Source organism: Carassius carassius, chromosome 30 (genome assembly GCF_963082965.1).
Source record: "Carassius carassius chromosome 30, fCarCar2.1, whole genome shotgun sequence".
Classification (NCBI taxonomy): Eukaryota; Metazoa; Chordata; class Actinopteri; order Cypriniformes; family Cyprinidae; genus Carassius; species Carassius carassius.
The window spans coordinates 29,333,350-29,436,915 of NC_081784.1; the positions used below are offsets into that span (position 1 = coordinate 29,333,350).

Consider the following 103,566-nt stretch of genomic DNA (forward strand, 5'->3'; position numbering starts at 1 on the left):
AATGATATGCCAATGATTCTGAGTCTTATATTTCCTGACAATCTGAAAAAAAGAAGAAGAAAGAAACGCACACCTCTATTAGCAGCAGTGTTGTCAAAAGACCCGGTTCTTCTGTACCAAGTTGGTACAAAAAAAATGTAAATGTTACGGCTTTTCTAGAACCAGTGGTACCGAGTACCCGGTCAACCCGGTTCTTAATGCGCTATCCGAAAGGTGTGTGGCAACATCAAAACACACAAAACTAACAAAGCACTTTAAAAACAGACACCCAAACGACAGAGTTCAAGCAGGTAAAGCCGCATTTCCACCACTGTAACTTTACCCAGGAACTAGGGACTTATGGGCTGGCACTCGATGTGTTTCAACCGCAGGAACCAAGAACTAAATAAAGATCCCCTTTATTAAAATGCCCCTCAGAAAGTCCCTGCTGGCGAGGTAGTACTCTTTCAAAGTTCCGGAACTTTCGGGGGCGGGACTTGGCCGCTAAACATCCTGATTGGTTGAGTTCAACCACCATTTATTCGGATCATTTTCAAAATATTACTGTTACCGTGTCATGAAATGTAATTTTAAAAGTATTTCAGGTGAGAATGTAGCTGTTTAAAACTCAAATCTGTGGTTTATTTATAAACACTGCACCTATTTAAAAATGTGTTTCGCCGATCTAGGAGACGTGAGCTCCAGGCAATCAGCGGGAGATCAGTCCTCATGTATCCGCCGAGAAGCAGCCTCTCCTCGGCTAGACCTTCTGATGTGTGCCGCTGGCTCTGATGTCTCTTTAGTGGTTAAACATAACATATAATCCGTTTTGGGTAAATCTAACAGGTTATCTTTGGTCTGTATTCAATTTATCTATTAATATGTTAAAATTAAAAAAAATATATAATATTTTGTTTAATTTTAATGTAGACTGTATATATACACATTTCTCTGAACTACATTTCTGCAGCTGTTATTATGTGTAAATGAAAACGAAAGAAGGCAGTGGTATTTGATATCCTATTTTGTCTTATTGTAAATATAGAGTAAGGAAAATTGCAGTAGTCAAGGCGAGCGGACTGATGTTATCAAGTACACTGCTGTTTGCAGATTTGCCAGATTTGCGTCCCATCCATGGAAGATCACACTCCCGGAGTCGAACTCGCAAACCGTGGTGGAAACAGAAAGCAACAGGTTTGAAGGGAAAATTGTTCCTGGGAAAAAAATGTCCTGGTACAATTGTTCCGGGTAATTTTGGTGGAAACGCCACATTAATTTCATTGTGTTTCACAATATCGAAACTGACCTCCACAAATATATTAATTATATAAGACAAATTATGAATTAAATGTGACCTTTTATTATTGCTTGGATAAAAGGCTGTACATTTCTTTGTGAAATTGAAATCTAAATATAATAATATACTAATATAGCACTATAATATCATCGCTCTTTTGTTGTTTTTGATTGCTTCCATTGTCCTCATTTGTAAGTAGCTTTGGATACATTCTACATGAGCAGTGTGTGTAAGCAGTGCATGAGCAGTTATCTAAATTAGATTGTATAATTTCAAAATCCTGAAACAAAAACAGAATGATTTCACTTCAGTTTTGTGTAACTATACAAAAAAAAAAATAGCATGAAACAGCAGACGAGCTGAACGAGACGCAGATCCACTCTCTGCCAGCAGGTGGAGCTTAAAGCGTTTCCTTGGTTACTGCTGTAAACAAAGGCTGCACTTATGAACTTTAATATGCGTTATACAAAGGCAAGATGAAAAAATACCATTTAAAAGACAGTTAATTCCCCTCACTTACCTATTTCCCTTAACTTACATTAATATAAACTCCACATCTCAACTAATTTGAGTCGTCACATATTTGAAATGATTACAACAGCTCACGGTTATTGTTATATCCCTAACCACTTCTGTTATTAATATTTCTAAATATTTTAATTTGAATGTCAGATTGAAATGAACACTGTTATTAGAGTAGTTAATCGTTAGCATAAGAGCGGCTTACACTGATATAATGAGCATTAGGATGAAGTTTCTTTATTAACCATTTAATGCTCCTATGACTTTTATTACTGTAAAAGAAATGGGAGGACATGATGATATTGACTATTTTTACACACCTTTTAGGCTTTTAAATTAATTGTGAATCTAAAATATGCATGTTAGAGAATGTACAAATGGTTTACATTGTTATTACATATCAGTCAGAAAAGCCTTTTTTTTTTTTAGCCAACTTAGTTGTTATTCTTGGCTTTAAAATTCAAAAGCCCTTTAAAATTAAATATGTACACAGTTTGGATTAAACGAAAGCATAGTATAAATTTTTAACTTGGCATGTTTTTGTGTTTTGCTTTGGTACCGAAATTGGTGCCTATAGAACCATGAATTTTCACAACTACATTCACATGCTATCAGAATTATCACAAAAATGAATTTCCTAATGGGAAAATTGGATATGAACGACCTTTCAAGTCATATTTCTATTTGAGAATGAAAAGAAACCCATTTGTACCAAAGAATCTTCTTGTTTCACACTGAATGCTTCTTCAGTCCTCGTGTCTTCACTCTCCTCTTTAATAAACGCCATCTTTACAGTAGATCTCAGTTGCTTCATCTGGAATTTTTCTATGTGGACAGCAGAAACAGTGTCATGTTTAAGATGAGAATAAAATGTCACATACTATCTATTCACTACTCTGAAACATTTGTTTTGTCCTGTGACAACACTATAGCACACTACTCTGAAACATTTGTTGCTTATTGTATACTGTTTCACACACTATTCTTTAGGCAGTATACACTGTGCACTGGGCAGTAAGCAGTGAATGCCATTTGGAACATAGCCAGTGAATCATTCAGCCAAAACAGAGAAGAGAGTTTCTGTTTCTCTCATCAGTACTCGCCAGTGCCTGAGTGCGTGTTTATGATAAACTCTTTCACGACACAGTGAACTAAATGAGATGTTTTTGCTTCTCACGTGCGGATGCGTTAAATAAACATTACATAAATAATTACGATGTGACATTAAAAAAATCAATAATTTATAACTTTTTTTTGCAATGTTACAACTCTTGAACGGTTTACATTTATTTAAACACTTTAAATGCTTTATATGCTTAAAACAAACCTTTCTTCAGTCAAATCACAGACGCTGCACGCGGCGCAGCCTTATGACGTCACATCGCCAAACCAAATTAAAAGTCCTGTTCACACGCTATAATCGCAAAAGTGCTTATAAATTTACAAACAAACTTCATCTCAGAGATCGTTTTTCTTGGTGAAGTACTAACAGAAACATACAACACACACACAAGATTTCTATTTTGAACAAATGATGTTCATTTTACCTTTTAATTCATCAAATAATCCAGATAAAAGTATCACAGGTTCGTTCACACACACACACACACACACACACACTCCCAGCTGGCACAGGGTCGAGCTTCAAAGTTGAAATATGGTTGAAATAAGGTCAGCTGTTGTTTTAATGTTGAAACAACGTTGAAAAATATTTCGTGCTAAATGGTTGAAAAAGGTTAACAAAAACACTTGTAAATATAAAAAAAATAATAATAATATCTGTAAGTTCAATCAATCAATTTAATGTCTACAACAGCATACAAAATAAATGTCTGCCTTTTAAATGATTAATATTAAATTATTTAAGATCATTATTATTTTAATATCATTTTACAATATTTTAATTATGATACCTATTCTAAAATCTGAAGGTATACGTTAAATATTATCATCATCAACAACAATCATTTCGCTGCGTTATCACGCTGAAACAATTTATATTGGTTGTTTTACTCAAAGCGTTAGTTCACCCAAAAATGAAAATTATGTAATTAATAACTCACCCTCATGTCGTTCCAAACCCCTGAGACCTCCTGACTTGTGAACGAGTCATTATCTGGCTCGGCTCGGTGTTCATCTTCAGTTCTCTCTTCACATCAGTTCAGTCAGTGTACTGTTTGAGTAAATGCATTACTCCGGGATATTGGTTTGTTTGAACTCAGAGGGAGTGTCAGCCACATTAAAAAAGTTAACAGCTTAAGTCATTTACAGATTAATGCGTATTGGAGACGCAAACCATTTAAAACGATTCAGTTCGATTTGGTGAACTGGTTCAAAAAGATCCGGTTACATCGAATGATTCGTTCACAAACCGGATATCACAAACTGCAGTGTTTTGAACTCGCTCTCACAACAGACACGGAAGAGACACGGAAGAGAAGACAATGCTGAATTAAGTCGTAGTTTTTGTTATTTTTGGACCAAAATGTGTCTCCGATGCTTCAAAAAATTCTAACTGAACCTCTGATGTCACATGGACTACTTTGATGATGTTTTTCTTACCTTTCTGGACATGGACAGTAGACCATACACACAGCTTCAATGGAGGGACTAAGAGCTCTCGGACTAAATCTTAAACTGTGTTCCGAAGAAGAACGGAGGTCTTACGGGTTTGGAACGACATGAGGGTGAGTTATTAATCACATAATTTTTGGGTGAACCAACCCTTTAGTTGTTTTGATCATGATTGGTTAATCTGGCTGATTTTTGTGATGATTTTTGCAAGCCCATGCCTCTATCAGTAAGTATAGTGTTTTATTAAACAAATTAATATTAATTAGTTTGTGTGTGTGCAGAAAGAAACCTACCTGCGAACTTACAGTGATTTTAAACATTTTAGACATTTGTGTAAAAATTCTGTAAAATGGGAATGCTGTCAAAAATAATGTCATAAATGTTCTTTATCAATTAACTTTTTTTTTTTTTAATCTAAATGAATCAGCATTTGGTGTGAGAATCCTTGGCATTTAAAGCAGCTTTTTCCCTTGGTGCACTTGTGCATTGTTTTCTGGATTGAGTCTGTCTCAGTTTGTTCTGTTTCTTCATGTTATTCCAGACAGACTGAAGATGATGATCAGATCTTGTGTGGAGCACTGGCTGCTGTCAGACTCCTTATGCAAACAAAAATCTTAACGGATTATTACAATCAATGGCAAAAATAATGTTTGGAAATGTAAACTGATATTTTCTACTGACACACTATAGCAAAAGATAGAAATAACTGACTTAAAACCATTTTTTAGCTGCTGAAAATACTAGTGTTCTAATAATTTTGGACCCTAATGTTTGGAGCACACAGGAGTCAGCAGAATATTGTGGATTAATATACAACTTGCGTGGAAAACACAGATTCAAAAGCACAATATAATATAATTTTAATGGTCGAAGGAGTAAAAGGTGAGTGTCCTTGCATGGCCTAGTCAGAGCCCAGACTTAAAACCCACTGAAAATCTTTTCAGTGACTTAAAGACTGCAGTCCACTGATGCTCACCATGCAAAGAAGAGTGTGACAGGTCTCCTGTTCTTCCTTCTACGGCTGGCCGGTGGGTGTGGTAGTAGACTCATCAAGTGAACAATGTATACCTGTTCTGCCCTTTATAATGCTTAGGTTTGTTGGTGTGGTGGTCTTTGTTTGTTTATTTTGGATTTTGTTATTACTTTAAACTTGGTTCTGTCTGATGCTTTGATTAATCATGTGCCTGACAGAAATTGTGTTTAGTTTTGTTGATTTCTTAATTTATTTTTCTATTTGTTCATTTTTTTTTTTTTGCAACCAAACCAACCTGCCTATGTCCTCAAATCATCTGTCATGGCTTTGAGCCGGTCATGACAAATGTGGGGGGCTTATCCTTAAATTCAGATATTTTGTTTTGTAAACATCTGGAGGATATGGTGGTTGGTTTGGCTTTTTCTGGATGCTTTATGGGAGTTCGGGCTCAGGAAGTATTGGCTAATATTTGTATATTTGAGGGGAGATTTATTGTTGGATATGCCATTCCCTGTTTAGGTTTAGCGGGGTATCCTTAACGGGATGCTCCAGTCTTTTATTATTATTATTTTAGTTGGTTTTGTTTGTACGGTGAAAGCAGTTAGAGCAGTTGTCTTGGGAACAGGTCTGTGTTTTGTAATGGTGACTCATCAATCGGTCTGAGATTAGATATTTTTGAAACTTAGAGGGAATTGCTTGTCCAATTTATACCCCTCAAATATTTTGAGGAAAATTAAGTAGCCATACTTTTGTCTTTCTCAATGGCCTCTAATGTTGAGGAATTTATTAGTGCTCTGTCTGAAGGTTTGTTAAAAGATTTGATTAAGGATCAATTATTAGAACTTGGAGGTCACTATAAAATTTTATTTGGTAAGCCAAGATAAACATTTAAAAGACAACATTAAATCCCTGGTAAAGACTTAATCAAACTTAAAGTTAATTGAAAATGTTGTTTTAGAGTCTCAGTCCGCGGAAGGTGCATCAGATGTACAATGTCTACAATGTCTCATCTAACATTTGAACACCAAAAACAATTGTTGTTAACGGGGTCATATGATGCGATTTAAATGTTTCCTTTCTCTTTGGAGTGTTACAAGCTCTTGCTGCATAAAGAAGATCTGTAAAGTAGCAAAGACTAAAGTCTCAAACCCAAAGAGATATTCTTTATAAAAGTTAAGACTCAGCCAAGTCCCCCTAAAACGGCTCATTCTTACAACCCCACCCCCCTACACAAACACGCATCTACCTCACGATGTGGGAGGATTTGCATAATGCTGTCCAAACATTCATGCAAAAAAAGAAGGCGTAACTTTTATTCTCGCTGTGCGAAAATACTTTGTTCTTCCAAAAGAGGACACAACTAGAAATCAGTGTTTAAGTTGTATTTCAACACTATTCAGGAACAGTTCAACCCAAATATTCAGATGTGTGCAGCGCATTTTATGGAGGATGAGGACTGTTTACTGAACCAGTAGCCTGCAATGTGTCTGTGGCACAGCGGCTGTTTCTATAAAGTTGGGCAGTTTAGACTTTGCAAGGACAGTCTGGTGCTTCTGACTCACAGCCTGTAAGTACTTTTTTATATATATTTAAAGAATTTGATACTGACTATTCACATGCAAGTTTTGAGCAGTTTAGAGTAGCACTTGTTTGTCATTTCTCCGAACACAAATGCAGACATGTTTTTTTATGTTTATGCAGCAAGATATGCAAAAACATGTAAAAAGACGGTATAAGTCATTGTAATCTGTAATTATGTCCCCACTGGATGCTACAAATGTAGTTTGTAATGGACTTTATTGGTTTTGTCTCGTCTTGCCGGGAGACGGCATCACAGTATGTTAAACAGCGTAACATTTCGTCACAAGCTTCAGGTATTTAGCCAATCACAACGCATTGGATAGCTGGCCAATCAGAGCACACATTGCTTTTTTAGAAAGATGAGCTTTGTAAAAATCAACATGTTTCAGAAAGGCAGAGCATACAGGACCAACAATGTACATTATATGGAAAATAATGTTTTTTTTTAACCTTAAACTACATAAACACAAAATACACAAAATTTTATTTTTAGCAACGTCATTTGATCCCTTTAATTCAAACTGAGATAAAAAAGTTAGAAGCACAAAATCATGTTCAGATGTCTAAAGTTCAAGTTACCAGTAACGGTATTATTTAGATCTAATAAGATATGTTAAACTTCCTTTAATTAGAGAACATAATTTGGCTTTTTGTAGATCTGATGAAGTGACTAATAAGATTGAACCCTAGAATTGACTAAAAAGATGTTGAATGCTTCTTCTTGTTTGTTTTTGCAGATGCACATAATTGAGCAGATGAGGAGTGTCAGCTTATGTTTGCAGCTTGTTTTTACATGCAAAGCTTAAGAAGCATATTCGTCTGTTGGTGTGGAAGATACTAATGATTATTTGACTTAAGAATGCAGAATTGCTCCTAGAGGCTTATAGACAAAAATGTATGTCCTTGAAGACAACTGATAGTCAAACACATGTTGAGTTTGTACATGATATTTCAGTGTATTTCAATCGTTGGTGTACAGCTTCTGATGTGAAAACGTTAAGATGATTTGAAGAAGTCGTTGCTTGAACAATTAAAAAATTATATTTTTTAACAACATTAGTGAGCATAAACCCAACACGGCATATGAGGCGGACGTTATGGCTGTTTTTTTTTCTTCTGATACAGAAAACCTCTTGTGGTTACAAAAATGCTGGAGAAATTTTTTTGAAAGAATGATGTTATGATCCTCACAGATCATGCTTCACCTGACAGACAGCGTCTTGTCAATGTCTGAGAAAACAAACATGTAATTGTCATGGGTTTGTCACTGGAATAATGTGTGTCCATTGTTGAAAGCAATAGATATTGTTAAAGTCTTCAGTGAAATGTTGTTCTGGCTGTGACTGTTTCGGAAGTGAATAATGTGCAGAAGATTTGCTCATGTGTTTCAAAGTTTTCTCCATTTGTTACAGATGGTTCTGTGAGATTGGTTAATTCTACAGAAGAAGTCAGAAACTTTTGTTCTAGAGAAGGGGTACTCAATAGGCGGACTCCTGTCCATATCAGGACCCAGACAGGGTTAAATCTGGACTGACGCAAAAACCAACATGCTTAAGCATAATCCAAAAGAGTTTTCAGTGCAGTGCGCAGTTGTGATTCCGTGCTGTATATCTTTGAGGCTTCTACTCGGTTTGGCTGCTTCATCTATGTCCATTCACAGCAGCTGTAACAGCATCACTATATCAACGTCACTCACACACTCAAGGCAGCCGGATTTATCCATTTATCCGCAGTGCAAATATCAGTTACTGACTTTTTTTTCTGACTAAAAGTAAAAATGGCATGCTCAAAGCTGCCTGTTGAAAAAAAAAGAAAAGTTGATTTTGAAAACTGCAAGTTTAATAGTGAGTGGACAGAAAAATATGTGTTTGTGCTCCCCGCGGGAATGTGTTTAATCTGCAATGACACGGTAGCAATCATCAAAATTGGTAATGTGAAACGACATTATGAAACCATGTACATTCCACCAATGCACATTTTGAACAAAATTACCCTCAGACCACAAAAATAAACCCGCTGAAAGCATACTATGGCCTACATCCTAATATTTAGATCAGCCACACAACAGGATCGAGCAACGGAAGCCTCACTAAGAGTATTATAGATCCTGAGAAAACACAAGAAACCCTTCTCTGATGCTGAAATTGTCAAGGAGTGTATGAGTGAAGTGGTGACTGCTCTGTTTGAAGGGACGAAAAGGATGAAATAATCACGAAAATAAGCCAAATACCCTGTTCTGATTCCACTGCTGCAAGACGAACTGAAATACTTGCTGATTATTTGCTTGAACAACTTAACTCATATATAAAAAATGATGAATCCACAGACAACACAGACAATGCACAACTCACAGTCTTTGTCAGATTTTTTGATGAAGAAAAGGGAGAATTTCTTGAAGATGTTTTGGGTCTCACAAACCTCCAAGGACACACAAAGGGGAATGAGATTTACGAAGCAGTGAGACAGATGCTTAGAGACAGAGAGATAGACCTGAAGCATGTTGTTTCCATTGCTACTGGTGGTGCACCATGTATGATTGGGAGAGAGAGGGAACTAGTGTTACGCTTGAGAGCTCAACACCCTGACCTCATGTCACACAACTGCATAATTCACCAGATGGTTTTGTGTGCCAGCCTTGGAGAAAGGTCATTGGAAGCATGACAACAGTCATGAAACTTGTCAACTATCTAAGAGCATCCTCTGCTCTGAAACATCGTTGGTACAGCACAGTGTGTGGGCTCATGTCAGCTGTCCGTGCTTTCTAGAGGAAGCTGGAGGTGTTCAAATGTGACTTACAGCAGGACCTGCTTCACTTCCCAAGACTTTTGGATCAGACTGCAGGAAAACATCACCATCACAATTATGCTGAATTCAACTCGCTTTGAAGATTTCCCTCTGGGAAAACAAGTCTTGCTGTGCATGGGTTGTTTTTGGATGGTGAAAATACTAATGGACTAATACTTTTGCACAGATATTAGAACAAAAAGTATGTAATGTGGAAAGTGTTCATAGCCCCTCAGTTTTTAGCATTTCTAAAAGCAAATCTTTTTTTAAAACATAATGGACTGTTTGTGAACACCCAAAATATATTTTCTGCAATTCTGTAGTTATCTGCAAAAAATAAAAAATAAATAAAATACATACATGAATTCAGTTTAACAGATGTTTATTCATCATCTTCTAAAATGAGAGTGTGACTGGTGAGGCATTATTAGTTCTCTCTATGCTGCCCCCAGTGTTCAATTAACTTGCAGGTGCTGATGAACACGCAGTGTAAAGCTGAGGGACTCCAGACAAATCTAAAAGCCTTACAAAGCCACCGGAGACAGCAAAACAAGAGCACAAAACCACTGAAAATTTTAAGCCTGCATGGATTTCCTTGATCTCACAGATGGGAACTGAGTGGCCAGTTTGCAGTCTCTGGCTGAAGATCACATCTTTTTACAGACATGCAGAAGTGCTGCAGGAGCTGAAGAGCAGCATTGAGCAGCTGGAGAAACTTCAGCACAAGGTTTTTGAGGAGATCCAGCAGATGCCACCCTCACAGGAGATCTACCCAGTCGACTGCACAATGGAGAAAGAGGGAAGTGGCTTTGCTTTGATGCTGGACACTAAAGACTTTTCCCCAGAAGAACTCAGAGACTGATGCATGCGTGTACATGCACACACACACACACACACACACACACACACACACACACACACACACACACACACACACACACACACATACACACATATCATTCGAATGTTGTTTTTCTATTGAATTAAAACAAGACATAAAATGACATTTGCTTTTGTACTCACTTTTCATGATAAAGAAATTCTGTAAATGTCTGTATGAGGGGCAATAAATGATTAAAAGAAAAATCCCCAAAAAGACATTATCAAATGCTCGTCAACAAAAACAAATAAATAATGCTGTAAAATATTTTCATCATAACATTTTTCGTTTTTGTTCTAAAGATGTTACAGTGCTAAAAGAAGGATGTATAAATGGTGTTAATCATAGTGATAATATAAAAATATAAAATATATGTAGCACACTAATTAATTAACTAACTAAATGCATACATGCATACAAACATACATGGTGATAGAAATGCATTTATCCAAGATGACACATATTCATAAATTACATTCATTCATTCTGGGTAATATTTTATTTGCTTGATAAATGTTTCAAAGCTAGTTTTAATGCATACAATTTAAAAGTCTCAGAAATAAAATACTGTATAAAATTTATGATTGCATTCTGAAGGAGTGTAAACACAATTAAACATGGACTCATCCCATCTGTCGCTGTAGGCTGAGAACTATCTCTCGGGAGTTTAGGTTTGTGAGTTTATTGATAGTGATATGTCTTTGGAAAGCTCTGGCTTCACTGTTTTGTGTGTCTTTCAGAGTACATTCGAAAACATGGGCCATGTATGTGCACACCCATAGTCAAAAAGTTAAGAGACAACTTTTAAAGTCATTTGCAGATAACAAAATAGAAAAAATAAAATGTAAACAACAAATTGCATTGTTTGTTATCTTTAAACTCTATAATAGACACATGTAAGACTCTTTTTGACATATAGTAGACAAAGTTTGCATCCTCAATGCAACAGGTTATAAAACAAACAGTTGTGGTTTTACTGTATAGAAACATATTAAATGAGACTTAACCATAAAATCCATTATCACGGAGATATCCACAACTGTTTTGCAGCCATATGTTTGTCAAAAATAATCTTCTTTTCCATTTTATCATCAACTGTCATTCATATTAGCTCTATAAGAAATATCATGCTTCGGGAAAACAAAACAAAACACAAAAGCATTTTGTAATAGTCTATTGTGTATTCTTCATTCCATTCTTGCATTTGTTACACAAGAAAGTGAGAGTCATCTTTTCATCACTAATGGGTAATTGTTGGATATTTAATCAGCTTGTCTTACTCCGACTGCTGGACATTTTCTGAACATCCGCAGGTGGCTGTCCTTCTGTTCTTTCATCTATTCCATTGTGCGTCAAACATTAAAGATTTCTGCTGTACCACTGTTTAAGACATAATGACTAAATGCTTTTCCACAATCTCTCAGTTTTTGTTATCTTACATGAGTAGGTCTTATAGTTGACTTTTGTGAGAACTGTGGATGAGAATGATAGAATCACACATAATACTCCTTGTTTTTCTTGCTCTTGCTGACACTATTGGTACCATCCATTGGTTTCTCCTTTAAGATTGTTTCATTTGACTGGGCAGAATTGCAAATGTAGTTGCGACTCTCATCCACATGGTACGATCCTTCATCACGATTGCGGTATTTGTACATGGCATAGAGAAGAATAAGGATGCAAAGTGCAGCAGCAGCCACGATGCCAGCCACCATGCCTGTGGTACTGCTGGACTCATGGAAAACCTCCGACTGACCAGGATAGCTCTTCACCCCTGGGCCAGTAGGGTTAGCTGAAGAAACAAAAACACAGAGTCAGTCCATCCAACCTGTCTCACCAAAATTCACCAATTGAGTTAGTATACGTAAGATACTTCCAGCTTTTGCACACAAATGTGCTTTATCTTATTTGATCCAAGTGATACACACACACACACACACACACACACACAAACAGATGGTAAGTAGCTGACCTGTGTAGGTTTCCTGCTACAAAAGCTGCTGCTTCTGACTTTTAATCAGATAATGAAACTGAGCACATGCACTACCTGAGAGGGCACGTCTCCAACATGAGCTGACTTCAAAATGCAAGAGCTCTTTCAGTATAATATAAAGCTGAAAACATATCATTATATGCGATACACTCCTCATCATCCTGAACATCAGAGAGGTCATACCAAGATCATGGACACATAATAGTAACTAACTTTTATTAAGTTAGTACATCGAAAAACACTATATGACTAAATGGTAGGTGTTCGTTCAGTTACATGACCACAGGCAACATCAAAATTAAAGATAAAACAGGCAAAACAAGCAACTTAACATTCATAAAGGGGAACATAATCTCACAAGCACTATATGTGAATTCTGTAACATCAAGTGTATGCCACCACAATATAAATAGTACTGTTTGTGAACATACGAACCATTCGATTATAACGAAAATGTAATATATTTAGATAATGAGTTAAATGACTGCTCTTTAATAAACATCATCCAAATTAGAAATGAACACTTCTCAAATCCTATTTACTACTGGAAAATTCTGAAATAATTTTGGTACCAGAGTTTCTGTCATAATCTTTAATCATTGCTGCTGTCAATGTTGGTCTCCCAACTACATCCCTTTGTCTTGTCGCAAAAGTACTGTATTTATAGTCTAGATATGAACAATCATTTGAAGCATATTGTATGTTTTATAGCAGTGAAATAAGCATGTATTTTACTTAAATTCCAGAATTATCAGCAAACTTGATGTGTAGCACAGCAATGCAATGCTACATTTAATTATTTCTGACGTTAAAGCCGTTGAATATGACAAGCTTGTAATCACAACTTCATAAATGGGAAATTTCAGATAGCACATGAGGGCAGCATAAGCCCTCACATCCCAACAATATTAGTAATGTCTAATATTGCTTAGAATGCTTAGAAACACCTTCAGATTTTTTTCCTTTTGCCCAAGCTGTGTTTGTCTAGAGATGCTGCCCTGCCTCATCCTCTGGCAAATGTCACAGCAGATACAGTCTCATCTTCTGACCTACCTCCATCTCCTAAAGCTCAACCTGAGTTAAAGCAGATGAAGGTGTTGTTAGGATTAAAATGTCATTGGTTTTTGTACAATTAATTGCAGGAACTGTCAGGGATCTGGCAAGCCCGGTTTCAGCCAATCCACAACGCTCACGTTCCCCTGAGTACTAACCAGCCACACCTGCCCCGCATCAATGATCCAATCACTTGTCTCCTGAGCTCCTGACACTTCACTGCTGACCAGACGTAATGTATACTCACCCTTTTGTAACACTAACCTGTGTCCTTGTTCTGCTGCCCTCAGGACCACAGATCACCTTATCGTTACCTGTGATTCAACGGTCTCTGTAGGCTCCTGTGTATATCCCGAGCTGGTATTAACTTCGGCCTCTGTGAAGGAAGAGAACATATATGAGCGATCTGTGACTGTGGCTTTGACACTCCTGAATCAAACGTACTCCCCTGTCTACGATCCAGTCCCCTGTGTTCATTGTACTGCCCACTCTTGAAGACACAAAGTATTCACCGAGCACTTGAATATTGAATAAACACTGTACTGAATTCACCTACCTTTGTCTCCTGTGCATATCCTGACAGAAGGCTTGACCAACACCGAAAAGATGAATTCAGCACAGCCTGAGGACAGCGCTTCCGCTAATCCCGCTTCCACGTTGGTGTATATGGCAAGTTCAGTGTCACGACCAGTGCCCGGTCGGGAGGAAGATTGCAATGGGTTTTTATTACAATGTTCACTCGCACTTGAGCAGCACGCACACCAATACCCTACGGAGAGATATAAAATCTCGTTCATAATACAACAACTGTCCGGACCAGCACTGAGATGGACTGAAGCTCTGTGGTTTCAGGAATCCACAATCACCTCCTCCTTACAGAATTTCATCGGCCATTTCAAGGAACTGTTTGGACGTCCTGTGGGAGATTCTTCGGTCAGCGATCAACTCTTAAACCTGCGACAAGGTAAAAGGACTGTCTCAGAGTATTCCCCTGAATTTCGTACTTTGGCCGCAGCGAGTGGATGGAATGAAAAGGCTCTTCTGACAGTGTATCAACTAGGACTAAACCCTGCACTCCGACTCCAACTCACCATATGTGAAGACAATCTGAGGTTAGAAAGATTCATGCAACAAGCTCTCCGAGTTCACCTTAGATCCCAGTCCTGCTATCGGGATGCACACACCACAGATAATGCTCCTTGCTGAAACGTACCTGAGAAAACCCCTGAGCCACAGCCGGAAAAGATGCATAGTAGATTCCCAACGTTTATCCCCAGAAGAACAAAATTGTCAGCGGGAGCTTAAACTGTGTCTATACTGCGGAAGTGGTGAACATTTTATATGCACCTGTCCATCTCGTCCTCCAAGGTTAGTGGTGAGTTCGGTTCTTCCTCAACCTTCTGTATCAATCCCACAAACCATATGTGTGAATCTGAGGTTTAGAGGTCTCAATGTTGAGGCTACCGCCATTGTTGACTCCGGATCGGCTGGCAATTTAATTTCAGGGAAGTTCGTTAAGACCCATCATCTCCAAAGGACTCGAACTCCAAAGCCATACTCCATCTATGCAGTGACAGGCGAGATGATAAATAAAGGGTACGTAACATCACAGATAGCCCCAATCACACTTGAACATAACCACCAAGAACAATTCACCCCCTTCATTCTCACTAATAGTCGAGCTGAACTGATTTTAGGCCACCCTTGGTTGACCCAACATCAGCCTTCAATAGATTGGACCACGGGGAAAATTCTAAAGTGGGGTTGTAACTGCCATTTCACTCAAGGAACATATTCCACACCATATGTCGATGACCATCCTGTCTCCATGTCAATAAATTCCACGTCAATTGAGGGTCCCAAAGAGAACCTATCTGTCAATGTCCCATCTGGTTATGCCTCATTTGCAGACGTCTTCAAACCCCTAGCAGCCTCCAAGCTTCCACCACAACACCCCTGGGATTGTGTTATTGACCTAGTCCCTGGAGAGACCATTCTCAAGGGTCAAATTTACTCCTTGTCCATCCCAGAACAAAACGCCATGAAGGAATACGTAGAAGAAGCCTTGAAACAAGGGTACATCCGACCGTCCACTTCCCCAGCAGCTGCTAGTTTCTTTTTCATCCCAAAGAAAGATGGAGGGTTACGACCGTGTTTCGACTACAGAGCTTTAAATAAGATAATGGTAAAGTTCAGCTATCCACTTCCTTTAATCCCATCCTCTCTTGAACAGCTCCGGGATGCCCGTATCTTCAACAAACTAAACTTACGGAACGCATACAACCTGGTCAGAATTCGGGAAGGAGATGAGTGGAAAACGGCTTTCATCACCCTCGCTGGGCATTCCAAAGCTTCATGGATGAAGTCCTCCGTGAGTACCTGAACCGTTTTGCTCTTGTTTACATAGATGACATACTCCTTTACTCTTCCAATGAAAAGGATCACCACTGTCACGTCTCCAAGGTGCTTCAACGTCGCAGAGAGTTTTCTTTATCTGTAAAGGCGGAAAAATGTTTCTTTCACCAACCATCCATCGAATTCCTGGGGTATAACATCAATGACAAAGGGGTGAAGATGGATGACCGGAAAACCCAGGCGATCACTTCGTGGCCAACTCCCAAGTCTATCAAGGAGCTTCAGAGGTTCCTGGGCTTTGCCGACTTTTATCGCCGCTTTATTAATCAATATAGTATGATTACCGCACCACTCACTTCTCTCCTAAAAGGTAAACTAAAGACCCTCCAGTGGAACCCCGAAGCTGAGCAGGCATTCCAAACCTTAAAGACCGCTTTCACAAAAGCTCCATTACTTCAACACCCAGACCCAGAGAAAAAGTTAATCGTGGAAGTGGACGCCTGCACAACTGGTGTTGGCACCATCCTGTCCCGGTAGTCTGAGAATTCAGCCAAACCTATGCCATGTGCCTATTTTTCCAAGAAATTGTTCCCAGCAGAGAGAAACTATGATATTGGCAACAGAGAACTCCTTGCGGTAAAGCTTGCACAGAGTGGAGACACTGGTTGGAGGAAGCCAACCAGATCACAAAAATCTCCAATTTCTGAAGGAGGCCAAAAGACTCAATCCTCGCCAGGCCAGGTGGGCCTTATTCTTTACCAGATTCTATTTCCAGATAGCTTACCGTCCAGGATCCAAGACTACAAGAGCTGATACTCTGTCCCGCCTCCACACCCTTGAGGAGATCCCTGAAGAACCAGAGCCCATCTTGCCCACCAGGTTATTTGTTAATCCCATCCAGTGGGACCTAGATGAAATGATCCGCGAATAATCACAACCCCAGCCCATCCCACCTGCATGCCCACTTGGGAAGGTGTATGTATACGAAGATCATCGTAGACCCCTCATCTTCCATGCTCACTCCTCCGTAGGAACAGGTCATCCCGGGGTAAATAATCATGTCGGATCGAGAACCCCAGTTTATCTCAAGGGTATGGCGGTCGTTCTTCGCACTACACAATGTCACTGTAAGTCTAACTTCCGGCTATCACCCCCAGAATAATGGGCAGACAGAACGGAAAATTCAAGATGTCAGTTGCTTCCTTCGAACCTTTTGCCATCAAAACCAAAACCTCTGGAACCGTTACTTAGTCTGGGCAGAATATGCACAAAATTCACTCCGACAGTCATCCACCAACCTGACCACCAACCGCACCTGAGTGGCGCCGATACAGGGTGGCTGCCTCCGTGACGTGCTCTGCAGTTGTTTTTGTGGTTTTGTTAGTTTGTCCTGTCTTTAGTTATATTCCTGCAATCAGTTTCACCAGGGACGAATTGCTGGATATTCGGCAACACACATCTCCCGATATTTCACCGGTTTTCGACTATTCTGATGTTTTGCTGGACATTCTTGTCAGCGGAGCGGCTGCGCTGATCACACGCTTCAAGAGGACGCGCAGACGGGGAAAAAGAGCTGGCGCGCTCGTGAGACTCAGAAAACACGGATTTCGAACGCCGTTGCCTAGCATCCATCTGGCAAATCTCCGCTCTCTACCCAACAAAACGGACGAACTGCTTCTGCTCTCTCGGACAAATAAAGATTTCTCTCACTCTGCTGCTCTGTGTTTCACGGAAACTTGGCTGAATGACACCATACCGGACAGCGCGCTCCATCTGCCGGACTTTCAGCTGTTTAGAGCGGATCGCGACGCAGAATCAATGGGGAAATCGCGCGGCGGCGGGACATGCTTTTACATCAATGAACGGTGGTGTACAGATGTAACTGTGTTAAAGAAGACGTGCTGCTCAAATCTCGAAACGCTCTTCATTAACTGCAAGCCGTTCTATTCGCCGCGGGAGTTTCATTCGTTCATTCTGGTTAGTGTTTACATCCCTCCTCAAGCGCACGTGAGCTCAGCTTTACAGAAACTCGCTGAGCAGATCACAGAGACAGAACAACAACACCCAGACTCTGTTTTAATTATTCTTGGGGACTTAAATGAAGCCAATCTCTCCCGTGAACTGCCAAAATACAGACAGCATGTTACTTGTCCCACAAGAGACAGTAATATATTGGATCACTGTTACACAACAATAAAGGATGCATTTCACTCTGTTCCACGAGCAGCTTTGGGACGTTCTGATCACCTTCTGGTTCATCTTATACCGACCTACAAGCAGAAACTAAAATCAGCTAAACCTGTATTAAGGACTGTAAAAAGATGGACTAATGAGGCAGAGCAGGATTTACAATCTTGTTTTGATCTCACTGATTGGAGTGTTTTTGAAGCTGCTGCCACCGATCTGGATGAACTCACAGAGACCGTAACATCATGTATCAGTTTCTGTGAGGATATGTGTATTCCTACCAAGACTCAACTAAATTACAACAATGACAAACCGTGGTTCACTGCAAAACTCAGACAGCGCCGTCAGGACAAAGAAGATGCTTACGTGAAGGGGGACAATGTCGTGTATAAACAGGCTAAATACACACTGGAAAAGGAGATCAAAGTGGCAAAGAGGAATTATTCTGAAAAAATAAGGACTCAGTTCACTTCGAACGACTCCGCATCAGTGTGGAAAAGCCTAAAGAAGATCACCAATTACAAGACACCACCCCCCAGCACTGTGGAGAATCAACGACTGGCAGACGATCTGAACGAGTTTTACTGCAGGTTTGAAAGAACACCCATCACCTGCCCTGAACACCTCCCCCAACAACCATTCACACCATTCACAGCTCCTGCAACCCATCCTGATCACCTCTCCAATCAACCGCTCTCACCATTCACAACTCCTGCAACCAACCCTGAATGCCTCTCCAAACAACTGTTCACACCACTCACAACTCCTGCAACCCAACCTGAACACCTCTCCAATCAAGCGCTCTCACCATTCACACCTCCTGCATCCCCCCTCTCCCCCACACCTGCAATACAGATCAGCGAGGATGCGGTGCGCCAGGTCTTCCGGAAGCAGAAAAGGAAAAAAGCACCAGGCCCAGATTGCGTTACACCAGCCTGTCTGAAATCCTGTGCTGACCAGCTGGCCCCCATCTTCACAAAGATCTTCAACAGATCGCTGGAACTGTGCGAAGTCCCTTCATGCTTCAAACGCTCCACCATCATCCCCATCCCCAAGAAACCCAAAATTACAGGACTAAATGACTACAGGCCTGTGGCTCTAATGTCTGTAGTCATGAAGTCATTTGAAAAACTGGTGCTGGCCCACCTGAAAGACATCATTGGACCCTTGCTAGATCCTCTTCAGTTTGCCTACAGAGCAAACAGGTCTGTGGACGATGCAGTAAACATCGGACTGCATTATGTTCTGCAACACCTAAACAGACCGGGGACTTATGGGAGGATCCTGTTTGTGGACTTCAGCTCTGCCTTCAACACGATCATCCCAAACCTCCTCTTGCCCAAACTAACTCAGCTCTCCGTGCCCACCTCTGTCTGTCAGTGGATCAACAGCTTCCTGACAGACAGGCAGCAGCTAGTGAGACTGGGAAAATACACATCCAGCACCCGTACAATCAGCACCGGAGCTCCCCAGGGCTGTGTTCTCTCCCCACTGCTCTTCTCCCTGTACACTAACGATTGCACATCTAAGGACCCCTCTGTCAAGCTCCTGAAGTTTGCAGATGACACCACACTCATCGGCCTCATTCAGGACGGTGACGAGTCTGCTTACAGACAGGAGGTTAAAGAGCTGGCTGTCTGGTGCAATCTCAACAACCTGGAGCTTAACACGCTCAAAACAGTGGAGATGATCGTGGACTTCAGGAGAAACCCCCCTGCACTCCCCCCACTCACCATCATGAACAGCACTGTGACTGCAGTGGAGTCATTCAGGTTCCTGGGCACCACTATCTCTCAGGACCTGAAGTGGGACATTCACATTGACTCCATTGTGAAAAAGGCCCAGCAGAGGTTGTACTTCCTTCGCCAGCTGAGGAAGTTTAACCTGCCACAGGATCTGCTGAAACAGTTCTACTCCACCATCATCGAATCCGTCCTCTGCACTTCAGTAACTGTCTGGTTCAGCTCAGCTTCTAAATCTGACCTCAGAAGACTACAGAGGGTAGTCCGGACTGCTGAGCGAATTATCGGTACAACCCTCCCATCTATTCAAGAACTGTACTTATCCAGAGTGAGCAAAAGGGCTGTTAAAATCACTCTGGACCCCTCACATCCAGCACACTCCCTCTTTGAACTGTTGCCATCTGGTCGACGCTACAGAGCACTGAGCACCAGAACAACCAGACACAGGAACAGTTTCTTCCCTCAGGCAATCCATCTTATAAACAGCTGATAATAACTGTGGGACACACTACACTATTTATATTTATATACACTACACTTTTTATCCAACACACATACTTAGCGTACACGTAAATCTTTTGCACATAATATACATGTACATACATTGGACACACTACACTACTTATATATTTATATTATATATACACATACACTTATTTATCCAACACACATACTTAGCGTACAGTTAAAATCTTTCCACATAATATACATGTACATACATAAATGCTAATTTTAATATACCTGCAATACATTGTCAATTTGTATATTGTCAATCCTTACCCACCTATTTGTATTTTTTTGTATTTTTTATTCCTTATTGTCTTTTTTGTTCTGTCGCTGTTATGTTGCACTGCGGAGCTCTGTCACGAAAACAAATTCCTCGTATGTGTGAACATACCTGGCAATAAAGCTCATTCTGATTCTGATTCCAATGTGTTTTAGGCTATCAACCTCCTCTGTTCCCCTTATCCGGTGAGCCATCTGAGGTCCTTGCAGTTAACACCTGGTTCCAAAACAGTGAGAGGGTATGGAACCAGGCACACCACCATCTCCAGCAGGCCGTAAATCGTTACCAATGCTTTGCCGATACTCACCGAAGGCAAAATCCCACATATCAACCTGGACAACTGGTTTGGCTCTCAACACGGGACATCCGGTTAAGACAACCCTGCAGAAAACTAAGCCCTAAGTATATAGGACCTTTTTTCCAGTGGAGCGACAGATAAACCCTGTTACTTACCGGCTCCGTTTACCCGCTCAATGCCGGATACACCCCACCTTTCACGTTTCTGTTAAAACCCCATAACTTACCTGTTTCTGTTCCTTCTGCAGTCCCGGTCCCTGACGACAACCCCCCGTTACCACCCATTGGCGCTGAACCCATCTACACAGTAAGAGAGATTCTAGACTCCCGACGTCATGGTGGGCGACTAGAATATTTAGTAGACTGGGAGGATTATGGACCAGAAGAAAGATGTTGGGTACCTCGTCACGATATCCTCGACCCCAATCTGCTCACATAGTTCCATGCCCAACATCCGGTAAAGACCGCTCCGTGACCACGAGGCAGGCCCCCACTTCTTTCCTTTGTTGACAAAGCTGTGGCTACATTCAAGTCAGTTTTATTTGTATAGCGCTTTTTACGATACAAATCATTGCAAAGCAACTTTACAGAGAATTCAGTTTCTATAATATTTAGTAGTAGCTTATCAGTGGTATTTTATCCTTTATGTACATATCACAGAAATGTATGGAAAAATCAATTGAAGATGTAATCAAACAGGCGACAAATACTATTAACAGCAATTATTATGATGCAAGCGAAATTATAGCTAAATTTGTTAGTTCTGTATGTTGTTTCAGTATTGGCATCATCTGTCCGGTCCATCATCGGTCCTCTGATGGGTTTGCATCATCTCTTCTCAGGTGTTCTGGATCCAGACTGAAGCTTGTGTAAATCCTAGTTACCACGGGATGTCAATTCTCAAATCAAAGATTATGAGATGCATTATTTGAATGCTTGGCCAAAGAAATGTGTCTTTAATCTAGATTTAGCACGAAGAGGCATAAAACGACACACTCACTTGCAGGTGATTCTTTATTACCAAAGTTCTGGCACTGAATCGTTGTTAATAAAGAATCACCTGCAAGTGAGTGTGCAATCTTATGCCTCTTTATACTACTTTGATGTCTTCTGACCGGCATCTCAGATGGTGTACATATGCATGCTTATTTTAATCTAGAATTAAACAGACAGTGTGTCTGAACCCCAAACATTATCAGGAAGGCTATTCCAGAGTTTGAGAGCCAAATGGGAAAAAGCTCTACCTCCTTTAGTGGACTTTGCTATCTTAGATACTACCAAAAGTCCAGAGTTTTGCGACCTTTGGGAGCGTGATAGATTGTAGCGTGGTACAAGACTAGTTAGGTACGCAGGAGCTAAACCATTTAGGGCCTTATAGGTAAGTAATACTATTTTGTAAGTGATACAGAACTTAAAAGGTAGCCAGTGCAGAGACTGTAGAATTGGGGTAATATGATCATATTTTCTTAACCAGGTAAGTACTCTAGCCGCTGAATTTTGGACTACCTGTAGCTTGTTTATTGAAGATGCAGGACAACCAAGTTTGCTATAGTTTTGTAATAGATCTATGACTACAGTATTTCATGATCTATGGTGTCAAACGCGACACTAAGATCAAGTAAAACTAGCAATGAGATGCAGCCTTGGTCTGACGCAAGAAGCAAGTCATCTGTAATTTTAACAAGTGCAGTTTCTGTGCTATGGTGGGGAAACTTAAAATTCTTCATACAGATAATTTTTTTCTACATGGAATGGCGCTATAATGGACTGTTCGTTTGCAGTTCTGGATGGCACACAAGTCTGAAGTACACTATTTAAGTAAAGGGGTTCATAGCCAGTGGTAGTTTTGTGGGCAAACATCAATACCTTGAATTTTATACAAACGACTATTGGTAGCCAGTGCAAATTAAATAAACAGAGGTGTGACATGCACTCTTTTAGGTTCATTAAAGACTACTCTTGCTGCCACATTCTGGATTAGTTGTAGAGGTTTGATCTGGTGGGAAGAACTGCTAAGAAAGCATTGCAATCCTCTAGCCTGGAGAAAACTAGAGCTTGAACAAGGAGTTGTGTAGCATGTTCTGAAAGAAAGAGCCTAAGTCAGGCCTAAGTCAAAAACTCTTAGTAGCTCACAAATAGCCTTGGTATCCAATTTAGTGCACTCATCAAAGTCCCTCATAAAACTGGAGCTTGGTAAGCCAGAAAAACAGCCAAGGTGTGCAAAGCTGAAGTCGCATGACCAGAATTCAAGTACACCTTCTTCAGGAAAGACGACGTCAGTCTGCATGGCTTAAACGAAAGAGTGGGCCTGTATTTACACAGGGTGTCCGCGGATCCTTAAAAAGTCTTAAAAAGTCTTAAATTCCATAATGTAAAAATAAGGCCTTAATTAGCATTAAAATGTCTTAAATCCGCGTTTCAAAGGTCTTAAAAATACAATCAAACCGACACCATAAAGAAGATTTTATTTTCATTTTAAAATCATGTAACATTTCTTCTATTTGTCACGCAGAAAAAATAGGCGGAACCATCTAATAAATTACAAGTTCGCAGGGAAATTTGATAGGTGCGTGACTGGATATTAACTTTAGCAAATGGTGAAAATTTCTTGCTTTAACCATGGGGAAGTGCAAATATAATGAAAACTGGTTACATAACCCTAAATTTGCGTCGTGGTTAAGACCAGTTTGTGGCAATGCTTTCGAGGTCCGGTTTATATTGTGCAAGAAAGTTTTAAAACTCGGAACAATGGGGATCAAAGCTTTGGAGACCCACATGCAGTGCGAAAAACACAAAGCGGCTGCGGAAACCTGTCGGAAAACACCAGGTATTTCTCAGTTCTGTTCCGTTGCGCCCACCTCAGTACCACAGAACGCAGCTCCATGCCTTACTCCGGCATCTGCATCAGCTTCAAGCACCACGGTTTCTACACCACAAGACACCCGAACAACGTTTGGCTCCACCGCAACGCTCAGAGCTGAGGTACTCTGGTGTCTGCGTACTGTAACAAAGCACCAGTCCTATAACGCTAACGATGCTATCGGGACATTTTTCGAACCATGTTTCCCGATTCAGAAATCGCTCGTACATTTGCGTGCGGTAAAGACAAAACTGCATACATTGCCAGATTTGGACTGGCTCCTTACATAACCAAACTCCTCGTTGCAGATGTTAACAAGGAAATGTTTGACGAGAGCCTTAATGAAACGTCCAAAAATAAGCAATTGGACTTGCATGTCCGATATTGGGGACAAGATCACGTCCAGTCAAGATACTTAGGTTCACAATTCATGGGACATGGGACAGCTCAGGATTTGCTTCACCATTTCAAAGTAAGTACCAACCCATCACTAATCATTTTTATGCATTCTAGCTAGCAGTAATTATTCTTTTTTTATATGTAGTGTGTATGTATATATTAGACACATTCATATTTGTAATATTTTTGAAAGAAGTTTCTTATGCTCATCAAGGCTGCATTTATTTGATCAATAATACAAAAAAAAAATAATAATAAATTATTAAATATGTATAGCCCAAGTAATTTATTCCTGTAATGGTAAAACTGAATTTTCAGCATCATTACTCCAGTCTTCAGGATCACATTCAGAAATCATTTTAATTTGCTGATTTATTATTAATGTTGGAAACTTTTGTGCTGCAATATATTTTATAACCTGTGATACTTTCAGGAGTCTGATTAATACAAAGTTATAAAGGAAGAATGTTTATTTAAAATAAAGCTTTTGACTGACACCATCAGAAAAGAAATGCATAACTTTTCAGATTTTGATAAAAGATTACCATGGCAAACAATTTTTTTTCTGTGTATTAACTTGTTAAAATTGTTCACCACAAGATTAGTAATATGCGCTAACAGAGTAAATAGGGTCAATTTTGATTTCATGCCGACTTTGAAATAGAAAACCATTGTTTTAAAATGTAATAATATTTGGTAATATTACTGTTTTTTTTTCTATTTTTGATCAAATAAATGCAGCCTTGGAATATTGGCATACCAATATGCCAAACTTTGATCTCATTATTTTATTTAACTTTTGTTTGTAGGAATGTGCACAGCAGCTTGACTTGCAAAAGCTTCTATCTGTTTCTATGGATGGTCCAAATGTAAATTGGAAGTTTTTAGAACTGCTGCAACAAGAGCATCGTGAGCAGTTTGGTGGCACAGCTAATTGTGGTGGGGAGCTGTGGCCTCCACACCCTACATAACGCCTATAAACATGGTTTCTCCTTTTGGAAGCTAGAGAAGGTTCTGAGGGCCTTGCACATACTCTTCCACAATGCGCCAGCTAGGAGGGAGGATTTCACTGCTCTGACTAAATGCACAAAATTTCCACTTCCGTTCTGTGGACACAGGTGGCTCGAAAATCTACCAGTCGTGGAGAGAGCTTTGGAATTCTGGCCATCAGTGACCATGTACATGGATGCAGTCAGGAAAAAGAAGCTACCAAATCCGGGAACAGCATCGTATGACACTCTTGAAGTTGCTGAAAAAGACCCTCTTATTCTGGCGAAGCTACATTTCTACATGGCTATCACAAGGACCTTCAGTCCTTTTCTTACCTTCTATCAAACGGATGTACCAGTGATTCCGTTCCTTGCCAAAGACTTGGCTGAGCTGATGAAGGTCATTCTATTACTGCACTCTACTCTGATAATGCTAATAATTAATCTGATCATTTTAATTGTAATCTTATGGAAGTTTGCATATTTTGCGGACAATGGTATTAAGCAAACAAAAAGAACAATACTTGTTACAATAGTATACTACAATAGTCTTTTTTTATGTTGAATTTCAATTAATTAAATTGAAATAAATTAAATGAAATATTTGGGTAACATTCTTTGTGTGTCTTTTGGCAGAGTATGCTGAGGCGTTTTGTGAAGAAAGAGGTACTCAAGGATATCGGTTCACTGCAGCTGGTCAGGCTGGATGTCAGTGACAAACAGAGCTGGGTCAACCTAAAGGAAGTAAACATGGGATTGGGTGCAGAATCACTCCTTAAGGTATTCTTTCACCTATAAAATTTTAATTTTGATGGATTCAGCTGAAAGCTTGATTTTTATAATAGGTAATAATAGGTTATAATAGGCTGTTTACATCCTCCCACCAGGAACTACAGAAACAGAAAAAGATAGGTGAACTCACAGCCCTGGAGTTTAGGAAAGACTGTGTCAAGGTGATGTGTACCATCACCCAGAAAGTACAGGAAAAGAGCCCATTAAAGTATCCTGTAGTGAGGCAGGTGGCCTGTTTGGACCCCAGCATGATGATGTCTGACCCTGACTGGTGCAAGAGCAATATGACAAAACTGGTGCAGAGGTTTTTGCAAGCCCAACAGTTGTCAGGAGGTGTCTCTGCTGGTAGGAAAGATTAGTTTAGTTCTATCAGAGTGTATTAAATCAAGTTATGAAATATGCTTTTAAATGTAAAAAATGACTTGTGTAAATATTATGTATTAATTTATATGCATACATTTTTATAATTAAATTAATATTATTTTGTTGTTTTCTTCAGGTGATGTTATAATCCAGCAATTCAATGATTTTTTATCTGTTGAAAATGAGAGCTTATTCTCATACAAACCAACAGAAACCAGGCTAGACATATTCCTGCATGGAGTTCTTGGGCAGTGCCATGAGTTATGGAGCTTTTGCAAGAAACTGCTTCTCCTGTCCCATGGGCAGGCAACAGTGGAGAGAGGATTCTCCATTAATAAAGAAGTGGAGACCTGCAATATGCAGGAGGAGACAATGGTCAGTCATCGACTAATATGTGATGTCAGCATCTGTGGGGGGCTCCTCAATGTCCCTATCTCAAAGGAGTTACTGGCCTCTGCTGCATGTGCTAGATAAAGATACAGAATGCACCTTGATCAGCAGAAAAAAATCCAAATCACTGATGTCCAGGCACAGAAGCGCAAAGCTTTGGAAGACGACATCGAGGACCTGAAAAAAAAGAAGAGAATTCTGGTCCAGGTATCTTCGAGCCTGCAGAAGGATGCTGACCAGCTTGCAGAAGAAGCAGAGGGAAAAGCTGGCACCTTGATGGCACAGCTCATTACAAAATCCAACACACTGAGGAAGCGATATAAAGAAAAAACAAATGAATTACAGCAAATTGAGACAGAGTTGGATACAAAGGGCAAAGAACTGAGATCCATACAGTAAAAACCCAATGTTCAGATTATTGGCATGCAGTGTACATGCCTCATGTTACTGCTGTGCAGTTTGTTTGAAATCTTTGTAGGCTGTCGATGTTCTGCCTAATGTTTAGTCAGTCTTTGCACTATGTTTTGCAATTTATTGTTCTTTCACGCCTTCAATATGTCAATAAACAATGTGTGTTAAGGATCGTAATTGGTGGTATTGTTTGCTGTTTGCAAATTTGTTGATATGAAATTGGTCTTAAATTAAATTCTGCATGGTATTAAAAAGGTCTTAAAAAGTCTTAAATCTAACTTTCAGAAACCTGCAGATACCCTGTTACATGTAGACTCTATTACAGGAGGGAAAATGGGCCACAAGGGATCAGAGTATGTCAGCGGAGTGGAGCTTAAACAATTTCTCCTCCGTGGTCTGAGCATTTAATAATCACTCCACTTCAGCTCCGCTCCAGGTTCACCATTTCTTGCTCCCGCTCCACTCCGGGCTCACTGATATCAGAAAAACAGCTCTGCGTCTGAAGTACTGTAATTCAGTATGTTTGAAATACCACAGTTCAACTTCTGTTCATAAAATATATTAAAAAATAAATTAAATAACAGTTTCAAAGTGGTTCATTGGAACACTAATGTGCAAATGTCATTTATTGTTTCTGATTTTGGATATCCCTTGACATTCCTGACACTGTTATCTGATTACTGCCTGTCTGACCATTCTCCAATAAATATACTGCAATTGAATCCGAACGTCTATGACTCCACATTACAACTTTAGTGTGGGGTCCAATTCTCACTATTAACAAACTATTTACTACAACTTATTCACAGACCCCCATGAGGTATTAAAATAAGCTGCCAAAAATGTTGAATACATATCAGCAATCTTTCCCGGCGGATGAGTTTTAGGATATGTTTATATTTCAAGCGTTAGTACTCGTTTCCAATTTATTACTCAGGCTGATCATATTGTAATTTTTAAATGTGGCTGATATCAGATTTCAGTGTGAGGTACAACCCCTTAGCTTGCATAGCATTGTAGCATTATAATACACTGTAAAACAACACCTCACTGACTGCCTCCTCAACTGTCTAACATAATTACCTAGCGATCAAAGAACTACCGGTGGTAAAATCATTGGATTGACTCCTATCGATGCGGAGTTATGATGAAAGTTGATCTAGAGTGATGTTAAAGTTGCAAGAATTCATATATGACCTTTCAGATTGTGGTCGCATTGCAAAACATCTGACCTGAATCGGATTTAGAACCACACATGATAGCAGCCCAACTTGTGATTTGTACAGTTCATACTGTCATTATATATATATATATATATATATATATATATATATATATATATATATATATATATATATATATATATATATATATATATATATATATATAATCTCAGTAATATATATTTCAATTATATTTGAGGAAAAATATCTCAGTAATATATGAGAAAAAATTTAAGACTGAAAATAACGCAATATAAAATTACTATGAAGAAAGAATGGTGGTAGCAACAGTGCAGTGACTATAGCAGTGGTTTTCAACCTGTGGGCCGCGGGCCTCTGCCCCCTAGTGGGTCGCGGTGGTATTGCAGGTGGGCCACCAATTACTATTAAAATGAATAATTTTGTTAACATATGTAAAAATGTCTAAGTCATAACATAATTTCATATATATAATTAAATAACAAAAAACAAATATTAAACTGTTACTATGCTTCCACTATTCAAGCTTGCTGATTGGTTTAAGAATAAACCACCAATTTATCTAAGATATTTTTGCTGCATATGCTACAGAACAACAAATTCAAACATGCATAAAAGGCTTTCAGCATGTTCCCTCCTGACTGCTTGCTCCGCTGACTGTCTACCCGCTGCCGAGCTCTGCCTGGATCTTTTCCCGTTTTGCTGAGCGGTGCCAGTCTGAGTTATTTTCTGTTCATTTCCAGTCCATTCTAGGGCTGTGTGATTGATCAAATCGCAATAAAGTAACGATTTGAGCGTGCGTGATTTCGAAATCGCTTTATAGCACCATTTTCCGCGGCCCTGACCTCAGTATGCTATGCGATCCAATCAGAATGCATTGCGCCTAGCGCGAGAACAGAACAGACTGGGCATATGCCTAACTCCAGGTTCACACTCTGTCTGTCATGCGCCTTTTTTCCGAGCCCATGTTAACGGATCAGAGTGTTCACACTGCACGCGGTAAAAGGCTAGAAATAAAAAAGTGCAAAAATAATGAATATCTAACACATGAGCTTAGAGAGAGTTGTGAGTGCACAGGGCGCAGTTTAAGTGAGAGGAGACACGTTTTAAGTGCGCACACTCTCTCCCCGCGCAGAGCAGCGTGTATCTGAGCAAGCACGCATGGCTGGACTGGCCATTGGGCATACCGGGCATTTGCCCGGTGGGCCGACGTGCTTTTTGGGCCGATATCTCATACTCATACTTTTTTTTTTTTTTTTTAAACGGCCCATAAAATTTGTACATCGGCGGCCCATTCATTTGGTTTTGTTTTGTTTTGCTTAATTGGCGGCGCTGGGTTTGTGCCAGTGTAATGCATTGGTCAAAGTCAGTGTTAGTTTTTTTTTCTGACAGACCAGCCCATGAAACACGTAGATCAGCTGCCCATTGGCTCTTTTCTTGATTGACACTGGGCTGGCCCAATCACAACTTTAAACGAGTGAGCGAGCGGCAGCAGTGTCAGTGTGTATCTGTAAAAAAAGATAGAGAAGAGAAGAAGCGCAAGGAATGTGCAGATAAATAGCGTGAAAAAATAGAACCAGGCCCTTAAAGCAGACACTGTAAACTGTGTCAAAATATATGTTTTCTGACCTTCATCAGCTCCTGTGGCAGATGATGATAGTGAGGACGGAGAGAGATGAGAAAGTGTAGAGCCTGCGGTAAGCATAACTACTTTCAAAACACTTAGGCCATGTCATGAGTGTAGATTATTTCCACATCTGCATAGTTGACGATTACCGCAATTTACTAGAAATTTAATAAGAGGCGTTTGTAAACCATGTTTTCCGCCAAAATAAAAGCTTGATGCAGTTTGCGTCAAAATAAAAGATCATGTGCTTATCTCTTTCAAGTATAGAAATTGGTACAACTAATTAAGAAAGTTTCCTTTATTTTTTGTGCATTTGTTTTACAAAATATGGCTATTACTGTCATTGGATTAATATTATAACTATTATTATGTATAGGTGTAATGTAAATAGACACTGTAACTAAAAGAGGTTTGAATTTTTCTTTGTTTAATTTGCACACTGAATATGGGTTGGAGCTTTTAATTTTGAACTCTCAAAGTGCACCAGATTGATGAATTTAACATTAAAATGCACACAATTTTCTCACGGGGGGCCATGCCCCGAACCCCCCTAGAAGGACCGAGGACACACCACCATAGTTTTAACAAAAATCCTGTAAGAAACACTGGTATTGATATGCCAGAGCCACTTAAAGCTTGTTTTAGGATTCACCGCTGTGGAGTATAGTTCAACTGTATTAATAAATATAACATTTTGACTTATTTCATCTGTTAACTCTCACTCGTTCCTATACTCACTCATTACATGGCATTAGTGGTTTTAATGAATAGGAGTTGGTATGCATATAATTAAGGGCGTGCAAAGATGGGTGGTGTTTATGATCATATAGTGGGCCGGTCTGGGCAAAAATGCCCGGGCCGATTTTTTGTCCCGGTCCAGCCCTGCAGGCACGTCTGGTTTTGTGACAGAGCAAAGGAAATCTGCGTGCGAACAGAGAGATTCGCGCTCGTGCTTGTTTTAATGTGCTTTCGCGTTATATTTATGCACTCTCGATGCTAACCGCATACACATACTGTATACGCACTGCAAACACTTGAGGCATCGCTACAATTAATGAGCTCTATGAACAATGCATGTCCCTAGACACAGGATTTTATTTTTATTTTTTACCATAAGTCTATAAATTTTGTTACATCTTTACTATAGTGATAATTTTGACTTATATCTGTTCTAGAGACGTTACAACTTTTTGATAAAGCTCTTATTGGTTTTCTTTTGGAAATATGTTTCAAATTAATCCTGAATGCATTTATGACTGTAAAAGCATATCGGTGTGTGTCACAATTGCAAAATTGATCAAAGAAATCGCGATAGTTTTTTTTGTCCATATCGCACAGCCCTAGTTCATTCAATAAAAACAATTAACAATCTAGCTTCTGAGTACTAAGTTATTAACCCAACAATAGCGGGGTCAGTTAATTTTTTTGCAGTGGGCCGCGCAAATATATGTGTTTGTTGATGTGGGCCGCGAGTTGAAAAAGGTTGGGAACCACTAGACTATAGATAATGGCACCTCATGTCCAGGATGGCAAAGACTGTTGATTTGACCTCATAGACCTAAAATCTTAACTAGAGACTATTATCTTTTATCTTCATCTCTGTCAAGACCATTATTAATAGTTTACATATTATTTTCTCTTTGCTACACTTTTCTCTTCACATTCACTGTTGTTTTTCTTCTACACACAAGCATGTGCAATTAATCTTCTATTACAAACTCATTTAACCTTCCTTTAAATTCCATATGTGGCCCCATAATTGTGTGTGAAAACCGCGACCCAAACAACACTAAAGAGAAATACATTTTAGTATTTAAAATACCAGATACAGACACATTGCTCCAGAAGTACTTTGGAGGAAGGCTCTTTTTCTTCTATATACCTGCATTTGCACATTCTACAGACACTGTTGAGGTGAATGTGAGGAAAAACAATGAGAGAATGACAGTCAGAAAGAAAAGTAGTAATAAAGAGATGACTAACCTACCCCACCTGAGCTTGGCTCGCATGGGTCTATGTCCTCATCATCACTTGGGCACTCGGCAGATGCCACCAACAAGTCATCAGCATTCTGGAGAACAGATAATAATGGAAAGAGAGGCTGAATTCAAGATATATAAAACAGAATAAAAAACATACATAAATTAATGAAATGGGAAACTGATCTTAACAGACAAAAGCTATTAAATGAGTATACAGAGCATTAGTTTAAGACTTTTTATCAGTGAAAAGTGTAATGGAGATGGCATCCCCCTTGTTGATAAAAAAAAAAAGAAAAATGACAAAATGCATCCCCTCTGTAAACCCCCGCTCCATACCATGTTGTATATTATGTAAAACTTATCATGCAAATGAAAAGGTACAATTCTCTAAATGTGATCATTTGCATGTGATCATCATTTTCATCATTTTTTTTGTGCAAAATGGTTCAAGCGCTACTTTTGAAATTCTTTAAAAAGAAGACTACAGAAGGGATATTTCTTTGATTAGAGTTTAAAGAACTTCCCCTGACATAATGTTATTGTGCTATACGTGTGACTATGAGGGACAGAGAGATGATACTGAGAGATGACTTGTCACTGACTGCAAAAAACAATCAAAAACATGTCTTAAGAGTCCTAAAGCATGAAAAAGCATGATGAGGCCTATTAGAATGCAGTTAAAATGCCCTTATAACTTTTTTCTTTCACTTAAGCAAGAGTGCTTTCCTGAAAATCACCATGTGTGCTGCTATCATAAAATACATTCATAATCGGCATAACAGTCATGTAGTGTGTTCTCAGCTTCAGATGTCTCTTATTTGTTTTGCTTGTATTAAGCTGTAACTGTAATACTGAGTTCTAATGGCTCACTGTCCCTCCACTGACTACCATCATGGGTGTCTTCCATATTAACCGAGTGACCAAAGAACTAACGGTATGTTAAATCTTCGGAGTGACGCCTGTCAGCGCAAAACTGTGACAAATGTCGATTCTGAGTGCACTGCAAAAATATCAGACCCATATCTGATTTAGGACAACATATGATAATGGCACAAATCAGATAAAAACAAAAAAAACAAAAAAAATTTTTAATTTACTTTATTTCAGACAGGACCACTTTGGCAAGTTTACTTGAGTTTAATGGGAGCGTGGTAGTGATTGGAGCTATTTGATAGCTGACCGCATCAGCTGGTCGCAGCCTATGCCTTCACGGCCTGAATGAACTAACGCTGCGCTCGATTTAAGAGCACATAAACAATATACCCTTTGAAAATACTAGTTATGTGATGTTCATTTATATATTTCAACATTACACAATACCAGTCAATACCAGTTTGCTAAAGCAGTAATATTGTTCAGAATTTTTACTATTTAAAATAACTGCTTTCTATTTGAATATATTTCACAATTTAATTTATTCCTGTGATCAAAGCTAAATTTTCAGCATCCAGTTTTACTCCAAGTTTAACAATATACACTATACCATTCAAAAGCTTGGAGTCAATATATATAGAAATTAAAACTTTTATTTAGCAAACACGTGGTGATAAATAAAAAATGATTAATATGATAAATGTTACAATCAATGCTGTTCTTTCATTTATCAAAAAAAAAAAATACTGACAAAAATATCCTCAGCTCTTTTCAACATTAATAATAATAATAATAATAATAACAATAAAAAAAAAAATTTGAGTAGAAAATGAGAATATTAGAAGGATTTCTGAAGGATCGAGTGACTGGAGTAATGATGCTAAAAATTCAGCTTTGAAAGTCAGCTTTGATTGTTCCTAATAAACTGTTTAACTGCACTTGCAAGTGAATCTCAAATTATTTTGTGGGATAATTATATATATTTAAAATAAACTACAAACATAAAAAAATCTAGATTTATTTTGTCCTCACATTCTTTCTTGTAACCCTTACTTATCAATCACACGGCTGACTGAAAGGCTCATTATGCAGCTCATTATGCAGGCCTTTGTCTTCTCAGGTGTAACTCACAATAATACATTTCACATCATTTTGAAGCAAAAATTCTAGGCTAAGCTCCAGGTCTGACAGTCTTGTGAACAAATATTCTGTATGTGTTGTATGACCTTACTTATGACTTTTTTTAGATTTCACTAACCACGCATAAACGTTGTTTTCTCAAAAACAAAATCATGTACATACATGCTAATTACATATAATTGTAGCCCAGTTTGTACTGAATACAGTGTTTTCAGAATTTAGCCATGTATATGTTTAGAGGCAACTGAAAAATGCACAAAAAACAGGCCATGTCAACTTGTTCAGGCCCCCAAAAACCCCTAGACCTCAGAGGGTTAAAAACTGCTAGAAACTGTATGATTACTTTTCGTCTCTTTTAGAAGAAAACAAACACAACCTCAGGTATTTATTCAATACAGTGGCTAAATTAATGAAAAATATTCAATATTCAACAATCAACATAAGAGATAAAATTATAACCATGCAGCCATCAGCTGTATCGCTATAGACCCCCTGAGGAACAGTTCCACTCATTCTCTACTATAGGAGAGGAAGAATTGTATAAACTTGTTAAATCATCTAAACTAACATGTATGTTAAATCCTATTCCATCTAAGTTCCTAAAAGAGGTGCTTCCAGAAGTTAATAGATCCTCTTCTGACTATTATTAATTCGTCATTGTCATTAGTTTATGTCCCCAAAACCTTCAAACTGGCTGTTATTAAGCCTCTCATCAAAAAACAAAAAACTAGACCCCCAAAAAACTAGTTAATTACAGACCAATCTCGAATCTCCCTTTTCTGTCCAAGATACTAGAAAAGGCAGTATACTCACAATTATATTCTTTCTTAAAGAAAAATGGGATCTGTGAGGATTTCCAGTCAGGATTTAGACCGTATCATATTACTGTGAATGCTCTCATTAGAGTTATAAATTATTTGCTCTTATCATCTGATGGTGGTTGTATCTCTCTATTAGTGCTATTAGATCTTAGCACTGTGTTTGTCACTACTGACCACAACATTATTTTGAATAGCCTAGAAAAGTTTGTTAACATAAGTCGAAGTGCATTAGCATGGTTCAAATCTTAGTTATCTGACCGCCATCAATTTGTAGCAGTGAATGAAGAGCTATTATATTGATAATGCAGTATGGAGTACCTCAAGGCTCGTTACTAGGGCCATTACTTTTACGCTTTATATGTTACCCTTGGGAGATATCATCATCAGGAAACATGGTGTTAGCTTTCACTGCTATGCTGATGACACTCAGCTCTATATAACTTCGCGACCCGGCGAAACACACCAATTTGAAAAACTAATGGAATGCATAGTCGATAGAAAAAAATGAATGACAAGCAATTTGTTACTGCTAAAATCAGAAAAAAACAGAGGTGTTAATTATCGGACCTAAACCCTTCACCAGTAATAACCTAGAACACTGTCTAAGATTCAATGGCTGTTCTGTCAATTATTTTTCATCAGTTAGAAACCTAGGTGTGCTACTTGATAGCATTATTTCCTTTGAATGCCGCAGTTCTAGCATTTGTAAAGATTTTTCCATCTCAAAAATATATCTATATTATGACCTATGCCAGGGGTGGCGAACTCCAGTCCTGGAGAGCCGCTGCCCTGTAGAGTTCAGCTTCAATCCTAATTAAAACCTGCCTGTAGCTTTCTAATAACCCTTCAGTCCTTGATTTTCAGTTGTGTTTGATTAGGGTTGAAGCAAAAGTCTGTTCGCCACCCCTGACCTATGCTCTCAATTTCAAATGCAGAAACATTAATTCATACGTTTATGACCTCAAGGTTAGATTATTGTAATGCTTTATTGGGTGGTTGTTTTGCACACTTAATAAACAAACTCCAGCTGGTCCAAAATGCAGTGGTTCTAACTAGAACCAGGAAGTATGACCATATTAGCCCGGTTCTGTCAACACTTCACTGGCTCCCTATTAAACATTGTATAGATTTAAAAATCTTGCTTATTACTTATAAAGCCCTGAATGGTTTAGCACCTCAGTATTTGAACAAGCTCTTATTGCACTATAGTCCTTAGATCCTTTTCCTATTTAGCACCAAAAGTCTGGAATAACCTACCTAACATTGCTTGGGAGGCAGACACACTCTTGCAGTTTAAATCTAGATTAAAGACCCATCTCTTTACCCTGGCTTACACATAACACACTAACACATTTCTAATATTCAAATCCATTAAAGGATTTTAAGGCTACATTAATTAGGAAAACCGGAACTAGGAACACTTCCAATAACACACAATGTACTTGCTACACCGTTAGAAGAATGACATCTACGCTAATATTAGTCTGTTTCTCTCTTATTCCGAGGTCACCGTAGCCACCAGATCCAGTCAGTATCCAGATCAGAGGGTCCCTGCAGTCACTCGGATCCGGTACGTATCCAGACCAGATGGTGGATCAGCACCTAGAGATGACCTCGACTGCTCTGAATGTCAGCGGAGACCAGGTCAACTAGATGAGCCCCAGAGACAGATCTCCAATCAAGACATTGTCTCCTAGACAGCAACCAGGACAAGACCACAGGAACCAGACGAGTCCTCTGCACAATGTGACTTTGATGCAGCCTGGAATTTAACTGCTGGTTTTGTCTGGTCAGAGGAGAACTGATCTCCCAACTGAGTCTTGTTTCTCCCAAGTTTTTTTTCTCCATTCAGTCACATATGGAGTTTTGGTTTCTTGCCGCTGTCGCCTCTGGCTTGCTTAATTGCGGACACTTAATATCCAGTGATATTGTCAACTTGATTGGACAGATACTATTTAAACTGAACTGAGCTGGATGATGACATCACTGAATTCAATGATGAACTGCCTTTAACTGAAAATGTAGTGTTTTCTACCATCATTTTGCATTATTGACACTATTTTCCTGTTTAATACTGTAAAGTGCTTTGACACAATCTGTATTGTTAAAAGCACTATATAAATAAAGGTGACTTGACTTGACTTATTGTATTCACCCGTGTCTTGTTACCCCATTACATATATAAGCCTATATAAGCCCTGTGTTTTCTGAGTCACATTGCAAAGTCTTGTTAGTTTTGACACTGCATTTCTGAGCATTCCCTTTTTGCCTGAGTTTCCTACCTTGTCATTTGTCTGGAATGCCTTCCTGTGTTTTGACCTGCTGCCTGTATTTTGGATCATTGTCTCTGGTCTGTCCCAAATAAAGCTGCATTTGGATCTCCTATCTTTCAAGTACTGGAGCAGTACGTTAAAGTAGGAAATTTTAAGTACAGAAATTTTTTTAATATTTCTATTGACACTGACATATAGACAAGTTACATACTAAATGTGAACACAAAGTTTTAAAATCACTATAAAGGCTTAATTGTATAACAGTATAATAGTAAACAGCATTGTTTAAAGTTCATTCTACTCAAACTGTTGTTAACAATGAATTATGTCAAGAATATTGGGGTTTCACTGCAAAACAGCACAAAACTTTTGCAAATATAGCCACTATTTTTGAGAAAAGCTGCAGCAAATTCAGTAGTTTTGGACCATACAAATCAGGAAAAAGTCCAGCAAAATAATAATTAGACGAGTGGAGTTTTCTGACCTGTTGAGGTGCTCTTGCTGTAGTTGGTATGATCTTGTGGATGGAGGTGGTGATCTCCATGATTGAGGTAGAGGTCTCAGAGCGAGAAAATGTAGCACTGGACTGTGGTGTTATGGAGGAAGACTGCATCTCCCCAAACAACCTCACGCTGCCTTCGATGCGGATGCTGGGGTCTCCTTCCACAGCCATGTTAAAAACCTTCAAGCCATTATAATAGAAACCAGACATTTTGCCCTGGAAGGCACAGCTGTGGTCTCTTTCCCAGCCCCCGATCTGGATGGTCCTCTGGCTGTTGAAGATTGTGAGCTGACGGCCTGCGGGAGAACAAAGTTACTGCAATATAAAAGAAAAAAAGAAAAAAAAAATGCAGACTGAAGACTCAAGTGAGGGAGATGACGGAGAATAATCACGCCTAAGGAAAAGACGGATTATTCAAGTACTGGGAATGTAAATGCCAGACGATTTATCATGGCTGTAATGAAGTGATGCTTATAAAACACAAATAGTGAAAAATGAAAAAAGAAAAAGCGGTGGTAATACATTTAAGCTGTGGTACTTTGCTAAAAGGCCTCTTAAACACTACTAATTATGAACAACTGGTTTAATTCCTAGTGAAATAATGTAAAGCTAAGCATTATTGACTCTAAAGTAAAAGAGGGAGAAGATTTTTTATTTATTTTTTTGCCCTCTGTTGTCATGGAGTTAAAAACATATCCATGGCAGATGTTTACAGCTAACATTCAATCTGAAGGGAGCTTGACTGTATGCAATTAAATGATTCATCTGATATCAATGTTGTGTAGGTGTGCAAAATAACGAACACATTTTGAATTATAAATCAACAATAACAACTATGTCTGCCGTTTAGCAAAAGGAGTTGGATTGGATGGAAAGCTAAACATGGTGGTCAAGAAAAAAGCAAGGCTTAATTTAAATAAAAAAAGCAACAACAGTAGCACATTTCATTTAAAAGATCAAATTATTATAAATGCACTTCTAAGTTATTTTGTTTTTCTCCAGTGGATGTTTGTCATTTTCTTAGCTACACATAAATCTTTCTTAAAGGGACTCATATATAAATTCATATTTAAAACACACACATATATGTTATTATTATTATGCTGATTATGATCATTATTATCATAATTATGACATATTATCTAGTCAAGTCAAGTCTGCTTTATTTATCTACTGTAGTTATTATGGCTGCTTTTTTATTCATATGACGAAAAAATACACATATGTAGACATCTACAGATGCATTCTACAGTCTGTCAATTCATTATATTAACAAAATTATAATTTTACTTTGGACATTTTAATTTTATGATTTGAAATTTTAAATTACTTTACAAAAAAAATCTACAGTCCCTTTAACTAAAATTTATGACAAATTAGTTAATACAGATCAGTACATTTCATTGGTTACAATCCAAAATCAATGGGTAACTTTAAACCTTATTATTCAAGGTGTTCAATTGAAAAGATTTAAAATCTTACATTAGCTGTATTTTATGTTTAGTTTCCGGTTATATATTGTGTATATTTCCAGTTTAGTGAATTTCATGTTTGTTTAAAAAATCCATACAGAATTTATTACAAACTTCATAGATGTAAGATCTTATATAATTACAATTTATACTAATTATCCTGTTTGCAAAAGTTTACATTACCTTGATTCTTAATATAGTGTATTGAATACTTGATCATTGGTTATCATCAATTAGTCCCTCAAACATAAATGTGAAAAGCTGGATCTCTACATCATACACCCTCAGATAAAAAAGGGTACAAAAGTTGTCATTGGGGTGGTACCTTTTCATAAGGCACAACGTTGTACATAAAGAGTCCATATTGGTACCTTAAAGGTGCCATGGAATGCAAAAACTTTATTAGGGATATTATAAGTGATTTTAACACAGTTGTCTGGCCACAGTGTGTGAAAACAACCAGCCTATAATGGTAAAAAATCTACCCACACATTGTTTTATAACCCTAATAAATCACAAACAGTCTCTCCACACAAGCAGTTCAAGATTTCTTACTACTATGACTTAATACTCGGGGAACGTTCCGGCCATTTGTGACGCTCTCTGCCATATTAGCATATACATAGCCCTGAGTCAAGTCACCTTTATTTATATAACGCTTTTACCAATACAGATTGTAACAAAGCAAATGAACAGCATTAAATAGGAAAATAGTCTCTCAACACAGCAAAAAGGCCATTCATCATTAAATTCAATGATGTCATCATCCAGCTCGGTTCAGTTTAAATAGAATCTGTGCAATCAGAGAGGTGACAGTGGCAAAGAACCAAAACTCCATGGTGACAGAATGGAGAAAAAACATTGGGAGAAGGAGCCAGTTCTCCTCTGGTCAGATGAAACCAGCAGTTCAATACTGTGGTCTTGTCCCGGTGGCCATCTAGCAGACAAGGTCTTGACTGCGGATCTGTCTCTGGGGCTCATCTAGCTGTCCTGGTCTTCGCTGACATTCAGGGCTGTAGAGGTCCTCTCTAGGTGCTGATCCACCATCTGGGCTGGATAAATACTGGTTCCGGGTGACTGCAGTGACCATCTGATCTGGCTACAGACTGGATGTAGTGGCTAAGGTGACCTTGTATAAGAGACAAACAGACTAATATTAGCGTAGATGCCATTCTTCTAATGATGTAGAAAGTACATCGGGTGTTATGGGATGGTTTTCCCGGTCCGGGTTTACCTAATTAATGCAGCTTAATATACTTTAACAGATTTGAAAATTAGAAATGTGTTAGTGTGTTATGTGTAAACAAGGTTAAAGAGGTGGGTCTTTAATCTAGATTTAAACTGACAGAGTGTGTCTGCCTCCCGAACAATTTTAGGTAGGTTATTCCAGAGTTTGGGAGCTAAGTAGGAAAAGGATCTGCCGCCTGCAGTTGATTTCGATATTCAAGAGAGTTTTGAGAGCACAGCGGACGTGGAAGACTAAAGGCTCATTCAAATACTGAGGTGCTAAACCATTCTGGGCTTTATAAGTAATAAGCAAGATTTTAAAATATATAAGATGTTTGATAGGGTTTGATAGTGCAGTTTTGAAAGAACGGGGACAGAATATGTTCATAATTCCTGGTTCTAGTAAGAACTCTAGCTGCTGCATTTTGGACTAGCTGGAGTTTGTTTATTAAGCATGCAGAACCACCACCAAATAAAGCATTAAAATAATCTAACCTTGAGGTTCTGAATGAATGAATTAACGTTTCTGCATTTGACATTGAGAGCATAGGTCGTAATTTAGATATATTTTTGAGTTGAAAAAAATGCAGTTTTACAAATGCTAGAATTGTCGCTTTCAAAGCAAAGATTGCTATCAAATAACACAACTAGGTTCCTAACTGATGACGAAGAATTGACAGAGCAGCCATTAAGTCTTAGACAGCGTTCTAGATTATCACATGCAGAGTTTTTAGCTCCTATAATTAACACCTCTGTTTTTTCAGAATTTAACAGTTAGAAATTACTCCTCATCCAGGTTTTTATATCGATTATGCATTCCGTTAATTTTTCAAATTGGTATGTTTCTCTGGGCCTTGAAGAAATATAGAGCTAAGTATCATCAGCATAACTAAACTAACACCGTGATCCTGATGATATGTCCCAAGGGTAACATGTTAAGTGTGAAAAATAATGGCCCTAGTACTGAGCCTTGAGGTACTCCATAATGCACTTGTAATCGATATGATATCTCTTCATTCACTGCTAAGAATTGATGGCGGTCAGATAAGTATGATTTAAACCATGCTAATGCACTTCCGTTAATGCCACCAAAGTTTTCTAGTCTATTCAAGAGAATGTTGTGGTAAATAGTATCGAACACAGCACTAAGATCCAATAACACTAATAGAGAGATAGAAACCATGATCAGATGATAAGAGGAGGTCATTTGTAACTCTAAGGAAAGTAGTCTCAGTACTATGATAGGTCTAAATCCTGACATGAAATCCTCACAGTTACCATTTTTCTCTAAGAAGAAATCTAATTGTGAGGATACTACCTATTCTAGTATCTTGGACAGAAAAGGAAGATTTGAGATCAGTCTGTAATTAACTAGTTTTTTGGGGTCTAATTGTGTTTTTTTTTTATGAGAGGCTTAATAACAGCCAGTTTGAAGGTTTTGGGGACATATCCTAATGATAATGACAAATTAATAATAGTCAGAAGAAGATCTATGAGTTCTAGTATCAATCTTGGAAGTAAAGTAGTTCCTAAAGTCATTACTACTGTGCTGTTGAGGAATGTCAACACCTGTTGATGCTTTATTTTTCATTAATTTAGCCACTGTATTGAATAAATACCTGGGGTTACATTGGTCTTCTTCTAAAAGAGATAAAAAATAATCAGATATAGCAGTTTTTAATGCTTTTCTGTAGGATAGTGTACTTTCCCGCCAAGCAATATGAAATACTTCTAGTTTTGTTTTCCTACAGCTGCGCTCCATTTTCCAGGCTGCTCTCTTTAGGGTGCAAGTGTGCTTATTATACCACAATGTCAGACTGTTTTCCTTAATCTTGTTAAAGTCAGTCCGGCTCATCACCCACAGCGCTCTCCCTCACTCGAGTATCAATAACTAGCACCTGTTCACAATTCAGTCATTTAATCACTAGCACCTGATCTCTATTCAGTCACCCTTTCCCTAGCAAATAAAAGCACACACCTCAGTCAGCAGTTTGTCCGATCTCGTAGCTGCATAGCAGAAATCGTCCTGTTATGAGCTACAAGCATTTACTCTCTACTAAACCTCTCTACCTACCTCTTTGTCAGCACTATCTTCCTAGTCTCCTGTGTTCCTCCAGAGTTCCTCCAGCGTTTACCCTGTGTGTCTCCTGCGATCCCTCTTTCAAGGTCTCCTCTCCTGCGCTTTCCCCAAGGTGTGTGCAACTATTTCTCCACCCTGGTCACCCCACTGGCAGTACTGAACAAGCCCATATCAAATCCAGTCATCATCACCCTGCTCAACGCCTCCTCTGGTTTCTCTCCCCTGCATCTCTCCTGATTTACACATATACCTGTTTTAAAATAAACTTGTCACCTATGACCTTTCGTTCCCGAGTCCATGTGTTACAGAAGATCGGACCAACACAGAGAATGACCTGGGTGGATGAATACCTCTATGGCCTCCGGCAGGAGGGAAGGCCTTTGGAGGAGTAAGTGGAGGAGTTCTTGAGCTTGATACCTCTGGTGAGATGGAATGAATTGACGATTAATGCATGCTTTTGGATGGGACTAAAAGATGAAATTCTGTTATGTTTTTTGACTCCTGAAGATTGCTGAAGACCTGTAGCAGATTTTATTTATTATGTCCTCAATTTAAATGTGGAGGATCCTAATCCTCCTCCCATCCGGAAGCATGTGGGTGTTACTGCTCCCTCCACATGCCACTCCACAGAGCCCACTCCCTCCTTTGCTTCAGCCCTTCCCCGAGACCTCCAGATCTCCTTCCTAACCCTAAGCCCTGTATCCCCTGTGTCTCTGCTGGTTCCGCCCGGCATAGAATCTCCTGTGTCTCCACTGGTTCCGCACAGCATAGAATGTCCTGTGTCTCCACTGGTTCCGCCCTGCATAGAATCCCCTGTTATTCCCAGAAAAGGCCCACTAGCTGTTGTCACCACACTCACCCTGACCCAAATGAGGAGAATGAGGAGGAAAAGACTTTATTCAACCCTCATCCTCGCTCCCGATCCCCAGTTAAGCCCAGGAGTGGCTCCTGATCCCCAGTTGAGCCCAGGGAGGGCTCCTGATACTCCGACAAACCCAGGGAGGGCTCCTGATTCTCAGACGAGCCCAGGGAGGGCTCCTGAACCCCAGTACACTCCAGTGTCGGCTCCAGCCCAGAGATCGCTCCAGTGTCGGCTCCAGTCCCAGATCTCGCTCCAGTATTGGCTCCAGCCCAAGAGCTCGCTCCAGTGTCTGCTCCAGGTCCCGAGTGCTGTCCCATAAGTTTTCTTCCTTTACTCTAAGGCTAATAAATGTATTTCATGATCTGGGTCTTTGTTTAATACAAAACCACACAAATGTTTCTACTATATCTGTCAATCACTCTGATATTTAGTTAAAATGAGTGCTGTCTGTCACTGTCTTCAATCAGTTCTGTGAATGACATTCTTTATAAAGTAGCAACAATGTCGTTTGTAAAGTACAGTACTGTGCAAAAGCACATTAGTATTTTCATCCCAAAAAAGGGTTTTAAGCCAATTATTTATATAGTTTGTTGTAGTGTGTCAGTAGGAAATATTAGTTTACATTTCCAAACATTCATTTTGCCATTATTTTTTATAATAATCTAGTGAGATTTTTGAATGCACAAGCAGTCTGACAACAGCCGGTGCTCCACATGGAAATATTAACTGATATTTTCTACTGACACACTACAGCTAAATATATAAAAATCTGGCCGAGCACCATTATTTTGGGTTATAATACTAACATGACTTAGACTTTTGCACAGTAGTGTATGTATAAAGAATGTATAATTAAATTAAATATATTTAAATAAGTGTAATTAAAGTATGCGTAAAGTACCTTTTGTAAACTGTATTTATGACAAAGAACTGCACAGATACAGATATTCTAACAATCTATCAAAACACACACCTTGTGTCCTCTGTTTCTGTTTGAGTTCCCTTGCACTGCTCCGCTGCGGATTAAAGAGTGCGCTGAAAGACGGGGAGGAGGACTGGTCTGCCGCCTTTTTTATATGACATTTAAGCGGACTGACTCTGAGGCGATCGTAAATTTGAGTACAGTTTATGGAGCTAAATGCTATAGCCCCGCTAAAAAAGCCTAGTGATACCCATGCTTCTTGTGTACATTTCGGAGAACCAGGACAAATATTTCAATCGATCGCTAAGGCATTTAAGAGGCACTGAAATCTATGTTCTGATTCAGTTCGGTGCATACCGTTCCATAGGTACTGGTACCCAACCCTAGTCTCCATAGACCGCTGAGTACTGAGGAGGTTAACTTTCATTTTCTAAGGAAATGTCCCGAGAAAAAAAAAAAAAAGTCCTATAGGTTTGTGGTAAAAAAAAAAAATGTGCCAATGTTTGTGACTGCCTCACAAAGGAGGGTCAGTTCAATGCTGGAGTTGTGCAAAGATTGCCTCTGACAGAGGGATCAATACCAACGCTTCTTGCGCAAATACTTTACTCCAGACAAAGTAAGCATCACACGTCATGATTTGTTTTCCAAAAGAGCTTCTTGGCTCTCTGTAAGGCTAATGTTGCTAAAGCTACCATTGTCTCTGCCTGTTTTCACTAATGCTACCTTTACATGCTACCAGAATGATCGTGAATAGGAATGTAGTAGTTAAAAATTGTATTTGGCAGCAATGTGATGATCAGTAACACGGTCACCACCAGTTAAACCATAACACTTGTGGTATGCTCGCGAGCATGAACTCTTGAAGCTCTGAACTCTTCTGAAAAGGGAGGTGGGAGCACCAGCTCATTTTCAGTTTGAGACCACTGACCTAAAGTGTACACATTAGTACCTACTGTAAAAGGTACAAAAGTGTACTATTTGAAAAGGTACCGCCCCAGTGACAACTTTTGTACCTTTTTTTCTGAGAGTGTACAGTAACTGTTGGAAGAACTTAAATATGCAGACAGTGTTGAAAATCCAAAGAATGTGGAGAGGCAGAACAATTGTCCTTAAGAGTAGTAGGCATCGTTCCTACTTCAAATAAAGCAGGGACTTTCACAAAACATGCAAACAGTTACTAATTGCTATATTAGAAACCAACAGGATGTAAACTGAACAAGATAATATGTGTAAAATGAGTTGTTGTTTTTATTTTGGTCTTGCAGTGTACAGCTTATGTAGACATATGGTATGTGAAATGACTAAATCAGCGCTAAATAAATAGTACTATTTTCAGATACCTCTTTAATATTTCAATAATAAACAACTATTGTACACACACACATACATTATATGTACATTTTAAATATTATATAACCTAAAGATAAATTGTCAGCATGTGAAAATCGGCTTGTGAAACGAAGGATTTCCAATAAGCATAATCAAATGTTGCACTCTAAAATAAAGTTGTTTATACATTTTTCCATACTTTTTTTCTTAACTTCTATCTTTTTTCTAACTTCTATTATCTTTTTAATTTATTTTTAAAAAGTGTATTTTATTTTACTTACTTTTTGTGACATATCTTAACAAATTAGCATATTCCTATTATAATTTTTTTTATTATCCTGTTATCCATAACACATTATGCTACTAATGCCAAAATCATGATACTGTAAAATATCAGATACCATCAAGAATAGCAGTTTACTTTCAGCATACTTTCAGCATACTTCTCAATGCTGTGTCAGTTGCTGATACTATGGAACCATTCCCAGCTGTGACTATTGTCTGAAGCCTATTTAGAATCACTCCAATTCATTGGATCCTGCCAAAAACACTGCTATCTGAGTCATTCCATCCCTCTCTTTCTTTGTCCGCCAATCAACAACACCTTAGGAACACAGGAGTCACGTCCTCACTCACACATCCATGATGCTGTGTTTGTAACAAGAGTCGTCCCCATTGTGCATGTTGTCCCACTCATATTCCCTGTAGCAGGAGACTTGAAAAATAAACAGTGTTGGGGGTGCTCTAGGACTGTGGTTGGGAACCATTGAACTGTGGAATGGTTGTTCTCTGCTGCTAAGTTACTTCAGAGTTTTGTTCGGGAAAGTTTACCAACAAAACATAGAAAATTTTAACTCAAGGGCATAGATGGGTGGCTGATTGTACCTAAGCTGGAAAAGCTGGCAATTGGTTCTTGATTGGCTACATAGGTTTGTGGCTAAATCTTTAGAAAAGTGTTCTGTTGCTGAGACAACAAACCATATTTCTGGTGGTGAATCTGAACTCATGCACAAAGCTGGTACAACTGCTACTAGTATGTGATTCTTTTGTGTAATCTTTGCCTGAAACGGTTCAAAGTATCTAGGTCTGTGTTCAGACCATTGGGTCTTATGGAAGCAGAGTCTCTGGTGATACCATTGGACTTACTCCATGTGAGGCATTTTCAGTTGTAAATCAACAGCCAGGGAGATTGTGACTATGGAAACATCCTTACCTATTTTATTTTTATTTTTAGGTGGGATTTCTGGCCTTAAAACTATCATAAAAGATGCCTCATTGGTGCAGTCTTTATAAAGGGCACCCTGCCTTTGGAGTCTGGAGGGGCGATGGTAGCACTTTGGGCCTTCAAGACTACCATGTGTTTTTGAGAATAAAGAAAATGTTAATAAAATTGTACTTTAACCGACAAGTGAGAATTCGCTTTTGCCTCAAGATTTTCAAGCCAGATACTACTCTGGGTACAGAACAAGTTTCTGTCCCTGAGAGCATTACACATCCCAGGTATGCTGAACCCGGGAGAGGATCTTCTCTTGAGATACAGGCTGAGGTCTGGAGAGTGGAGGACAAACCCTCAGACTGTAGGTCTGATTTGTTAGAGGTTTGGCATCCAGCGAAACAGGACATTGCCCTGTTTGGTTTTCTCTCCTTCATAGCTTCTGTAGATAGATGCTCTGGCGCAGTGGCATGCACAGAGGGGCTGGGTAGAAATTGCATTCCAGGGGCACCTACGTAGATAGGGCTAAAAGGGCACTTCAGTGCTGTCGATTAATGGAGCACTTTGATTAAAGCTGATCTATGCCTGAGATTATGTGTACCATTTCAAATGATTGAGCTGCCTCTACAAGCAGCTATATGCTTCAGCAGCATTTTTCTGCCAGCACAGCCCCAGCTACTGTGAAGGTTTATCAAGCGGCTATTGCTCACTGTGCCCTCCAGGTTTAGACAACAGTAGCTTAGGCTTTCCATTCTGCTTGAGTTCCTCCTTTGAATCTATAGTCTTAGAAGGTTTAACAGGTTCCCTGTTTGACTCGTTAGGTTCAACCTCAAAGGAGGACTCTTAAAAAGGTTTTGTTATTTACTGACATCTCTCAAAAGAACTGGAGATGTGCAGGCTTTATCTGTAAACTCCTGCATGGATTTTGCTCCTGCCTTTGTTTAAGTCTTATTGAAACCAAGGCTAGGATATCACACAATGTTGTTTCCAATTTATTTTGCTTCCAAGTTATTGTGTTGCAGTTTTATTTTCTGCCCTTTGATTCACAGGAGAGTGAGAGATTGTACAGGCTCTGTCAGCCTCATCAATGAGGATTCACGTCGACTGCAAAAGTCAGTGGCATGAATTGGATCATCTGCTTGTTTTCACAGACTGATAAACTGTGAATCACTTTACAGCAGGGACATCACAATGGGGACAAAGTGCATAAGACCCAGAGTCTTAATGGGGCCCACAACAATGCAAGCTAATGAATTTGCTGACATTGAATCTATACGTGCTATATGTCAGACAGTGTGCACATCTGAAAGGTGTTCCTATAGCATCAACTACTGACACAGTGTCTCGTTTCCTTCTCACGGAAACAGGGTTACATATTTATCCAAGGCTTTTATATCTAAAATTAAGTTTTTATATCTGAAATCCAAGGCTAAATTATATCTTTATATCTGGCTACCTTTCTATAAATACAAGTGTGTATCCAAAAAAACTTACTAAAAACTAAAACAATACAAAGGTTGTTACTGGGGCTATACCCTTTCAAAAGGTATGTCTTTATACAGTATTTACTTTGTACACATTAGTACCTTAATGGTACATATAAGTAACTAATGTGTACATACTTGTACCTAAATGGTACAGGCTTTTCGAGATTAGGTCAAGTAAGGTCCCAATAAAGCAGCATACATTGATGTACATACTGATTACATACTGCTTTGTAATGTACTACAATACACTGAGATGTATTTTGCACTAATTATACATAGCATCTAACTATTGTTTACTGTTAGAGCAGAGAAAATATTATTTTATTTGTAAATAGTATCTATAAGTATTTGCTTTTTTTTTGCATTTAACATGATTTGCACTTCTTGCAAATCAACTCAAATGAAACCTAGAAAATGAACAAATTCAAAATAGATGCATTTGGAGTGGCTTTCTATTATGTGCAATAGTCTGTAGAGACTGAGATCTTGCTAGATCAACTGTTGCAGAAAATCGGATAAATTCCAACCCATCCTGCTTCTTTATTTTCAGTGAACAGATAAACTGCCAAGGGCTGTTTACTAGTGAATTGTGTCTACACAGAGCAGAACAGGATCAAAATAATTAAAGCCTTGACAGATCTTGGGCAGCACTTTCTCTACAGATACATATAGCAAGAATCACAGAGGAATTAAAGTATCTCTTCATGCCTGGACTTGAAGGCCAGACTTTCATCAATATTTCCTTCTTGTCTGCATTCAGCAACAATCAGCAGACACTCATATGTATAGATCTTTTACTGTACCTCTTCAGCTGTGTAAGGCAGTGATAAAACGTGAGTAAAGATGTATTGCTAAAGAAAACCAAATCTTATTACACCAGTGAATACTGCTGACGCAATACCATTAAAAATAAAAAACAAACACATCACAACTTCATTTCATAATGTGAGTTTTGCCTGAATAGCAATGGGGCTGAAACAAAGTGCAATTCCCTCATCTGCATTCCACTCCAGCTCACGGACTGTCTGCTGATGTCCATTTTTTTGATTGTTTGTTTGTTATGGAGTGATGAGAACTGAGCATGTTTGAGTGATTTGAGTGCTTGAAAAGACGGCCCACTAGAACATGTCTATCCAAGTCCAAAGAAGTATATTTTAAAAGGCTTGCATGCTGTGTCTCCTCTGGTCAGAGGAGAACTGGCCCCCCAACTGAGCCTGGTTTCTCCCAAGGTTTTTTTTCTCCATTCTGTCACCGATGGAGTTTCGGTTCCTTGCCGCTGTCGCCTCTGGCTTGCTTAGTTGGGGACACTTCATCTACAGCGATATCGTTGACTTGATTGCAAATAAATGCACAGACACTATTTAACTGAACAGAGATGACATAACTGAATCCAATGATGAACTGCCTTTAACTCTCATTTTTGCATTATTGACACTGTTTTCCTAATGAATGTTGTTCAGTTGCTTTGACGCAATGTATTTTGTTTAAAGCGCTATATAAATAAAAGTGACTTGACTTGACTGTGTGAGGCATAGTGGAACATTTAAAATGGGTCTTTGGTCCATCTTTCCATTAAATTATGAACAAGAAGTTAATTGCATTAAAACACTGTAAGTGCTACACCCAGTTAACTAATAGAGAAAAAAATAAGCATGTTTTTTTATGTTCATAGTAGAAGACTTCAATGCAAACACAAACTTGCAGCATTCACATACAAAGTCATGTCAACTAAACAAACATCCAGTAACATTCTCAACTCAGGCAGGTGTTGTTGAGGAGGTAAGTGATGTTCTCACCTGTGGGGTAATGCTCAATAACAGGTAGATTATCCACCTGCAGCGTGGCATTGCCGCCACTTCTTGTGAACTTCACTATATGGTACTTTCCATCATTTACAAACTTTGCTTTCTCCTCAATGTTGATGTCATCTGTGCCCACATTAAATATAGCTGCAATGTAGCCATTTACCTGGAGAAAAACAAACAGAAACAAAAAGGTTGAGACTTGAGGTTCAATTTATGCTCTTTTTTAACGTAACTAATAATGAAAAACTCTGGAATATTTGGTTGAAATTAATGGTAACACTTTAGTTTAAGGACCAATTCTCACTCTTAAGCATCTTATTAGCATGCATATTACTAGCATATAGGCTGTATATGCACGACTTCAATACCACGACTTAGGTGCCCTTGAGCAAGGCATCGAACCCCCAACTGCTCCCCGGGCGCCGCAGCATAAATGGCTGCCCACTGCTCCGGGTGTGTGTTCACAGTGTGTGTGTGTGTGTTCACTGCTGTGTGTGTGCATTTAGGATGGGTTAAATGCAGAGCACAAATTCTGAGTATGGGTCACCATACTTGGCTGAATGTCACCTCACTTTTCATATTAGTACTTGTAAATCACATATTAATGTCTTATTCTGCATGAGCATATTTTAGATCCCTTATTCCACCCCATACCTAAACTTAACAACTACCTTACTAACTATTATTAAAAGCAAATTAGGAGTTTATTGAGACAAAATTCATAGTTAATAGTTAGTTAATCATGAGAATCGGTCCCGAATAAAGTGTGACCAAATCAACATTCAATATACAAAATAAAATTATTATAATCATATCATATTACACAACTTATACAGTTAATTGCATTGATTACTCTTAAAATGTCGTGTTTTACTCACAGTTTTAGACAATGGAACCCTGCAAACAAACAAACCAACAAACAAACTAGAATGTGAGTTTATATTCCGTAATTCTGACTTTATATCTCATAATTTCACATTTATATCTCACATTTCTGTGAAAAAGTCCGAACAGTGAGTTTAGAACAGTGTCACGCAATTCTGAAAAAGAAAAGTAAGTCAGATTTGGACTATGTAAACTCACAACTGCAAAAAGAAAATATTTAAAAAACTGCAAATAACTTCTTCTTCTTTTTTTCTCAGTGGCAGAAATGTCTTTCATAATAGACACATACTATTGGACTTACAAAAGTGAAATGCTTGCTGGAAAAGCAAGTGAACATAATTTAGAAACTTTTGCAGCAACCTCTACCAAATGTGTCCTGTAGCTGCACTTGAACAACATGGAGGATGGAACTTCTTGAGGTCATGCCACAGCATCTCAGAGGTCAGGACTTTTATTTGGTCATTTCAGAACATCAATCATTGTGCTTTGACTCATTATCTGGTTGATTTACTGTGCTGTAGGTCATTGTGCTGCATTACCCAGCTTCTCTTAAGCCTGATGTCTGGAGAAGTTTGATGTAAGACCTATGCTGGGCTTAGCATGCAGCTAACAAAAATGTTTTGCTAACATTTGCATTGAATTATGAAAATGCTATTTCTGAATGTTTTTTTTTTTTTGTAAATTTTTTTTATTATAATTTCAAACTGTCCTGTTATTTTAATGTGTTAAGAATATTTCTTCTTGGTGACTTAAATGTTACAGGAACATTCCATTTCTTCATTTTGAAACATTATGATGTTCTCTCAATGCTTAAAACACCCATTTTGTATATTTAAAGGGCTTTTTTCTGTTGCTTATGTGAACAATAGAGAATCATTCCATTTAATTATCTTGAAACTATTATGATAATGTTAGTTCTGAAAGCAGAGTGGAGAGCCCTCCTAAAAAATCAGTCTAACACTATAATCATGGATGTCACTGATGTGACACAGGCTAAGAGTCTGTGACACTATACTGATCTAACAGCAGCTGATGTCAACAGAAGGGATTAATATTAAAGCCATCTGTCATTATTGTCATTATTATGATGTATTATTATACATTATGCTCATTAAGCTTGCTAACTCTGGCCTACTAAGAAAACAAATGTATAAGATATCCAGTGAATCAAAATCTAGAATATAGAATATCAGAATCCATAAACACAAGAAAATCATTTCCGCATTAGAATAAAGATGCTGGCAATGTTCTGCTCTGTGCTACACAAAATAAACATCACTCCACTAACATTTTGTTTCTTTCCTTGCTCCCACCTGGGAGGGATCACTAGAAGTTGCATCAGTTTCTGCTCCAGGTCCAGCTTATATCCCACTCCTACCTTTTGTGTTGCTTAGCAACTATACTTCAAACTACATCCTACACCAGCCTGACAGCGAGAGACACTGCTGCCTGCAACTTCACAGTCATTACTTCACTAGATATGTTTACATGCAACCTAATAATCTGTTAACATTCAAATTGATCAAACTAAAAGAAAGCCTTCATGTAAACACCTCCAGTGAAATGACTTTGGATAATATTTGGTTTGGCAGCCACAAGTGCTACTGTACTTCTGCATTAGCAGATGTTTTTCAAGCAGTGTTTAATTAGTCACATTTGTGTATGTCGTGCTGATCATGTTGATAAATGCTTTGTATTTCATTTTCCTGCAGTTCATCATTAACCGAGCTCCCAGAGCTACCATTGTCTGAGTGAGACAAGTATTAACAAGGTTTAAAGAGCTTGCAGTCTGTTGTTCTTAGACACAGGCCACGTGTCTGAGAATATATATATATTTAATAGGAAATATGTTATCGGGAGGGTTTATGCTGGGATATTACAGAACTTAAATTTCATTTAAATTTCATAGATGTACTTGGGAAGAACGGGACTGAAAAATATGTCCCGGATTGAGTCTCTAGCTCTAGGTCTCTAGCTCAGACCCAGCAGTCACATACCTTTAGTCCCATGGTGCGTATTTATTCATGTTTTTTCATAAATCCCAAACATGGTAGCCGCGGAAAGAGACTGAATATTTGTTAAAGATCTTTCTTCTGAAACTTTGATTGGAATAGATATAGGGTGCATTTTTTAATCTGCCAACATATTTGGTCATGCACATAGTCCAGTACAGGGATGGACAGTATTTCAAATACATGTACTTGAAATACACAATATAATTTTGTATTTAAATACCTTTGAAAAAATTTTTTTTTTATATTAGATTCAAAGGTAGTGTATACTGTCCATCCCTGTACTGGACTATATGCATGATCAAATATGTTGGCAGATTAAAAAATGCACCCTATATCTATTCCAATCAAAGTTTCAGAAGAGAGATTTGAAATACTGCCCATCCCTGACTACTAAAGCACTGAATAAATTAATTTTAATTTCAACATTTACTAATACATTATTAAAGTAAAAGTTTTATCTGTTAAAAGTACCTGAGCTAATGAAAAGTTGAAATTTTATTAGTCAACAAAGATTAATTAATAAAGTACCAAATGTATTTCTCATTGGTAATGTTAGTTAAGGCATTGCCAAACATATTTTGAAACTACAAAAATACTAAGATTAAATGTATTTAAATACAAACTACAAAATAGTATTTTGTATTTTCTATACATGTCTTTGAAATACGGCCCATCGCTGCATCTGAGTGCATGGTACATGAGTAATAACTTGATCCAGTGAGACTCAGTGAGCTCATATGATACAGGTCTATAGATTAGGATAGAGAGTGTAAACCATACAGGTGTAAACCACTGATACAACATCTAAAAGCAATTTGGAGAACAGACCTGCGTAGTTACCAGAGAAACAATAGTGACAGTGATGAGAGAAAAAAGATGCTCTAACAAGGTTAAAATCACAGTCATCCCCCAAAACTGCATCACACACACATGTCCGATAATAACTGCATGTATGATGACATAATCTCTGTGTCTTGTGATGCCAGAGTAAACGGACTGCCAAGAGGGAGTTGAAGTGGGCAGAATCGCGTGCCAGAGTCGCGGCAATGTGTTGGGAGTTTGGGTATATGTGCATGTCTGTGGCATGCACAGCGGCAGTTTTCATCTGGGTGTGTAATCTGATCTGTGTAAATTCATGTCAATGGGCAGGTGTTTTAATTGGTGTGCTGGGGATTGCGTGCGACAGACTTCCCAGTAGAGCCGTGGCAAGAATAAGCATACGCAACAGCATGCTCTGGAAAAACAACGGCAGATATGCACGAAACACAACACAGAGCAAAGAGTCCATGAAAGAGCTTTCTGATGAATTATCCATCAGAGATGAGCACAAATCTCTGAGCAACAATATGCAAACGCTTCAAACTGGAAATTTAAGTGACTGCAAACAGAACCCTTTTTTTCAGTAACAAGGCAGAAAGCAAAGGCCATTCACCCTGTCATAATCCAGACTGGGGAAACAAGCTCTTCGGTGCTCCTCGGGGGGATGAGTAGGGGTGATCACTGTAATTCAAGAAATTAAATAGCCTTTAACATAGATTTCATAAATGTACTGAACCTATTAAACAAATACGCTCCTGCACTGAATCTGTGACCAAGCTATTGTTTTTCATTGGCACAAATTGTGTAGACTGAACTGAACTAAGCAAACTGTGGTGTTTCAAATTTAAAAAATTGCAGCATTCAGCATTGTCCCATACTGCAATACAGGTATACGTCATTCTGGATTGAAGGGTGAGGATTTATGTGGCTCAATCTGCACTTTAACTGTGTCCTCACAGCATTAACACCCGCAAACCACTGACCTGGGATCTCATTTCCTAAACAATCAAAAATCTAGTAGTCTTTATCTGAAATCCCCCACTCTGTTCGCTCAGGTCTGTTTTTCTCTTTGAGCACCATTTTTCTTGTTCCACTCCTTCCACTGAAACACTGCCTCACAAATGCCCTGAAGGACAATATCCTCATAGCTGACTGATCTTCTCCAGAATAGCATCACACCTGACATCTCACCTACCTCTGAAAGAGCCACATGGGTATGCAAACCAGTACCTGTCCCTCCACTGGGACAAACACCCAGTAATTCCCCAGCAATAACTATTTTGGTTCTTATTCCATTAAAATTTCCATAAAAGTTATATTTCACTCAATTAAATCTCTTGGTAACGGATATGGTGCTTTTTCATCCTTTTTGATGCTTGAAAGGTACGGTCCCCATACATTGTAATGCATGGGAAAGATTCACTATCAACCTTTGTGCAAATTCATCCACATTTCATAAAGTACCAGTTCATAAATGGTTCCCTGAGGTAAGACAACTGAGATTATGTCAGTAGCTGATGCTATGGGCAAACACCTTTGTCTGAGATTAACTAAAGCCCAATTGAATCATGGCAATGAAATTCACCAGCCAGCGGCATTTAAATGTGCAGCATCTGAATTTATGGTCTACTGTATGTATGGAAGAACATAAATGGCATCTCCCTAGAATCCTTCAACTGAGCCAAAAAGAGCAAAACTCTCTATGTTCAAGCAGAGTAACCAGGCCAGCATGTCTTTGTCCCTCGTCTCAAGGAACTGAGATTACTTGAGTAACTGGACACACTCCATTTAGATGCTGGTTCACTTGACATAGCATCAAAAGCTGATGCTATCGGGACAGTATAAAATCACGGTTACATTACCAGTCCAGTCCAGCCTAGCAGAGCGGAGTTGTTGATAAGGATAAGCCACCTCAATACAGTTACCTAAACAAGCTATTGTGTCAGTGACAATAGTCAGAACCATTCAGAGTTGCATAAGATCACCAGATAGTGGCAGTGAATGGTATGGTTTGGTGTTGTAAGGTAGCAAAAACTACATCAAACACAGGTTATAGAAATACAGTCATTTTAGGTCATTAAACTGGTTACATGTACAATGGCCCACAATAGGAGCAAACTCGCTAACTGTATTGGGCCCTAATGATTTACATGTGTTACCTATACAAACAAGCAAATGGTATTTCAGTTTATCTGACTGAAATGTTTTGAGTACAAAACACACCGCAAGGAGCTCCAAACACTTGACATGTCATCCTTTCCTTGTACCTGTCCAGGTGCAGACTCCTCTCCAGCACTGCACAAATATTAACCTTAGGTGGCTGCCAAAAACATAGCATAATTTCCTTAATCTGAACCACTGAACATGGCCAAACCATGATGTCTAGTGGAGAGATGGAGGTCCACTCATGTGAAGAGCACACTTGAAACTGCAGGATTTGAAGAGTGAGAAGCATGCAGGACCGGAGCCGGTGGGAGCTCATCACTGATCTGCTCCGCTGTTGGGCTTTCACATTTAAATCAAGTACTTCTCAAGAGCACTGCATCCTGACACGTATGCACTCACAGTAGCCAAGTTTCTTTCCAGTTTTGTCATCTATAAAGAGAATATGAGTAAGAAAAACTTTTCTAAATTTGCTCTCTACAGCCTGTTTCCATCCAACTGGCCTTACTGATAAAATGCTGTGCATGATGACGTCATCCCTAAAAAATCGTATTATTGCATAAGTTTTGGTGTATAGCTGTTTCCATACATAATTTCACCTATTGTGTACATTATATTGGCTAGTAGTCTGTTTTTCATCAGTTTAAACAAATCTTTATTATATAGCCATTTATTACATTGTATAGGCCTGCATAAAATAGTTTTTAACAAGTCTCATGAGATTATGTTAAATTATAATTAAATGGCATTTGAATTGATATCTGGCTGTGACCCAATAAAAGTACCTAAATTTGTTTTCATGAGATTAATTTTATACACGCAAAAAGCAGCATAAACAACAGAACGTGAGGATTAACATGGTCATGTCATGCACCTGCAGCGCTTCTGTGAATGGGAAAAAAAACACAATAAAGCTATAGGCTATATAATAACAATTAGCAGCCTGAATGCAGAATTTTTGTGATGCACTCTTGAGTAAGTGGCATCCTGTTTGTTTCCTTTATTTTACAAAAGCACAATATTTTGTTTTTTTATTGTGAATGTACACAAATAAAGGAATATTTAGAATAGTTTTGAATAATTTCTAACTCTCATATGAACACAAATGAAGGTGTAGAGTAACACCATGTCTACACCGGATGCGACAGTTGCCACGCTGCTCGCATCCGGTTTAGACGGTGTAAGTTGTTTCCACTTTTATAAGGAAAAAAACAAGTGATTGGTCCAGTGCCTCACTCACGCAGTGAGCAAAAGACAGAACTTTCAAAGCCACTCCAACTGTACAGCACAATTTCACCATCCACCTAGGATCGCCTAAAATAGTCCCAAGCAGATCAGACAGAAATCCAATAACCAAGTGAGCTTTAAAAAGCAAGTCATTGTCATTTCTAGGCTGGACTGTTGCTATGCTTTTCAGGCTGGATTTCTCTCATGTGCAATCAAACCTCTACAAATGTTTCGGATCACAGAAGCACAACTGGCCCAAGAGAGCCTACATCACACCCCTTTCATCTATACTGCGTACCAGTTATAGATTGCATCATGTTCAAGACACCTATGCTTGATGCTTTCACTCTCTCTCGAGTCTAAATTCCCTCCAGAAGCCTTCAGTTAGTAAGTAAGAGGTGCCTTGTAGTACAATCACAGAACAGAATAAAATCACTTTCCAGAATAATTCACTGCTCATTCACTATTCCTTGATGGTGAAATGAACTTCCTAGCAGGGCAGATGAATCCTTGACAATAGTCAAGAAATAGCTGAAAATCTCTTCTGTGACGAAAAAATAAAAAATTTAAATTTGTATATACACTATGCTTTCACGATTTCTTAAATATCTCCCTGTTCTAGCCTGTGCTATTCAATACAATGTGGTTGGAAACTCTTTATATTGTTAGATTTTTGTAATTGCCTCCTTAAGATTAATCTGTTGTTGCATTCCACGTTGTAAGTTGCTTTGAATAAAAGCATTCAAATAAATAAATAAACAAATGTAAAATGTAAATATGGTAAGCAGCAGGAATGTTGCTTTTTTCTTTCTATTTTGTATAAATAAACCTGTCTCATTTTTTTTTTTGCAGTGCTCAGTGTCCTTGATGTGTGTTGCTGCGTGTGTGTGTGTGTGTGTGTGTGATGTTGTATTTGATGTGTCTTATTTAAAGGGGTCATATGATGCTGCTAAAAGGAACATTATTTTGTGTATTTGGTGTAATGCAATGTGTTTATGCGGTTTAAGGTAAAAAAATAACACATTATTTTCCATATAATGCACATTATTGTTTCTCCTCTATGCCCCGCCTTCTGAAACGCATATATTTTTACAAAGCTCATCGGTCTGAAAAAGCTAGATGTGCTCTGATTGGCCAGCTATCCATTGCATTGTGATTGGCTGAATGCCACAAGCGTGTGACGGAAATGTTATGCCCCTTAACATAACTAACTATGCCTAACATAACTAAGACTCAAATTATTTAAATACAAATAATGTACTTACAGACTGTCAGTCAGAAGAGCCAGACTGTCCTTGCAATGTTTGAATGTTACGTCCCCTTGCTGTACTGTGATGCCATCTCCCGGCATGTCAAGACAAAACCAATAAGTCCATTACAAACTACATTTGTTGCATCCAGTGGGGATATTAAAGATTATAATGACTTACACTGTCTTTTTACATGTTTTTGCATTTCTTGCTGCATAAACTGCATTTGTGATTGGAGAAATGACAAACAAGTGCTACTCTAAACTGCTCAAAACATGTGGATAGTATCCAATTCTTTAAATATACATATATATATATATATATGTGAGTCAGAAGCACCAGACTGTCCTTGCAAAGTCTAAACTGCCCAACTTTATAGAAACAGCCGCTGTGCCACAGACACATTGCAGGCTACTGGTTCAGTAAACAGTCCTCATCCTCCATAAAATGCGCTGCACACATCTGAATATTTGGGTTGAACTGTTCTGGGACAGTGTTTTAAATACAACTTAAACACTGATTTCTAGTCATGTCCTCTTTTGGAAGGCCCAAAACAATGGCTTTCACAATGAAACACACAACGACTCCACGAAATGCCGCCGGCGGCAACAGAGAGAATAAAAGTTACTCCTTCTTTCTTCGCGTGAACATTTGGGCGGCATTATGCAAATCTTCCCACATAGTGACATAGAGAAGTAGGGGCTTGTTAGAACGAGCCGTTTTAGGGGAGTGTAGACGAGTCTTAACTTTTATGAAGAATATCTCTTTTGATTTTAGACTTTAGTCTTTGCAACTTAACAGATCTTCTTTATGCACCAAGAGCTTGTAACACTCCAAAGAGAAAGGACAAATGCAATCGCATCATATGACCCTTTAATGTGGCTGTTCAGATGTGCTGCTCGTGTGTGGTGAGTCTGTACCCTTCTGTGATACACAGCAGAGGTGAAACTCACATTCACCTGCAGGCCAGAGCTGACCTGACACAGTGCCTCACTGCAGCAGTAAAGACCCATGACACTTTCACATGTGCCAATGCAAGTCACTGTGTGTGTGACCGTTTGTATCAACACTTTTTCCAGCTGTACCAAGTTTGCATGTAAATGTGTCTGTGTACTTCCTCCAAATATGTTTGTATGTGTCTTCTGTTTCATTTACAGTAATTGGTGTGTCAGTTTACACCTGATAACAGCTGTACAGCTCTGGACCTGTACACACCATGTTCAATGTAACTTTATACACATAGTAGAGTACTTTCTACAGATGAGTCTGAAATCACACATCGTCAGTGACATGTAGCATTCATTACATAGTGAATACTGTACACATGAATGAATAAGCAGTGTTAGACAGTATAAGCATGAAATTGTAAAAACAATGTTTGGATGTTCCTTGTTCTCGTGTAAATAATTGGATCTTTGAATTGTTTTTAGTCTAATAAAACAACAAATATTTTGTGTTTTCCATAAGAATGTAATGTTAAATAGAGAAAGGGTCCACTTACAATGTGTAGTTTGAGATAGTCACCTAACCCAGAGGAGCTGTTCACTCGCACCAGGAGAGCTTCCTTCAGATGAGTACTGAACCCCAGCACCAGCCGATCGGCTCGTGTGCTCGGCCGGTCGTTCGGGGGCCATGTGTATGTGATCAGACCACCGTCTCTCCCAAAAATATATGTGGTGCCTGCTGCAGGAGACACAGATGAGCAAACAAACAAGAGAGAGTTCAGTCAGTGTATTTAATATAGAAAGATGGATAGATAGAAAAGGAAGTTGACTTTATATATAAAAAAAAAAATTTTTTAGATTATGTTCTTCTCCTCAACATCTGTCCTGAGCAGTAAGTACTAAATGATTCTTTGTTGAATGCATTTCAGTGAGCAGCAGTAATCTATAGAACAAAGCACTTTCAAGCTCCATTTCTGTCTCTATTTTCTTGTTCATGATTTAGTTTATTTAGAGGTAGAACTTCTCTACGATCATGGAAGACTTTGCATGTGTGCACCAACTTTACCTCAGTGCCTGACGAAAGTCATACAAGAACACAGAAAAAACATGGAGCTTTAACACATCCTGCACCACTCAATTATAGCAAAAACTACATTCATAAACATTTTGATTAACAATTACTTATTACTTATTGACTCAGCAGGCTTTAAAAACCTCTTAAACACATCATACAGAGGCTTTAGCCATTGCAATGGAGTTTTTGTAGAGAGTGAAAGCAAGAGGAAGAGATATGAGTGAATTGCAGAGGCTCAGCAGTGTTGGGCAGTCACATCTCTAATAATAGCAAAGCTGTACGTTTAAGATGCTTCCACCTCACTGCTGAAAAATGTCAGGAAGATTTTCAGTAGCAAAACTGTGTGTGTGTGTGTGTGTGTGTGTGTGTGTGTGTGTGTGTGTGTGTGTGTGTGTGTGTGTGTGTGTGTGTGTGTGTGTGTGTGTGTGTGTGTGTGTGTGTGTGCGTGTGTGTGTGAAAGATAAAGAGAGACAGCGGGATATAAAATATGAAAAAACATAACTAAATTGAAAAAAGAATCCAAAATTTCCATCCTTTATGCATTCTAGAGTTTTCTTTCAGTTTATTTTCTGTTGTCAAAACATGCTGGCTGTAATTAGTGTAAATCATTAGCACTGGAAATGACATCAGTGTGCAACTCACTCACTATACTTGAGCTAATAAGCATTCGTAAATGTAAATATCAAATCCTTGTGTCTTCTTTGTTTTACGTTCTCTACATTTTTGTCAAAGTCAACAACTGCGTTACTCAGCAGCAATAACCACAGATGAGCATCGAGAGAAGAAGAAGAAATAATCACACAGAGGAAGTCAAGTGGAAAAAAGAAGGCAAGGCCCAGCATTTCAAGAAAACGGTGAAATAATAGATAGATAGAATAGGATTACATCAATCCTGCAACAGAAGCATGCACAACAGAGAGAGAAAAAAAATAGAAAAAAGATCCACATTATCTCACATGACTTATGTTCATGGCCTTTATGTGTTTTATTTATAATGCTTAAACAAACATAGAGAAATGTGTACACTTTATTAAATAAAGAATCTGTATTATTTGGACAGAAGAAGTCAAGTGTATTATTATTGATTCATTTAGTCTTTTGTTCATCGTGATTGTTATTTGAGGTGGAAGGCAACAGTGTTTGGTTCTCTCGTGCATCATGGAACAAAAGATAACACATGTATCCTCATTTTTTGATATGTGTAATCTATATGTTTACAGAGGTGCTGATAATGACCAGGGTGAGTGAGTGAAGTGACACACCGGAGCAGTGGGCATCATTTATGCTGCGGTGCCCGAGGAGCAGCTGGGGGTTTGGTAAGCTCAAGGGCACCTCAGTCGAGGTATTGCTGGCCCGAGACTCAAACCCACGACCCTAGGGTTAGGAGTCATACTCTCTAACCACTAGGCCACAACTCCCCTTGAAGTCTACTGACTGAGATGTTAAGGTCTGCAAGTTGACACAGTTTTAGCATAATGTAGCATAGTTTTAGCATAGCATAGTGTGAGCAGCTTTAGCAAGGTGACTGGTCATGCGGTCAAGGAAAGGATAAAAGAAGACTATAAATACAATTAAGCTTTTCTCATTAAAAAGATAATAATAATAATTCTGGATTTTGATACTTCTTTTGTGCCTTTTGTCTCCTGGACAACTGGGTTAAAGTAATCTCTCGCTCTCTCTCTAAACATATTCATTTAATCATGGTTTTCAGCATCAGCTCTTTCCAGTGAACATAAGAATGTGCAGTAATCTCAGACAAAGTCATCAACCCATCTATCAAACATCACTACATGCAAACAGGTTTGTTTTTATGCGCCACTTAGAAGCACATTTATTTGAAATAGATTATATCACTATTACTAATAATATAATATAATATAATATAATATAATATAATATAATATAATATAATATAATATAATATAATATAATATAATATAATATAATATAATATAATATAATATAATATAATATAAAGCATTGTCAGCAAACAATTACCAGAAATGTTTTTAGATTCTGTGTTTAGAAGTTATGCTAATCTAAAAAACATACAGATCATTTCACATACATAATTCATAATATAAGACATGCATAAATCGGATCATACAGTTCTGCTCATGGATATCTATTTTACCTGCTACGAAGTGCTTCAAATCTTCTGTTTATTTCATCCTAAAAGTCACTGGAAACCAAATAGTAGGTCATTTATGTTATCATATCAAGGAAAACGGTTGTTGTTGTTTAAAAGTAAGAGTTTGATGCACTAGTATGCACACATTCTCCTACAGTCCTCCAGTGGCACGCCATATGTATGATAACATGATTTATTTGAACGCTTCACTGTGTTTTTAATTAAACACAACATAAAACTCAATTAAATATACAATATAAGGCATAATAATTAAAAATATAAAGAAAATGTCCTCATATTTCAAGGTTTTGAAAGTACTTGAATAGTTTAAAAACACAGCTTCATCTACATTAATCCATTATACATTATAGATAATGCATTAATAATTTTCATTTCAAAACATTCTCCATCCAGATTTTGAATATTTTTCAGAAAGTGAGAAAAAGATGCATTTTCAGATCTATCTGGATTAGTGTAGACGTAGCCTACGCAGCTGTGGTTATGTTGGCAGAAACTGAGTCATCGGTGTCTCAAAGTGTTGTGAATCAGAGTCGTTGCCAGTGCCTGAATTCATGTAAACAGCATATTGATTCATGATCTAGGGAGCTGATTAAGAGCTGATATCTGTGTCTCCTGCCATGTGACTTGTAGTTCCTCCTATAGCAGCAACATCTGCTGTCACGTGTCATTTAGCTGTTTATAAGATCTGCATGAAGCTGAGGATGAACTCTGAACCAGTCCTCTCTAGAGGTCTGTTTCAGTTTGCCCTACATTTGGTGGGATAGACTGATGAACACTCATTTCTTTGGCAAAACCAGCTTTGTTTAGATAGATTTCATGAAAGAATGTGGGCTATACAGGAAAAAGACCATAATGTATGAGGAGTGTAGAGAGCACCGCAACAGGAAAACAAAGCCCAGACATTTTAGGCAAGGCATAAATCCCAGTATGTGTGCTCACCCTACAGTAGCTTTGCACATCTCTAATATGCATCTTCTAAGGTCATGTGTAAGTTGTTGGGACTGAGGCATGGTCCACTAATCGATCTCTCTTGAGAGGAACAGATTTGTTTTGTGTGCCTTTATTGAAAGGGCAGTGCACCTGTGCAACATACAAATCCAGTCACTTCTTCTTAAAGGTGGGGTAAGTGATTTATAACCAATGTTGATATTTCAAATCACCAAAACAAACACGCCCCTACCCCAGAAGGGTCTTGCCCCTATTTTGATAGCTCCGCCCCATACATACGTATGTAACCCAGACAATGATTATGGTGGAATCTGAAGTGAAGGCAATGTGTGTAAGTATGGTAGTACAGGTCGAATGTGTTTTGGTACTGCTGATTGGCTACAGGTTTGTTTTGGTACTTAGCCAGACTCAGTTTTGCAAAAAAACATTTTTGAAAAAACACATACCCCACCTCTAACTGAAACTTCTGACTCCAGTTACCTTTTGGATACCTTTGAAAAGTAAAACTATGTGCGAGTGTGTTATTAGTTATATTGTCTTAGATGAAGATTAGACCATGAGTAACTGATGTAGAAATCCAGATAGTTTCAAGGTTCACAAAGTTGTCTCACATCTGTGCACTGGTAAATGGAGCTTAGTCAGTCATAGCAAAGGCCATTTACAAATAGATGCCTTAAGGAAATAGAACCAAAACTGAGATCTTCTAATGGTTAGCGACACAAGAGTGCAAAACTACATGATCCTAACCTGCGAAGTACACAATACTCTCCAGATGTAGGTCTGAATGGGAAAGGTTTGGCTTAAAGGTATAGTTCACCCAAAAATGTTGTCATTGTTCACACCAGCGGTTCTCAACTCCAGTCCTCGAGCCCCCTGCTCTGCACATATTGTATGTCTCTTATTGCTTCAGACGTTTGTTCTATTCGAACCTAAGTGCCCTGCGACGTGGACATCACTGGATATTCCACCATGATTCCAGTTCGAAGCTAATGTATATGTTCATTTCAAAGTTCACTGAAGTGTGCGAGACGTGAATTTAAATTGTATTTATTCACAGAGGTATATTATGTCACACTTGTCTGTGTGTGAAGACATTGTGCAGCGCAAATCCATGAATGAATGTTTGGAAGTGAAGTAAACGTCAACTGATTTCCCCTGCTCAGGGAGTAGGGAGCGATGAACACTGTGTAGGGACCATGTCAATGTTTTCATGCACTGAGCTCACTCCTAATGAACTTATTATCTGAATCAGGTGTGTTAACAAAGAGAGACATACAAAATGTGCAGAGCTGGGGGCACGAGGACTGAAATCGAGAACCGCTGGTTTACACTCCCACAAGTTGTTCCAAACCTGTAATAATTTCTTTCTGCAGTTGAACATAAAAGATACTCTGAAGATGGGTAGCCAAACAGTTTCTGGTCACCAATGACCAGAAGCTGTTTAGTTACCCACATTCTTCAAAGTAATTATAAGCAAGTAAATAATTATAAATAATCTAATTTAAAATAATATCAATGTGTTCTGTTGCAAGTTTACATAGCCTGCTTAAGCATGTTTTCTCATGTTTTTTCTCAAAGTTTATTATGTCCTTGTTTTCTTTTCTTTTTTTGTGTGTGGGGGGGATTGGGTAATGAATAGGTGTCCATTGCTTTGCCTCGCTGAAGGTGGCAACCCTTATCACACACACCATCAGTGGAAATGTGTTGATTTAGGAGAGATGTAGTTGACAACTATGCTACCAAATTCATAAACATGAGCCAGTTTGGGGGTAGTTTTTGACATCTGTATATTTTATCAGTGTTTGCCAGGAGTGGTTAACGCTTGCAGACATGTGTTGAGGACACGGGGGGGATTATTAGTGTGGATTAGAGCGTGGCTTCCTCATGCTCCTTTACACAGCTACAAGGTGCCAGAATCAGCAGAAAAAAAGCAGTGACACTACAGTGCTGACTACTTCTTACAGGTCTTTGCCCCCATGGTTTTTTTTCTGCATGTTTGCTAATGGATAAGGCTCTCACTGAGGATTTATTCGCTTATTCATTGGCTTGTAAACCTGTTTCTAGCTATGTTTCAGCACCTGTCATTCTGCATTTCCTTCTGAAGAGTTTATTTCAGTTTATTCAGTCACATTGCTATTCTTCCATAAATCACAACTTCCCAGCACAGACAGTGGCATCTCTGTTCCTGGAACAATTCCACTAAATTGTTAATCTTATTAAAAACACAGCAGGATGCGCCTAATAGTGATCTGTAGCAGAAATGATGTGCTCGATGTCTTCAAGATGTAATGTCAAAATGTAATGCCCTTGGAGAATGTTGTTGCCTTATTCAAAGATCCTGTTATTGTCACGGCTTACGCTGCTGGAAGGAACACGGAGCCGAGGGATAAACGAAACAAGGATTTATTAAATCAAACATAGGCAGGGTAAGTAGTAAATAACAGGTGGCAAGTGGCAAGTAACAGGTAACAAGCGGACAAGTAGACCCGACAAAACAGAACTGAAAGGACAAGGCATTTATACAAGGGATAATAGGGAAAACACAGGTGGATGGAATGACTAAATTAACAGGGACATGGAACACATGCGGAAATGACTAGACACACCTGGGAACTAATCAAACCACATAGAGACAGAAACTGGGTCACAGGGGCAAAAACACACAAAATGAGTCCAGGTGTGTGACAGTACTCCCCCCTCCCGGTAGGTGCGTCCTCGCACCGTAGAAACAACAAAGGGAGGCGTGGGTGGGAACTTGGAAGGAGGTTCCGGTGGAGGACAGCCTCCCAGGAGGGGGCCAGCAGACAGGGACTACAGAGGAAGGAGCCAGGGAGGAGATGACGGAGGGAGGAGCCAGGGAGGAGACAGGAAGGATCTGAAGCAGGAGGTACCCAGCAGGACCCAGGCCACAGCCATAACGGCCCAAGGTGGGGCCGATGGTGGAAGGAGCCATGGTCACCGACTCCAGGGACTCGACCCACGGCAACGGAGCAAGTGGAGGAGGAGCCCGAGGCGGAGACGGAGAGCCGAAGAGCCAGGGTGACGGGGAGGAGCCGGAGGTCCTAGGCGGAACTGATGGCTCTAGTGACTGACGCGGCGATGTGGATCCCGAAGGCCGCGGTGAGGCCAGAGTGACCGAGGACTGAGGTGTAGCCGAGGGGATGAAGGAGCCTGACGGAGCCGGAGGGACGGAGGGATGAGGCGAAGCCGGAGGAGTGGAGTCCCGAGGCATAGGATGGACGACGCCAGACCAAGGCGGAGCCGGAGGGACGAGGGAGCCAGGCAGAGCCTGCGGACTGCCGGGCCACGGCGGAGAGGAAGGAGCTAGGAGCCATGGTGGAGCCGACGGGTCAACGGGCCGAGGCGGAGTCCAGGCCTCAGAGGCTGGAGGCGGAGGTGAGGGAGACGCCGACCAAGGCGTCGCTGGAGGATGGCGGTCCCGCTGAGCTCGCACCACAATGATGGTAGGCTGAGGGCGAGCAGAGGGGCAGCCAGACGACAGCGGAGGAGGAGGCAGGAGTGGGTGGGAGGGTGGGAATTTTGGAGGAGCAGGCATTGGAGTAAGCTCTGGGGCTGGAGCCCTTCCTGGGCTTAACGGAGGATCAGGAGCCCGTCCTGGGCTTAACGGAGGATCAGGAGCCCTTCCTGGGCTTAACAGAGGATCAGGAGCCCGTCCTGGGCTTACAGGAGGATCAGGAGCCCGTCCTGGGCTTACAGGAGGATCAGGAGCCCGTCCTGGGCTTACAGGAGGATCAGGAGCCCGTCCTGGGCTTACAGGAGGATCAGGAGCCCGTCCTGGGCTTAACGGAAGATCAGGAGCCCTTCCTGGGCTTAACGGAAGATCAGGAGCCCGTCCTGGGCTTAACGGAGGATCAGGAGCCCGTCCTGGGCTTAACGGGGGAACAGGAGCCCGTCCTGGGCTTAACAGAGGATCAGGAGCCCGTCCTGGGCTTAACGGGGGAACAGGAGCCCGTCCTGGGCTTAACGGAGGATCAGGAGCCCGTCCTGGGCTTAACGGGGGAACAGGAGCCCATCCTGGGCTTAACAGAGGATCAGGAGCCCGTCCTGGGCTTAACCGGGGAACAGGAGCCAGTCCTGGGCTTAACGGAGGATCAGGAGCCCGTCCTGGGCTTAACGGGGGTTCAGGAGCCCGTCCTGGGCTTAACGGGGGTTCAGGAGCCCGTCCTGGGCTTAACGGGGGTTCAGGAGCCCGTCCTGGGCTTAACGGGGGTTCAGGAGCCCGTCCTCGGCTTAACGGGGGTTCAGGAGCCCGTCCTGGGCTTAAAGGAGGATCAGGAGCCCGTCCTGGGCTTAACGGAAGATCAGGAGCCCGTCCTGGGCTTAACGGAAGATCAGGAGCCCGTCCTGGGCTTAACGGAAGATCAGGAGCCCGTCCTGGGCTTACAGGAGGATCAGGAGCCCGTCCTGGGCTTAACGTGGGAACAGGAGCCCGTCCTGGGCTTAACGGGGGAACAGGAGCCCTTCCTGGGCTTAACAGAGGATCAGGAGCCCGTCCTGGGCTTACAGGAGGATCAGGAGCCCGTCCTGGGCTTAACGGAAGATCAGGAGCCCTTCCTGGGCTTAACGGAAGATCAGGAGCCCGTCCTGGGCTTGCAGGAGGATCAGGAGCCCGTCCTGGGCTTAACGGAAGATCAGGAGCCCTTCCTGGGCTTAACAGAGGATCTGGCATAGGTGAGTTGGAAACCCCCTCATTTTGACCCATTTGGCGCTCCACATTTTGCTCCCTCGTGGTGGGCAGTGTCGCCGGCTCTCGCACCTGGTCTGACGGGTTGCTCTCTGGCTCTCCGTCATCGGTGGGCTCGGGCTTATGCCTCGTACCGTGGGGAGATTGTAGGCTGGGCTCTGGGTCCAGAGTGGACCTGGCGAGATCCTCCATTGGGCCGACCGTGAGAGGTGACCCATTTCTCACCAGATTCCACTCTATGAATGCGGCGAAAACCTCCCGAGGACCATCTTCGGGCGACAACGCTCTGCACCTGGAGTTCAGGCTGGCGTGATAAAAGGTGCAGAGCGCGTGGTCCGGGTAGCTGGTGGCATTAGCTATCCAGAGAAACCGCCTGGTATGGTCCTCGAGAGACAGTCCCTCCTGCTCCAGCAGGAGGAGGAGGTATTCGGGGCGATAGAGGGGATCCATGACACACTACGGAAAGAAAAAGACTGTGAAAAAACGGAAAACAAAACGGAGGGAAAACACGCAGTTTTTTTAACTTTTTAGGTCGGGTCTTCTGTCACGGCTTACGCTGCTGGAAGGAACACGGAGCCGAGGGATAAACGAAACAAGGATTTATTAAATCAAACATAGGCAGGGTAAGTAGTAAATAACAGGTGGCAAGTGGCAAGTAACAGGTAACAAGCGGACAAGTAGACAAGTTGACGAGTAGACCCGACAAAACAGAACTGAAAGGACAAGGCATTTATACAAGGGATAATAGGGAAAACACAGGTGGATGGAATGACTAAATTAACAGGGACATGGAACACATGCGGAAATGACTAGACACACCTGGGAACTAATCAAACCACATAGAGACAGAAACTGGGTCACAGGGGCAAAAACACACAAAATGAGTCCAGGTGTGTGACAGTTATGATGCTTCTTCATTCACTTATTTGTTTGTAGTTAGACTCAAAAAGTATGCACTATTCGATTTGTTTTTATGGTTCTGGCATATAATTAGTGATCCAGGACCAGACTTGCACAGTGGAGTTGTAATTCTTTTGTCACTGGTTTCTTCCTTGAAAGGGTCTAACGATTATTTATTTTTATGAATGAGTGTTACTCTGCTGAGCCAAATCAGCACAACAGAAAAAATACTTGCTTTGTATAATGACAAAACACACAGCCTTTACATTTTTTTTCTGTTCTTTCTATAGTTTTAGTGCATTAACACAGAATGGATTATTAGTGACCACTTAAAGAGGTGGTTTACAGTTATTTTCTTTCTTTTTTTCTAGGCTTGATTGTGTTTATAGGGTGCAGTCTAACATGTGTTCATGCTTCGCTTAAAAAAAAACACTTTTATTTCACATAATTTACCTTTTTTTCCACACTGATCTGCAGTGTTGGGCAAGTTACTCTGAATATGTAATCAAATTATTGAAAAGAAAGAAATGAAATTATTTTTTTAATTCGCAATGCAAGTGCCATTCCACAAAACAAAAGGCTTTAATCTCTTTGTGAAGCCAAACACCTGCTCTATCTACTCTTTGTTTCTTTGACCCATCCTTCTCCACCTGGGTACATGGTCCAGGTCACTAAAAGTTGACAGAGAAATGCCAAGAACTGAAGTTGCTATACTCACATAAAACAATTACTATATCTAAAGGATTCATGATCGTAATCTTTTCATGTTTGGTGTCATTTTAAAGTGCGATTGGTAAAATGGTCTCAATTTCACAGTAGTCATTTATATTATGAGAAAGATTAAGAACATTTGTAGAATTGTGTTCTTTAGGGGTCTTTGAGAATGTTTAACTCCAGCCAGGTTTGACCCTTATGTGACCAGGGGAACCTATTGAACCAGAATGACCTTTATGTTTTTACAACTGATTTGAAGATTTCATTGTTGTCGGGTCTGAGTATTTAAGGGAAGTGACATAGAGCACACTGTATAGTTGTTTGTGCTACTACCTGCGCACATTGGCTAAATTGGCTTCTAATTGTTTCATTATGTAATTGGCATGATACCTGCCTTGGTCAGTGTCACTAATGACCTACTGATGACAGCTGATGCTGGATCTCCATCACTTCTCATCCTTCTCGACCTCACTGCAGCATTTGACACCGTGGATCACCATATCTTTCTACACTCCTCTATTGGACTCTCTGATACTACCTTGGCTTGGTTTACATCATATCTCACGGACAGAACAGAGTATGTTTCCCTGGGTGGTGCTAAATCGGACACACACTCTGTCACACACACTCTGTGTCCCTCAAGGATCAGTCCTTGGCCCCACCCTCTTCACACTGTACATGCTCCCCCTTGGTTATGTCATCAGCCGGCATGGAATATCTTTCCATTGCTACGCTGATGACATTCAGCTCTACATTAAAACAAACCCAAGCCCCTCTGCAGCCCTCTCCACAATTTCCTACTGCCTGGAGGAGATAAAGGCGTGGATGACGGCTAACTTTCTGCAACTCAATAGCTCAAAAACGGAAGCCATTCTTGTTGGCACTCCACATCAGACCCGGTCATCCACCATCACCAGCATCACCTTCTCCGGCCATGACATCCATCTTTCATCCTCAGTCACAAACCTTGGTGTTAGAATGGATCCTCACTTGACCTATGAGGCCTACATTAAACAGCTATGCAAAACCTCATTCTTTCACCTCAGGAATATTGCAAAACTTCGTCCCATACTCACTCTCCCTGATGCAGAAAGACTTGTCCACGCCTTTGTATCCTCCAGGCTGGACTACTGCAACTCACTCCTCATCGGGATCCCAAGTAAGAACATCCAGCAGTTGCAATACATTCAGAACTCTGCTGCGAGGATCCTGATGGGGGTGTGGAAGTACCACCACATCACACCCATCCTAAAATCCCTCCACTGGCTTCCTGTCCAGTACAGGATTGAATTCAAAGTTTCCCTTCTGACCCACCAGTGCCTCCATGGAACTGCCCCCTGCCCCCTGCCCCCTGATATCTCAAACAACTCATCACCCCCCTTTCCTCCTCACGCCATCTCCGCTCTGGACAGGCCTACCTCCTCCAGCCTCCGAAGACAAGGCTTCGAACTATGGGCGATAGCGCCTTCTGTTCAGCTTCACCCAGTCTGTGGAATGCTCTCCCTGTCCATCTAAGGGCCCCGCAAACTGTTGACTCTTTTAAAAAAGGACTTAAAACCCATCTTTTTAGAAAAGCCTATGGCTAAAAGTGCTATTTTTATGTCTTTGTTTTCTTTTTACGCTAATTTTAAAGTTTATAGTATATAGTTTGTTGTTTTATGTGCATTGTAGCACTTTGAGGTCATTGAATTGATGTAAAGTGCGTTACAAATAAAATGTATTATTATTATTATTATTATTACCTGACTAATAATACATTTTTATATTTGATTTATTCTGATCTCTTCAGAAATAATTTTTCAAGCAGATTAATGTGTAGTGGTATTTCTGCAAATCTGCGTTCAGGACAGATCATACTGCAGCACCAATGGATGAACCAAGGGGAACACCATTAGGAGCTTCAGATTTCTGACTGTCAATGGCTTAACACGATGTAGCTCTCGTGGTTATAGGGAAAAATACACTTTTTGTTATGAGCATGCAGGGTGTAGCTCACTTAAAGGTATTATAACCACTCTGCATCGTCTTAGTAAGTTCAGAACTGACGAGTTTGTGTCTGTGGGTTCACTATCAGCTGAGTGTAATTCCTATGCGATACCTGGTCCCTAATGAACGAATAATTGAAAGTATGGGATTTCCAGAATACACCCAATTGCCCAAATTTAATGATCACGTGAAATTGGAGTCAGATTGAACACGGAGCTAGACTAAGATTTAAACGAAATCCTGATAAATTCAGAAACGCAAGTAAAAGAAGCTGGAATCCGCTTTTTGGGCTGGCGGGTGGATCCTTACAACTCCTTTTAAAAGTAATCACGTTACTGTTCTGATTACTTTGTTTCAAAAGTAATTAGTTACATTACTAGTTACATTACTTTTTGTCTATGAAATTTATGAAATCCCAGCATACACAGAACAATGTTTTTTGTAACTAAAGCAAGCGGCTGCTGCATGCATGGTTTGGCAGAATGCAAGCAAAGTGCGCTGCATTTATAATCTCTAGAAGATATGTGTAAGGCTGCGGCCATGTATGGTAACAAAAATGCCACTTAATTGGACAAAAAAAATGCCCCTGCACAAATAAATATAATCTATTACATCTGTTGCTAACAAAGTGAATATGAATAGACCGTGTCGAATGTGGCATTATATTAAGATCTTCTCATGTTGAAGCATATTGTATTTTAGGCTTTTTTTTACGTTGGCTACGTTTACATGTACCCAAATAATCCATTTGTAATCGGATTGATGGCTCAATGGGACTGAAAAACGTTCATATAAACACCTTAATCGATTCGACTGAGCATGATCTGAATTAAACTTGACGCACGGAACAAGCGGCTCTTCCTTTTGAATAGGCCTAGTGTGGTATAAATGCGTGTCCTGTCATTATAAAACTCTATTTTCACTCGGCAACTGTGAAGTGAGCAGGACAACCTTTTTTGGAGACTCATCCACAGGGAACCTGTTTTGGGGGCGGAGAGGGGCTTTTTTTTGTGTGATAAATATGAGCAGCACAGCGGTTTATCTGTATATTTATCCATAAAATATTAAAACAAATAAAGAAACCGTGTAGGAGAGTGGTTATTATGTGCAAACAGTGAGAAACTCTATATTATCTATGTCACATTCACTTTCACTATTTGAGCAGTGTGCACGTTAAAAAATCTATTCCGATTTGTAGCTTGTGACATATAAACCGGCACATCAACCCGATCACTTTATTTAGCGTTCATGTAAACAATACATTCAGATTTATCAATCGTAATGAATTCAGTCCGATTGAACCAAAAAGTGTGCATGTAAATGTAGCCATTGTTGCACATTTTAACCATTCACACACAATACTGATGTGTTTAGGAATGCAATGGCAAAACAGAAGCGTTCAGATGACTCCTCGCTGAAACTCACCAGTTTTGTTGAGTGTGTGTGCGTTCTCTGACTGAATTCCGGACTTTTGCGAATTCCCTCATTATAAACAACAAAGCGCTGATGTATGTACAAAGATTCATTACACAGTTTATACAGCTTTAGTGATTATAACAATAGTTTTGTTTAGTTTTTTGAGAAAATCAGCCAAAACAATATCTATAAGAATAACTTAAATCTTGAGTGCTTAAACTCGCAATAGATCAATGTTAGTGATAATGTCACTCTTTGTATATAATTTATTCACTGTTTGAATAATTGTGGAATGGAAACATTATATAATTATACATTTCTGAAAAAAGGCCGAAGTCAACAGTCATAAATGCCAGAAGATAAAATGAGTTATTTTATGCATTTAAATGTTTTCATGGTTGCATATTTTCTAGTATAAGTGCACTGTGCTCACATTTATTTGTGCATTAAAAAATATATAAAAATACGTATCATATTGTGCCTGTAAAGCCGAGTTCAGACTGCACAATTTTCAAAGTAGACGGGCTACTGTTCTATTCACACTGCATGACTATCTTGGCCAGCATTCAGTCACTGCTGTGTTCACACTGCACGATGGATCGGCGACAGAAGGTTTCACACTGCATGACTTTACAATAGGAAGAATCGCCGACAACTCTGTCTGGCACGCAAACTACGTTTCACAACCAAACACCCGCGAGATGTGACAAGGAAACAACGCGATATCACACGTGCAAGAGCGGAGTTTTCACGTGAGACTGGAATAGCTCAGACGAAACCTCAAACAGACACGGGTGCTCCTGCCAAATTTATTCTAATTTATCTTCCATTTCATGGGTCCAAATAGACGAAAAGAAAGCCTTTTTCTGAAATGAAGCCATGCTTGGTGATATTGTGGTCTATAACTCCTCCTCGCTGCTCTGTATCTTTGGCGGACAATCAAATAAAACTTTAATAACCAAAATAACCACAAAACAGCACGACAGCCCCTCGCGGATGACTGTCGCGCACAAACAAAAACCAAACACAAAACAAATCCCAGGCCAGGTCCTCTCTCGTCCTTCACTGTCATCGCTCTTCTTTTATATCCTTCCAATCTCCTCCGTGGGACGCGAGACCAGTGAGTTGTGCAGGTGTTGCTCATTTCCAATCACTCCACCAGCCTCGCTCTGTTCCCACGGCTCTCGGCCCGCCCCACTCCTCACAGTGCCTTATATGGTATATCTCGAATTGCAAAATATATTTTAGTACATGCATTTGAGAGACGTTCTTGTGTGCTGCGTACATGCAGTTTTAATCACCTTTTTGTTGATTTCATGACTTAGCTGATGACAGAACGAGGTATATAGCCTATGCTCAAAGTTTCTTGTGCGGGTAATTTACGATGACGTGATACAGAGCGTGCGCCACATATCTGCGTACTGTTGAAGAGTTTGCACTGTGAGCACAGTAAAACGGCTGATAGGACAGGGAAGTGTGTTTTACTGACAAATAGTCTAACAATATCTCATCAGACCGCAGTTCACAGTTGTTCTACTGAAGCTCATTTGGCTGCTGTAGCTTTTCCAAGCTCGTTTGACTCACGCCTGACGCTGAGGTGAAGCTCAAGTGCGCGTCTGCAAATTCTCCCGTTTGATGTGGTGATTGCATAAAGAGATACGGCAGTTCGCATCTAAATAAATGCATTTCTTGTCAAGAAAAAAATGGACAAAAACTGCAGTTTTGATCGGGGTGGCCAAAGGAGTTGGCACACTTTTGTTAGTGGTGGCCACTCTGTTAATACATTTGGCTGCTTTTAGCATCACCCTGGAGTTGGTTCACCCTCCCCCTATAATCTCAGTTCATGCAATCTCACAAATCTGTTATAACACAATAAATATATGCATAATTAATATTTCATTATGTCTACAATTCGTGTGTTATAATGAGAGGAAACGTGAGCATGCAAATTTCAGCACTGCATTGCTCAATGCTGCAAACACGTGTTATAGCCTAAATAGAAACTCTGCATACACTTGTGTATTTTATGCAATAGATGAATAACAATTTATATGTTTTAGATATTTTATGTTTATATATTTTTATTTTACTGGAGTCCCATGAATCATTTTATTCTCCCGTATCCCACACACACATAAGGTTCTGCACTGCCTATCAAGTCTTGTGCAACGCGCTGCACTCTTTTGCGTCGGGTCTCGCGGGAGAAGGTCTCTAATCCACTGGCACTTGACTTGACAGTGCGTGTGCTACATCCTTTTTACAATCTCTGGAATATAAAACAATGCATTCTGTCAGCAGTGTAATGCGGCAGTAACGTATAGAGACCTCGACTTCGTTTTTGAATTTTTTTACGTGTTAGATTACTCCATTACTAAAAAAGTAATCAAATTGCTGATCTGTCCCTTCTCTGACAAATGCCTTGATTTATTTCCTGTTATTATGAAGCCCCTCCCTCAGAAATATGCGATGGGCTGAGGTTGGTCAGCTGGCACAGCGTGCTGTGATTGGCTAAACCGCCTCGAGCGCGTCTGAACATCCCACCCCTCTCAAACTCATAATGTGCTCTGGTTTTATTGTAAACAATGACGTCCTCTTTATTGCTCATTAATCTGAGCCCAACTGAGACGCAGAGAATATTAACGAAGAGCACGGCTCTTAATGCTATGTTTGTTTGTTGTTGTCTCATAATTTTAGATACGCTGTTGTTTTTAAATGCTACTGCTTCTGTTCGCTTTTAATATACAGTTTTATTCTGATTAAAGCTTTAATACAGTACAGCAACCGTACGCGCATCCATGTATAACGCTTCTCATTGGTTTGTGAAAATAAGTGTATAAATGGGACAGTTTGCTGGAGCTGATCTGACGATCTGAATGAGAGAAAAAGAGAGACTGAGAGAGAGATGCAGAGCAGGGCGAGGAACAGGATGGAGAACCGCTGCTTTAGAACATTGGTTTTGAAACTTGTGAGTCCATTAGAATCGTTAGAAGACAGAATTGCGATTCAAATATGAACAGATTTTTACATGCACCCCTAGTTTTCTCTTCCTCTTCTCTAAAGCAGCACAATATGGCCTCGCGCCCTTTGTTGCGTGTTCCTGGGGGCGGGTTTTATCTGGGTTTGTGATGTAATAGTCCTGGGAAGAAGCTCTCCTTACCAGCCATTTTTGTAGGCATTAATCTGCCAGAACTTTAAAAGACGATCTCCGTTTGCATTGAACTTTCACTCATTATATGTTACTGTCACTGGATAGTGAAGATTTGGGCTGTTGGACTGAGTTTTTACACTGCACTATATCCACAGCACAAAAACCACCACATTCTGCTTCAATGAACATAAAAAGAGCTTTTAACTTTCACTCCTTCTGCGATGCAGATTTCTGAAGATTACAAAGCAAAATTACCTATCAACGTTGCATCTGTTCCTCCACTTCTTTTCTTAATAATTACTATATTAATAATCACAATATAGCTATTTTTTATTTTATCTTTGTTATTAAAATTTTTATCAAAGATGCAAATAAACAATGGCACAAGTATAATAAAAGATAGAGACGAATTAAATAGTGCATTACTTTTTTCATCTTACATCTAAACAGAAGCACTCAAGTAAACAAATAGACTAATCAAATGTAAAAATACAAAATACATGCGCTGCTTATTGACATAATTATTTTTTAAATTACATTTATATCTGAATATATGTAAAACTATAGATTTTCAAACATCAAAGTGTAATGAATTAATATGTATTTGTGTACAAAATGACATATATACATATTTTCCTATTCTATTTTGCCTGGAAACGCTTCCAACACGCTTGCGTGTCGCGTGAAAAATAGGCGTCGGTTCTATTTCTAGCATGCACGCGTTTTCCGCACGTCTCATGCAGGCAGTCTGCAAGCTCTAACCTGTTAACATGGGAGCCGAATAAAAAATGGACACGCCACGCATCCAATGTGTCGCCGGCCTCAGAGACCAGCCAAAGTAGCGGTCTTGGGTGACGGGATGGGGGGCTTTTGATATTAGACTTCGTAGCCTATAATTGTTACAAGTAAGGGTGTGTGCTAACGTAAGGAAAAAGTGCTAGAGGAGGATCTGGAACAAATGAGGAGTTTACTGGATGACGAAGGAGATTACAGACAATATACTACATTTACAATACAATCTTAGGTTAACACTCACAAATATACATATACCAATATAGCATTAACATAGACAATCACGGACGAGGAGGAACTGAACAGACCAGGTATTTAAATACACAGGAGTTAATGAGGGAACTGGAGACAGGTGGGGAATAATCAATTAACCAAAACAAGAAAAGGAAGGTGACCAAATAAGGGAACAGAAATCCATGAACGTAACAGTTCGCCCCCTCCCGGAAAGGTGTCTCCTCGCACCGCAAGAGGAATACCAGCGGAGGGAGGGTGGGGGTTCTGGAGGCGGGCGAGGAGCAGGCGACGAGGGAGCAAGGAGGATGGAACCAGGGCGGAGTGGATGGAGGGAGGAGCCAGGGAGGAGCCCGGAGCAGGAGGAGCCAGATGGTCGTCCAGAGACCAGCCAGGACGGAGATCCACGGTGGAGTCGACTGAGGGAGGAGCCATGGTGGAGAATGAGCTGACGACACCAGGGGGCCGACAGGTGGAGACTGCACCGGTGGGTGAGGAGCCCAAGATGGAGCAGCGCAGCTGCAGATCCAGGGTGACATCGAGGATTCGGAGGGCTTAGGTGGAGCAGACCGCTGTGGAGCCGGAGTGACTGAGGATGGAGGTGGAACCAGAGGGAAGGAGGAGCCTGACAGAGCCGGAGGGATGGAGTGACGAGGTGAAGCCAGAGGAATGGAGTCCCGAGGCGGCGGATGGTCAACGACTGACCAAGGTGGAGCCGGAGGGATGAGGGAGCCCGGTGGAGCAGGTGGGATGCCAGGCCACGGTGGAGATGAGGGAGCTAAGTCAAGCGGCGAACCATCGCACCCAGATGGCGCGGACTGAGGGTGAGCTGCGGGACAGACTGGCACCAGCAGTGATGACGTCGAGGAACTGGCTGGTCTAGGAGGAGGAGAGAGAGGAAGGATGGGAGGAAACACAGGAGGATCAGGGCTGGAAGGAACCTGCGGAAGTGGAGCAGGGGAACTGGCAGGTCTAGGAGGAGGTGGGAGAGGGAGGCTGGGAGGGAATACAGGAGACACAGGAAATTCAGAGCTGGGCGGAACCAGCGGAGAAGCAGAAAATTCAGAGCTGGGCGGAACCAGCGGAGAAACAGAAAATTCAGAGCTGGGCGGAACCAGCGGAGAAACAGAAAATTCATAGCTGGGTGGAACCAGCGGAGAAACAGAAAATTCATAGCTGGGTGGAACCAGCGGAGAAGCAGAAAATTCAGAGCTGGGCGGAACCAGCGGAGAAACAGAAAATTCAGAGCTGGGCGGAACCAGCGGAGAAACAGAAAATTCATAGCTGGGTGGAACCAGCGGAGAAACAGAAAATTCAGGGCTGGGCAGAACCAGCGGAGAAACAGAAAATTCAGGGCTGGGCGGAACCAGCGGAGTAACAGAAAATTCAGAGCTGGGCGGAACCAGCGGGACACAGAAAATTCAGAGCACAGGAAATTGGAGGGATTACCTCCATAGACCAGTCCATAAGGTCCATAAGTTGCTCCATATCATTTCCCAAGACCGAAAACAGCTCACCCTCAGTCGCAGAAGAGTGGGCAGGGCTTTCCTCCATGCCCTCGATCTCCACTAAGACTCCCACGACGCACGGTGTTGCCGGCTCACACACCTGGTCAGTCGCGCTCTCTAGGTCCTGCTCCCTGTCGGTGATAGGCTCGGGCTCTGCGGCTGCAGTGGGCTCTGGCTCTGTGCGGCGTGATGGCTGGCTGGTCTCTGGGTCGGGATTGGGGCTGGAGATGTCCTCTTGGGCGGTGCAGATGGTCCATGAAGATCCATTTTTCTCCAGCACCCACTCCACGAAAGCGGCGAAATCCTCTCGGGGACCATTCGCTGATAGGCGTGCCTTACACTGCTCGCTCAGGCCGGTGTAGTAGAAGTTGGAGAGCGAGCGGTCGGGGAAGTGGGTAAGGCACGCCAGATCTAAAAAGTCCCTGGTATGGTTCTCCAGCGAATGGTCCAGTTGCTCCAGGCATAGGAGACGGACTGCTGGAATCGCCATTCCGGGAGAGGGAAGAAAACTAAAACCAAAAAGAAAGAAAAATGCCGCTAACTAAACTGTTTTGGTCCGTGATTCTGTTACAAGTAAGGGTGTGTGCTAACGTAAGGAAAAAGTGCAAGAGGAGGATCTGGAACAAATGAGGAGTTTACTGGACGACAAAGGAGATTACAGACAATATACTACATTTACAATACAATCTTAGGTTAACACTCACAAATATACATATACCAATATAGCATTAACATAGACAATCACGGACGAGGAGGAACTGAACAGACCGGGTATTTAAATACACAGGAGGTAATGAGGGAACTGGAGACAGGTGGGGAATAATCAATTAACCAAAACAAGAAAAGGAAGGTGACCAAATAAGGGAACAGAAATCCATGAACGTAACAATAATAAAAGATAATGAATTTCAAACCTTAACTAAACACATTTTTATTCAAAGATCAACCGTCTGTCATTACTTTTTAGTCTGCCACAAGAAACAACAACATTAAAATCATGAACTCAAATGTCATTGTAAAAAAAAAAACAATGACTGTTGTAACAGTGCATAAATTAGACCTTTCTGTAACGCTAACGCTAATAAGCTTAAACGAAAATAACGAAATAATTGTGTAGCGGAGTATTTTTTGTACACAGTGCCGCGAGCTGTCAATCAACCTCCTCACAGCTGCAGCAACTTGCGCTCTCTTCATCAAGCTTTAAAACAAAAAGGGGACAAAAAGGTCGCATTGTCTTTGTGCATATAGATTAATTAGATAAATGAATATCTAAATTCGTGCATAGCCGCCTACGGTATTTTTTTAGAACTTAGATAAAAGATGCTGCAGCCAATGAGCAGCCGGCGGGGGCTGGTTGCAGGACGACTCAACCTCCGCAGACAGTTTTTAATGTTTATCAGACAATAACTACTCAAGATTTTGCTTTAGTATAATTTTCGGGATAATTAGGGCCAGATTCGGGATTCGGGACAACAGTTTAGATTTCGGGACTGTCCCGAATTTTTCGGGACGTCTGGTCACCCTACCTGAAAGAGCTACTGCATTACTTCATTAGCTTGCGTCTGACCTGCAGCGATATCATTCAGGCCTGGTGGGGTGTCAGCCAGTGAGTTATCTGATTCTGACCATGATGTTGTAGTTCTCAGAGTCTGAAGCCAGGAGAGCATATTAAGTGTTGTTCACTGTATTTGAATGTTTACCGAGTCGAGTGTGCGCGTTTCACACATCCTCTCCGGCCACGTTGAGTTGTTGACACTGACAGCGGTAAAAGCGATGTAAGCGCTTTTCACTTGTAAAACTCAAGGGTGTATGGGTAATGTAGTCTCTGCTCTCGGTGGGATGAATTAGGAGGCTTGCATTGTGAAGGGCGCTCTGAAAAGCTGCAGCGCAGGCAAGAGATTAAAACCTCTATTAAAACAGATGTCCAAATGAGCGTATCTGTACGCTAAAAGCACGTTCTGGGTGCACGGAGAGGTGGCGGTACGCTCAAGAGCTATATTTGGAAGTGGCAGTACTGAGTACTGGTGCATACCGGCCCACTTAAAGCACTGAATTAGTCTGAGTGTTTTACTGTTATTGTGGCGACATCCCCCATCCCAAAATGTGACGATGAATGAAATGAACTGTGATTGGTTGTTTGACATGTCAGTCAAACGGCCTTGTGGGCAGGCCTTGGTCAATGGAAGCTTCCATAGATTCCAGACCTTCAGCCGCAGTCTGAAGGTCTGGCTCCACGAGACTAGTCTAAGCATGACATGGTATTTTTATTTGTGTCCAGAATGAGTAGATGTGAACAGTATGGTGTGCTAAACACTCTCCTACAGTGTATGTTTCAAACATACTCAAACCCTGAGGGCGCTCTCTTGCAGAAAATCCAAAACGGACTCCTATAAGTAATAACTTGACGTGCCAGGGGATCCCTAATATGGACAAAGGCATCCAGCTATCACTGTGGCTAAGGGTAAATAAAAAGACAAGAGATTCACGATTGTGATAATATATGATTTGTTTGTGTTTTTAAAGTCATCTCTAAGTAATAAAGTAGGCTATCTGAAAGATGCAGTGGTAACTGACTTAGCATGTAACACAGTAGCCTATAGAAATTATTACATGTGTTTTCTGCCTTATTCTTTGATTAACAAAAAGTGTAATTAAACAAATCATAAAATTACCCTGCTTTCTGTGTCCCCCTAGATGAGCCACTGCTAAAGTAAAGACAATTACAATTACAATTGACCTTTCAGCATCAACAGATGGTCCTCTTTGGTATTGCAGCTTGACTTGTAGTTTATATATAAAAAAAGCTCAAAACAAATGTATCATGTATCAACAATGTATCATTTATTTTTTTTCCTCACAGTTTTTCCTCACAATATACATAAATTATAACTGTGAAAATGAAAATATTTAAAATTTACCATCCTCGACCTAATCCTGAATTTAGTACATCTATTATATTCATGTGAAACATGTTTCAAGGTTTTCCTTATGTTAACTATTTTCTTAAACTTTTTCTTTATCTATTTAGTATTAAATCATATGGGGATGTTTGCTAAAATACCTTTGAAACCCTACCTAGAAACATTTCCACCAGCCTCCACTGCCTAATTGGATGCTTTGCCATTTCAGCAGGACTGTAAAAACACACGGTCCAATCAGCTTACTGCATGTCTAATCCACCTGACACCCCATCACAACATGTCACTCTGAGATGTGTATTTTTATAATGTATGTGTGCACGCACATATTCTGCACATATTCTGACAGTCATGTCATAAATTGGATTTATAATGCATTAAAACATCATCCCAGCAGACATCTCTAAACTAATGTCACACACATACTGAAACAGTTCTTCTGCACTCACCCTCCGTGTATCATAATTAATGTAATAACCTGAAGTTACTAGGGAATCTGATTGAATTTAATAAATGGACTTCAAATGTCTGCAAAAAATCCCTTGGATGTAGGTCAATGCATAGCACGGAATAATTTGTTTGCAGATGACCCAAAGTTAGATATTTTGGTATATAATGGCACAGAAAGAGTGTTTAAACTTTTTGTTGACACTGTAAGAGAAGTCAAAACAGCAAAATGGCTCAAATGCTCATTAACTGACTTCCATGTAAGCCTGGGTTGCATTGTGTGACTCTGTGTTATAATCTGATCCAGATATTAATGTGCTGATACAGAGAGATGAGACTAATCTTAGTAAGATCTAGGGTGTGAGAAGCTGAATGAGGAACAAATATAGCATTGCAAATGCCCTTCTATGGATTTGAGTTTCAACTCGCTGCATTGTTTACTCTGCATGTTTGAATATATTGTGTATTTGTGCGCCAAAACGCTATGCTGCTACCCACCATGTCCTGCTCGTAGAGACCCAGGTGATCTTTTAAAAGTGATAGGCACAGTGTGGTGGTTCTTGACTCCATGGGTGATGTGTGTTTGGGGTGTCCTCACAAGGGACTCTGATCCAGCCGTGATGCCCAGTGAGAGAGCTGTGAGGTACAGGCTGAGGCAGGCAACTGAGGCCAGACCCCGAATAAGGGTCTCAGAGCAAGATTGCCAGTCCGCCAGCCTCCAGCCACAAAACATCTTCCCAGAGCGAGAGAATGCCAAGACACACGGACGCTTCAGCACACCTGTCTGTCCATTCTGCTCTCTCACACACACCTTCTTAAAGAAGGAGTGCTCAAAATCCAGAAATCAACCAGCCAGGAGAAAGTACACCCAGTCCTTGTCTGTTTGTCCTGGTGGTTTAAGATACAATCCAACGTTTGATAAGGCAGGAAAGAGTATTTTCATTTATGGACCAAAAAATCCTAATAAGCAAATTCCCAAACCCAGTTACTTCACCATTACTCCCAGAAGCCCGAAGTCATGACAACGACTGAAACGTCCGGCAAAAACACTAGAATGGATTTCCTGAGGTATCAGCACATGCAAAAATCAGGCATTTTCTGAATTCCAAGTCTGAAATCAGAAATTCTGCTGTTTTTCGGCTGAATATTGTATTCAGTCTGTCATTTAAGAGAAGAAATCCCAAGAAATCCATCAAAAGCTGGCTGGGAGCCTCCAACGAATACTGAGAGCTTCATTTACACTCTTACCCGAGGACAAGGTTTCTTGCTCTCCATGGAGAGAGAGACAGAGAGAGAGAGATCTCCCCACACACCTGCACAAGCTGCGTTTCCAGCCACAAGACAGAGCACAGAGCAGCTCTGGAGGCTGTCCAAGAGAGAGAGTAAGTGTTGGGAGGAAGAGAGGGAGGGGTAGTGCTAGCACTGGAATCAGGGCATGAAAGCACCGCTATGCAAATGTTCAGCCAAAACACACCAAACACTGCATAGAAGGAGAAACTGGGATGTGTGCTTTGTTGTTTCCTGTAAGCAATATTCCCATCACTCTGTTGTAAAAAATGCATACTAAAACCATAAATATCTCACTTTCCTCTGGTACTTCCAATTAAAGCTATTTTATCTCTCCGAGTCTGGATTCACCCCTCTCTCTTCCTGAAAGTAGAGCGGGGATTTTCTTTGGAGACACTTCTTTTGCTCCAACTTGAAAGAGACTTTGTGCCATACGTCAGCTGTCTCTCCAGATGCTCCTTCCGCTGCCCAACACCAGCTGACGTCAGTAGCAGTGAGCACACTGCATCTGCACCGCACATAAAGAGCCGTGTGTGCAGGCGAAGCAGACTTGGCCCTCAAGAGTCGTCCTTTGGGAGGAAGTTGCTCATTCAACCACCAGGAAAAAAAAGCACACAAAGAAAAGGGCTAATAAATGTGAGTTTGTGTGAAAGCATGTCGCCCTTTGTGGATGTGACCGCTGCTGATGGAAGCAAAGCTCAAAGTTGCAGTTACTATCACAGATTGATTGAGTTATTTATTTTTACAAACTGGTGTCCTGAATGCAATTGTGTTGTGCAGCAAGGGAAATAACTTATTTAGTGGGCTGGGAATTGGGAAATTGTTTGTATTCAGAACCAGATTCATTTTTACAAATATTGTATACCATATATGTAACATTTACAGTGTACATATATATTCACTAATTCATAAGACGGATATAACCATGCCACTATGCATGTGTGCAATGTATTTTTGAATCTGATTGAGAAAGTAGTCAGGTTAAACTGTTTACAAGGCAACACTTAAGAAACTGAGCTCAGATGAGACTGACTGAGGCGTTTAATTTATGGCTTTTCAGCTTTCAGTCCGATGGAGCAATCAAACTGTAAACGGATAGCTTTAGCTAATGTGAGGGATTCTGTGAGAAACTCTCACCCTTCCTGAATCTGAAGCATGATGAACAAGATTTCCTCTTCTCTGATCACACATCCTCCAGTACCGTTCATAACTAATAAAAGTGATTAGCCACGTTTCCACTTCGGGGCTTGATTTAGCCTCCTCAGGGAATCACCTTGGTCCAAAGAGCACTAGCTGGGGCTTGATGTGATCACAGACAAAGGCACATGATCAGAGCACACCCTATTTTCCCACATTTCATTTAAACATTTCTGACATTTAAAACCATTTTCCAGCTCAGCTGACACTGTTGGGTATTTGATATAAATGGCATCCTAACTTCAGAGCTGACAGCCTCAGGGCAACGGTCCGATCCATAGCATGGTTGCTCTCTTGGTGACCTGAGTTTAAAGGAGTCATGACCCACAATTTTCACTTTTCCACGAGAATCAATGTATGTTATGATTGCCTAACGATTATACACTGGCCGGGAAGCCGATATTTAAAAGTGAAGCATTTGTTTACCTCAGGGTTTGTAAAATAGCCTACGTGCACGCGCACTCAAATACGAGATTTTGATTTCTTCCCCGTCTTGACGTCAAGAGGGGCAGGATATACCATATATGGACACCGCAGCAGGAAGCTCGCCCCTTCCCCTCTCCCCCTCATATTCAGTCGCGAAAGATGCTGGAGTAGTGCACACGTGAGTTGCTCTGTGGTTGACTGCCAGAATCAACATGTAAATGTGTTTTCTCTACCAAGAACGGACCTAGCTATCAGAGACCAGTGGATTAAATTCATTTTTAATGACGCGGTTCCTTCAACCCTTCCACTGGCTTATCGTCACGTGTTTGTGCTAAACATTGTACGCCGAAATCCTTCACAAATTTGGGGCAATATCAGGCGAAGTTTGCATCGAAGCTCGGGAAAAGCGCCATTCCAACAAAATTGCATGCAATTGAAACGGTAAGACTGTGTTTTTTATTGCTCTACTGTGTGTAACCAACAGCATCTAACTGCTAATGCGGCTATTGTATGCTATTGCATCTGTCACTAGACAAATAAACGAAAGATTGGAGGTGAAGTAATTATTTATGTTCCCTGTAAACGGACTGCAAAAACTGACTTTTGACTGCATTATAATGATTTCTTAATTCAGAATATGATCAAGATTGCGTAGGTTGATGTGTTCTGGGAATTTGCCAGTTAATAGTAACATTTAAAGCCCCTTAAGTGAACGAAATGACTCGAAGAAAGATTTGTTCATTTTGATGAACGCGTATGAACAAGAGAGTCTGGCGTTGCCAGATTGGGTGTTTTTTTCCGCTACATATTAAGGCCGGTTTACTAGAAGGCTTTATAGAAATCTGGCATCCTACTGAACGAAGTTAAACTGAGAGAGCGTGGCGTTCACAGACACCAGAATGAACGACTTCACAGTAACATTCATCAGGCAGTAATGCGGTACGTTCAGTTCATGTTCGCCCAAAATATGAACGAGTTCATGAACTATCGTTCAATGAACGCGTCCAGGCACAACTCTGGCAGGAGTATTAGCTTCGAGCTATGGGGAATGGCTGCTAACGTACTTTGCAAAAAACAAATGACTGAGATCATCATGAATTCGGTTATTGTTTATTTGTTGCCTAACGCTTACATATGAGGCGCCGTCTAGTTTGTGTGTGTGTGTGCTCACGTCTTATATTTGTGTGTGTGTGCTGTGCTCGTGTCTCATATGAGTAACTTTATGTGCGTAGATAGTTCATATACATGTATGTGTGACCACTTAGTATATATGCAAGCGTGTTTCATATGTGTGCGTGAATGAAGTTTGATTTAAGCCCTAAACGGTGCCTCATACTTATACACTGGCCGGGAAGCCTGTCGCGTTCATTCACAACTTGCGCCATGATGTCAGTTTGTAATGATATGCTAAAGCGTTACCTGCGTTGTCAACCCCCCCCCCCCTTCCTGCAACCAATCAACGTGCCCCTCATTTGCATTATTATAATGACCGTCCACGACAGCCAAAATATCGCATCAGATCTCGCGAGACAATAATGCCTACAGAAATAAGGGTCTGAGGAGCTCTGTGTTTATTTTTTTTCCACTTTTCTTTTTTAGAAGGGCCTGAAAGACTATAATACAGCAGTAGGTATCCAAGGTAATACGAGGGTATGACTCCTTTAAGTTCTGTTGTGTGGTCTTGTCCCATTCAACTCACTCTCTCCATCCATTGCTTCCTGTCTGCTCTCATATAGCATTATCCAAATAAAGATGAACTATCACAAAAATAAAATAAATAAATATAACTATTCCCTCTTTCTGTCCGGGGGCTCCCTGTTTTATACTTCTAAGTGACACATAATAAAATAAAAATGAGAGATGTGATCAACAGTGGCCCAACAAACACAGGAAGGCAAATGCTGTAAAGTGCATTCTTCATTTCCATCAGCACAGGTCTTTACCAACACTATTAGCTTTTAACACTCATGTAATCAAACCGTTTATTTACCTTTGATCTTACTTTTGTCTAATTACTCTGGCTATTCAGTCGTTTCATACATCTGCCCATGCAGCATCACTACGCCATACATTCAAGAAGGTGTTTTATCTTGTGAGTTTAATGTCATAAGCTAAAGAAGAGCTGAAACACACAATAAGAGAGCAGCTCTGTGAAGGCTGTCAGGATATCAGAAAGTGTTGTGTGTGCTTCACATGAGTGCCCTCAAGTGGTGGCAGAACTCCAGCACACTGAGACCAGCAGAAAATCCATCTAGTACAGTAAATTTACTAAACATTTTCCTCACCAAGAAAAGGCTCTCTGAGTTCTTTTAAATCTAAATAATCACTTGCAAACAATGTTTGGTATACTAGGGAATAGGAAGAAATATACCAGAAATAAAATATTAAACATGCAAAAGAAGAAGAAATAAACATTGCATATATAAAAAAGAATAAATCAGCAATGGTAAAGATGAGAATGGTAATCTAACAAATTTTCAAATTATTTCAGAATACAACTGTGTTTTGAGCAGGTACAGTATATTGGCTGAAATGAGATGCAATAGATCAAATCACAACTGGACTAGAGAGGAAACAGATGTTACAAGTCATAAAAAAATCAAATAAAATAATTTCCAGTTATTTATATTTAACCCCTTTGCTGTCAAAGATCGTCACCAGCCCCAGATTATCGTTTCATTTTCACAGCACGTTAAACGTCACACTCCTAAAACATTACAGATCAGATCGTGACTTTAAGATAGCACCAATTAATTAGCCATGTTCACTTCCAAATGCCAAAACACATCACCTACTACGAATAGAGATTACATGCACATAGAAACACACACACATACCAACATACAGTACACACACAAACATCATATGACAAGCTCAGTACACTTTATCCACAGATGACAAACAATGAACAGGGCCTACACACATCCTCATATATTAACAGAAAAGAGACGGTCACCTCATCATTATGACCCTGCTAAACTACTAGTTTTACAACACTACATATCAAACATGCTCCTGTTGCACCCTTTAAAACAGGATGCAAAAATCTCCCTTACCATCATTACACAAAAGCCCTCTGTATGTGGTCACGCAGGTGAAGCCTTCCCACTGCTGAATACAAAGCCCCTGATTGGCACACGAATCCTATTGACAGGTACTGCTGGGCCCTGCACAAACAGCATCATCATGAGCATCAGAGAGAGACACGAATACATCAGGCACGAGAGCGGAGTTATCACTAGAGTACACACGGTGTCATATGTTTTACAACAGCAACACTACGTTATCATTGCACTCATTCATGTAAGGGACACTCAGAACACAAGAATAGAAAAATAAATTCCACCAGCAGGGAACATTTATAGTTAAAGTCTGTGAAAATGATTTTGTGCCTCTTTGGGCTGGCACTACAATGCACCTTTCATTTACAGAATGTAAGATTCTGGGGGGCACATAAGTAGTGAATTTAGGTAAAGAGGTACAGAGCTAGTGGTTGTTCTGTAGGCAAACATTTATACCTTGATTTTTTTAAGGCTAATTTTAATTGGGATTGCTTTTCAGTTAGGGAACTCTTTGATTATTTATACCTCCTGCAATTTATTAATACCCCTACTAAAACATCTAAATGAATCAACTTACTGGAAGTCGTCCTTACAGATGCACCCCACAGATCTACACAGACTGCAGGATTCTGTGATGATGCTAGGGATCATTGTGCCATTGCCTGTTTAAGAAATGTAGAATTCTAAATTTGTTTTTTATTTTTCTTTTCTTTTATACATTTAAAAGGTCTGATGAACATGCACTTTTATCCGAACTGTATAATATAGATGTTGATAGAGGTTAACATCATTTTGTATTAAGCATGCCTCTATAAAGAAATGTAGGATTGGGAGGGACAGCCCTTGGTTTACAGTTGAATTATCCAGAATGATTAGAGAGAGCACTGTCTTGAGCCAAGACTTGATTCAGCTTAACTAAAATTAACACTAAAGATGAAATAGATTATTGTTTCTGTTAGTCTTTTATATCAACAGGCTCTTTACATAATACATATTTAATACATATTTACTAAATCATATCGTGGTCTAGTGGTAAGAGAGTTTAACTCCTAACCCTAAGGTTGTGGGATATGGACTGTCCAAGAAATAGTTTCTCAGATTTTCTTGATTATGATTATTGGTGATTTTATCTGCTTGCTAAAGAGTTGAACAGTCGTATTGACTCTTTTGACTTATTCCAAATTGTTATGGGGCCTACACACTCACTCACTCAGTCATTCACTTGACTTTATTTTGTTACATGAAGTCACTATTTATGATCTTGAAATTGGTGATTTAAATTTCTTGGCTCATAACTCTGAAGTTCACCTGTTTTATTTCAGATCAGGTTGTTGGGAGCCAAGAAGTCTATTATTTTGTTGCGTGTGTTTAGCTCTACTTTAAGTGAGGATTTTGTTCACCAATTTAATGAGGCATGTAAGCTGGTCTGTTTCTCTTGACTGTCCCTCAAATGAATCAGATGTTGAACAGCAACTTTCTTTAATTAAAAATGTCCTTAAATTTTCAAATCTATTGCCCCATTTTGGACTAAGCAACTTAAACCGAAGGCAGAGCCATGGGTAAATACTGATATATGGGCTCTGAGACAAGTATGTCGGTATGCAGAACAGAAATGGGAAAAAGCTAAATGATCAAATACCCAAGATTTTGTTCTCTACAATTGTCTCTGTTATAAATCCCTCTATTGATCTGCAGTTGGATGACCCAGCTACTACTTGTGAATGCTTTTCAAGGTACTTCACAAACAAGATACGTGACAATAGACAGCTTATTGTCCCCATAAACATGATCCATCCTCTCTTCCCTCCTCTCTGTACCTCATCTTTAAATCTCTATAGACTGTCTGAACTTATGAAGTTAAAACTAACCACATCTGTAACGGATATTATTCCAGAATATTTAAAGCATGCTAAAGCATGCAAAATACTAATCTTCTTTTTATTCCTAAAACCCTTGATAAGGTACTTTCTGTCCAATTATTTTAGAGTCAAATCGAGTCATTCAGTCAGGATTTAGGAAACTTTGCAGTACAGAATCTCCTTTTTTAAGTGTATGAATATGGAGGAATTATTGAGTCAGATTATAAACTAAAAGTCTAAAACTAAAAGCCTTAAACCAAATCTAAAAATCTAAATTTGAAACTTAAAGTCCAAGTCGAAAATTAATTTGGTATTTAGGATAGGGCATTTGGTATTTAGGATAGGGCATTTTGTATTTAGGATTGGGCATTTTCTATTTAGGGTTGGACATTTGGTCATTTAGCCATTTAGGATTTAGGATTGGGGATTTGGGGATTTAGGAATGGGCAATTGAGGATTGAGGAGTGTATGCAAATTAGGAGGCATGGCCCAAATACTGGAGGCTGGGTTTGAAACGGCTGGTGCAGAGGCACCTTATGGACAGCAGAGGGAGCTCCCAGTGCTAAGGAGCACACTGTAATGAAAGTAATGTAATTGTAATGTAATTCTGTTTCTGTAATGAAACAGAGCGAGTGAGCGGCTTGAGCGAGGACTGTGTGATAACTTCAACTTAATGACAGCTTTGTAACATTTGTGGCCTCAAACACAAGGTCACCAGTGAAAGGAGTGCTATCGGTCTGACGACGAGAAAGCAGCAGACAGTGCAGCAGGTAAGATGCTAACATTATCTACTAGTTATATAAGCTGATATTGCTAACATGCTTTAGTAGGGTATTATTATATTGGGAAAAACAACAAAAAACAAGACCATCTAGTGGCAATGTGAAATGAGTGTATCTACTAATGTCAGAGGGGTTAACCGCAGTTTAAAAAACAAAACAGCATGTCCCAATATAATAATACCCTACTAAAGCATGTTAGCAATATCAGCTTATATAACTAGTAGCTAATGTTAGCATTTTACCTGCTGCACTGTCTGCTGCTTTCTCGTCATCAGACCGATAGCACTCCTTTCACTGGTGACCTTGTGTTTGAGGCCACAAATGTTACAAAGCTGTCATTAAGTTGAAGTTATCACACTGTCCTCGCTTAAGCCGCTCACTCGCTCTGTTTCATTACAGAAACAGAATTACATTACAATTACATTACTTTCATTACAGTGTGCTCCTTAGCACTGGGAGCTCCCTCTGCTGTCCGTAAGGTGCCTCTGCGCACCAGCCATTTCAAACCCAGCCTCCAGTATTTGGGCCACGCCTCCTAATTTGCATACACTCCTCAATCCTCAATTGCCCAATCCTAAATCCCCAAATCCCCAATCCTAAATCCTAAATGGCTAAATGATTAAATGCCCAATCCTAAATACCCAAATTCCCAATCCTAAATCCCCAAATGCCCAATCCTAAATCCTAAATGGCTAAATGACCAAATGTCCAACCCTAAATAGAAAATGCCCAATCCTAAATACAAAATGCCCTATCCTAAATACCAAATGCCCAATCCTAAATACCAAATTAATTTTCGACTTGGACTTTAAGGTTTAAATTTAGATTTTTAGATTTGGTTTAAAGGTGCCATCTGTCATATCTGGCAAAAAAATCAAGTCATACTCCACATTCCATACCAGATGGGGGCAGTATGCCTCAATAAAGTGAATTGGTCTACTCTAGAGTAACAAACGAGAAACGGCATAGTCTCTATGCTCCGCCCCTACCTTCACAACAACCCTAGAGCCATAGCTGAAGCCTATAAGAGATATAAGTTCTATAAGTTCTCAATTGCAGTCCTCGCGCCCCACTGCTCTGCACATTTTGAACGTTTCTCTTAGCGCTTCAGACATTTGTTCTATTCGAACATAAGTGCCCTGCGAAGTGGACATCACAGGATATTCAGCCATGATTCCAGTTCGAAGCGAACGTAGCTATATGTTCCAATCAAAGTGCATTGAAGTGTGCAAGACGTGAATTTAAATTGTATTGATTTACAGAGGTATATGATGTCACAGTTGTCCATGTTTAAAGACGCTGCACAGCACAAATCAGTGAATGAATGTTTCGATGTGAGGTAAACTTCAACAGATTTCCCCTGCTCAGAGAGTAGGGAGCAATGAACAATTGGAACACAGTTCATGCACGGAGTTAATTTCTAACGAGCTGATTATCTGAATCAGGTGTGTTAACAAAGAGAAACGTGCAAAATATGCAGAGCAGTGGGGCGCGAGGACTGGAATTGAGAACCGCTGCTATAAGAGGACGTTTTGCCTCCAGAGGAACGTTGGGTGATGTCAAGTGATTTTGAAACATGACATCTTCAAGCTACTCCCCTTCACCTTTACCAGTGAATATGTTCATATTCGTTTTGTTCATATTACATTGAGTTGTATATACACATTATTTGAATTAAATTAATTTGACAGACAGCATTCTGTCAACATCATTGGTCAACATCAGACAGCTGATGTTTACCAAGCTATCGCCAACCAACGTAACCAGAGCTGCCAACTCTCAAGCATTCACCGTGAGACACACGCAATTGACTCTTTTCACACGCTTTCACGCCACACATCAATTTTCTCACGTACAGAAAAACCACGAAGCAAAGAGGACACGGAGACCAACAGACTAGACAAAGCAGGTTAGTTATGATATAAAAAAATGGGTGTTATAGCTAGCTAATTATCAAACGCAGCTACGGTTAGCCATCGCTAACAGTAGCACGTTTATAGAACAGCCTTCGATACATTTCTATGTTATAACTTCCCGAAAAAAAATACACAAACATATAAAACAAACTTCTAGCGAAATACTAACAGCATCTAACTTACCAATCCAAATTCAGGTACGCCCACAAGCCGTGCGAGTTATTCGTGTATTGCAGGTTGGCTGGTGGTTATGTTGCCCGCATACCGCCTCCCATGGCCGAAACTGGTATTACGACACCTGTCGGGCCGGGGCGAGTAATGCTACTGCTAATTAAGGTTGATATCTCTGCAGCACTATAACTTGACATTTTTTAAATGACATCATCGCCCTTATATCTTCTCATATTTTTGATGCGTGTAGGTCATTTTTTTATATTTTTACCTCAATTTTTGCACATGGCACCTTTAAGGCTTTTAGTTTTAGACTTTTAGTTTATAATCTGACTCAATAATTCCTCCATATTCAAATGATAGTTTATTATGTTGATTCTGGGAACTAATAATGTAATACTTATGCTGCCTTTGATACGGTTGATCATGATCACATTATTTCTCATCTTGAAATTTGTGCGTGTGTTAAAGTTCAAGCACTGAACTGTTTCAAATTCAAACTATTTGAATAATATAATTTATTCTGTTTATATAAATGGATGTTTTATACTCAGAAGAATGTTTGACCTGCGGGGTTCCTCAAGGATCTATTCTTGCCCCATTTTGTTTTCTTTATATATATGCTCCCTTTGGGCTTAATTTTATGTGCAATCATCTGTTAAAAACTAAAGTGTTGTTTTTTACTCTGTCCTGTTATTTGATAAGCAGGAAAATACAGTAGTCAAATCATGCTTTTTTTGAAGTTGAGACTACTGGCCAAAGTTAAAAGCTTTTTAACTCCTAGTGAGTTCGAGAGAGTAATACATGCATTTACAGTGGGGTTCGAAAGTTTGGGCACCCCTTGCAGAATCTGTGAAAATGTGAATAATTTTAAAAAAATAAGAGAGATCATACTAAATGCATGTTCTTTTTTATTTAGTACTGTCCTGAGTAAGATATTGTACATAAAAGATGTTTACATTTAGTCCACAAGACGAAAAAAATTGCTGAAATTATTAAAATAACCCCATTCAAAAGTTTGGGAACCCTTGGTTCTTAATACTGTGTGTGGTTACCTGGATGATCCACGACTGTCTTTCTGTTTTGTGATGGTTGTGCATGAGTCCCTTGCTTGTTCTGAACAGTTAAACTGAGAACTGTTCTTCAGAAAAATCCTTCAGGTCCTGCAGATTCTTCAGTTTTCCAGCATCTTTGCATATTTGAACCCTTTCCAGCAGTGACTGTATGATTTTGAGATACATCTTTTCACATTGAGGACAATTGAGGGACTCAAACACAACTATTGAAAAAGGTTCAAGTGTTCACTGATGCTCCAGAAGGAAACAAGATGCATTAAGAGTTGGGGGGTGAAAACTTTTGGAATTTGAAGATTAAGGTAAATTGTACTTAATTTGTGTTCCGGGAAACATACAAGTATCTTCTGTTGCTTACGAAGGGCAGAACTAAATGGAAAAAAAATTATATTTCAACAAAATAAGACAAATTTGGCCATCTTCATCTCCATCTTCTCGTCAACTCTTAATGCATCTTGTTTCCTTCTGGAGCATCAGTGAACACTTGAACCTTTTTCAATAGTTGTGTTTGAGTGCCTCAATTGTCCTCCGTGTGAAAAGATGTATCTCAATATCATACAGTCACTGCTGGAAAGGGTTCAAATATGCTAAGATGCTGGAAAACTGAAGAATCTGCAGGACCTGAAGGATTTTTCTGAAGATCAGTTCTCAGTTTAACTGTTCAGAACAAGCAAGGGACTCATGCACAACCATCACAAAACAGAAAGACAGTCGTGGATCATCCAGGTAACCACACACAGTATTAAGAATCAAGGGTTCCCAAACTTTTGAATAAGGTTATTTTAATAATTTCAGCAATTTTTTTCGTCTTGTGGACTAAATGTAAACATCTTTTATGTACAATATCTTACTCAGGACAGTACTAAATAAAAAACAACATGCATTTAGTATGATCTCTCTTATTTTTTGAAAATTATTCACATTTTCACAGATTCTGCAAGGGGTGCCCAAACTTTCGAACCCCACTGTATATATTTTTGTCTAGAGTACTGCAATTCAGTCTACATAGGTATTGGTCGATATATGAACCGCATGCAAATATTCCAGAATGCAGCTGCTAGACTTTTTACTGGCAAACGTAAATTTGATCACATCACCCCCATCTTCCTCTGTCTGTGCAGTGACTGCTGGTATGTTTTATAATAGAGTTTAAGATTTTTCTCTGTTTTTAAGGTCTTAAATGGGCTGGCACCCTCTTATTTATCTAAACTTGAGACTGTTAACATATCTGCTAGATGTTTAAGGTCATCAAATCAGAAACTGTTAAAGGTTTCCAGATTGCGATTAAAAAGATAGAGAGACCGGGCTTTTTCCATAGCTGGCACCAAATTATGGAACAGCTAAACTTTATCAATTAAGATAATCATTACAGAATCTAAGTTTAAAGTAAAACTTAAAACCCAACATTGTATGGCACTGTTTTGTGATCTGTCCAGGTTTGATTCAGTTGACCATGAGCAGAATCAGTAATATGGGGTTGGGTTTCAGACTGTTGATGAGCTTGATGGCTTTTCAAAAGCTGCAAGTTTCATTATATTAACTTAGGTTGGTAGCAAATGCTAAAAGAAAAAAAAGAAGAAGAACCTAATTACAGGGTAAACTCCATTATTTGTGTCATCTTCAGTACACTTAAGAATAACTACACATGAACAAATAAGTAACACAACATTAACATTCCTGTAACTACTATTCACTCACAAGGAATTAGTAATAGTGCTCAGATGAATGTGGTACTTGACTTTCAGCTAATCATTAACTTTTTTGTTTTTTTCCATACCTCCCAGATAAATGCTTTTTACATGTAGGTTACGTGTAGTGGGACCTTACAATTGTGGCCAATATTCTGGGATTCCTCTGAACTTCTAACTTATTTGTATTTAATTTTGTTTTATTAATATGATTTCTCTCTAGTGATTCAGTGAGAAGAACTGGAGACTACTGGGACATTTAGAGCATTGCCCCCAGCAGTAATGACTCAAGTGTTACTAGTGAAGTGAAGATCATGGTATCCTAATAGTTATGCAGCTACAAGTGTTACAAAATCCTTCAGAAGGAATTACTATGCAAAACTATACTAAAACCTCAAAAGCTTCAGTCATTTACTATTGGGTTACCATGATCTTCACTTTAGATTTAACTATGCGTTATTCACATTCAGTATGAAATTGTACTGTATATAAGTGTGCATTCAACCAGTTACTGCACACTACATATAATGCTTAGTATAATAGTGAAGACATTATATCCAGCCATCCGTTGTCTGGTTAGGCTAGACAAAATGATAAAATGAACCAGTCTGTGCTGAGTGGGGCGGGGCCGAGAGCCGTGGGAACAGAGCGAGGCTGGTGGAGTGATTGGAGATGAGCGACTTCCCCATGATTGTGAAGTTTTTTTTATATTGTATTACACAGTCCAACAAACATTTGCATGGAGACACTTCATGAGAATGCCCTAGAACATGTTGTTCACTGCAAAGACTTCCTACTTATAGGATGCACCTGTGTATCCTCACTGAAGCTACTCCGGATTATTCCTCTCTGTCCTCACTCCTCTCATTCTCATGGTAAAATTAGACAACTTGCACGTCACTCTTCAGGGCAGAGTTTTAGCGGTTTCGGGGTCACAGGCTGAGATGGAGGAGTGATGAAACTAGACAGTATCACTAGGGAATGGAGAAGCAACCTCTGTCTACACTGCATGTTATTCAGCATCTAATTTCCATTAAATCTATAAATGTAATGTTGCTCATGGCAACCAATCAAAAGTACAATTCTTGTGTTTCAGTCTGCTCAACAGTAGTTTCAGCAAGCATCAATATACATGCATAATACTCATTATATAAGAAAATTACTTCGTAAACTCTGGATGAATATCCTCATAAAATCGATGGAAAACCCAGATGATAATTTTATTGATTTGAAATAAGCAGTCATACTGCATAAATCAAACATGTACAAACAGACTTTAAAAAATGAAACAGTTCAGTGTATTTCAAAACTATATACCTTGTGCTGGGTTCACATAAAACCCATGCATTTAAAAAAAAAAAAAAAAAAAACAAGATGAAGCTCACGTGTCTAAAGCATAATTTATTAAAATATATTATAGCATGAAATCTGCTAACTCTCTACTTGACCACTTTTCGAAGCTCAGCCAAGACCCAGATGGCGAAGGTGAGCAGTGCCACGGATCCGGACTGATGTGTGGCTGCCACCTGAGTAATTCATCAGAAAAACACAAAACTTCTATCAACACCATTACATATGAGGGTCAATATCACAGTTTTTAAAATATAGTTGGTTAAATCTAACAATTACAATTGTAAAAATTAATACAATTATATCTGGAAAGTTGTAGCTAATAATACTGTGACAATATATGATACCAGTACAATTTAGAAATTTTTTTTTTTTTTTCAAAGTGCCCTTTTTACTTTGCTTTAACACACATTAAGCCATACGTTGTAGCACTGATCTTTCCCTTCTCAGGGGTTTGTTTGGCTTCAAGTAAACTGATAGTGTACAGCAATGAGCACAAGTACTTTTACTTCCTTTTTTTGACAGGAAGAAGGTATACATACCATATTGATGACAAATATTGTGACGACACTAAATTAATAATAAATAGCTCACAATATTATTAATCCCCATCTAGTGGCTCTAGAAAAAAATGCACGGTGCCCAAATGCATTAAAATTGATTTCTAAAATATACAAGAAGAAATACTAATTATCATTAGTAATAATTCATAATAACAATGATCATTTAAAAATATTATTGCAAGGTGGTGCAGTTTTAAGGCAATTTAAATTTAGAAAATGTACTGTAAATGAATACCAAACTTTTTATGCTTTTAAAATGATACTATTGTTTTGAATCGATTTGTCCAAAATATAATATAATTTTATAATGTAACATCATTTATTATATTAAGTTCAATGTTTTATTACATTGAAAATAATATTACATCATGAACATTTTATTACAATATTAATAAATCATTTATTATCTTATGCACAGTTAATTATTAATAGCTACATGTGATCAAACAGTTTGGGGGATCGGAATGATTCAGAGAAAAGCCGGTGCATCTGCAGTGTTGTTAGTTACATTTATGTATTATAGTGCCGCATTGTGGTCAGTTCTCACAAAAGTTTGTACACAGCCTCGCTTTGACACTATAGCTCATTCAGAGAGTATGAATGAGCTTCAGACAGAGATTTCAGACAGAGAACTGAAGCTATCACATTAACAGAACAATTCAGGTCCTTAACTCAGTTGAAGCACCTTTGGCAGAGTTTCCATCCTCAAGTCTTTTTGGGTATGATGCCACACGCTCGGTTCTTCTGGATTTTGGGATTTTCTGTCATTTTCCTCTGCAAATATGACAGATTGGATGGGAACTGTTGCTGATCTGTTTGATTGGGTTCAAGTCTGGACTCTGGCTGGGCTGCTCGAGTCACTCTTGTGTTGTCTAGGCTGTGCTGATAGTGCTGTTGAAAGGTAAACCTTTGGTCCAATCTGAGGACTTGATCATTAAGAATGTGTGTCTGTTTTGCTGTTCAGCTTTCCCTTACATCCTCTAGCCCCTGCCACTAAAAAAAAAAAAAAAAAACCCCACAGCACGGTGCCGCCAGACCAGACGAACTTGCAGAGCACTTTAAGGCACTTTGCTTTTTTATTTTATTTTTTTTTGCTAAATCCAAGAGGACTTTCAAGTACTGAGGACGGGCCACTGTGACATAAAGCTCAGATCAGTGAAGTGTTGTAGCGACAGTCATCCTTCTGGGAGTCTGCGGTCTCCATATCTCAACCAGTGTCACCATCACGATCTCACCTCACTCTCTCTTTCTCTCTTTATTGCTCAGTTTGGCCAGATGACCATCTCTATGAACAGTTCTGGTTGTTCCAAACATCTACCATTTAGGAATTATGGAGGCCACTCTAACGTTCATTACATTTAATCATTTAGCAGATGCTTTTATCCGAAGTGACTTACAAACAGTGGCGGCTCCAGACAATTTTAATTGGGGGGCAATGGGTGGTCCTGGTCATTTCAAGGGAGGTCTCATGAAAACCAACAAAAAATACAGTGGACACGGCTAATAACTGCATATTACTGCAACTAAACTACTAAATCAACACAGCATATCAACTACTTTGTTTTTAATTAATTAATCGATTGCAGTTTGCAAACAATATGCTCAAACTTTAAAGGAAAATTATGTCATTAATAACTCACCCTCATTTCGTTCCAAACCCGTAAAACCTCAGTTTATTTTCGGGACACAGTTTAAGATATTTTAGATTTAGTCCGAGAGCTCTCAGTCCCTCCATTGAAGCTGTGTGTACGGTCTACTGTCCATGTCCAGAAAGGTAAGAAAAACATCATCAAAGTAGTCCATGTGACATCAGAGGGTCAGTTAGAATTTTTTGAAGAATCGAAAATACATTTTGGTCCAAAAATAGCAAAAACTACGACTTAATTCAGCATTGTCTTCTCTTCTGGGTCTGTTGTGAGAGAGTTCACTGCAGTGTAGTGATATCTGGTTCTCGAATGAATCAGCGATTTAACCGGTTCTTCTTGAACCAGTTCAATAAATCGAACTGAATCGTTTGAAACGGTTCGCGTCTCCAATAAGCATTTATCCACTAATTACTTAAGCTGTTAACTTTTTTAATGTGGCTGACACTCCCTCTGAGTTCAAACAAACCAATATCCCGGAGTAATTCATTTACTCAAACAGTACACTGACTGAACTGCTGTGAAGAGAGAACTGAAGATGAACACCGAGCCGAGCCAGATAACGAACGAAAGATTGACTCGTTCTCAAGTCAAGAACCGGTTGCATCAGTTTTCAGATCACCATTAATGATGGGAAGTTCGGTTCTTTTCGGCGAACCGGTTCTTTCGGACAGTTCAATTCAATAAACCAGTTGAAAAAAAAATGGATCACCGGTTATTTTGTGCTCGATGTAATGGGGGGGGTCAAGGCTTTTTTTTGGCAGGGTTTTTTGGCCGCCAGTGCTTACAGATGAGAACAATAGAAGCAGTCAGGTCAACAAGAGAACAACAACAGTATACAAGTGCCATGACAAGTCTCAGTTAGTCTAGCACAGAACACAGAGCCAGGTTTTTTTTTTTTTTTTTTTAAGAATATGATAGACAAGAAAAGAAAAGGTAAGTGCTAGTATTAGTTGGTTAAGTGCTGGCAAAAAAGATGAGTCTTTAGACATTTTTTTGAAAATGAGTCAAGACTGTTCGAATTGAGATTAGGAGGTCATTCCACCAGCTGGGCACAGTCCAGGAAAAGGTCTGTGAGAGTGATTTTGAACTTCTTTGGGATGGCACCACAAGGCGTCGTTCACTTGCAGAGGGCAAACTTCTGGAGGGCACATAAGATTTAACCAGTGAGTTTAGGTAAGTTGGTGCCGTGCCAGTGGTCGTCTTGTAGGCAAGCATCAGTACCTTGAATTTGATGCGAGCGTCTACTGGTAGCCAGTATAACCTGATGAGGAGAGGGGTAACTTGAGCTTTTTTTGGCTCACTGAAGACAACCCTCGCTACTGCCTTCTGTATCAGTTGCAGAGGCTTGAAAGTACATGCAGTAATGATGTCATGTAGATGGAGAAGAGAAGTGGTCCAAGTACTGAGCCTTGAGGAACCCCAGTAGCATGTTTGTTGTGACTTAGAAACTTCACCCCTTCAAGACACTCTGAAGGATTTGTCTGAGAGGTAGGACTTAACCCACAGGAGTGCGGTTCCAGAGATGCCCATCTTTCTGAGGGTGGACAGGAGAATCTTGTGTGGCGTCAAAAGCAGCAGACAGGTCCAGTAAGATGAGTACTGAAGATCTAGAAGCTGCTCTTGCCAGTCGCAGGGTTTCAGTAACCGAGAGCAGGGCAGTCTCAGTTGAGTGGCCGCTTTTGAAGCCAGATTGGTTGCTGTCCAGGAGGTTGTTCTGTACAAGGAACATAGAAAGCTGGTTGAATACAACTCGCTCAAGTGTCTTTGCAATGAATGGAAGAAAGGATACTGGTCTGTAGTTTCCTAGAAGTGCTGGATTTAGAGATGGTTTCTTAAGCAGTGGGCTTACCCGAGCCTGCTTAAATGCTGAGGCAAATGTTTCAGAGTGAAGAGAGGAGTTGATAATAGGAGTAAGTGAAGGTATGACTGATTTTAATTGCATGTGATTCAAATGAACCGTTACCTGTAGGTGATGGTTGAAGATCAAATTTCCATTTTTTTGAGATAAGAAGACCAGTTCCTCATTCATATGAGGAGTTGTGGGAACAAGTGAAATTACTGGACAGGGCTGCAGGAGTTCCAGTATCTTCAGGTTTGATCCAAGTCTCAGTTAAGGCCAAGAGGATGAGACCGGAATGAGTAGCAATAGAAGAAATGAAATCTGCTTTGTTAACAGCAGACTGGCAGAAATTGCATTGAACTGGCAGAAACAGGTACTCAGTGGGGCAATACAGTTACCATCAAACATCTGCGCTATTAAACACAATGTGTTATTAATTATGATAGTTGACTGGCTTTTGCTGTTGCTCAACACTGTGTTGCATCAGAGGGTTTTTGCTCACAAATACTCGCTATAGCTTGAGAGTAAATTCAACATAACATAATTAATTCAGGTGACTTGTGACTTATATGGATCCTTCTCACATTTTCGGGGACCTCAGAAGCAGAAGCAGTCATTTTTAGATACATTTGAATGGAAACTACAACAAATATGATTTTTGCACTCCCATTTACTCCAATAACAAAATACAATTCCATGAAATCGTTTTTATGATTTTACAAAAGAGGAAAAATATTAAGAGATTTGAACTATTCTATCTATCTATCTATCTATCTATCTATCTATCTATCTATCTATCTATCTATCTATCTATCTATCTATCTATCTATCTATCTATCTATCTATCTATCTATCTATCTATAATAAAGCCTTATGTCCATAAGTAGCATATTCGCTATTTCTCTGAATAAATTATGATGCACGTATTTATGTCTTGACTGAGCTACATATATTACAGTCTTTTCAAGATCAGACAAATTATATTTTGCATTTTACTAACAAATATGTAAAATGTTATGTATATCTGGTCAATTAATTATTAATTTAACCAAGGTGTAAATCATTAACTGCTTCAAAATGCTGTTAAGAAAACGCTAGTACTGTAGGTTATAAATACACTTTCTTTAATGGAAATATAGATTAACAATGATAATAACGGTGGAAACATGTCATCAGTCTGTGAAAATGTTCCATTATGCTGGTTTAACCTGTTAGCCAAGACTCCCCATTATGGGACTCAAAGCTGAAAGTGCTCTACCTAACTTAAAATTGTAAGTTTCGTACTTCAGTGTGTTACACACATCATTTTGGGCTTTACTTTTTATCAACTAGATTTGATAATGTTCAAAAATATTAAAAGTTATAGACACTAAAGTGCCTTGAATTTTTATTTTTTTTATCACACTGAATTTTTATTTATTTATTTGATATAAAAAAATACATGAAATAAGTCCTGGAGCAATCTAGAAAACTCATGTCTCATGAGTTTCTATTTCAAATCTGAAGAAGATATCATGAAAAATGAGATTCCTGCAAATATATATATATATATATATATATATATATATATATATATATATATATATATATATATATATATATTTTTTTTTTTTATTTTTTTTATTCTATTTATTGAACTTTTACAATAACCGGATAAAGATACAGGAGAATCCTGAAAAAATACATATACTTTTTTATACCCCTTCCCAACCCCTAGAAGAAAAAAAAAGTAACAATAATAAATTAAGATAAAAATTATAATAATAAAATAAATTAAAATGTAGCTAAACATAAGAACATAAAAAAACAAAAACACAATACCTACTGTAATATAAAGAATGTCAAGCATTATCACAAAAAATAATAAAATCTTAATCCTTAATTTGACATTCTAGAAGTACAGTTATATTCAGAAAAATAAATAATAAAGGGATTCCAGATCTCAGAAAACATACCAGTGTTACCCTTTAACGTATACCAAATTTTCTCCAAATGAATGAAACTCATGACATCTCTCAACCAGTCATCGAAAGATGGAGGGAGTTTTTGTTTCCACAGCAGGAGAATGCACCATCTGGCTAATAATGTTAAAAAAGCAACTTCGCAGTATTTCCAGGCAAATCAGTGACTTTTGACGAAAGTCCAAAAAGTGCTAGCAACGGGCAAGGCTCAATCTGTTTCTTTGTCACTAAAGAAAAACAATTAAAGATTGAGAGCCAAAAAGAATTTAATGATTGACATGTCCAAAACATATGCATTAAGTCTGCTGGGGCCTGATGGCAATGGTCACAGAGAGGATCAATACCAGGCTTGATTTTTGCCAGTCTCACTTTTTGTCCAGTAAATTCGATGAATAAATTTTAACTGGATAAGACTATGACGTGCACAAATAGAGGAGGTATGAACACGGGACAGAATCTGGTTCCAAGTCTCATCAT

At 39.6% G+C, this 103,566-nt stretch overlaps 1 protein-coding gene and 1 long non-coding RNA gene across 2 annotated transcripts; one reads left to right on the forward strand and one right to left on the reverse strand.

The window, feature by feature from the left end:
* Positions 1–11,571: 11,571 nt before the first annotated feature.
* Positions 11,572–83,588, reverse strand: LOC132111006 (neurexin-1b-beta-like). The gene is made up of 6 exons (XM_059518167.1): positions 82,767–83,588; positions 59,886–60,067; positions 50,017–50,188; positions 37,611–37,924; positions 32,021–32,108; positions 11,572–12,382 (listed from the first exon to the last, which is right to left on the reverse strand). Exons 1-6 carry the CDS (start codon positions 82,999–83,001, stop codon positions 12,084–12,086), a joined length of 1,290 nt encoding a protein of 429 aa, XP_059374150.1. The 5' UTR covers positions 83,002–83,588; the 3' UTR covers positions 11,572–12,083.
* LOC132111009 (uncharacterized) lies at positions 25,358–26,832 on the forward strand. The gene is made up of 3 exons (XR_009424704.1): positions 25,358–25,652; positions 25,917–26,032; positions 26,544–26,832. It is a non-coding gene; the product is annotated as an uncharacterized LOC132111009 (long non-coding RNA).
* Positions 83,589–103,566: the final 19,978 nt, after the last annotated feature.

What these genes read in the sequence shown, in the direction of transcription:
- LOC132111006 (XM_059518167.1), bottom strand. Translation starts at nt 83,001, where the DNA reads ATGTTTTGTGGCTGGAGGCTGGCGGACTGGCAATCTTGCTCTGAGACC. An exon ending in TATTGAGCATTACCCCACAG is followed by an intron (nt 37,925 to 50,016) that starts GTGAGAACATCA and finishes GTTCTCCCGCAG; the next exon opens with GCCGTCAGCTCACAATCTTC. An exon ending in CAGCAAGAGCACCTCAACAG is followed by an intron (nt 32,109 to 37,610) that starts GTCAGAAAACTC and finishes TCTGTTCTCCAG; the next exon opens with AATGCTGATGACTTGTTGGT.